The 144179-nt window shown below is 42.2% G+C and overlaps 5 protein-coding genes across 9 annotated transcripts; 4 read left to right on the forward strand and 1 right to left on the reverse strand.

Moving 5' to 3' along the window:
• The first annotated feature begins 3362 nt into the window (after positions 1–3362).
• LOC112248454 (leucine-rich repeat LGI family member 3) lies at positions 3363–17020 on the forward strand. Its single transcript, XM_024417486.2, has 10 exons — positions 3363–3408; positions 5432–5768; positions 7216–7287; positions 9754–9825; positions 13876–13947; positions 14062–14133; positions 14329–14498; positions 14590–14754; positions 14935–15025; positions 15603–17020. Exons 2-10 carry the CDS (start codon positions 5560–5562, stop codon positions 16330–16332), a joined length of 1653 nt encoding a protein of 550 aa, XP_024273254.1. The 5' UTR covers positions 3363–3408; positions 5432–5559; the 3' UTR covers positions 16333–17020.
• A 16023-nt stretch (positions 17021–33043) lies between these two features.
• Positions 33044–41095, forward strand: LOC112248455 (charged multivesicular body protein 7). Its single transcript, XM_024417487.2, has 11 exons — positions 33044–33311; positions 33502–33787; positions 33884–34055; positions 34154–34339; positions 34504–34637; positions 34742–34790; positions 39484–39603; positions 39772–39870; positions 40337–40394; positions 40518–40754; positions 40841–41095. Exons 2-11 carry the CDS (start codon positions 33504–33506, stop codon positions 40894–40896), a joined length of 1395 nt encoding a protein of 464 aa, XP_024273255.1. The 5' UTR covers positions 33044–33311; positions 33502–33503; the 3' UTR covers positions 40897–41095.
• A 5956-nt stretch (positions 41096–47051) lies between these two features.
• On the forward strand, positions 47052–55411 carry entpd4 (ectonucleoside triphosphate diphosphohydrolase 4). Of its 3 annotated transcripts, XM_024417488.2 has the most exons (14): positions 47052–47184; positions 47620–47728; positions 47869–48063; positions 48183–48388; positions 50440–50590; positions 50701–50804; positions 50919–50978; positions 51133–51263; positions 51406–51486; positions 52781–52947; positions 53057–53381; positions 53528–53613; positions 53715–53876; positions 53991–55411. In XM_024417488.2, the coding sequence occupies exons 2-14, from the start codon at positions 47721–47723 to the stop codon at positions 54223–54225; spliced, it is 1911 nt and encodes a 636-aa protein (XP_024273256.1). In that variant the 5' UTR covers positions 47052–47184; positions 47620–47720; the 3' UTR covers positions 54226–55411. The 3 variants fall into 3 exon arrangements, with proteins under 3 accessions (XP_024273256.1, XP_024273257.1, XP_024273258.1); XM_024417489.2 differs by lacking the exon at positions 51406–51486 and having other exon boundaries at positions 51133–51287; XM_024417490.2 differs by lacking the exon at positions 51406–51486.
• Positions 55412–64825: 9414 nt separating this feature from the next.
• On the forward strand, positions 64826–90151 carry LOC112248457 (mitoferrin-1). Of its 3 annotated transcripts, none has more exons than XM_024417492.2 (5): positions 64826–65381; positions 65463–65521; positions 88418–88646; positions 88868–88924; positions 89064–90151. In XM_024417492.2, exons 1-5 carry the CDS (start codon positions 65351–65353, stop codon positions 89594–89596), a joined length of 909 nt encoding a protein of 302 aa, XP_024273260.1. In that variant the 5' UTR covers positions 64826–65350; the 3' UTR covers positions 89597–90151. The 3 variants fall into 3 exon arrangements, with proteins under 3 accessions (XP_024273260.1, XP_024273259.1, XP_024273261.1); XM_024417493.2 differs by lacking the exon at positions 64826–65381 and adding an exon at positions 87765–87836 and having other exon boundaries at positions 65400–65521; XM_024417491.2 differs by having other exon boundaries at positions 64829–65521; positions 89064–90150.
• A 33761-nt stretch (positions 90152–123912) lies between these two features.
• LOC112249684 (homeobox protein Nkx-3.1) lies at positions 123913–125754 on the reverse strand. The gene is made up of 2 exons (XM_024419467.2): positions 125339–125754; positions 123913–125120 (listed from the first exon to the last, which is right to left on the reverse strand). Exons 1-2 carry the CDS (start codon positions 125538–125540, stop codon positions 124714–124716), a joined length of 609 nt encoding a protein of 202 aa, XP_024275235.1. The 5' UTR covers positions 125541–125754; the 3' UTR covers positions 123913–124713.
• Between the last annotated feature and the right edge of the window lie 18425 nt (positions 125755–144179).

Genomic DNA, 144179 nt, shown 5'->3' on the forward strand with positions numbered 1-144179 from the left:
TTCTCACCGGATCAACTTTCTTCTGCGTTGGAATGAGTCAGACACCTCCTCCAGGCTAAGACATATAATCTGGGCTTGTCAGGCCCTTTATCAAATAGGATCAACTGGTGTGCCAAGCCTTTCTCCTCTGTCCCCATGGGCAGGAGGATACCTGCACATGCATTCCTTCAACACATCCAACTCCCAAGAGGCATATCACCTATCTTTTATGACAGCTCAGCTCAAGGAGGGAGATGGTTGCTCTGGATAGTACTGCATGATATCAAGCTATGATGCAAACATGATGTTTGGTTGTTGGAGGATATCTGAGCTCCTCTGGTAATTCAGTTTCAAAATATCAACATCAAAATGCTGCTCAACAGAAATGCCCTAACTCACTATCTTGGAAAGGAGGTGGAAATTGAGATCTGGATGGACACGAGATTGATTAAAGTTGTTTACTTAGAGCTTCAGTGGTATATGACAATAGTAATCTGTTTTCCCAGTAAAAGATGAAGACACCATGTACAAAACCCCTCCCACTCCCCCTACCTACCGGGGGGGGGGTGCCATACCACTCAATCGAAGCTCATTAAGAACGATCATGTCAATCTGAAAAAGCTTAAATGCTTCATCCTTTTTAAACCAATCAGCACGGACCACTAGAGATGAGTTATTGACTCCGTATTGCATGAATGTGGTGTGTGGCGGCAAAGGTATTTACTTTGTATCGTTATGTAGATTTATATTGTTTGATTGTTGTACATAGAAGTGCACCTGTATTTGCTAATTGTGTAACACTGTAGTGTTTGGATTATTTCAGATTGGGTGTTTGCCCTTTATTTACTATGTGCTTCTGTTTTCCATTAATGCCAGGTTTCTGTTCATCCTAGTGTAACCATCTACATCCTCCCCTACATCACCATCTTTTATCATCTGTTACACTGTCTGAATCCTACAAAAACCGAAGATGCAAATCTAGTCAATAAAAGGTCAAAAGGTTGGCAGACATTCCCATTGTGGTACCTCCCATCCATCCTTCCCAGTTTCTTTGAGCTATTTGACACACCAGTTATTGATGGTGTGACAGATTGGTGTGGATAGTGTCACATGTCTCCTGGACGATACTCTAGCCTACCCCAGGGCGCATTTCTCAACTTGGTTCTATTTCCCGGCTGGCTGCAGCGAGTCCTTTGCATGTTCCCTCTGCTAGTCAGAGTGAGTGACGAGATTGGGAAGGGAATGAATCACAGCAGGGTCGTTGTTCTCAGAACTAATCAGATCACTTGGCCTGCCCTGAGCCATATATCTTTGTAAGCTCTTTAATTGAATTGAGTCGGGATGAGAGTGCCTGACTGAAATGCCTTCCTATGTGTAACTGAGCTCCAGCAAGACAACATACAGTATTAGACTTCTGTTTGAAAAAGGGTTTTGTTATGGTTTTTTATTTTATAGGATTTCTGTCACAAAACAAAGGGTCATATCCCCTTTCTGCAGAGCATGAGCATTACAACCTACCTGCTGCACCCCTAAAATGTAATCTGCTCTGCAGCAAGCAGGTTTTATCCTCAGTTTTCACCTGTATTGCCTAATATGAAATCATCTGAAGCTTATTTTTTATTTTATTTTTACATTTGAATTGGCTGATAAAGACAGTCGTCAAAAGTGACAGAATTGTCAGACGCGACCTGTTACACTTACCTTATTGGATTTCTTGGTCACCTGGTTTAGTGGTTGGATGCATTTGCACCCGACTCATTGGGGATGCTGTTGCTCCTTCAGGACTTTCTCTTTCGGCTCTATTAGCATGTTACAATAAGGTAAGGACTCATTTTATTGATGGGAGACGTAAACTCCCTGGCTGTTAGTTTGTGGCTGGCTGGCACCACTGCCTTTTTATATCCACTTTGGGAAACATTTCCAACCAGACTAGTTTCATTTGGGCGTACAGAAGACTTACTGTACTGGAATTACTATGTTGCTGGTATTACTTTGAGAAGTTTCTCCGTTGCATAGCTAGTGACACCTGTGTGCATATGTCTAAGTGGAGTCTGAACATGGCTGAGTGAGACCACCTGTGCAAATGCATTACCTGGGACAGCTGGATTTTCCGAGAGCACAACAGTAACTGAGGTGAAACAGGAAGCATCTTACTTCATATGTAGCCAGAGGGAGGCTGTGAAAGCCAGACACATGGCAGCAAGGACAGAGAGCCTTCTTCAGGCTGCTTGGCCCTGGCTTCGGATGTGGGTTAGAATATGAATTTTAAAAAGTCAATGTTAAACACTGAGTCATGCCAGTGACGCACAGTAGCAGTTATCCAAACACGTCTGATCCCCACAGGTAACAGGCCAGGGCAATGAGGTCACTGAAAAGGCTTCAACAGAGAGTTGAATAGCTTTAATTCAGAATACACGTGCCACACAGGAGGGGGAATGGTGGGGGGAGGAGCACAGTCTGGTAGAGAAGAAAAGAGGGCTCTGTAGCTCTGAACTCTAAACTTGCCAGACTTTACACCGTAAACTGCTTCTATTCCAAGGTCTTTAGATTTCGATCTCAATTGCAGGAAAGCCGAAATGTTGAAGTCCAAAAGCACAACTGTTTATGCTATAACTGTTGGAGACGTGCTGACTGGACAGAGAAAGCTGCTGTGCTTGTAGGAACAAGTCTAATCTCAAAGTTTTCTCCTCATGTCTGCTGCTGTGCTCTACAGCAGGCAGCCTGTTTTGTCTAAAGTATGGCACTCTCCACGCTCAAACGTTGTTAGAATGTTCTCATTGTTATTTATTTTATGCTTCGCTTATACTTGGCGCTAACATGGGTCCTTTGTCCTGATCTTGTTTACATTCTGATTGTGGCCACTTTTTCAGACATGCGTCTACAGATGGTGCTAATGTTTTTTTATCCACCCACTGTCTGCATTGTGACCAGATTTTCCTGTATGCAAATGATTTGTCAGATATTATTTCAAAATGTACATTTTTTAAGACACTGATGCCATACGTCCATGTTGCCACCTGTCAATGATTTTAGAAGGCAGGAAAATTCTGGAAATGGTTTTACTCTCCACATCTGTCTACATATGAGATATCCATACACATCCATACACATTGTGTACCATCACAATGCGTTTTTTATTGTCTACACCTGTCAAAACATGTGGGCACAATCAGAAAGTGAACAAGATCAGGACAAATGATGCATGTTAGCGCCAGGTATAAACAGGGCTTTAGACAGCTTAAACTGTGTTACAGCCCCTCTAGGTGTCGAAAGCGCTCCACAGGGATGCTGGCCCATGTTGACTCTAATGCTTCCCACAGTTGTGTCAAGTTGGCTGGATGTCCTTTGGGTGGTGGACCGTTCTTGATACACACGGGAAGCTGTTGAGCGTGAAAAACCCATCAGTGTTGCAGTTCTTGCTACAAACCGGTGAGCCTGGCACCTACTATCATACCTCGTTCAAAGGCACTTAAATATTTTGTCTTGGCCATTCACCCTCTGAATGGTTCACATACACAATCCATGTCTCAATTGTTTCAAGGCTTAAAAATATTTTTTTAACCTGTCTCCTCTATACTGATTGAAGTGGATTTAACAAGTGACATCAATAAGGGATCATAGCTTTGACCTGGATTCACCTGGTCAGTCTGTCATGGAAAGAGCAGGTGTTAGTAATGTTTTTTTCCCCTCAATGTATGCTAGATGACATGAGATATAGGGCTGGGGCAGGGAGGCAGTAGTGACTGAAAAACCTGACAGGTGTGCCATTTCATCAACTCTAAAGTATATGAATCTTCCAGGTAGACTTTAAAGGGGTAAACAAATATTTTTATGAAGATGTAATTTGTAGTAGGATGTCCCTTTATTTTAGGTCATACTACAAATTAATAACACACATACAAACAATACCATTGCATGCAAAGGTAGTAGATCAGTTGCTGTAAATGTTTGCTGTTTTTGCAACCTGGTCTCAGAGCCAAACGAAACATACTTTACGTATGATACCTACTAATGGTCTAGTTACTTTAGACAGAGATGAAAACAGGGAGGTCTGGGAGGATGAGTGTTAACCCTTCCAATTATTCTAAATGTAACCCAATCACCTTACATGCTACATAAATTCACCTAAACTTTGTCGTTTTGGTTACCCTAACTTTCAATGTAAATTTCCCCCATCATTTTCCTTTGTTGTTGCAGCTCAACAAGCAACCTGGTCTCAGAGACAGATGTATAATATTTTACAACTGCTATTCCATTCATAATGTAAACTAACATAACTCAATATATCATAGTAAATGGGGTGTCAGATTTACGTACACAATAATATGAATTGCCCTGAGACCACGTTGATTTAGCAGCAGTTGTAGTTAGTTGACATGGCAGTGTTTCTCGTCTTTTTCCTACCAATGTAAATGTTTCCTGATATGTACTCTGAATATTGATGCCCTATAGTTAAATTGTCCCTGGAGTGGAAATGGGATAGAATGGAGCACTGTTGAACACCACATAGAATTCCTCTATTATTGCCTGTCTGAAACAGAGCAGCGTGTTGGGACCTAGGCAACATGATAATTGTAGACAGTGCCCAGCAGACTCAAAGGTGGTTGCTATCTGTTCGTGAAAACAGTGTTGATGTGTGGGAAAGCTGGCTGTGCCTGGCACTGCAGCTCTGACTCCTCTCACGGCTGCCACCAAACTACTGGCTGCTGGAGCCACACAGCTCCATTATATGGCCAACAGCTCCACTGTGTGGGTATGCAACTCTGTTTCCCATATTTTCAGATTCTAAAGGATTCAATGGAATTCTATAGGTTCTAATATGGGTTGTTTATGCTCCGGAACATCCTCCAGATCTACACACGTTGGCCTACGTGTAAATAAAAAGTAAGAGGCCAAATGTGTTGTGCCTCCATCTGAAATCTGAACAAACTGTAAATTGCTGATTCATGTAATAGCCAGTACATGTTTTACAATACAAATGAACTTTCATATAAAAATATAACTTGGTAAAGTATTGTTTCAAAAGTCTTATTTCTGATTTTGGTGTCTGTATACTGTCAAGTTGCGAGAGAGAGAGAGCTGTGTGTGTCCGCGGCAGAGTGTGAAGATCCCAGAGCCTCCTCACCCTTCCATTCCCTCCCAGCTACTGCCCTTGTTGCTCCTCTCCTCTCCCCTCCCCCTGTCTGGCTGCCTCTCTGGCCATATCTTTAAGGCTTCTGTGAGATAGTAAATAATTCAGTCAGCGGTGCTGCGTACAGGTCCTAACGCGGGGAATTGCTGCCTCACTCCCGCAGTCTGCGCTCTGACCGCAGCTCTAGGGAGAACACACACACATCCAGGGAAGCTGCAGAGCACACACACACACACACACACAGTGAATATGCCCCCTCTCTGGCTCTGCTCTCTCACTCTCTGCTTCTCTCTCTTTTGAACTGCCTCTCCAAATCTTCAGTCATTTGATATCTCAGCATCAACACTACCACTGCTGCTGCTACAAGGTAACCAGAGAAAACCCAACTTCTTGAGGCTCAGCAGTCTTTGTCACTAGTTCCTGTCCATCTGTCCATCCAAAGAGGAAATATGCTGGATGCCGGATCGAGAAGGGTCCCGGAATGGCTGAGGCTGTTGGCTGGCCTAAGTCTGCTTCTCTGCCTGGTGGGGGAGACAGGGGCCAAGAGGGTCCCCAAAATCCCCCGCTGTCCTGTCACCTGCTCCTGCACCAAAGACAGTGCCTTCTGTGTGGATACCAAGGCTATCCCCAAGAGCTTTCCCCCTGGGATCATCTCTCTGTGAGTACAACATTGATCACTCTGTCTGTTCCTGTATACTCTCTCTGCTTTTTGGTCTATTCCTTACATTTCATTCCAAAATTATAAAACCAGCTGTTGATAATGTACATAAAGACTTACTAGATGGAAGATCTGATGTCATGCATGGTTTTTACAGATTACTTAATAATTCATGGACTAGCCTGTTGACCTTACATTAGGCTACACTTTTACAACAAGGTCATTTGGGCTTTTACAATATATTCTACTGTGTCTGGTTTCCAAAAGCTTATACTGTATAAAATCACTGATCCTTTTTTTGTAACTTCTTAAGTTATACCACTGTTATCTTTTCTAAACAACAGTGAACTGTGTCTCTGAAAATGCCATTATCAAGAGAGCAAGATGGTGTTTGAGCTCCTCAAGAACGTGTGTCTGATTTTAAAGAGACTTAAGAGAAAGAAAGGAGCAGGTTCACCATGGCTTGTGTGTTTTGATGGACAGGGCTAGGTCAGCCACGACATGCTAATGAAATATGACAAATGGGCACTTTGTGTCCCTGTGCCTCAGTCTCTCCTCATCCTTGGACAGAAGTCAGGGAGAGCTAGCAGAAATTAGACTACATTGATTGGAGTAGAGCAATGGGATGTGCCTTAGCCCTCCTGGGACTTACAACAGATTCACAGCAAAAGACATGCATGTCCTACAAGGGAGAGTAACCTTACAAAGGTTAGATAAATAGTGCACAGTAATTGGAATGACAATAATGTAATAGATTCTGTAGCATAGGACTCAGTATGGTTACATTTTAGTTATATGTTTACTTTGATTTTAGTTGATATTGACTCAATGTATTATCTTTCTGTAATTGAACATAATGTTCTTGTATTTAAAGAGCTTGGGGAATTGAAGAGCACAAGCACTACAAGGTGGAGGTAGCCTCAATTTTAAAGTGATGAATACAGGAACCTGTGAATAAAGAAACTGTGTGTCCTAGTTTCAAAAGATTTCGCCCTCCTTGAAATTCAAATGGTAATACAGATTGAGCCGCATGAGCTCCTGGTAAAACATGCCGTTCTGCATGTTTAGTTCTGTCAATAGATTGACTGTGCCTGGGGACTAGGGAGGACATCCCCTTGCAGTCTCTGTCCACTCATATTGATTAGGTGGGATGCAGCACCAACATCCATCAGGCCCTAACAATTCTTATTTCTCCCCTTCAAATGTACAAAAACTAAAAGTCTGTGACCAGAATTTTTTAAACCAAAAGCTATGCTCATAAACATGTTATTCTCATGAATACATCACAAAAACATATGTGGCTGACTGGCAACATATACACATTTAGCGTGGAACAACAAGCCCTTGTGCACAATGGGGGTTGGATTTTATATGATAAGCATGATGACATTGACTTAATGTTAGTTGATAGAGCCTGGATGATAAGTTGATTGTCTGTACTTCTCAGGACAATGGTGAATGCAGCCTTCACTACAATCCCAGAGGGAGCCTTCTCCCACCTGCACCTGCTGCAGTTCCTGTGAGTATTCATGCATGTCCCATCATTCTATCCTCACCCTTACTGTCTGAGGTAGAGGAATTAGAGCAGTCTCAACTTAACTTCTGTGGCTTGGGTCAATGAAAATGCTAAACATGTTCTCTCCAAAACACATCTTCTGTACAACAACAAAAATTCAGCTTGACCAATCTCGTTGGTTGTTTTGGAGGCAAATCAGGATAATAGATGTTGGAGGGCTAAACATATACAGTTCATTCAGAAAGTATTCATACCCCTTGACTTACTCCACTGTTTGTTGTGTTACAGTCTGTATTCAAAATTGAATAAATCAAGAAAAATCTCACCCATCACCACACAATACCACACAATGACAAAGTCAAAACATGCTTGTAGACATTGTAGCATATGTTTTGAAAATTATATAGAAAGATCTAATTTACATAAGTTTTCACACCCCTGAGTCAATATTTTGTAGAAGCACCGTAGGTGGCGATTACAGCTGTGCGTCTTTTTTTGGTAAATCTTAGAGCTTTGCACACTTGGATTGTAAAATATTTAAGTCATTATTCTTTTTAAAATGGTTCAAGATCTGTCAAGTTGCTAGAAAGCCATTTTCAAGTCTTGCCATAGATTTTCAATTAGGCCACTGGAATATTCAATGTCATCTTGGTAAGCAACTCCAGTGTAGATTTGGCCTTGTGCTTTAGGTTATTGTCCTGCTGAAAGGGGAATTCATCTCCCAGTGTCTGTTGGAAAGCAGACTGAAACACGATTTTCTCTAGCATTTTGTCTGTGCTTATAGCTGTTCCATTTATTTTCATCCTATTTCCATTTTATTCAACCTTAATCCTTGGCAATGACAAGCATACCCAAAACATGATGCAGCCACCACCATGCTTGAAAATATGACGAGTGGTTCTTAGTAATGTGTTGTGTTGTGTTGGATTTATCGCAAACATAACACTTTGTATTCAAGGCAAAAAAGTGTATTTCTTTGCAACTTTTTTTGCAGTAATATTTAAGTGCCTTGTTGCAAACAGGATGCATGTTTTAGAATATTTGTATTCTGTACAGGCTTCCTTCTTTCACTCTGTGGAGTAACTACAATGTTGTTGATCTATCCTCAGTTTTCTCATATCACAACCATTAAACTGACAATTGGCCTTATGGTGAAATCCCTGAGCAGTTTCCTTCCTCTCCGGAAACTGAGTTAGGAAGGATGCCTTTATCAGTGGAGGCTGCTGAAGGGAGGATGGCACACTAATGTCTGGAATGGAATGGCATCAAACACATAGAAACCACATGTTTGTTTTTGATACCATTCCACCCATCCTGCTCCAACCATTACCAGGAGCCCGTCCTCCCCAATTAAGGTGCCACCAACCTCCTGTGTCCTGTATCTTTGTAGTGACTGTGTGTCCATCCAAAGCCAAATTAATAACTTTGCCGTGCTCAAATGGATGTTCAGTGTCTGCTTTTTTATTTTTTACACATCTACCAATCGGTACCCTTCTTTGCAAGCCATTGAAAAACCTCCCTGGTCTTTGTGGTTGAATCTGTGCTTGAAATGTACTACTCAATTGAGGGACCTTACAGATAATTGTATGTGTAGGGTGCAGAGATAGGGTAGTCATTAAAAAATAATGTTAACCACTTATTAAACACGGAATGAGTCCATTCAACTTACTATGCGATATGTAAAACACATGTTTACTCCTGAACTTATTTAGGCTTGCCATAATAAAGGAGTTGAATAATTGTCTTGAGTTGATATTTCAGCTTTACATTTTCTATTAATTGTAAAAAAAAATCAACAAAATTCCACTTTGAAATTATGGGTTATTCAGTGACACAAAATATACATTGAATCAATGTTTTATTCAGGATGTAAAACAAAATATGGAAAAAGTTAACTTAAGAGGTGTGAATACTTTCTGAAAGGAACTGAAATTACATAAGATGTACAAGTTGTGAAGTAACATTTGTTCAACAATACAATCACTATAAATCTCTTGAAATATACTGTTATTGAAAACAGTGGTGACATGGCATTAGTGAGTAAAGTGGCTCTGTATCAGTGTCATCACCCATGACTGACTCCCTTCAGTTCTCTTCTATTTAAACAATGGCTTATCTGTCTACGCAGATTCAATGGAGTGTGTGTGTTAAGATTAAGTGGTTTCAGTTCATATTAAGGCCGACCCATACTATGTATATTGAATACTTGATCACTGCCTTTAAATTTAGTAATTCTTCCTATGTCCACTCCACACAAATTCAAGTGATTTATTTTTTACTGGAGGAGATGCTTTGTACACTAATTGTGTCCATTTGCAATCAAGTGTAAATAAATACACATTTACAGTACCAGTATTGAGTAAGATGTCTTCTAACCTCTCCAGCAGTATTTTTCTGGACATTAAATGGAAAGTGAAACATTTAATTCCAGTATTTTGTAAACCTCTCCCTTTCTCTACATTTCTGCAGTCTTCTGAACTCCAATACCTTCACTGTGGTGGCTGATGATGCCTTTGCAGGTCTGGCACACCTGCAGTACCTGTAAGTGTCCCACTTTGTGCCTTCATTCAGTCACACACACACACACACACACAAACACACACAAACACACACACACACACACACACACACACACACACACACACACACACACACACACACACACACACACACACACACACACACACACACACACACACACACACACACACACACACACACACACACACACACACACACACACACACACACACACACACACACACACACACACACACACACACACACACACACACACACACACACACACACACACACACACACACACACACACACACACACACACACACACACACACATACACACATACATTTGAAGTCGGAAGTTTACATACACGTACGATGGAGTCATTCAAATTCATTTTTCAACCACTCCACAAATTTCTTGTTAACAAACTACAGTTTTGGCAATTCGGTTAGGGCATCTACTTTGTGCATGACACAAGTAATTGTTCCAACAATTGTTTACAGACAGAATATTTCACTTATAATTCACTGTATCACAATTCTAGTGGGTCAGAAGTTTACAGACATTAAGTTGACTGTGCCTTTAAATAGCTTGGAAAATTCCAGAAAATTATGTCATGGCTTTAGAAGCTTCTGATCATCATTTGAGTCAATTGGAGGTGTACAGTGGGGCAAAAAAGTATTTAGTCAGCCACCAATTGTGCAAGTTCTCCCACTTAAAAAGATGAGAGAGGCCTGTAATTTTCATCATAGGTACACTTCAACTATGACAGACAAAATTAGGAAAAAAATCCAGAAAATCACATTGTAGGATTTTTAATGAATTTATTTGCAAATGATGGTGGAAAATAAGTATTTGGTCAATAACAAAGTTTCTCTCAATACTTTGTTATATACCCTTTCTTGGCAATGACAGAGGTCAAACGTTTTCTGTAAATCTTCACAAGGTTTTCACACACTGTTGCTGGTATTTTGGCCCATTCCTCCATGCAGATCTCCTCTAGAGCAGTGATGTTTTGGGGCTGTTGCTGGGCAACACGGACTTTCAACTCCCTCCAAAGATTTTCTATGGGGTTGAGATCTGGAGACTGGCTAGGCCACTGCAGGACCTTGAAATGCTTCTTACGAAGCCACTCCTTCGTTGCCCGGGCGGTGTGTTGGGATCATTGTCATGCTGAAAGACCCAGCCACGTTTCATCTTTAATGCCCTTGCTGATGGAAGGAGGTTTTCACTCAAAATCTCACGATACATGGCCCCATTCATTCTTTCCTTTACACGGATCAGTCGTCCTGGTCCCTTTGCAGAAAAACAGCCCCAAAGCATGATGTTTCCACCCCCATGCTTCACAGTAGGTATGGTGTTCTTTGGATGCAACTCAGCATTCTTTGTCCTCCAAACACAACGAGTTGAGTTTTTACCAAAATATGACATATGACATTCTCCCAATCTTCTTCTGGATCATCCAAACTTCAGACGGGCCTGGACATGTACTGGCTTAAGCAGAGGGGCACGTCTGGCACTGCAGGATTTGAGTCCCCGGCGGCGTAGTGTGTTACTGATGGTAGGCTTTGTTACTTTGGTCCCAGCTCTCTGCAGGTCATTCACCAGGTCCCCTGTGTGGTTCTGGGATTTTTGCTCACCGTTCTTGTGATCATTTTGACCCCACGGGGTGAGATCTTGCGTGGAGCCCCAGATCGAGGGAGATTATCAGTGGTCTTGTATGTCTTCCATTTCCTAATAATTGCTCCCACAGTTGATTTCTTCAAACCAAGCTGCTTACCTATTGCAGATTCAGTCTTCCCAGCCTGGTGCAGGTCTACAATTTTGTTTCTGGTGTCCTTTGACAGCCCTTTGGTCTTGGCCATAGTGGAGTTTGGAGTGTGACTGTTTGAGGTTGTGGACAGATGTCTTTTATATTGATAACAAGTTCAAACAGGTGCCAATAATACAGGTAACGAGTGGAGGACAGAGGAGCCGCTTAAAGAAGAAGTTACAGGTCTGTGAGAGCCAGAAATCTTGCTTGTTTGTAGGTGACCAAATACTTATTTTCCACCATAATTTGCAAATAAATTCATTAAAAATCCTACACTGTGATTTTCTGGATTTTTTTTCTCATTTTGTCTGTCATAGTTGAAGTGTACTTATGATGAAAATTACAGGCCTCTCTCATTTTTTAAGTGGGAGAACTTGCACAATTGCTGGCTGACTAAATACTTTTTTGCCTCACTGTACCTGTGGATGTATTTCAAGGCCTACCTTCAGACGCAGTGTCTCTTTGCTTGACATCATGGGAAAATAAAATAAAAATCAGCCAAGAACTCAGAAAAAAAATTGTAGACCTCCACAAGTCTGGTTCATCCTTTTGAGCAATTTCCAAATGCCTGAAGGTACCACGTTCATCTGTACAAACAATAGTACGCAAGTATAAACACCATGGGACCACGCAGCCGTCATACCGCTCAGGAAGGAGCTTGTGTTTTTGGCTAAGGTGTATGTAAACTTCCAACTTCAACTGTATATGCTCAACAAACATATCTGAAAGAATGAGGAAGTGGTGTTACAATGAAAGATTACTATGGTGTCCAGTCCTCAGCCAAACAAGGAAAGCTCAAGTAACATTGAATATTGAACCTCCTCCTACCAGAGACTAGTCTTCCTTCCTTTGTGTGGCCTGATAAAGCTGAGCATGCTGTTTTGTTAATTGACAGGAAGTTGGCCACCAGGAAATATTAAGTTGCTGATGCCATCGCATTTGCTGCTTTCCATGTAAGCAATGCATTAGGCTCCATAAAGTGATTGTGTGGCTCTGGCTGCAGCCCAGCCCCAGGGCTCTGCAGCACCCAGCCAGCTCTACCCGAGGTGGCTCCTCACTGTGAATGCTAATGAACTCATATCTTCATATTCAGTGCTGCTCCAAATGGGAGACTGACTGCAGGCTGGCTGAGCTCACACAGTGTAGCCCTGGGATGCCTCACACATCCAGAATGAAGACAGAGAATGCACCTGTAGCCAATTGTCACTTGTGGTTATCTTTCATCATTCCATTAACTAAAATTATAGATTCATCATCCTAAAATAAGGAGATGTTGGTGATACGATGAGAAATTCTCATGTGTGCATTGTTTTGTAGAGATTAATTGTGGTTGTCATTTGTGTATTACAGGTAGTTCACAGAGCTATGTTTGCATTAGTAACTTAAGCCAAATATTGTCCAATCGACAACTTGTTTGATAGTTGGCAACATTTGCACAGTAACATTCTTTTAGTTTCTAAGTGGCTCAGTTCAATGTCCAAACAGCTGAACTTTGATACAGGGCTCAGACTATATTTATTCCTGAACCCATGTAGAGGCACCCTACTAACTATCTGATGACAGGGCAGTTTTGCCTATAAGTCATTTCTCGATTTTAAGTATACCCAAGAGACGTACACCTGCTACGTTACCTCCATTAGAAAAATGTGAGCGGATGATTAATGGTTGTTTTGGACGCTTTGCACCACAGCCAGTAAAAGATTCCCTCCCCCTCTTTTCCTTACAACTTGGCTTATCCTCAAGGTTAGTCCCGCTCTTACTGCAGACAGTCCAGCCAGCAGACAGGTCCGTTCCCATTATAGCTGCTTAAGATTCAGGAAGCATTCCCTGGAAGCTAAATGAAATCTCTCAAAGTTTGCAGGACATGTTCCCCTTAGGAACAGGCTTTTGAAGTAAATAAATAAGGGAAAGACGGAGACACAGTCAGGTTCAATAAGACAAATATCACACTCTGAATATGGAAAACAAGGCTGTGTACTGTCCATGAGTGACATGGCAATGTATTTAAATGGTCTTGATTGAATTACAGTACCAGTCAAAAGTTTGGACACACAGATTCATTCAAGGGGTTTTCTTTATTTTTTTTTACTGTTTTCTACATTGTAGAATAATAGTGAAGACATCAAAACTATGAAAAAAACACATGGAATTATAAACAGACTGGTACTGTATATTAGCAAATGACCCCCAGTTCTACCACAAAGCATGTTTTCTATTATAAGTATCTTGATTATCATGATTGCTTTCATCAGATTTGTAGAGAACAATGACGTCCAAGCCCTGTCAAAGCATACCTTCAGAGGGCTTAAATCCTTGACTCACCTGTGAGTATATCTTCTGACTTTTTCTCTGTAAATATCAATGGAAGAATACTTGTTACGTATTGCATGGACATGTTATGATTATTATATATTTTATCTTATCTCTGTCCCTTGTAGTTCTCTGTCAAATAATAACCTGCAGTTCCTTCCACGAGAACTCTTCAAATATCTTGATATTTTGACAGACTTGTAAGTACACTACTTTTTGAAAGGGACACGTTAGCCTTATCATAGGTTTCATCTTGTGATATGTTTTTGAAGTAACTAAGTTATCACCATGTTATTACAACTTTATTCAGCGCTGTAATTGAAAATGCGCTACCAAGAATCCTTACGAGACAGTTTTGTAAGAACTGTCATTCTATTGTTCTATGTGTTACCCAGAGACCTGCGGGGTAACTCATTCCGCTGTGACTGTAAAATCAAGTGGCTGGTGGACTGGATGGAGAAGACCAACACCTCTGTCCCTGCCATCTACTGTGCCAGCCCATTTGAGTTCCAAGGTCGCAGAATCCATGATCTCACCCCACGAGACTTCAACTGTATCAGTGCAGGTTTGCCCCAAATCATCTTGAAATTAATTTCACAGTCAGCAAGGCACTTAATTGATAGATTGATAATCCTCATCTCTCTCTTCCCCTGTAGACTTTGCCGTTTATGAGACTTTTCCCTTCCAGTCTGTGTCAGTGGAGTCCTATGAATTCAACAACAATCAGTTTGTGGCCTTCGCCCAGCCTGATACTGGGTTCTGTACACTGTTTGTATGGGATCATGTGGAAATGGTCTTCCGGATGTACCATAATATAACAGGTTAGTTTCTTCTTTGACTTAAGCCTTTTTTAATATAACAAATCATGCCACAAGACAACCAATGCATTCAACTGTTATCACTTAGTTATAGACCAAGGGATTTTACATTGTATCTTTAAGTACACAGAGGAAACTGAATTCAGCTAAACCTGCTGCTTTCTGCTTCTTTGTTTCTCCTAGCTCGCTCCGCTGTCTACTGCAAGCCTGTGGTCATAAACAACACTCTTTACATGGTTGTGGCTCAACTTTTTGGAGGATCCCACATCTACAAGTGAGACTTATTCCAATTCTTTATCAAAGGCTAAATGTAATTGATTTGTTAATTTTCTTAGCCATTGGCGCTTTTCCATTAAGACTTACCCACACACCAGCGGGCCACCAGTGTTTTATGTTAATGTAAGCTCTGGTGTAATTGTGTTTCCATCAGAGTATGACACTTAAGACTTTCCACTGGGCACAGACGTCAATTCAACGTTGGTTCAACGTAATTTCATTGAAATTACGTGAAAACATAGTTGATTCAACCAGTGGCGAGCACAATCAACAACTTATGCATAATTCAAGACTGTTGATTTGTGAGGTGTTAAAGTTCACAGTTATCAAGTGTTATGTAAATGACAGCTGAAAAGTACCAGCCGCCTGGCTTGGCCCCAAGTTAGAACAGGTCTGCCAGAGCCATGGCCCAGTGAGGCACAGGTGCCAGCCTTTGTAGATAGAAGCAGAAAAGTCTGAACCTTTTGGGTAAAAAACTGGGGTAAATCCTTATTGAAAATGTGCCAAAATTGTGTTACGATTAGATGTTTGTGATGATGATTTTGGGATGGCTGACCTGGTTGACACCTTTTCAGGTGGGAAGAGGACCCACAGCGATTTGTGAAGATTCAGGACATTGACACCACACGTGTGAGGAAACCCAACTTTGTTGAGACCTTCCAGCTGGATGATGAGTGGTACTTTGCCGTGGCAGACAGTTCCAAGGCAGGCTCTACGAGCATATACCGCTGGAACAGCAACGGTTTCTACTCCCACCAATCCCTTCATCCCTGGCATCGTGACACCCATGTGGAGTTCCTAGATGTGGAAGGGAAGCAGCGTCTCATTCTCTCCAGTGCCTCTCAGCCCCCAGTGGTTTACCAGTGGAACCGCAGCCTGCGCCAGTTTGCCTTTCATTCCCAAATCACTGAGACTTTCGACGTGCAGATGGTCAAGCATTTCTGGGTGCGCAACGTTCTCTACCTTTGCCTTACACGCTTCATTGGTGACTCCAAGATTCTCCGATGGGAGGGGCAGCGCTATGTTGAGATTCAGACCCTGCCCTCACGTGGCTCCATGGCTGTGTATCCATTCACTGTGGGCCCCCGCCAGTATCTTCTCCTAGGGAGTGATTTCTCCTTCTCTCGAGTTTACCTGTGGGATGACCTCACCCAGCGCTTCCAGCCCTTCCAGGAGCTCAACATGAGAGCACCCCGGGCCTTCAGCTTGGTGTCTGTGGACAACAAAGACATGCTGCTGGCAGCCAGCTTTAAAGGCAACACCCTAGCCTACCAGCACCTAATAGTGGATCTCAGTGCCAAATAGACCAATCCAGCTGAATCTACAGTATGAGACCATTCATTAATCTGTGCTGTTCTTGTGGAGAAGCAATCTAAGCCATGCAACTAAATGCCTGTTAAATTGGCAAAACAAAATGTAATAGTACTAATGAACAGGAAATGCATGATATCTTCTGATATGTCTGAATCAATTAAAACTGGATGTGTAATGACAGAACATATCACCATAACTAGTACATCACTATGCAACATCACTACTTACTTGACCTACCATTAATTTATGCTCTGTGGAAAATATACTTGGAGGTTCCATTGCAGATATAGTACAAATATAAGTAACATCAGATTATGTGAAAAGCATGTGCATCTACTGAACTTTTCTATTGAATGTTTCAAATCCTTTAATTCATGAATATCAATATAGGAAAATAACTGTTCACATCAAATAGTTGGACATTCTATGAAATGATAGGTAAGATATTTTGTTCAAAGCAATACTGTAATCTGCATGCCATAATGTTCTCTTAACAGTAGATAATCTTTTATAAAATTGTTCTGTGTACATTTTATATTGCATCAAGGTAATAATAGCAATACGTGTTAATAAGTTTCGCTCTGTTGATCCTGAATGATACCAATATATTTTTGTTTAATTACAATGCATGTGCACATGTACAGATTTCCCTAATAAATGTTTTGTTAACTGAATAGGACTGGAAGGTTGTCAAGCTCCTGTCATCACTGTGTGTGTGTGTGTGTGTGTGTGTGTGTGTGTATTATATATATGGACACCTACTCATTCCAGGATATTTCTTTATTTTTACTATTTTCTACATTGTAGAATAATAGTGAAGACATCACAACTATGAAATTACACGTATCGAATCATGTAGTAACAAAAAAAGGGTTCAATAAATCAAAATATATTTGAGATTCTTCAAAGTAGCCACCCTTTGTCTTGATGACAGCACACTCTTGGCATTCAAGCTTTGGACTGGTACTGTATATATATTTTTTAAATATCTACAAGCCTGTTTTTGCTTTGTCATTTTGGAGTATTGTGTGTAGATTGATGAGGCGGGAAAAAACAATTCAATCCATTTGAGTAAGGCTGGAACATAACAATGTGGAAAAAGTCAAGGGGTCTGAATACTTTCCGAATGCACTGTACAATACTGTTCATTGCCTTACATTTGTTTTGGACTTAGGGACTGTAAAGAGACCCCTTGTGGCATGTCTAGTGGGGTATGTCTGTCAGAACTGTATGTTATTTTCAACAAAGTCATGTTTCTCATACAAACAAGAAGTGATGCAGTCAATCTTTCCTCTACCTTGAGCCAAGAGAAACAAATGCATCTTGTTGATATGAGTCCTCTGTGTGAATGCTACTCACATTTATATAACCAGGCAATACTCAAGATGTGATAAAACCAGAGCCTGCAGGAATTGTTTGGTTGAATGTGTTGTTGAAAAAGCAGAGCACATCTTTATCATAGTCATAATTGTCCCCATCTTTACAACAACAGAATCAATATGCTTTGACCATAACAGTTTACCTTCTAAGGTAAAAACCAATAAGTTTAGTCTCCTCTACTTGCTCAACAGCTACATTAATCATTATCATACTCAGCTGAGGCCAATACTTATGGAATTATTTGTACCAAATACAATGCTTGTGATTTTGGTGCATGCATCAAGTGCAGCGCCTGGATGCTGCTCATTACAGGTCATTGTAAATAAGAATTTGTTCTTAATTGACTTACCTGTATAAATAAAGGTGAAATAAAAAAATGAAATAAAAAATATCTTCATAAGAATCACTACAGAACATTTTGTATGATCTCTTATTGGCCTACACTATTTTAAGCCCAGCCTTTGGAACCCTGACTTTTCTGGATATAGCTACTATATGGTCACTACATCCAATTGGTGTGGACATCGCTTTAGAACAAAGTTCTCCAGCATTAGTCACATTTATGTCAAAAATAAAATAACTTGTTTCAACATTATTCTTCGAATAGCCTATACCGGTATATACACATTGTTAGTAGGATATTATGAGTGTTGTGATTGTATGGTTCACTACTGTATTTGACACTTACCACCATAGAAGGGGGTATAGTGTGAGCAGAGTCTGAATTACGGGGGGCCCAGGGGCGTCTCAGACCCCCTGAATGAGTCACGAGTCCCCGTAAATGCAACAAAGTTAAAAATAAAAAATTGGGGATGGGTCTCTAAATAAATACTAATTTAACTATTGGGTTGTTTCACCTCAAAAAGCACAAAGAGGATTTTGACACCCATCATCTCAGATCGTTCTGAAATCGCTTCTGTAGTTAGTAACAGATACGATTAGCATTCCTGAATTCACAATTTAAATTTATAGGATTCAGATAATGTTGTGATCTATTTATTAAACACAAGAGACCAGCAAAATGGATAAAAGTGTGGCGGTATTGCAGGAACTGTGGCAGCTAGTGGTCAAAACCTGCTACTTTCACACTACTTTATGGTACGTAAATAATGCAAGCGACTTCCAATTACTAATTTCTCAGAACAGGGGGAAAAAACATAACCAGATTCATAGGGAATACATTACATCGTATGGAGAAGCAATACTCCAAGCCGCAGCTTCTTACTACTTGTCAAACAGAGAACTGAAACTGTATACTGGTTGTTGGAATGGAATGGAATGAGTTGTGCAGGGAGCTTACTGGCATTTGACAAAAAAAAATGTATTCCTCATGTCTTACTCATTGGTAGGAAAAGGTTTGGTCCAAATCGGATATTTGGTACTATATTTATTGAATATGATCTGAATCCTAAAAACAAAATTTAAAAATGGCAAAATTGGGTGTAATCAATCTCTGGAATACATTTTAATTTCAACAAAATTATGTTTCAGGAATGCCAATCTTGTTTGTAACTACAGAAACAATTGCAAAACAATCTGAGATGGTGGGTGTCATGGCTTGCTGAAATTACATGGAACAACTCCATGCTCCTACATGTTTAAAATGCAATTTGTATGGCTACAGTGGTAAATTAGTGCCTGTCATACGTGTTACCCTGAATCAACAACATAAGTGTTCATTAGTATTACAGGGCTCCAGAGTAACATTTTCCCCTGGTGTCACTAACTTTTACAGTTGGTAGCACCAGCCCATAATTTGGTTGGATGGACCAAAGCATGAGTAATGATCTTATAAAGTCATACAGAGTGCTTTATTAAGAAGTATAATAAAAATAACCTACTGAGATATTCAAGTAACAAGTGGTTTCAATTAACACGTCCAAGCAGGAATGCAAGATATGTGCAACATCATCCAGCGATTGTCATTAATTTTTACTATAGTTGCTATATTTCACTATCAAAATAGGACTCCAGAATTTTCTGATTTTTTTATTCAATAGAGATAAATTACATATACTGAACAAAAATATAAATGCAACAATTCCAAGGATTTTACTGAGTTACCGTACATATAACACAACAACATTATCCCGGAAACACTAGACTCACTCCAATTGGCATACTGCCCCAACAGATCCGCAGATGACGCAATCACACTCCACACTGCCCTTTCCCACCTGGACAAAGGGAACATCTATGTGAGAATGCTGTTCATTGACTACAGCTCAGCATTCCACACCATAGTGCCCACAAAGCGCATCACTAAGCTAAGGACTCTAGGACTAAACACAACCCTCTGCAACTGGATCCTGGACTTCCTGAAGTGCCACCCCCAGATGGTAAAGGTAGGCAACAACGCATCTGCCACGTTGATCCTCAACACGGGGGCCCCTCAGGGGTTCGTGCTTAGTTCCCTCCTGTGCTACTTGTTTACCCATGACTGCGTGGCCAAGCATGACTCCAACACCATCATTAAGTTTGCTGACGACACAACAATGAGACAGCCTATAGGGAGGAGATCAGAGACATGGCAGTGTGATGCCAGGACAACAATCTCTCCTTCAACGTCAGCAAGATAAAGGAGCTGATCGTGGACTACAGGAAAAGGAGGGCTGAGCATGCCTCCATTCTCATCGATGGGGCTGTAGTGGAGAGGGTCGAGAGTTTCAAGTTCCTTGGTCTCCACATCACCAACAAAGAGGGCATAACCTGAAAGGCCGCTCAGCAAGGAAGAAGCCACTGCTCCAAAACTGCCATAAAAAAGCCAGACTACAGTTTTCAACTGCACACGGGGACAAAGATCGTACTTTTTAAAGAAATGTCCTCTGGTCTGATGAAACAAAAATAGAACTGTATGGCCATAATGACCATTGTTATGTCTGGAGGAAAAGGGGGAGGCTTGCAAGCCGAAGAACACGATCCCAACTGTGAAGCACGGGGGTGGCAGCATCATGTTGTGGGGGTGCTTTGCTACAAATCAAATCAAATCAATTTATATAGCCCTTCGTACATCAGCTGATATCTCAAAGTGCTGTACAGAAACACAGCCTAAAACCCCAAACAGTAAGCAATGCAGGTGTAGAAGCACGGTGGCTAGGAAAAACTCCCTAGAAAGGCCAAAACCTAGGAAGAAACCTAGAGAGGAACCAGGCTATGTGGGGTGGCCAGTCCTCTTCTGGCTGTGCCGGGTGGAGATCATAACAGAACATGGCCAAGATGTTCAAATGTTCTTAAATGACCAGCATGGTCAAATAATAATAAGGCAGAACAGTTGAAACTGGAGCAGCAGCACGGCCAGGTGGACTGGGGACAGCAAGGAGTCATCATGTCAGGTAGTCCTGAGGCATGGTCCGAGGGCTCAGGTCCTCCGAGAGAGAGAAAGAGAGAAAGAGAAAATTAGAGAGAGCATACTTAAAATTCACACAGGACACCAGATATATCTGGAGTACTTCTCCTGTCCTAACAAACTGACCCTAGCCCCCCGACACATAAACTACTGCAGCATAAATACTGGAGGCTGAGACAGGAGGGGTTAGGAAACACTGTGGCCCCATCCGAGGACACCCCCGGACAGGGCCAAACAGGAAGGATATAACGCCACCCACTTTGCCAAAGCACAGCCCCCACACCACTAGAGGGATATCTTCAACCACCAACTTACCATCCTGAGACAAGGCCGAGTATAGCCCACAAAGATCTCCGCTATGGCACAACCCAAGGGGGGCGCCAACCCAGACAGGAAGATCACATCAGTGACTCAACCCACTCAAGTGACGCACCCCTCCTAGGGACGGTATGAAAGAGCCCCAGTAAGCCAGTGACTCAGGTTGAGACCGAGTTTGCGTCTCTTACATGGGTAGGCAGACCATTCCATAAAAATGGAGCTCTATAGGAGAAAGCCCTGCCTCCAGCTGTTTGCTTAGAAATTCTAGGGACAATTAGGAGGCCTGCTTCTTGTGACCATAGCGTACGTGTAGGTATGTACGGCAGGACCAAATCAGAGAGATCGGTAGGAGCAAGCCCATGTAGTGCTTTGTAGGTTAGCAGTAAAACCTTGAAATCAGCCCTTGCCTTGACAGGAAGCCAGTGTAGGGAGGCTAGCACTGGAGTAATATGATAAAAAATTTTGGTTCTAGTCAGGATTCTAGCCGCCGTATTTAGCACTAACTGAAGTTTATTTAGCGCTTTATCCGGGTAGCCGGAAAGTAGAGCATCATTTTTGGACAGAAAGTTTCTGATTTTTGCAATGTTACGTAGATGGAAAAAAGCTGTCCTTGAAATGGTCTTGATATGTTCTTCAAAAGAGAGATCAGGGTCCAGAGTAATGCTACAGAAGGGACTGGTGCACTTCATAAAATAGATGGCGTCATGAGGGAGGAAATTTATGTGGATATGTTTAAGCAACATCTCAAGACATCAGTCAGGAAGTTAAAGCTTGGTTGCAAATGGATCTTCCAAATGGACAATGACCCCAAGCATTCTTCCAAAGTTGTGGCAAAATGGCTTAAGGACAACAAAGTCAAGGTATTGGAGTGGCCATCACAAAGCCCTGACCTCAATCCTATCGTAAATTTGTGAGCAGAACTGAAAAAGAGTGTACGAGCAAGGAGGCCTACAAACCTGACTCAGATACACCAGCTCTTTCAGGAGGAATGGGCCAAAATTCACCCAACATATTGTGGGAAGATTGTGGAAGGCTACCCAAAACGTTTGACCCAAGTTAAACAATTTAAAAGGCAATGCTACCAAATACTAATTGAGTGTATGTAAACTTCTGACCCACTGGGAATGTGGTGAAAGAAATAAAAGCTGAAATAAATCCTTCTCTCTGCTATTATTCTGACATTTCACATTCTTAAAATAAAGTGGTGATCCTAACTGACCTAAGACATGGCATTTCTACTAGGATTAAATGTCAGGAATCGTGAAAAACTGAGTTTAAATGTATTTGGCAAAGGTGTATGTAAACTTCAGACTTCAACTGTATAATTCTGTAATGGCCTATAGTTACCTGTACTTAATCCTATAATGGCCTGTCGTAACATTATAGCCTGCTAATGGCATGTAGCAATTTTATAATTGCCTATAGTAATCTGTACATATTATTTTCTGGAAATAATGTATAGGCGAGCCACCAATATAATTGATCCAAGAAACAAGAGGGGAGGGGAAACCCTGCCTAGAGGAAAGAAGTTAGATTTGGAAACAATGGTGGAGTAAATCCGAGGGGATATGGTAATTAACATAAAGTGGAGGGACTATGACACTTGTATAAGCATGAAACTGTATAAAAGGAGTGGACTGAGACCAGCAGTTGCTCCATGGACCAACTCGGCTTGTTACTTTGTAATAAAGTCTATTTGAATTCACAGGCTCCGGTATCTGAGGGATATTATTGAACCAATATTTCCACGACACTACTTTCTGTTTATTATGTATGCATAGTCACTTCACCCCTACCTACATGTACAAATGACCTGAGAAGCCCCTGACTGAAGTGTGCAGTTCGGGGCCGGACTGAATGTGGGCGGAGTCAAACGTTGGGGCCAGGCTCAATGTGGGCGGAGTCAAACGCATTTAACCCTTCCTGTCTCCTTAAAGGTCTCCCAAGTTGAGGTAAACGTTGAAGGTATCAACGTCAAAGAAAGCAAATCTTAATCGAACCTGACCTACATGGATAAAAATGTAAACCATGGAAGTAAATGTTTTTATATGACCAACTACCGCACCGATGTTAGCATAGCGTTAATTAGCACCCATTTGCACGTGAGCTGTCCAATTGCTCACAATGAGGGAATCTTATTTGGACAAATTTGCCTACTTGAGCAGTAAGCCTAGGTTTACATGTACAGATATGTTATCGATTTGATGATTGATTTTCTGTGTTTCTTCAATGTATGACTCGTTGTGTTTGGCTGGCTCTAAATGTGTATCATTGATGCCATTCCCTTAGTCACACATTACGAGTCTACACAGTATATACCATAATGAAATCACCTGGTCCCAACATACATGGCAAGTCAAGAAAAGTCATTGTAACTTGTCCACACTGCAAACTGAAGTTAAATAAGAAAAAAATCAAAACACATTTACAAAGAAAGCATACACATTGCTTTGAAACAGTGTCCAAGGAAAACATTTTGGCCATGTGAGTGCATTGGTGAGAAATGGTTCCACTGAACTGTACCATTTGATTGTCATTCTTTTATTAAAAATTGTGCCTTGTTTACACCACAGGGCCTACCAAAGCAAGGTTTCTCAAACAACTTTTGGGTGTTTGTTTTGATGGTAAGATGCTGGCTATTCAGTATAGTGTATTAGTCCTATTTTCTGTTATAACACATGAAAAGTTATTATTATTTCTGTGCTCGCAGCCTGCAAAGCACACTATTGTTATTGTTCATACTTTTTCTTCTTTATTATTCTTGACACTTTTTGGGTCCTATTTCATACAGTTTTTACACTACATACATAATTAATACACGAACCTCCTGCAGAGCTGGATGCTGATGTGACAGAGCTGGATGCTGGATGCTGTGGGGGGGGTGTTGTCTACACCCTGAAATATATTCCTGCGGGGGGGGTATTATTTACTTTTATCATTGTTATCATAACTATCAAACTTAACGACCTACTCTTTCTTAACTTACAGTACGCTCTGTACATTGCAATGGAAGCACAGTGTGATTTCACTGGGGTATGTATAAATTATGAAATTCTCATCACTAGTGGATATGTATTTTGGGATCCCCATCCGATTGTGTGATTTTACTTTTCAAAGGAAAACATGCAGCAAATTAGGCGACGGTGGTGCCTAGTTCTCCTGCAGAACTTTCCAATTCCATAAGTCTTGAACATTCTAAAAACATTTCCTTAAAATCACTTGTTTCACTGTAGCCAGACTGACCTGAATACTACAAAAAGAAAACCAGCCCCGTCGCAGACCATGATGTCTTGCTCCCAGACAAACTAAACAACTTCTTTGCTCGCTTTGAGGACAATACAGTGCCACCGACACGGCCCGCTACCAAAACCTGCGGGCTCTCCTTCACTGCAGCCAACGTGAGTATAACATTTAAAAGTGTTAACCATCGCAAGGCTGCCGGCCCAGACGGCATCCCTAGCCGTGTCCTCAGAGCGTCGGAATCCGTGATTCCAGTTTACATAGAGTCCAATGAAGTTCTTTCAGGGCGTTCGAGGTGTTTGCTTGGGAGGGGGGGATATACACGGCTGTGATTATAATCTAAGAGGTAGATAATGCGATCGGTATTTGATTGTAAGGAATTCTAGGTCAGGTGAACAAAAGGACTTGAGTTCCTGTATGTTGTTATGATCACACCACTACTCGTTAATCATAAGGCATACACCCCTGCCCTTCTTCTTACCAGAGAGATGTTTGTTTCTGTGGGTGCGATGCGTGAACAAACCGGGTGGCTGTACCGACTCTGATAACATATCCGGAGTGAGCCATGTTTCAGTGAAACAGAGAATGTTACATTCTCTGATGTCTCTCTGGAAGGCAACCCTTGCTCGATTTTCATCTACCTTGTTGTCAAGAGACTGGACATTGGTAAGTAGTATACTCGGGAGCGGTGAGCCCGTCTACGGAGCTTAACCAGAAGACCGCTCTGTTTGCCCCTTCTGCGGCGTCGTTGTTTTGGGTCGCCTACTGGGATCCGATCCATTGTCCTTGGTGGTGGTCCAAACAGAGGATCAGCTTTGGGAAAGTCGTATTCCTGGTCGTAATGTTGGTAAGTTGACGTTGCTCTTATATCCAATAGTTCATCCCGGCTGTATGTAATAAGACTGAAGAATTCCTGGGGTAGCAATGTAAGAAATAATGCATAAAAAACTAAATACTGCATAGTTTCCTAAGAATGGGAAGCGAGGAGAACGTCTCTGTTGGAGCCATCTCTGTCGGCGCCATGTCCACTCCGACAATGAGAACAAACAGTAAATGACTGTAATAACAATAATAATAATAGTAATAATATATTGAATGCATTAACAGAAATTACCATAACTAAACAAACATTGCAGATTAGAAATTATGGAAATGAACGGTAAATGTAAGCTATGTAATGGGGAATTGAGACACAGCAAACAATGCACACAATTAAGATATGAAACAATGAATACCCACGAAATGGTGTGAGATTTTTGGAGAGACATGTGCCTTGTGCATCTGAGCCACAATCCCTATATTCTTGGACAGTGGCATCCCTGCGTCCTCCTCAATGGATTAGTCCACTGAGGCAGGCTATCACCCCCTCCAGGTGTCGCTTGTTTCCCTCAAATATGTGCTCCAGGGCATGCTAAACTGTTTTGTGTTCGTTTACCTTGACGACATCCTGTTTTTTCCCAATCTTCCCAAGTACATGTACTTCATGTCAGACAGGTCCATCAGCGCCTCCTGGAGAAGCAATTGTTTGTGAAAGCCGAGAAGTGTGAGTTCCACAGCTCTTCTATCACCTTTCTGGGATATGTCATTGCTGAGGACAATGTTCAGATGGATCCTGGAAAGGTGAAAGCAGTGGTGGATTGGCCTCAACCAACGTCCAACGTCGACAAAGCCTTTGTGGACCTGAAGCATCGGTTAACAGCAGCATCCATCCGGACCCCTCGTATCAATTTGTGGTGGAAGTTGATGCTTCGGATGTTGGAGTGGGGGCCATCCTGTCCCAGCGATCTGTCCAGGACCAAAAGCTTAATTCCTGTGCCTTCCTGTCCCATCGTCTCAATCCTGCAGAGAGGAACTACGATGTAGGCAACCGAGAACTCCTGGCGGTTAAGATGAAGCCTGACGCTCTCTCCCACCTATACAGTTCCTCTGCCACACCCTCGACCTCTGAAACCATTCTCCCTACCTCATGCCTTGCTGCCAATGTGGATTGTGGTATTGAGAACCTGGTTCGCGAGGTGCAACGTTCCCAGCCTGGACCTGAAGGGCCCGGCTAACCGGCTGTTTGTCCCTAACCCAGTCCGGTCACAGGTCCTGGAATGGGCTCATTCCTCCAGGCTGACCGGTCATCCAGGGTCCCGTCGTACACTAGCCTTCCTCCGACATTTTTTTCTGGTGGCCCACAATGGTTCCTGACGTCTCTGCCTTCGTCATGCACAGTGTGTGGCAAGCTCCTTCTGGCCTCCTTCAGCCACTACCGGTCCCTCATCGTCCCTGGTCTCAGATCTCTGGACTTTGTCACTGGGCTCCCGCCGTCTGATGGCAACACTGTCATTCTGACGGTAGTCGATCGGTTCTCCAAGGCCACCCATTTCATCCCTCTCCCCAAACTACCCTCTGCCAAGGAGACAGCCCAGCTTATGGTGCAGTGTGTCTTCCGTCTCCATGGACTCCCAGTAGACATGGTCTCCGATCGGGGTCCTCAGTTCTCGTCTCAGTTCTGGAAGTCATTCTGCGCTCTTATTGGGTCGTCGGCCAGCCTGTCATCCAGATTCCCGCAAGCTGTCTCCCCATTTCATTGGTCCTTTTCCCATCTCTAGAGTCCTTAGTTCCACTGAAGTCTGTCTTGTGTTACCCCGTACCCACCCTACTTTCCATGTGTCCAGAATTAAGCCTGTGTCTCACTGTCCTTTGACTTCTGTTTCCAAGCCCATCCCTGCCCACGGGTAATCGATGGCTATCCAGCGTATACGGTGAAATGCCTCCTGAGGGTTCGACCACGGGGCAGGGGTTTCTAGCACCTGGTTGACTGGGAGGGTTATGGCCCGGAGGAGAGGTGCTGGGTTCCTGCTAAAGACATCTTGGACCAGGCCCTCTTCACCGATTTCCACCGCCGACACCCCGGTCAGCCAGGTATGCACCCAGGTAGGACGCCTGTACACGACCAGTCTCTTGCCTACCCCTTTTGGATTAATAAACATTGCAAGACTCCAGCCATCTGCCTCCTGTGTCTGCATCTGCGTCTCGCCTTGTGACTTGATACAGGCAGAGCCCCACCTGTGCATTCAGAAAGCATTCAGACCCCTTGACTTTTTCAACATTTTCTGACTTTACAGCCCTATACTAAAATGTATACAATTAATTGCTTTCCTCATCAATCTACACACAATACCACATAATGACCAAGTGAATATAGGTTAAGACATTTTCCAAATAAAAAAATAGAAATACCTTATTTACATAAGTATTCAGACCCTTTGCTATGAGACTTGAAATTGAGATGTTTCTACAACTTGATATGAGTCCACCTGTGGTAAATTCAATTGATTGGAAATGACTTGGAAAGGCACACACTTCCTATATAAGGTCCCACAGTTGACAGTCATAACAAAAACCAAGCTATGGGGTCAAAGGAATTGTCTGTAGAGCTCCGAGACAGGATTGTGTCCCCAAGAACACAGTGGCCTCCATCATTCTTAAATGGAAGAAGTTTGGAACCACTAAGACTCTTCCCAGAACTGGCCAAACTGAGCAATTGGGGGAGAAGGGCCTTGGTCAGGGAGGTGACCAAGAACCTGAAGGTCACTCTGATAGAGCTCCAAAGTTCCTCTGTGGAGATGGGAGAACCTTCCAGAAGGACAACCTTCTCTGCAGCACTCCACCAATCAGGCCTTTATGGTAGAGCGACCAGGCGGAAGCCACTTCTCAGTAAAAGGCACATGACAGCCTGCTTCGAGTTTGCCAAAAGGCACCTAAAGGACTCAGACCATGAGAAGCACCATCCCTACGGTGAAGCATGGTGGTGGCAGCATCATGTTGTGGGGATGTTTTTCAGCGGCAGGGACTGGGAGACTAGTCAGGATTAAGGGAAAGATGAGCGGAACAAAGTACAGAGATCCTTGATGAAAACCTGCTCCAGAGCGCTCAGGACCTCAGACTGGGCCGAAGGTTCACCTTCCAACAGGAGAATGGCCCTAAGCAAATAGCCAAGACAACACAGGAGTGGCTTCGGGACAAGTCTCTGAATGTCCTTGAGTGGCCCAGCCAGAGCCTGGACTTGAACCCGATCTAACATCTCTGGAGAGACCTGAAAATAGCTGTGCAGTGACGCTCCCCATGGGTGGATCTACAGAGAAGAATGGGAGAAACTCCCCACATACAGGTGTGCCAAGCTTGTAGTGTCATGCCCAAGAAGACTTGAGGTTGTAATCGCTGTCAAAGGTGCTTCAACAAAGTACTGAGTAAAAGATCGGAATACTTATGTAAATGTGATATTTCATAACATTTGCAAAAATTTCTAAAAATGTGATTTTGCTTTGTCATTATGGGGTTTTGTATGTAGATGGGGGGGGATGATTTAATCCATTTTAGAATATGGCTGTAACGTAACAAAATATGGAAAAAGTGAATGGGTCTGAATACTTTCCGAATGCACTGTGTGTGTGTGTGTGTGTGTGTGTGTGTGTGTGTGTGTGTGTGTGTGTGTGTGTGTGTGTGTGTGTGTGTATGTGTATATATATATATATATATATATATATATATATATATATATATCTATATCGCAGCTCAAAAAAATAAAGGGAACAGTAAAATAACACATCCTAGATCTGAATTAATGAAATATTCTTATTAAATACTTTTTTCTTTACATAGTTGAATGTGCTGACAACAAAATCACACAAAAATTATCAATGGAAATCAAATTTAGCCAGAAATCTTGCTTGTTTGTAGATGACCAAATACTTATTTTCCACCATCATTTGCAAATAAATTCATAAAAAAATCCTACAATGTGATTTTCTGGATTTTTTTTCTCATTTTGTCTGTCATAGTTGAAGTGTACCTATGATGAAAATTACAATTGGTGGCTGACTAAATACTTTTTTGCCCCATTGTATATATATATATATATAACATTTAAAAAAAATTGCATGTCAATTTGGCATTAATACATATCACATTTTAGTTTGAAAACAAATTATCATTGAATTCATAAATCCTCATACAAACATGGTCTCTTTTTTGCTTCTTGAGTAAGGCAGCTCCAAAATGCAGGTGTTTCAGCCTAGCGCAGTGCTTTCTGTGGTGTTGTGGCAGCCTGCAGAAAATACGGAGCGTAGGGGTTGGTAATGTTCTCTAGTTGCACCGTGATTGGCTCAGTGTTCTGTCACTCATGGGGACACTAAGTCACAGCAAAATCTATGGGGAGAGCTAAAACATTCAAGCCCCTTGTGTGATTTACATTAGAAGCTCCCATCCAAGAAGGCTCAAGGTCATTGGCCACAGATAAAATACGTCAAATCCCGTTTATATCTACCGTAGCTTTGATTGGACTGATCATGTCAACATCATACTTTCAAAATCTTAGCTAGCAAGCTAGACAAGCAGTCATCATCATGAATCAAGACAACAAGCAAATCCTTTTCAATCCTTGTCATATGAAGAGAAATTATAGATAAAGTGTATCGGTGTTCATCGGCCATTGAACATAAAACATTACACAACAAGTTGGAAATTGCAAATTCAACAATGTGTGGTTTGTAAGGAATCAGTGGCTAACTGCAAGTGTTGCAAAGCAATCACTAGCCTGCTATTGAGTGGAGTGGGTGTATGGTCCAAATCTGGGTTTAAGGGTCTCTTTTCCAAGATTAAAAGGATAAACATTCACAGACAACACCATGGGCCAGAAAAGGTTAAATATATTGGCTGTGCTGTCAACTGAACTCTGAATTAAAAGAGCTCCGACTGGGAAAACAAGCTTTGAACGGTCATCCAACTTGGAATTCCATGTTGAGGAAGTCTGGCCTCTTTCTAGAGCTTCGTTCTGAAGATCACTAAACCTCATAATTTGACCTTGCTTTTTCCCCAGAGTTCCCAGTTGTCTTGAAAGCACCATAAATACAGAGAATGGCAGACTTTGATGACAAAGTTTGATGACAAAGTTTGCCCACAAAAGGACTGTTGCGCCACTTTTCTGTTCAAGTGAGCACAGCACAACAAGGGGAGTCTAAAAATGTATTGTATGCTACTGCATAATGATGTAAAATGCCAGGGAGATATGTATACTGTGGTTAAGAAAGTAATACGGAGTGTATGTTGTGTAGTAAGCTTTTAGTAGCCCATGTGCATCACCCTAATAATTTGGTCCCTTCCCCCCTCTTAACTTAGCCTACTGTTTTGACTTGGTGGTGCACATGTAGCGTATAGCCTGTTTTAGAGAAATTTCAAAAGTGCTGAACAAATAGTTATTTACTAAGTCTGTCCTGGCTCGCTCATTAATGTCTTAATCGAAATTGTTATTGTCAGTAGAAACCACATTTGTTTAAGCAAGTCATCCATATCAGCTATGTTTTTTTTTAAAGGCAGTAAATTAAGCTGAATTAACTGTTTCGCTACCAGGCAAGGCTCCACAGATAGCCAGGTGTAGCGGTGGTAAGGATTCACTCCATGGTGCTGAAAAAAAAACTCTGCTGTTGGGACAGCTTTATGTAGGCCCTAACAGTTTGTGGGCACCGTTTGTCACCGTTATAGTGCAATATCCCCCTTTCTCTTTCCCTACTAATGTATGGTTTAGTGTTGAGAAGTGGCTTTGCTGACATGCATAACAAAATATGTTTTGGAGTTTGCCCCACCAAGATTTACATGCTAAAATCACCACCACTCGTTTTCCATGAAAAAAAGTAATGTTTTCTATACAGACCCCTTTTGTCATACAGTAGACTATTCCATGAGGCACCCAGACCTTATGAAAGTTGCACAGTATAATCTTGTAATAAATCAAATTTAGTGATACATAACTTGACATTTCCATTAAGACATTGAGGGAGGATAACCAACATTCCAATTAATAGCAATGCATTTCTGCAAATGCTAGGCTACACAGTTTCTTCTGATAACAGTCTCCAGTATCAATGTTTCCAAGCAAACAAAAACAGGGAGAAGGAAGAATCTGTAGACATGCTGAGATAAAAGAACATACTCTTTGCCAGAATTAGGCCAGTCTTCACAAGATCATAACATATGCAAATATGTCCCCTTTTGTGTTTTACACTTCCAGCAGAGGAATTACATTTATCAGCATGATATTCAGTTTCACTGGTATATTGGATGTTCTATGGATGGTCTTAAGTCTTAAACTGCAGTAATTTGTCTGAGATTATATGAACATGACTGGGCATTCTAACATACCTTTGCTCCCGAGTGGCGCATATGTCTAAGGCCCTGCAGCTCAGTGCTAGAGGCTTCACTACAGACCCTGGTTCTATCCCGGGCTGTATCACAACCGGCCGTGATCGGGTGTCCCATAGGGTGGCGCACAATTGGCCCAATATCGTCCCGGGTTAGGGGAGGGTTTGGCCGGGGTTTGGCAGTCATTGTAAAATACAAATTTGTTCTTAACGGACTTGCCTAGTTAAATAAAAGGTTAAATTTAAAAAATCCATTCATCATCATCAATATTGTGTTGTGTACTGACTGTGCACCATGACAGTGTAGTCTGTTGAGCTGTTTATACCGGTGTCAGTGTGAAAAGTTGAGAGTTAGCTAGGGAAACTGACAGATCAATAACGTAACATTGCTATACCTACTGACTATAATAAAAACTCACATTGCGCTGTCAAAAAACGTCACGATATCGGTCTTCAATCGTTTGGCCGCTGGTTTCATCGTTTAATTCAGATCTAGTGTGATTGAGACAAAAATAATACCTAAAGTTAGTGGGCTAGCTAGCTAACGTTGGCCAACTTTTGGCTAGCTCTAATGGTAAATCAACTGGTGAACACTAGCCAATTAATTTACTTCTGTTGAAACAGGACAAAAAGGCTACAAAACATTTCCTAACACACAGCAGCTGTTAGAGACTAGAGCTGAACTGGCTGTGGTAGCTACTAGTTAGCTAGTTAATTCTCTTCAGACATAACTTCAGTGGAGAAGGGATGAAACATTAGCTAACATTACATGTCAGTTACACTAACTCAGCACTAGGACTATTTTTCTCTCCCTTCTTCTGTTAAGTCAAACATGTCAGTTGCACTACCAGCACTGGGGATACATTTGTTTTTCTTCTGTTAAGTCAAAAAGCAGTTACCTTCCCGGCTACATCAGTCAAATAAAGAGCAGCCAGTTTCTGATCTGCTTGCTTTTACAACTCTGAGAAAAAGCACAACATAGAAACAGCAGCTGCTGCACCATGCTGGTCAGAAGCTTTGCCTTCACACATTCCCCCAGACTGGCAAAAACTATTATATATAAAATACATATTTTTGTGTGTGTACATTTCTACCAGCCCCACCCCAAAAAAAAAAAAATGGTCCAGCCATTGCCAGATGGCCAATCCAGTATTCAGAATTTGACCAGCGTCTCCGCTCTGACCCGGTCATGTCTAGATGGGATACCGTTTATGTTAAATTGATGACAAACTTTTTGGGGGATTTTAGCTAACCCTAACACACTTCTCTTAACCTGCTACGTTACTTCAACTAACCTGCTAGTAGCAGGCTGCTACGCAAAGTATATTTTGACATAAACTGTCTAATTTCTAGACAAAACCCTCGCTGCTGACTGTGAACCTTGTTATCCCGACCATCTTGAACATGCGCAGAAAAAGCTCAAATCTGACGTTTGAGGAAGTTAGCTGCTAGCAACAAGCTAACTTCAAAACAACATGTTGTGGAGCACACAGCAGGCATTGGTTAGTTGTTTGCTCATCATGGTGAAAATATATCATAGACTACTCTAGTGTAATTGGACATGTCTGAGATTGAATTTACTACGGAGCTCTGACTCAGCATGATAGCCTTGGTTAGCTGATGACGTTGTTGTTATTCTGCCTGCTAGCTAGCTATGCATTCCATACAATCTCTCTGTCTTTTGTTCTACAGAAATGGTTCCATCAAATCTTGGGGAAGAAATGTCTACTGAAGTAACGTTGCCACCTGAGTGGGAGGACGATGAACGGATGAATTTCCTATTCTCTGACTTCAAAGAAAACCGAGATGTCAACACAAAAGATTGGGACAGTAAAATTGATTTCTGGACATCACTCATTCTTAAAATCTGCCGAAGTCGCGGAACCGTCTGTTTTAATTTGCAAGAGTTGAACAAGATTTTTCAGAGAAAAGGATTTGTACCTTTGGGTTTGGGTACTGTCATTCGGTGCATGGCTAGGTAAAATATCAATGCAATGCCATCTGCTAAAATGTGAGAAAAATATAACCTACCTCGTCTCACTATCCTTACCTTACTTGTCTGTATTCCTGGCAGGTGCGGCAAGATACAAAGAGAGTCAGAGTTTGCAGCAAATGTGGACTGTGGGTGGGTGTCTTGGGGTTTTGGCCTGTTGCTGGTGAAGCCTTTAAAATGGACATTTTCAACTCTTCTGGGTAGCAGTGGGGTTACTTTAGAGGAGTCGTTTGTTGTCATTGAACTGGTAAAGGTGTGTATACTTAATTTAATTAATTCAAAACATGACCATGGGGCTAGCAGGTTTATCCATTTAACACTGACCTTTTATTTTCTGTATGTTTCCTTCAGGAAAAGGCAGCAGAATTGCTTGGTGTCTACTGGAGTTCCCCAGTGGCCAACTGCTCTCTCCTGTCCTTCCAGGAGCTCCAGACACTGTCGTCCCATATCTGTATTGATGAGAGTACCCTGTGTATGGCTCTGCTACAGCTGCAGAGGGAGAAGCAGGTCACAGTATCACTGCATGAAGGCGAGAAGGTGAGGATATGAGAATGCTTAATTGAAGTGAGCATATTATTAGACTACATTGTAGGCTGCAGTAACTCAGACCATTATCCATGAGATTTCACACACATTGTTATGAGGATAATGTCACTGTATCAATGTGTTGCATTGAGCCAATGTTTTGTTTATTTTCACAGATTGTTAAGTTTTCTCAGCCAGGACAGGACCGTGTATCTTCAGTCAGTGATATGGACCTAGGCATCTATCAGCTACAGCGCAGTGAGAGACTGCTTGAAGTGCGGGTGGAGGCATTGGGTCTAGAGGCAGAGAAGTGCGTCCCTGACACATCACTTCGCGTTGTCTTGTGCAGTCTCTAATCTTCAGTCTTACATTTTTTTTTGTGATTTCTGCTTGTGCTGTATTGTCTTTTTGTAGGTGCAAAGAAGAAGCTAGGGTGTTGCTACGCGAAGGGAAGAAATCTCAGGTAGATTTACAATCCTCTGATCCTATGTTGACTTTTTGTCCTGCACCAAACTCAAACGCAAACTCTCTAAAAACAAGCCTCTCACCGTTGCCGCCTGCTATAGACCACCCTCTGCCCCCAGCTGTGCTCTGGACACCATATGTGAACTGATTTCCCCCCATCTATCTTCAGAGCTCGTGCTGCTAGGCGACCTAAACTGGAACATGCTTAATTAACACCCCAGCCATCCTACAATCTAAGCTTGATGCCCTCAATCTCACACAAATTATCAATGAATCTACCAGGTACCACCCCAAAGCCGTAAACACGGGCACCCTCATTGATATCATCCTAACCAACTTGCCCTGTAAATACACCTCTGCTGTTTTCAACCAAGATCTCAGCGATCACTGCATCATTGCCTGCATCCGTAATGGGTCAGCGGTCAAACGACCTCCACTCATCACTGTCAAACGCTCCCTGAAACACTTCAGTGAGTAGGCCTTTCTAATCGACCTGGCCGGGGTATCCTGGAAGGATATTGATCTCATCCCGTCAGTAGAGGATGCCTGGTTATTTTTTTTTAAATGCCTTCCTCACCATCTTAAATAAGCATGCCCCATTCAAGAAATTTAGAACCAGGAACAGATATAGCCCTTGGTTCTCTCCAGACCTGACTGCCCTTAACCAGCACAAAAACATCCTATGGCGTTCTGCACTAGCATCGAACCGCCCCCATGATATGCAACTTTTCAGGGAAGCTAGAAACCAATATACACAGGCAGTTAGAAAAGCCATGGCTATCTTTTTCAAGCAGAAATTTGCTTCCTGCAACACAAACTCAAAACAGTTCTGGGACACTGTAAAGTCCATGGAGAATAAGAACACCTCCTCCCAGCTGCCCACTGCACTGAAGATAGGAAACACTGTCACCACTGATGAATCCACTATAATTGATCATTTCAATAAGCATTTTTCTACGGCTGGCCAGGCTTTCCACCTGGCTACCCCTACCCCGGTCAACAGCACTGCACCCCCCACAGCAACTCGCCCAAGCCTTCCCCATTTCTCCTTCTCCCAAATCCAGTCAGCTGATGTTCTGAAAGAGCTGCAAAATCTGGACCCCTACAAATCAGCCGGGCTAGACAATCTGGACCCTTTCTTTCTAAAAAATTATCTTCCAAAATTGTTGTCACCCCTATTACTAGCCTGTTCAACCTCTCTTTTGTGTCGTCTGAGATTCCCAAAGATTGTAAAGCAGCTGCGGTCATCCCCCTCTTCAAAGGGGGGACACTCTTGACCCAAATTGCTACAGACCTATATCTATCCTACCCTGCCTTTCTAAGGTCTTCGAAAGCCAAGTCAACAAACAGATTACCAACCTTTTCGTATCCCACCATACCTTCTCCGCTATGCAATCTGGTTTCAGAGCTGGTCATGGGTGCACCTCAGCCACGCTCAAGGTCCTAAACGATATCTTAACTGCCATCGATAAGAAACAATACTGTGCAGCCGTATTCAAATCAAATCATCAAATCAAATTTTATTTGTCACATACACATGGTTAGCAGATGTTAATGCGAGTGTAGCGAAATGCTTGTGCTTCTAGTTCCGACAGTGCAGTAATAACCAACAAGTAATCTAACTAACAATTCCAAAACTACTGCCGAATTTCTTCAGCCTCCTGAGGTTGAAGAGGCGCTGCTGCGCCTTCTTCACGATGCTGTCTGTGTGAGTGGACCAATTCAGTTTGTCTGTGATGTGTATGCTGAGGAACTTAAAACTTGCTACCCTCTCCACTACTGTTCCATCGATGTGGATAGGGGGGTGTTCCCTCTGCTGTTTCCTGAAGTCCACAATCATCTCCTTAGTTTTGTTGACGTTGAGTGTGAGGTTATTTTCCTGACACCACACTCCGAGGGCCCTCACCTCCTCCCTGTAGGCCGTCTCGTCGTTGTTGGTAATCAAGCCTACCACTGTTGTCGTCCGCAAACTTGATGATTGAGTTGGAGGCGTGCGTGGCCACGCAGTCGTGGGTGAACAGGGAGTACAGGAGAGGGCTCAGAACGCACCCTTGTGGGGCCCCAGTGTTGAGGATCAGCGGGGAGGAGATGTTGTTGCCTACCCTCACCACCTGGGGGCGGCCCGTCAGGAAGTCCAGTACCTAGTTGCACAGGGCGGGGTCGAGACCCAGGGTCTCGAGCTTGATGATGAGCTTGGAGGGTACTATGGTGTTGAATGCCGAGCTGTAGTCGATGAACAGCATTCTCACATAGGTATTCCTCTTGTCCAGATGGGTTAGGGCAGTGTGCAGTGTGGTTGAGATTGCATCGTCTGTGGACCTATTTGGGCGGTAAGCAAATTGGAGTGGGTCTAGGGTGTAAGGTAGGGTGGAGGTGATATGGTCCTTGACTAGTCTCTCAAAGCACTTCATGATGGCGGAAGTGAATGCTACGGGGCGGTAGTCGTTTAGCTCAGTTACCTTAGCTTTCTTGGGAACAGGAACAATGGTGGCCCTCTTGAAGCATGTGGGAAGAGCAGACTGGTATAGGGATTGATTGAATATGTCCGTAAACACACCGGCCAGCTGGTCTGCGCATGCTCTGAGGGCGCGGCTGGGGATGCCGTCTGGGCCTGCAGCCTTGCGAGGGTTAACACGTTTAAATGTCTTACTCACCTCGGCTGCAGTGAAGGAGAGACCGCATGTTTTCGTTGCAGGCCGTGTCAGTGGCACTGTATTGTCCTCAAAGCGGGCAAAAAAGTTATTTAGTCTGCCTGGGAGCAAGACATCTTGGTCCGTGACTGGGCTGGATTTCTTCCTGTAGTCCGTGATTGACTGTAGACCCTGCCACATGCCTCTTGTGTCTGAGCCGTTGAATTGAGATTCTACTTTGTCTCTGTACTGACGCTTAGCTTGTTTGATAGCCTTGCGGAGGGAATAGCTGCACTGTTTGTATTCGGTCATATTACCAGACACCTTGCCCTGATTAAAAGCAGTGGTTCGCGCTTTCAGTTTCACGCGAATGCTGCCATCAATCCACGGTTTCTGGTTAGGGAATGTTTTAATCGTTGCTATGGGAACGACATCTTCAACGCACGTTCTAATGAACTCGCACACCGAATCAGCGTATTCGTCAATATTGTTATCTGATGCAATACGAAACATCTCCCAGTCCACGTCATTGACCTGGCCAAGGCTTTCGACTGTCAATCACCACATCCTCATTGGCAGATTCGACAGACTTGGTTTCTCAAATGATTGCCTCGCCTGGTTCACCAACTACTTCTCTGATAAAGTTCAGTGTGCCAAATTGGAGGGTCTGTTGTCCGGGCCTCTGGCAGTCTCTATGGGGGTGCTACAAGGTTCAATTCTTGGACAGACTCTCTTCTCTGTATACATCAATGATGTCGCTCTTGCAGCTGGTGAGTCTCTGATCCACCTCTACGCAGACGACACCATTCTGTATATTTCTGGCCCTTCTTTGGACACTGTTAACAACCCTCCAGGCGAGCTTCAATGCCATACAACTCTCCTTCCGTGGCCTCCAATTGCTCTTAAATACAAGTAAAACTAAATGCATGCTCTTCAACCGATCGCTGCCTGCACCTTGCCCGCCTGTCCAACATCACTACTCTGGATGTCTCTGACTTAGAATTTGTGGACAACTACAAATACCTAGGTGTCTGGTTAGACTTCCAGACTCACATCAAACATTTCTAATCCAAGGTTAAATCTAGAATCAGCTTCCTATTTCGCAGCAAAGCCTCCTTCACTCATGCTGTCAAACATACCCTTGTAAAACTGACCATCCTACCTATCCTCAACTTCGGCGATGTCATTTACAAAATAGCCTCCAATACCCTACTCAATAAATTGGATGCAGTCTATCACAGTGCCATCCGTTTTGTCACCAAAGCCCCATATACTACCCACCACTGCGACCTGTACGCTCTCGTTGGCTGGCCCTCGCTTCATACTCGTCGCCAAACCCACTGGCTCCAGGTCATCTACAAGACCCTGCTAGGTAAAGTCCCCCCTTATCTCAGCTCACTGGTCACCATAGCAGCACCCACCTGTAGCACGCGCTCCAGCAGGTATATCTCTCTGGTCACCCCCAAAACCAATTCTTCCTTTGGCTGCCTCTCCTTCCAGTTCTCTGCTGCCAATGACTGAAACAAACTACAAAAATCTCTGAAACTGGAAACACTTATCTCCCTCACTATCTTTAAGCACCAGCTATCAGAGCAGCTCACAGATTACTGCACCTGTACATAGCCCATCTATAATTTAGGCCAAACAACTACCTCTTTCCCTACTGTATTAATTTATTTATTTTGCTCCTTTGCACCCCATTATTTCTCTCTACTTTGCACATTCTTCCACTGCAAATCAACCATTCCAGTATTTTACTTGCTATATTGTATTTACTTCGCCACCATGGCCTTTTTTTGCCTTTACCTCCCTTATCTCACCTCATTTGCTCACATTGTATATAGACTTATTTTTCTACTGTATTATTGACTGTATGTTTGTTTTACTCCATGTGTAACTCTGTGTTGTTGTATGTGTCAAACTGCTTTGCTTTATCTTGGCCAGGTCGCAATTGTAAATGAGAACTTGTTCTCAACTTGCCTACCTGGTTAATTAAAGGTGAAATAAAATGTTACATTTTTTTAAATGCAGTCTGGGAAACCTCAAATTTTTCTCCCCAAGGCCCTGAGGTATTTGAGAAGCCGAAAGAGAGTTGAGAGGAAAGCAGACGGCTTAAATGCCCAGCTGGAGAATGTGAAGGGAATCTTGGACAGGATAGCAAACTCAGAGACAGACAAACTGGTGAGTATGCAACAACAACGAAAATCTAGCCAAAACAGGGCAAGCACTAAAGTTAACCTAAAATTTGCAATGTGAGTAATTTGTGGCTGTTGTCATCACTCTTCTTAGTTCTACATGCAGTAACTAAGGTATTCTGTTCTCTATGCCTCTTTCTGCTTGCCTCTATAGGTGATACAGGCATATCAGGCTGGAGTGTCAGCCCTGCGACTCTCTCTGAAGGATGGGACTGTAGAAGGAGCTGAGAGCCTTGTGGATCAAATCCAAGAGGTCAGATTCTTCTTCACTGGGACTGCATTTAGTTGCTGTTATTGACAGTGGTGTAAAAATGCTTTAAAGTACTACTTAGGTAGTTTTGGGGTATCTGTACTTCACTATTTAACTTACTTCTCTACTCCATACATTTCCCCTGGTCATGCCTACTGCCTCAAATCTGGCTGACTCACTAAACACATGCTTCATTGGTAAATTATGTCTGAGTGTTGGAGCGTGCCCCTGGCTATCCATAAAAACAAGAATGGTGCCGTCTGGTTTGCTTAATAAAAATGTTTTGAAATTATTTTTTACTTTTGATACTTAAGTATTTTTAAAACCAAATACATTTAGTAGTATTTGTATTTTATTGGGTGACTGAGTCATTTTCTTTTAAGGTATCTTTTACTTGCACTCAAGTATGACAATTTGGTACTTTCTCCACATCAATCTAAATGTATTTTCTTGCCATTTGGTATTACAGTTGTGTGACACTCAGGATGAAATGAACCAAACTCTGGCTGGTGGAGCGCTCAACTCAAGTATGTCCTATCACATATTATATCTACTTGGTTGTAGTGCCTAACTTAGACAATTTCATAATTACATTTCCAATATCCAGAGGGTCTGAGAAATGATCAATTATCCTATTGATATTTGTTTAGCGGATGCCGACACAGACGAGCTGGAGGATGAGCTGAGATCTTTATTGGAGAACTCTACTCTGGATAGGCCTTCCACACTTCCTGAAGTACCGTCACACCCTCTTTCACCTGTCAGGGAATCTGGTTCCCTTTGTGATGATCTGCTGTGTGCTTTGCCCTTAGTCCCTCAAAGCCTCTTCAATATCACAGATGAGGAACTGGACAAAGAGCTGAGCCGTCTAACACTTGCAGATACATGTATGCCACTCTTGTTCCTTTATCTTTAAAATACTACCTCAAAAGAGGCTACTGAAGTAACCTTTGTTTACGCATCACTCCCTTAGGTCTTCAACAAAAAGATTGTACTGCGCCAGTGAAGAGGGCTGAGTCTGCACAGTGACAACACTAATAAAAGAACTGCAATATTACCCGGACCCTCAGTGTTTGGGCACAGTGATAAAAAAATAGTGTGATCTGTCTTTTGTAACATGCTTATTGATGTCTCTGATCACTGTCATACACTTTTAAAATGTATTTATAATTGGCATTTTTGAGGTTAATTTCTCATTTACTCTAATAAAGATATCAGTAACAATCTTGATGCCAAATTATAAAGCCACTATTTCAGATTGACTGTAATGAGGTTGGGTTGTATGATAATAACTATGCCAAATACAGTGCATTCGGTTTAGTATTCAGACCCCTTGATGTTTTCCACATTTTGTTACATCACAGCCTTATTCTAAAATGTATTAAATGATTTTCCCCCCTCATCAATCTACACACAATATGCCATAAGGACAAAGTGAAAATATGTTTGCAAATGTACACTGCTCAAAAAAATAAAGGAAACACTAAAAGAACACATCCTAGATCTGAATGAATGAAATATTCTTATTAAATACTTTTTTCTTTACATAGTTGAATGTGCTGACAACAAAATCACACAACTGATCAATGGAAATCAAATTGATCAACCCATGGTTTGGATTTGGAGTCACTCAAAATTAAAGTGGAAAACCACACTACAGGCTAATCCAACTTTGATGTAATGTCCAAATGAGGCTCAGTAGTGTGTGTGGCCTCCATGTGCCTGTATGACCTCCCTACAACGCCTGGGCATGCTCCTGATGAGGTGGCGGATGGTCTCCTGAGGGATCTCCTTCCAGACCTGGACTAAAGCATCTGCCAACTCCTGGACAGTCTGTTGGTGGATGGAGCGAGACATGATGTCCCAGATGTGCTCCATTGGATTCAGGTCTGGGGAACGGGTGGGCCAGTCCATAGCATCAATGCCTTCCTCTTGCAGGAACTGCTGACACACTCCAGCCACATGAGGTCTAGCATTGTCTTGCATTAGGAGGAACCCAGGACCAACCGCACCAGCATATGGTCTCACAAGGGGTCTGAGGATCTCATCTCGGTACCTAATGGCAGTCAGGCTACCTCTGGCGAGCACATGGAGGGCTGTGTGGCCCCCCCCAAAGAAATGCCCCCACACCATGACTGACCCACCGCCAAACCGATCATGCTGGAGGATGTTGCAGGCAGCAGAACGTTCTCCACAGCAGACTCTGTCACGTGCTAAGTGTGAACCTGCTTTCATCTGTGAATAGCACAGGGCGCCAGTGGCGAATTTGCCAATCTTGGTGTTCTCTGGCAACTGTCAAACGTCCTGCACGGTGTTGGGCTGTAAGCCCAACCCCCACCTGTGGACGTCGGGCCCTCATACCACCCTCATGGAGTCTGTTTCTGACCATTTGAGCAGACACATGCACATGTGTGGCCTGCTGGAGGTCATTTTGCAGGGCTCTGGCAGTGCTCCTCCTTGCACAAAGGCGGAGGTAGCGGTCCTGCTGCTGGGTTGTTGCCCTCCTACGGCCTCCTCCACGTCTCTTGATGTACTGGCCTGTCTCCTGGTAGCGCCTCCATGCTCTGGACGCTACGCTGACAGACACAGCAAACCTTCTTGCCACAGCTCACATTGATGTGCCATCCTGGATGAGCTGCACTACCTGAGCCACTTGTGTGGGTTGTAGACTCCGTCTCATGCTACCACTAGAGTGAAAGCACCGCCAGCATTCAAAAGTGACCAAAACATCAGCCAGGAAGCATAGGAACTGAGAAGTGGTCTGTGGTCACCACCTGCAGAACCACTCCTTTATTGGGGGTGTCTTAATTATTGCCTATAATTTCCACCTGTTGTCTATTCCATTTGCACAACAGCATGTGAAATTTATTGTCAATCAGTGTTGCTTCCTAAGTGGACAGTTTGATTTCACAGAAGTGTGATTGACTTGGAGTTACATTGTGTTGTTTAAGTGTTCCCTTTATTTTTTTGAGCAGTGTATTAAAAACAAATACCTTATTTACATAAGTATTCAGAACCTTTGCTTTGAGACTTGAAATTGAGCTCAGGTGTGTCCTGTTTCCATTGACCATCCTTAATGTTTCTACAACTTGAACGGAGTCCACCTGTGGTAAATTCAATTGACTGGACCTGATTTGGAAAGGCACACACCTGTCTATATAAGGTCCCACAGTTGACAGTGCATGTCAGGATTTTGTCAGGAGAAAGAGAGCGTGGTTCCAGCTAAAGGTGGATTACGGACAGAGCTGGTGGAAGTCATGGACCCTGAGAGCACACTTGTTTGAAATTGAAAAGTGTCGCGGTAGCGTTTGAAAAAGAATAACATCAAGCTGAAGCAGCTGCATTATTAGTGGGATGCACTGTTGAGCTTTACATCCTGAAGGGTTTGTGCTGCTTGTATAGATTATGACAGCCAGTTAAATGGTGTCCTTTTGAGAAAGCAAGAACAAGATGTATGTTAGATGTTCAGTATTATAAGGAGATGTATAAGGAGTAATGGAGGGGAAAAAGAGAGACAGAGGGAGGAAGATGGCGAGCTTCAGTCGGTTAAAAATGGCAGGAAAAGGGGAGATGGCTTGTAGATGGTAGAAAATGAGTGAGCTGAAGACAGGAGGAGAAATGGAAGTGAATGAGGGTGAAGTATCAGAGGTGGTTGGTGTAGTGAAGTTCTCGGAGCTCGAGACATGCACTGAGGTTCAGGATAAAGCTGAGTCTGACAGGAGTGACAGTTTTTGGAAGAAGTGGACCCTTGTCTTTTGGCTGATAAATTTGTGGTTTCAGGGTAGGTGAAAACAGAGTTGGGTGCTGTGGAATTGGTGAGGGTAACCAGAAGTGGTGTTGTGATAATTGTTTGTGTTTCTGCTGGTCAGAGGGAGAAGGCACTCGAGTTAAATGAATGGGGGCAAGAAATGTGGTTTTGTTCCGCTTTCAAGAAAAGGGTGCCATTGAATGGAATGATTACAAGGGCAGCAGTACATTTAAACATTGACCAACTGAAGGGGAAGATTCCCAGTGTTTGTGATGCTTGTCGTTTGGTGCGACTCAGACGGGGTGGTGAAACGGAAGTCAGTGTCTGTTCTTTTGAGTTTTGATGAGTCTTTGCCCGACAAAGTGATGTTAGGATATAAGTTATCCTATACAAGCTTTTGTACCGACTACATTACGTTGTTACTGTTGTCAAGCTTATGGGCATGTGGCAGCAGTCTGTAGGAGGGAGGTTCCTAGGTGTGAGAAGTGTGCAGAAGGGCATGAGACAAAGTAATGTGTAGCATTGGGGAAAGTAGTGGTATGTGTTAATTGTAGGGGTGCCCATGGGGCTGGGGATCAGAAATGTCCCGTGTGAGAGAGGCATGTTGAGGTTTCCAGGGTTAGAGTAGTGCAGAAGTTGTCATATGTGAAGAAAGTAGGGGGGAAAATGAATCAAGGGGGAGGGATCCTGAGAGGAGTGGTGTGAGTAGTAGATCTGTACCAGTACAGAGGGATAGGCCAAAAAGTGATATCTATTTCAGTAAGATTGGATTTTTAGCATTTATAGCAATGGTTATCAACTACTGCAGGGATGGAACATAAGTCACAGAATATTGAGGTTGTGGTGGCAGCTGCAGAGAAGTATTTGGGTGTTTGTGACTTGACTTCAGAAGAGTTGCAGGGTGTGTTAAGTGGTGATGTCCCATCATTTCAGGTTGTTGGCATGAGGTCAGACTAAATAGATTTAAATAGTGGAGTAGGGTGGTTTTATTTATTTTTTGTGAGTAGTTAGATGGTAGTTAGATTTTAGTTTAAAAAAATATATTAAGCAAAGTACAAGGGAGGTGTACTCCATTCTAGTAGGTGGCAGTAATGCAACATATTGGATGCCAAGCGCCATTAAACCTCATCGAAGAAGTGCATGTCAGAGCAAAAACCAAGCCATGAGGTAGAAGGAATTGTCCCTAGAGCTCTGAGACAGGATTGTGTCGAGGCACCGACATGGGGAAGGGTACCAAATATTTCTGCAGCATTGAAAGTCCCAAGAACACAGTGGCCTCCATCTTTCTTAAATGGAAGAAGTTTGGAACCACCAAGACTCTTCCTCGAGCTGGCTACCAAGCTGAGCAATCCGGGGAGAAGGGCATTAGTCTGCGCTTTTAACGGACCTCTGAGACTATCACAGTGCAGGTGCATTTATATGGAGACTTGATTACACACAGGTGGATTGTATTTATCATCATTAGTCATTTAGGTCAACATTGGATCATTCAGAGATCCTCACTGAACTTCTGGAGAGAGTTTGCTGCACTGAAAGTAAAGGGGCTGAATAATTTTGCACGTCCAATTTTTCAGTTTTTGATTTGTTAAAAAAGTTTGAAATATCCAATAAATGTCATTCCACTTCATGATTGTGTCCCACTTGTTGTTGATTCTTCACAAAAAAATACAGTTTTATATCTTTATGTTTGAAGCCTGAAATGTGGCAAAAGGTCGCAAAGTTCAAGGGGGCCGAATACTTTCGCAAGGCACTGTATATACTGCACTCAATACCATCTACTGTATCTTGCCTATGCCGCTCTGTACCATCACTCATTCATATATCTTTATGTACATATTCTTTATCCCCTTACACTTGTGTCTATAAGGTAGTAGTTTTGGAATTGTTAGCTAGATTACTTGTTGGTTATTACTGCATTGTCGGAACTAGAAGCACAAGCATTTCGCTACACTCGCATTAACATCTGCTAACCATGTGTATGTGACAAATAAAATTTGATTTGATTTGATTTAGACCATGAGTAACAAGATCCTCTGGTCTGATGTAACCAAGATTGAACTCTTTGACCTGAATGCCAAACGTTATGTCTGGAAGAAACCTGGCACCATCCATACGATGAATCATGGTGGTGGCAGCTTCATGCTGTGGGGATGTTTTTCAGTGGTAGGGACTGGGAGACTAGACGGGATTGAGGGAAGGATGAGCGGAGCAAAGTACAGAGATCTTTGATGAAAACATGCTTCAGAGTGCTCAGGAATTCCGACTGGGGAGACGGGACAACGACCCTAAGCACACAGCCAAGACCATGCAAGAGTGACTTCGGGACAAGTCTCTGAATGTCCTTGAGTGGGCCAGCCAGAGCCTGGACTTGAACGCAATTGAACATCTCTGGAGAGACCTGACAATAGCTGTGCAGCGACACTCTCCATCCAACCTGACGGCACTTGAGAGGATTTGCAGAGAAGAATGGGAGAAACTCCCCAAATGCAGGTGTGCCAAGCTTGTAGCGTCATACCCGAGAAGACTAGAGGCTGTAATCCCTGCAAAAGGTGCTTTAACAAAGTCCAGAGTAAAGAGCTTGAATTTATGTAAATTTGATATTTCATTTTTTTAAATATAAATTTGCAAAAAAATCTAAACCTGTATTTCCTTTGTCATTATGTCAAGAAAGTACACTTTATGACACTGTCAATAAGCATTATGAACATCATAATCACATAGGCTAGATTGGCCTATCACGTACATTCCCTTATGTCAGTCATTAGTCAAAAAGAGGGTGTCTTGTCCTGCTCCTCCTTTATCCACCCCAATCATCAGCAACAGCATTGGGGTAGGTGCATGTATGTCATTGTTGTGTTCAATTACAATGATAATTTAATATGGTCAATTTCAGAATTTTATAACATAAACATACTGTTGACAAGTAGGCTATACTGTAATTGAATGTTTTGCCTTCTGTGGTAGGTATTAGGGTTTTGACTATGTAGGTGTCATTACCAGCCATAAAATAATGCAATTTGTCACAACAGGTCTAAATAGATGCGCCATGACAGTATTAAGACCATGTTATGTCAGCTGTTATAACACTGGGTGTCAAGTGTTACCCAGTTTTCTTTGTTTCCTTGTTTCCAGTGTAGTTGCACATTTTTCTTAATTTGTGGCAACTTTGAGCTGTTGAGGGTGGGGGCCACCAATCTAAACTCATGAGGGGCAGCAAGAATACAACTGATACACAACTAAATTACGAAATTGCACCTTGTGTGTTCTACCTCGCAATAGTAAGCAAAGACACCGCCTGAGTCCCCCTCCAAAAAGGATCAGAGGATGCTGCCAGTTTCCCAACCCTGAGCAAGCAGGCTGTACCAGTGAAAGCCGCCAGGGAGTGCCAATGATTTAAAAACATTCGTACCGCACCTTTTACTAGCTACGTCACATCTGCCTGACCTGCGCACTGAATACTAGCTAGTTAGGGTGCTGTTAGCGCATCCTCCCAATAGTATTAGTAACAATATTCAGCAGCAAACGAGCTAATGTAAATGTTATGCAACGAAGTTGTTCGAAACGCAACAGTAAGTACATTTTAAGTTTGGTTTTAGATGGACCGTGGGCACAGCATACTCCTAGTACAAGGCAGGGGCTAACGGAAGCCTAGCAAAATACCCCGGCTATCGTCGTTGGTTAACCAGTGATCTGTTTGTTTCGCTAGCCAGAATCCAAACATTCCCCCGCTTAATAAGCTTGCTAGCTAACTAACAGGTATATTGTTTACCAAATAGCTGGCTATGTAGCGTTTCCTAGCCTAACGTATTGTCTTAGCTAATTAAACCAGCTAACAAGTTGAAATCGGACCAGTATCATTACATTATTATGCAATGCAGTACGTGGCAGTTGTGCCGGTGGATGCGCTAGTGGCCAAATGTCACCATTGGTATTGACACGCGTTGGTATCGATGTCATCATTACTGCTTAGCTTGTAGCTAACGTGTTTATTTTATTTTATCAAGACAATGAGCAGATGGAGAAATGGTGAGGCTCTGAAGCCAACATCCCAGACTCGTGTCCCCTTTGAATGATTTTCATCCAGTGAACTAGGACAGTCCACGTCATGGGAAGGTAGGCTCGACCGACTGAGTAGAGGACTAGGAATTGTTACCCTTTAATTATTATTCCATGGACGGCATGCATGCCGCTATTGCATAGACTAGTCAAAGTGTATTTTACCATACATACCAAGGTCTCACTTGTCCTTACAGGATCAGCTTCTCGTGCCTCCCAGCCTCCTGGCACTTCAGCCTGTCACCCCTGGTTCTTCCTCGTCTACTGCTACCTTCATTCAGGCAGCTACTCTTATTTGGTCTGCTGATGGGATTGCTAGGACTGCTTTACCTGTTGTTGGTAACAGGAAAGGGCCAGGACATCTGGATCAGAAAGGACAACTACTTCCATAGGTGAGTCACTAGTAGCAGCCACATTAGAAGATATCATTACATATTCCTGTAAAGACAAGAAAATGTTTGGCTGAATTTGGCATACAATTGTCAACTTTTCATTCACCTCTGATCACCAGACACTTGGCGAGAGTCACAGATGTGGAGGCCACCGACACCAGCAATCCCAACCTGAACTACGGTCTGGTGGTAGACTGCGGTAGCAGTGGCTCCAGGGTGTTTGTGTATTGTTGGCCCCAGCACAATGGTAATCCCCATGATCTGCTTGACATACGACAGATGAGAGACCAGCACAGGAAACCAGTGGTCATGAAGATCAAGCCAGGTGAGACATACCTGGTTGCTGATGACTGGTGTGCTGCTGGGAAGAGCCACATGTATACATTTCCACTCTGGTTTCATAATGTAAACTCAGCAAAAAAAGAAATATCCTCTCACTGTCAACTGCGTTTATTTTCAGAAAACTTATGTGTAAATATTTGTATGAACATAACAAGATTCATCAACTGAGACACAAACTGAACAAGTTCCACAGACCTGTGACTAACAGAAATTGAATGTGTCCCTGAACAAAGGTGGGGTTAAAATCAAAAGTAAGTCAGTATCTGGTGTGGCCACCAGCTGCATTAAGCACTAGTGCATCTCCTCATGGACTGCACCAGATTTGCCCGTTCTTGCTGTGAGATGTTACCGCACTCTTCAAACAAGGCATCTGCAAGTTCTCTGACATTTATGGGGGGAATGGCCCTAGCCCTCACCCTCCGATCCAACAGGTCCTAGATGTGCTCAATGGGATTGAGATCCGGGCTCTTCGCTGGCAATGGCAGAACACTGACATTCCTGTCTTGCAGGAAATCACACACAGAACAAGCAGTATGGCTGGTGGAATTGTCATGCTGGGGGGGTCATGTCAGGATGATCCTGCAGGAAGGGTACCACATGAGGGAGGATGATGTCTTCCCTGTAACGCACAGCGTTGAGATTGCCTGCAATGACAACAAGCTCCGTCCAATGATGCTGTGACACACCGCCCCAGACCATGACGGATCCTCCACCTCCAAATCGATCCCGCTCCAGAGTACAGGCCTTGGTGTAACGCTCATTCCTTTGACGATAAACGTGAATCTAATCATCAACCCTGGTGAGACAAAACCGCGACTCGTCAGTGAAGAGCACTTTTTGCCAGTCCTGTCTGGTCCAGCGACGGTGGGTTTGTGCCCATAGGTGACGTTGTTGCCGGTGATGTCTGGTGAGGACCTGCCTTACAACAGGCCCACAAGCCCTCAGTCCAGCCTCTCTCAGCCTATTGCGGACAGTCTGAGCACTGATGGAGGGATTGTGCCTACCTGGTGTAACTCGTGCAGTTGTTGTTGCTATCCTGTACCTGTCCAACAGGTGTGATGTTCGGATGTACTGGCAATAAATCACTTACCTTTGAAGATCTTCCTCTGTTTGCAATCCCAAGGGGCCCAGCTACACATCAAATGGTCGTTTTGTTGTTTGAAGTCCTTTGTATCCCAAAAAGGTCAGTTTAGTTGGCGCGCTTGAATCAGGAATCCACCTGTTTCCCTCGTTCAAAATGCATACAAATTAATCCCAAAAGTTACTGATAAACTTCATCCAAACAAGTCAAACAACATTTCTAATCAATCCTCGGGTACCCTAATATGTAAATAAACGGTACAATTTAAGATGGAGAATAGTATGATCATTACCGGAGATGAATAACGAAGTGCGCACCCTCATCCACACACGCCACAATACTACAGTCAAAATGGGAGCCACCTAGAAAAACAAAAAATTCTAGCTTATTTAAAAAAAAATAAAAGCCTAAAACTCTTTATAAAGACTTGGCATCTAGTGGAAGCCCTAGGAACTGCAATCTGGGAGGTATTCCTTTTATTTTCCCATAAACAAGGATTTGGATGGGCAGATTCCTGCCATAACAGTTCTGTTATACTCAGACATTATTTGAACAGTTTTAGAAACTTCAGAGTTTTCTGTCCAATACTACCAATTATATGCATATCCTAGCTTCTGGGCCTGAGTTACAGGCAGTTTACTTTTGGCACGTCAGTCATCCGAATTACCGAATACTGCCACCGGCCCTCAAGAAGTTAACCGTTCCACAGGTGCATGTTTCTTAATTGTTTATGGTTCATTGAACAAGCATGGGAAACAGTGTTTAAACCCTATACAATGATGATCTGTGAAGTTATTTGGATTTTTACAAATTATCTTTGAAAGACAGGGTCCTGAAAAAGGACGTTTCTTTTTTTTTGCTGAGTTTAGAAGACATTGGCTTAGTTTAAAACACTTATCCATTCCAACCAATAAAGACGGAGCCATGGTCTTAATACTTAGATTTTTTTGTAGGCATCTCAGAGCTTGCAAAAACACCAGAGAAGGCCAGTGATTACATCCACCCCCTGCTGAGCTTTGCTGCCCAGCACATCCCCAAACACAAGCACCAGGAGACCCCTCTGTACATCCTGTGCACGGCTGGAATGAGGGTGCTGTCTGACAGGTACACCCCAACTGAGTATTTCTCATCTTGAGATGGAAACTTGCAAGTGTTTATTTTTTATTACCGCTGTGACCTCCCATGTGAACATTGGCTTATTTCCTCTTTTTCAGTCAACAGGAAGCACTTCTGGAGGATCTACGGACCGATATCCCTGTACATTTCAACTTCCTCTTTTCTGATTCCCATGTGGAGGTCATTTCTGGCAAGCAGGAAGGTGAGCTAACCTGTTTAGAGTAGCAGGCAAGCTAAACACTGGCCATTCAACATTGAGATGTCACCATCTGTGTGGAAATGCTGGAATATATAAATTATCCTTGTTTTTGGACAGGTGTGTATGCATGGATTGGAATCAACTTTGTCCTTGGAAGGTTTAATCATGTGGCTAGTGGTAAGTATCTAAATACATTTCCTTAAGAGATCTGCATATCGTCACACTGAATACTTTAATTCCCTTATTTTACTTACCTCTGACACCACTTTATTTGTCTTTCATTATTTTTCTTCAATGGGACCTGTGACTCCTTCCCCTATCCTTCCTATAGAGAGGGATGCAGTTGTAGAGGTGCAGGTACCTGGAGGTGACCAGCAGGAGGCGCTGGTGAGGAAAAGGACAGCTGGTGTTCTGGACATGGGGGGTGTCTCCACTCAGATAGCATATGAAGTGCCCAAAACTGTAAGCTTTGCTTCTCCACAACAGGTTATTATCAACAACAATTTCCCTTTTTTGTGCTGTTTTAATTTGTCACTCACTCATTTTCTCTTCCCACCACTCATTCCCTGGTTAAACCTGTAAACATCATGTTTGTCCTCTGGAGATGAAGTCCTCTCCATTCAGAGTGGACTATTGGAGGTCTGCTCTAAAGATAAGCCTGCTGCATTGCTTCATAGTAGAATGTGTTAGTTCAAACTCTAAAGACTCCGCAATTTGATATAGAGGCATACAATAAACCGCATAGTGGGGTAATTTCTGCAACAGCTAAGAGCGTTAAAGTGCAAGAATCAACTTCTTTGCTGTTTTTGGTCCTCTGGCTACCATGCTGTAACAGCATGAAGCGAACCCATGCACACACGCGTAGATATTGTGTCTGTAGCTAGCTTTCCATCCAACTGGCAATAGATTTTCATGCAAATATTTTAAAATTGCATTTTCCCACCAGATTCCATCAAATTGACTTGTGGATAAATGGCTGTGTGATGACGTAGTGCACATAAAACAAAAAAAATAATACTTTTGCGGTTAAATAAATACTAGTTAAATGGTTGCATGATATAGCAAGTTTGCCCACAACAGCTCACAGTTACAGTGTGGGTAGGGCCTACATTAGATCTATTATTATTATGGACAAAATAGATCATATCACCTGAATAAGATCCTCAATATTTATTGGAATTGTTAGCATCAAGCTCATCGCCTTGCACTTTCACCACCCTGTGAAGTTTCATCTGTAGCCTAACAAACTGCATAGTTTCCCGACGAGTCGTAGGAGGACCACAAATGTTATTGGGTGACTTTACTTCAATATGATGGTTATAATATCAATATTTGTGTGTAAGTGTTAACGTCGACATTTCTTGCATAATTTTTCCGACACAAAGATCCCACCTTGTCTAGCTTATTTTATCTTGTCGACATTTGGAAAGTTTACCGACAAATCTTCTGTTTCCATCAGGCCTGTTATGACTTTTTAACATTTTTATCCAACATGTACTGTACTTGCATAAAAAGGTTGAATGGAAACCTGGTTACTGTGTGAGAGCAAAGTTTTGCATCTCGCTCATCTCAATATCTACGGTGCTGCTCGTGGCAACGTCATTTCACTGAGTCTACTTTTAAGATCACAGATAATGCTTAAGAGACATCGTGCAAAACATCCATGACCAGATAATAATAATACATTCATTTAAAACAGTCCAAGTCCATCAGCTTTTCAGTCCTGCGCAATTATTTTTGCCAGTTCACAAAAATGTTTGGTTTTAAATTTACTATGACAATTTGCATGCGCTCTTACTCTTGTAGTTTTTGCTCTCCACTGAATGTAATTCACCTGCAGTTTTTTTTAAATGCGGAACTTTCTAGAACTGTCATCTTGATCAAAGTTTCTTTAAGTAAATGGTTGTTATACATATATAGACAGTCCTAGATAAAATAATGTAATTTCCTGGATGATATTGAATGTTTGATTTTTATAGGAGGAAGTGGCCAAGAACTTACTTGCGGAGTTCAACCTGGGTTGCGATGCCCACCGGACAGAGCATGTCTACCGGGTGTATGTGTCCACCTTCCTGGGCTTTGGAGGCAATGCTGCTCGACAAAGATATGAGGAGAGCATTGTCAGGAACACTCTCACTAAAAACAAGTAAGAACCTTTAACACATGCTATGATAGCTAATGATACTGATAGTTTACTAGTTTGACATTGCTCTCTGCTGTCATTATGGAGAGCTCATTTTAGTTGGTTTGTCCAGGCTCCTGGGTCTGCATGTAGGTGAAACGGCAGAGTCCCCCCTGCTCGACCCGTGTCTACCCACAGACCTGCAGGACGAGGTGGGGCCAGCGACACAGAAACTCCACCTGCGTGGCACAGGGGATTTTGATCACTGCAGACAGCTGCTTCAGCCCTTCCTTAACCGCACCAACGAGACTCACTCCTCCCTCAATGGCATCTACCAGCCTCCCATCGACTACCCCAACAGCCAGTTCTATGGGTTCTCTGAGTTCTACTACTGCACAGAGGATGTGTTGCGCATGGGTGGTGATTTTAACTCCTCAAAGTATTCCGTTGCTGCCAAGGTGAGGCCTTACCACAGCAAAGCAGCACTTCTTCAATGTAGTTGGCACTCCTAACTGCATGGAAATGCATGTATTTCACCATAGCTTAGGCTACTTGCAGTAAGATGGTGGCTGTGTTTACAATCAACATTGTGCTTAATCTCCAGGGTTACTGCGCCACCCAGTGGAGATCTCTGAAAGAGCGATTTGACTCAGGCTTATATGCATCTCACGCTGATGTTCACAGACTCAAGTAAGTCCCACCACCAGCTCTGGCTCTTTAGTAAGACTTGAGTCCAGTAATAGTAAAGAGTTGTCGGGGAGAATTCATGTAAATATTTGTCTTGTGTGCAGGTACCAGTGTTTTAAATCAGCCTGGATGTATGAGGTATTCCACTCAGGCTTCTCCTTCCCTATAGACTACAAAAACCTGAGGACTGCCCTCTTAGTTTATGATAAAGAGGTGCAATGGACTCTTGGAGCCATCCTTTACAGAACCCGCTTTCTACCTTTAAGGTAAGAGAACACTTGCTGTCACACTTCATCATGCTTTAACACTGTGATACTCCAATATATTTTTGCTGATTAGGATATGGAGAAAACTTGCACTATTTTACATTCCTTTCCAAGGGATATTCAGCAGGAGACCCTCAAAGGAGTCCACGCCCACTGGCGTCACAGCTTCTCCTTTGTCAACAACCACTACTTGTTTCTGGCCTGCTTCCTGGTTGTCTTCCTCTCCATCTTGCTCTACTTGCTGCGACTCCGACGTATCCACAGCTGTACCACGCAGCGCTGCACCCCCTCTACTGTTGAGTGGTTAGAGGATGGTCTGGGATCCCCCTCACTCCCTATCACCCTCTAGACTTCAGCTTTCACGCCAAAACCAGCTCCTTTCCCTAGCTGGAGTCCCTATGCCTGCACTTTTATGTTCAGGCCTTCATTTGTTAGCTGGTAATGACAAAAAACTCTAAAACTGAGTTGGATTTTGAATTAATCCAATGAACAGAGAAACCGCACTGGGAGGGACTCTGGTATGGGAGATCTTGCATGTTGAGTTTGCATACTTGAGTTAACCATGAGATTGTCTTATTTATTTTTAATGATGTCAAAATCTGCCTTTTTTTTAATGTTGCTGGAAATATGAACTAGGTACTTGGTGTGTAACTCCTTGCCTGAGGTTTGAGAGCTCCCCATGCATACTTTATCCAGTCACGCAGGTTTCGTTAAAGCTTCCTGTAAGGTTCGAATGGCAGCTGCCTCATAACTTCCCCTAATTAGTCAATCAAAAAACAACACATTTTTAAAGAAAGTCCTTAAATTACTGTCTTTTCCAATTAGTGCACAGAATTGAATCAATGTGAATAGATGAGCAGGTTCGAGGATGATAGTGAAACTGTTACTGTTTAGAGTACATACTGTATTAGCTCATATGTATAGATTCTCTGTACTTGAGTGGAGTTTCACTTCCTTTCCTGTCACATTATCCTGATGCAATTTTATGTTTGTGTACTAGCGGCTCTGTTTGTCGTTTGGGTGCATGATTAGTGAATGCTTATTTGTTGTGTGGAGGACTGGTGTATGCCTCTGCTTACCCTCTGTACTCCTGTGTAGACAGACACCTGTCATACTTTGTCACCGCTTCTTTTTTTAACTTTAGTTTCTTTTGTATCCTTTGTTCTGCCTTCTATTGCAGAAGAGGCAGCATCTATCAAAGCTGCAATGGTGCAATATTTATTGTCTTATCACTGGAGAGACACTCCAGCTGAATCCACACAGGGCTCAGAGCTACAGTAGGGTAAAGAATGTCTGCTGTCTTTTCAGCTCAATGGTGTCACGTGATGGGGTGCCGATCATTTAATTTGAAATCTCGACAAACACACTGGGCTTCGTTTTCAGAAGCTGTGATATCACTGCTGTAAAGGGGTTAGTTTATGAAAGCATATAGGCCATATATTGAAGGGTGTACTTAAATCAATTCACAGTTTGCACAGGATTTTTGTTTTGTTTTACAATACCATTGGTGTTGAATAATAAAGATTGTTTTGAGACTTATGGTTCAAAATATCAACGAAAGCTACAAAAATCATCAAACGCAATCTGTTGATTTTCACTTGTGTTCACGTGGAATATATTGGGTGCCCTTGTTGTCTTGAGGAGAGTTGGAAGGAAATTGCTGATGAGTTTGAGTCCCTGTTGGTTATGTAAGTATTGAGTAAATAAACACTTGCATATTTACAGCAGCCATGGTCAGGGTTTACACGTCCCCAGTAGCACGGGAAGAAAAGGAGTGTACCACAAGGATATCAATCAAGACAACTAGGCTGCAGTCAGCCACTAATGACCAGGTCACCCAACCTATTAGAGGCCATGTTGTTGTAGCCGGCCTGTCAGAGTCTGGGTGACCAGGTTGGAAACACTGCACTATGGGGGTTTGTTTTCACTCCTCTCCCTGTCTGTCCTGTGTTACATTTCAGGTCTGCCAGATGGTGATGGATGAGTCTGACGAGGACGTTAGTTTAATACAGGTTGACCATTAAGATGGGAAGTGTAAATACTGCATTGAACAGATTACATGCAATGCATTTTACAGATTCATCTATTTTCACTATGAAATTGTCATTGTCCTGTAATTGTGAGAAATGCTTAGAGCTGAAACAACAGTATTTAACTGGTCAAATTGTTTAGCTTAGGTAGTGGTCATTAATTCAAAGTGCCAGAGACTAGAGACAGTAGCTGTCTGAGATATCTGCATTTCGCATTTGTAAATTCAGTAAAGGTCTAACCTCACAAACTTCCTGCTGGCCTATACTATTCCTGTCACAGATAACCTTATCGCAATGTCCATATGGAATTATAGAAAGTACATACTACATGCATAATTGCACATCACAGATGCTTTTTGATGCTCTGTCTGCACCCTATAGCATTTTAAACCCCAGGAAACTGAGGTCTCAGCAGACAATGTTTTTAATTCCAATAGGGGGCATTGTTATCCATGGTAGCATTTTACAGTTACCCTGTAAGTACAGTCGTATATAATTACATGTATCAAACCAAGCAGAATGTTACAAATCAGAAATAGTCATGTAATAGCCACAGCATATGTGAAAGAGGGAATATAGTCCAATATTTGCTGTAATTTGTAAATTCCCTCAGATCATTGTTGAAAGTGTATACCAGCTGTAGTTGTCACCAGCAGCATTTGTGTACAAGTGGTGTAGGTGCTTCAAGAGGCTGCTCTCCATGTGCTGAGTCATCCTGTCTACACATGGGTCATACCATTTCAGCTTCCTCCCTCCCCACTGAGTTGCACTGACGTTGGTTACGTGATGAAGTTTGAAGGCGGGATGTTTGAGGAGTTTACGCTACAACTTGTGAGGTGGTGGCGGTGATGGTAGTGCTGTAGGAGGGATCCCATCTGATCCTGCCTCTGCTGCACCTCATTCATGTCTTAAACAGAGTAGGCCTTATAAACAAACGAACAATTTATTTCCACAGCTTTACCACTTGAATTAGATTGGGCTAAATTTGTTGTGGCAGAATATTACATTTTAATTTATATATGAGATTTAGGCATTCAGTTTAAAGTACACTACTTTACCAAAAGTATGTGGACACCTGCTCGTTGAACATATAATTTCAAAACCATGGGCATTAAAATGGAGTTGGGCCCCCATTTGCTGCAATAGCAGCCTCCACTCTTCTGGGGAGGCTTTGCACTAGATGTTGAAATATTGCTGGAGGGACTTGCTTCCATTCAGCCACGAGCATTAGTGAGGTCGGGCAATGATGTTGGGCAGTTAGACCTGGCCCACAGTCAGCGTTCCAATTCATCCCAAAGGTGTTTGATGGGGTTGAGGTCAGGGCTTTGTGCAGGCCAGTCAAGTTCTTCCAAACCGATCTCTACAAACCTTTTCTGTATGGGCCTTGCACGAGGGAATTGTCATGCTGAAACAGGAAAGGGCCTTCGCTAACTGTTGCCACAAAGTTGGAAGCACAGAATCGTCTAGAATGCCATTGTTTGCTGTATCGTTATAATTTCCCTTCACTGGAACTAAGAAGCCTAGGCTGAACCATAAAAAACAGCCCAAGACCATTATTCCTCCTCCACCAGTTTCCACTACTCCAGAGTCCAACGGCAGCAAACTTTATACCACTCCAGCCGACGCTTGGCATTGCACATGGTGATCTTAGGCTTATGTGCAGCTGAACGGCCATGGAAGCCCATTTTATGAAGCTCCCTTGTGCTGACGTTGCTTCCAGAGGTAGTTTGGAACTCGATAGTGAGTGTTGCAACCAAGGACATACAATTATTATGCTCTACGCGCCTCGGCGATCCTGTTCTGTGAGCTTGTGTGGCCTACCACTTCGCAATGAGCCGTTGTTGCTCCTGGATGTTTCCAATTCAGAATAAAAGCAGTTACAGTTGACTGGGGCAGTTTTAGCAGGGCAGAAATTTGACAAACTGGCTTGTTAGAAAAGTGGTATCCTATGACGGTTCCACGTTGAAAGTCACTGAGCACTTCAGTAAGGCCATTATACTGCCAATGTTTGTCTATGGAGATTGCATGGTGGTGTGCTTGATTTTATACACATCAGCAATGGGTGTGGATGAAATAGCCAAATCCATTCATTTGAAGGGGTGACTGCATGCCTTTGGTGATGTTGTGTATACTGCATCTGGACAGGTGTCTAGACAAGGGAGAACAATGTTGATAATTTAAATAGCCTAATCTTAAATATTTTATGATTGATAATGAGTAGATGATCCTTCTGTTTTTGCGACATTAGGCAGGTTTCCATCCAACCTTTTTATGCAGTAAAGTAGGCTAAATGTTGGACAAAACATTTCAAGACAGTCGAAATGTCGACAAAACAAAATATGCTAGACAAGTTGGTGTCATTTGTGTTGGTAATATTAATAATGTGGGAAATGGCGGTGGAAACGCCTTTATGTGAAAATATTGACATAATAACCATCATATCAAAGTCAATTTGGAGTCCGCGATTATGTGTTGTGTGGTCCTCCCACTTTGATTTGGGAAAGCATGCAGTTTATTATGCTACAGATTAAATAAATTATGATGAACTTCACAGGGTGGCGAAAGTGCACCGTGATGAGCTTGACGATCCTTTCCAATAAATACCGAGGATCTTATTCTGGTGACATGATGATAGATGCTTGGCTGCCGTTTGACAAATAAAAAGTCTTGCTCTTTTGTCCATAATAATCTCATCATGCAGTAGGCTATACCCGCACTGAGTGGTCGGTCACATTCACTCTATAACCCCCACAAAAATGTAGATAAAACGATCAGGAGAGTTGAAAAAGCGATGGAAACCCATTTAAATTGTATTTTGTATTCGGTACATGGGAATTTAACCGCAAAAGCTAGTTTTATGTGCACTACTCAACACGCACAGCCTTTTATAAAGTACATTTGATGGAACCATCTCTGGTGGGAAAATGCTTTTAGAATATTCACGTGAAAATCTGTCGGCAATTGGGTGGAAGCCTATTTTATGTGGCGTTCTTTTAAACTACTTATGTAGATCAACATTTGGTCCTGTTCAGTGGCAGAACTAAAGTTTTATACATGGGGTGGCCAGGGGGAGGCCAAGGCTACTTCAGGGGGTCCATAGACCATGACCGAAAATTAGTGTGTAACCCTAACTTGGCATCTAAGGAGCATCAATGTATCCTATAATTGCTGATTAGAGGTAGAAGTGATAATTCACTTAACCCGGAGTTCTTCAATATGGCAGATGGTGTGGTCCAAAAGGGTTACTTCTCTAGAATTCTTTAACATACTATGAATTGTTAGTCTCTACCTGCAGCTAAATTTCTCACTCACTCACACACACACACACACACACACTTGGGTCACTTTTCATGAATATATAATCTGGGTCTATAAGTGTTGAACATCCAAAATATTTTCAGAAAATAAAGCTCAAGCACCAAGGAGATAAGATAGCATTTGTGTGTTACATAAATGGCATAGTTTATTTACAAAAAGGTAAACTTACTGCAATTTGACATACCGGGTATAAAGCAGAAATGGACTTTAAAAATAATTTTGGTGCCCAGTAATATTACAAATGTACAGTATCATATTTTGCTCATATATATATTAGGTTAACTAGTAGCAAAGAATAGTTTTGGAATTGGCCTAATCAAGACCAAATTAAATCTGTGTAACATGATACCCTTTTTGGATTTGTTATTTTAGGATGTCAGTGTACTAGCTAGTACACAGTGCAGGTTTTAATCATGACCAGAGGGACCAAATTATCCTAGGTAGATTTAAAACAGCATAATTCTGCGGTTCTGGTGAGAGCTGGCAAAATGTTTCACAAACACATCCATGTTGAGGGAGCGTGCCCTCCTTGACTCAACACTGAGTCAAGGAGGACACTGAGTTGAGGTCCTCTAAATCTGGCTCAAAGGTCTGAGCAAAGGCAAACAGAGGCTCCTCAATCAAGAACATATTCTTTGGGTTGAGAGACTGGACCCCTTGCATTATCTTGCAATTCTTCTTCGAAAAACCCCTCTGCAGCTCAGCTGTGAGACTGTCAAGCACCTGATAAAAGATAGCTCTTTGGAAGCTCTCACCATTACTATGGTCACTATTTTTCTGTACTACAGTGCTCATCATCAATGAGTCGTGAAATCTTAAGCTTGTTTTACACACTGTTTGCAGAGCACTGCAAAATAAGTGTACAATCTCTTCAACCTCTTTCCATAGTTCTCCAAAGTAACCCTCACTTCTGTAGTCCTGTAATGTGTCTAAGGGCACCTATTAGATTCACAGCCCTTGCTAGGTCAAGAGAGCTTGATAGGAGCAAGTCAGAAAGACATTTGGCATCACCAAGCACTTTACAAAAGGTAACCAAAAGCCCTATGAAATGTAAATCTATCTGAGAAAGAAGGCCGCTTGCCTCCACCGATCTATCACCACTATTTTCAAGTGTGATACCCTGTAGCACTCTCAGAACTGCTGGAAGACTGTCCCTCAGATTACAGCATGCCATGTAGTCCAGACCATGTTTTTCAAGGCAATCAATTATACATTTTGTGAGACCTGCTGCATCTAAGCTTCAGCTGACAAAGTGTCCCGTTATAATAGTACCTCACAACTAAAGCCATTTGTTATTTTTTCTACACTAAAAACTTCACTTTCTTTTACTTCTCTTATTATTTTACTTTGTACCATCTCAGCTAAGCCCTCAAGAACTTTGTTCTGGATTTGGTGGCTTGTGTACTTAGCAATGCCACATGCATTCATCCTTTTCTCTATGAGAGGGTCATACATTGCTATTTCTTCTAAGATTGTCAAAAAATGACCCTTGTTGTGAGAGTCATCAGACTCTCTGACCCCTCTGTGCTATATTTTGAGTGGCAGTTAGTAGGAGCACATCTGCAATTGTTTTAATGTAAGTACAGTTTTCCTTCACTTTCTTTTCCCGGTCCTTATTTATGACATCTAACATTGATGAGTTGCTGTCAATAGCCCTTTTATGCTGATCCCAAGCATACATAGCATTGATATGATGCTCTGCCTTCGAATGGAGCTTAAACCCAGAATCTTTAAACTGATGTGAAGGCAGATTCAGGTTTATTGGGCAGAGAAAAATGAATCTTGACTTACAGAATATTCAAGTCATGAATTGTCCTTATACCAGGAGCTGTTGAAAGCTCCTGAAAGAGTTCTAGGAAATGTTTGCAAACATGTCTGAAATACACGTTAAATAATGTGTCATACTAATATGGAAATGTATAATTAAGGGATCCACAAGATTAGATACTAACAGCTGCTAACTAAAATGTGTAGTTTAAAGCAGGCCTGGCTTACCATTGGGTCCTTTTAGAACAGAAGTCTGATATCTCTGCCTTTCTTTTCCTGTTTAATTGACTCTATGCAAAAATAAGACAGTCTATGGTTACATCTAAACATCCAATTACCCACATTTTAGTCCAATCTCAATCTCAATCTCAATTATAAATCCCCTTTATCATAACTGTACGTTAAAATCAACTACCGGCCTAAGTTACTAGTTAGATCATGGCTGGCCCTACTCTGCAGTAAGTCATTTAGCTAGCTAAACTTTCTTACAACTTTACGATAGCAAACAGGCTATCTGCAAACTGTGGTAATCTTTTGAGTAATGTTAACATATTGATAATAACAATTGTTCCTTTTGAGTTCAAGTATGAAAATCTAACTGAGATAATGGATTTCAAATGTTAACTTGCTGAACACTGACAGCTGTAGCCTACTAGTTATTTACGTAATCGGGTGGAAGACGGCTAGTGATGGCTATTTAACAGTCTGATGGCCTTGAGATTGAAGCTGTTTTTCAGTCCGTTGCACCTATACTGACCTAGCCTTCTGGATGATTGTGGGGTGAACAGGCCGTAGCTTGGAAGGTTGATGTCCTTGATTAACTTTTTGGCCTTCCTGTGACATCGGGTGCTGTAGGTGTCCTGAAGAGCAGGTAGTTTTCCCCTAGTGATGTGTTGGGCAGACTGCACCACCCTCTGGAGAGCCCTGCGGTTGCGGGCGGTGCAGTTGCCGTATCAGGCAGTGATACAGTCAGACAGGATGATCTGAATTGTGAGGGTGTTAGGGACCAAGACAAATTTCTTCAGCTTCCTGAGGTTGAAGAGGCACTGTTGCTCCTTCTTCACTCAGCACCCTGTCTGTGTGGGTGGACCATTTCAGATCATCAGTGATGTGTACGCCGAGGAACTTTAAGTGTTTCACCATCTCCACTGTGGTCCTGTTGATGTGGATAGGGGCGTGCTCCCTTTGCCATTTCTTGAAGTCCACGATCAGCTCCTTTGTTTTGTTGATGTTGAGTGAGAGGTTATTTTCCTGGTACCACTCTCCCAGGGCCCTCACCTCCTCCTTGTAGGCTGTCTCGTCAATGTTGGTAATCAGGCCTACTACTGTTGTGTAGTCTGCAAACTTGATGATTGAGTTGGAGGCGTGCGTGGCCACGCAGTCATGAGTTAACAGGGAGTACAGGAGGGGGCTGAGCATGCACCCTTGTGGGGCCCCAGTGTTGAGAATCAGCAAAGTGGAGGTATTGTTTCCTACCTTCACCAGCTGGGGTGTGGCCAGTCAGGAAGTCCAGGACCCAGCTGCACAGGGCGAGGTTCAGACCCAGGGCCCCAAGCTTAATGATGAGCTTGGAAGGTACTATGGTGTTAAATGATGAGCTGTAGTTGATGAACAGCATTCTCACATAGGTATCCCTCTTGTCCAGATGAGTTAGGGCAGTGTGCAGTGTGGTTGCGATTGCGTCGTCTGTGGACCTATTGGGGCGGTAAGCAAATTGGAGTGGGTTCTGGGTGTCAGGTAGGGTGGAGGTGATATGGTCCTTGACTAGTCTCTCAAAGCACTTCATGATGACGGAAGTGAGTGGTCAGTCGTTTTGCTCAGTTACCTTAGCTTTCTTGGGAACAGGAACAATGGTGGCCCTCTTGAAGCTTGTGGGAACAGCAGACTGGGATAAGGATTGATTGAATATGTCCTTAAACACACCAGCCAGCTGGTCTGCGCATGCTCTGAGGACGCGGCCGGGATGCCGTCTGGGCCTGCAGCCTTGCGAGGGTTTTACTCACGTCGGCTGCAGTGAAGGAGAGTCCGCAGGTTTTGGTAGCGGGCCGTGTCAGTGGCACTATATTGTCCTCAAAGCGAGCAAAGAAGTTGTTTACCCTGTCTGGGAGCAAGACATCCTGGTCCGCGAAGGGGCTGGTTTTCTTTTTGTAATCTGTGATTGACTGTAGATACTGCCACATACCTCTCATGTCTGAGTCTTTGAATTGCGAGGTGGGCAAAACAGAGGATCCGCTTCGGGAAAGTCGTATTCCTGGTCGTAATGTTGGTGAGCTGACTTAGCTCTTATATCCAATAGTTCCTCCCGACTGTATGTGATAAAACCTAAGATTACCTGCGGTAACAATGTAAGAAATAACATGTAAAAAAACAAAATACTGCATTGTTTCCTGGGAATGCGAAGCGACGTGGCCATCTCTGTCGGTGCCGGAAGTCTCAATCAGTACGTACACATGGTACAATTTAAGAATTATGAAAATTGTATTTAATGAAATAAACAATAACATTTAAAAAAAAAAAAAAAAAAATTCAACAGTCTGATAGAGCCCCACAGTGGAGGTGTCATTATACACATAAATCTTAGTGGTCAAACAGGGAAATGTTCCAGTCATTTTAAAATAAGGGCTATGTTTCATGTAGGTTTACCCTGGCATGACATTTTGTTAACCATGTAAATCTCTCTTGGACAAGGTCAAAACTACAAATCCCTGCAAGCTCCTATACGTCATCTCTAGCTGACACCTTTGCTAACAGGTATTATGTCAATTTAAAACTTGCACAAGAAAGTTCACAGAATTGTCCGTTTAAAGTAATGTAGTGTACAGGCCAATATATTGATAAAAGTAACCTTGTCCTAGAGAGATTTACACGATTATCAAAATGTCACGCCAGGGTAAGCCTACACAAAACACAGCACTTATTTTACCTGTTTCTAAAATCCCCTATGGGAAAAATGAATGGTGGAAAAATGATTGGAACTGTTTCCCTGTTTGACCGCCAGATTATATGGTAATTATGGCTCATACTGTGGTACCCTATTGACCTCCATACAAAAACTCCATGCTTGGACGGAGACAACTAGATTTTCTGCCGAGTTGGGCCTCTGTCTTCCTCTTTGGTTTAGCTAATGTTCCACTCCTTGTACTCCATGCTAGCATCAGCCCTCAGCTAATTTTGAGGGGATTTTAAATGCTTCCTCATGCGGTATTCTAGTGGCATTGTCGGTTATTATTTAGTAAGGGTAAAAATGACAAAAATCATAGAAAAATGTATTACTTTTGAAATAGACAAGGGATCAATGACCTTTGTGACCTTTTTGTGCTCACATTGGTGACTGAGCAGCTAACCGATCACTGCAGCTGTACATAGTCCAGCGGTATATAGCCCACCCAATTTACCTACCTCATCCCCATACTGTTTTTATTTGATTTACTTTTCTGCTCTTTTGCACACCAGTGTCTCTACCTGCACATGTTCATCTGATCATTTATCACTCCAGTGTTAATCTGCTAAATTGTAATTATTCACTCCTATGGCCTATTTATTGCCTACCTCCTCATGCCTTTTGCACACAATGTATATAGATATTTTTTTTCTACTATCGTATTGGCTTGTTTATTGTTTACTCCATGTGTAACTCTGTGTTGTTGTCTGTTCACACTGCTATGCTTTATCTTGGCCAGGTCGCAGTTGCAAATGAGAACTTGTTCTCAACTAGCCTACCTGGTTAAATAAAGAAAAAAGAAAAAAAGAAAAAAAAATTGAAAAGAACGGTCAGTGCGCGGATTCGATTATGCTGAGCCGCGGGGTGGGAGGAGCGCCATCTCAAATCGAGCAGTAATCTGTGCTGCTCGGTCATTTTGTCAAGAAGGCAGCATGGTGCATAGTCCAAAACATACATCTCTTTTCCATAAAGTAAAAGTTTTAATTTTCTAACAAATTTTCATTGGAAATTGTAGATAAAGCGTTTTTATTTAAAGCAAACACTTTTGCATGAGAAACCCAGAATCCTACTAATTGCTACACGTACTTAATTACATCACTTCTGTTTTGAGCCGACATCGCCGAATGCAATTAACTTTCAGTTGATGAAAAACATGCCTACACGGGCCCCCGGGTGAGTTCAATCGAACACCCTCATTTTGGTGCCTAGCTGGGCTACTTTCATTGGCTGTTGGTCCCGCCTCATTTTCGGTTTTCTGGATGTTCATTGCTCAAACTAGACAGCCATCGTGTTTACTGCCGACGTCATTTAGGCGCTCGAACTCGGTAATGATGTTGTGGTTATCCATGCCTCTTATTCGGTGCTTGTGTCTGAAGATATCCTTTTGACCAGTCTGCCTCGCATGGAGTTGCGCGCTGATGGCAACCGTGGAGATGTCGGAGATTAAAGGTAAAGATGAGGAGCCTTTGGAAGGCGACGGCGATTACGAAAGTTTACCACCTCATGCCTCATTGACAATCCACATGACAGCAGGAGCAGTGGCTGGAATCCTGGAGCACACGGTGATGTACCCCGTGGACTCTGTCAAGGTAGGCGAGCTAGCTACCCCATGAATCAAGTGATGGCTCAATGACCCATTTCATTCGCATCATTATGCATTTCTGTTTTTTGCTCACCAACAAGCAGAGGAGGAAATAACCTTACCAGATTTGCTTGTGTGAAAACGAGCTATTGGGCTAGCTAGCTGCTAACTAGCCAACTAACTAACTTTATGAGACATGCAAGACACTGTTGCTAGCATATGTTTCCCTGAAAATATTCACCCTGTTAACGAAACATGCTATTGAACGTTTCCAGTAAGTTATTCAGCCGCACACTTAGCTACAGTTGCTAGTTAGGTAACGTATAACAGTTAGCTTGTTGCTAAAACTTTCAAATCCAACAACCATCAAGTTCTGGTTAACGCCTGCACATGTTGAGATAGCTCTCTGACATAAACCACACAGTGCCCATTTGTTCTATATTCTATATTCTTAATCGTACCCACAACCGACCTTCCTATTAAACTAGTTGTCAGGCAATTGAGGCAAACAGGTGAAGGTCAAAAGCTGTCAAACGGGCTCAAATTTAGGTGGCCTTGGGGGAAAGGTGTTCCTAAAGGAACTGGACAACTAGTTAGTGGTCAATATTATTTTTCATATTAAATATACAAAACCAAGTGGTTTAGTCCTGGTCTGGACTAGTCAAAGCTGAAGGGCATGTAGGTAGCCTATAGTAAGACATAAGTAATGAGTAAGTGGTTGTGAACTTTGTTCCCTGCTATGCCCCCTCTCATTGCATACCGGTAGTTATTGTTTTCCAGTTCATTCATACACGTTTATCTAACTCGTTCAGTGAAGTTCATTCATACATGTTTATCTAAGTACATTGCTGGATATCCCTGTGTACATAAACACTTGACTTAACACATCAACAGAATAAAGTTTGTGGCAAAAAGGCATACAACTTTATCTTAATCAAACCATTAGAATGAGACAATCTGACTTGGAGCCAAACTAGGTTGCGTCTATTCAACAGGGTTACACAAGCCATTGTCGCCACTTCCTCAGTAACTGCCAGGATCTGGTGTTGGACCTTTCACGCTGTCCATCTTACAGCTCAAGGTTTAAGAGCCAGACTTGACATGTTTAATCAACACATAGCCACAGTGTTTCATTAACTCAGCTGCTATGAACTTTATTTTAATATAGGAATAGATTAAAGTTCAGTAGATATTCTGTACCCCTTACTTTAAATTGTCCACTGAAAGATTGCTTCTTCATCACTAAGTCTGTGTTTAGATTAGGGACACCAAAACCGTCATGTTTCGGCATAGCGGGATAAGAAAGCAATAAAGAGGGTGACGGCAAAAGCAAGCCAGCATGAGGGTATGCTCTGCTATGGTGATTTCAGTAAACAATGAGTGCAAATCAACATCTGTTAGAAAACAATGCTTTGGCAAAATATGATGTATTCAAACTTTGGCGGCAATGTCTGTCTACTGTGGCGGCTGACAGCATTCACCGCCAGTCTCAATGGCATTTACCGTCATGCTCCCATTGAAAACAATGACATCAGGTTTGCCGTCTACCGTGAAGAGTTAGGCCTAAACGTTTTTAGTGACTACTGACAAGGAAAATAACCCTGACAACTAAGAAGCAGCTCATCACTTCAATTGTTTGTCATTGGGCTAGGCCAATTCAGTGGCTGCATAAGACATTACTCATACTCTATAAAAACATTATGAGAAGAAAGATGGTACCAGGGTGATTTCCCCGCTTAGGAGACCCTAGACAGAGAAGAGAACTATTTACTGAATCTCTGTAAAATTAAGAAACAATAACTTAGTTGTTAATGTCCCCGTGATAAAGATTGCCAGTACAGGATAAACACAGGCTACATTAATTCATAAAACAATTGTGCTTTACATGAGCCTACATTACTGATCTAACCTTTTATATATGAGAGAGTTGCAGGGAGTTATCTATACGGCCCTCTGTACTACTTCTAGAAGTGTCGGGTGTTCTCTTCATGTCCCAGCGTGGAAGTGTTTCGAATGATTCACTTGCAGAAAAATGTTGTGCGCACTATCCCCCTCTTATACAAGTTGATTAGCAAACAGTTTGTGTCAGCCATGGGATGCACTCATGAAATGCATTTACACACATGCTATGAGCACATAGTTAGTCATGATTCTCCCCAATTTCGTGGTATCCAATTGTTAGTTAGTCTTGTCCCATCGCTGCAACTCCCGTATGGACTCAGTAGAGGCGACGGTCGAGAGCACTGCATCCTTCAAAACACGACCCGCCAAGCTGCACTGCTTCTTGACACAATGCCTGCTTAACGCGGAAGCCAGCCGCACCAATGTGTCGGGGGAAACACCGTGCACCTGGCGACCGTGTCAGTGTGCATGCGCCCGGTCCGTCACAGGAGTCGCTTGAACGCAATGGGACAAGGACATCCCGGCCGGCCTAACCCTCTCCTATCCCGGATGATGCTGGGCCAACTGTGCGCTGCCTCATGGATCTCCTGGTCGTGGCAGGCTGTGACACAGCCTGGATTCGAACCAGGATCTGTAGTGACACAACTAGCACTGCATTGCAGTGCCTTAGACCGCTGCACCACTCGGTAGGCATTAGTCATGACTTTTAATGTAATAGAAACAAAACACTGATATCCCCAGCAATCTGAAGACTATGTTCTGGTCTCCCAGTTTTATCATGGTAGGGTGACCTTTTAACTCCTACAGTGTGTGAGGTTTCTCAGGCTTCTAAAGTTGGCTTGCTACTGATGAAGTCACTCCCTTCTGAACAACTAAAGCAGCTGTGTCACACAGAAACAGGGATTCCCTGCCCCATGTCTAAACTACAACCTCCATACAGTGTAAAAGAACAGAATGTCTTATGCTTCCCATAGAGCCCAGATAAATTTAGCTCCTTCCAGACCTGCTTTCCTCTCCTGCCCAAAACAAGCAGGATGAGCTGGTGTGATTTTTCTTCTCTAGTGCCAAATGGGTCCTTTTTCCCCCCCTTGCCAGTAGGAAGGTTGAACGTTATTTTATTTTTTTACAAAAATATTGTGTAATAAAGAGTTAATTGAGAAAATGTGAGTTTCAGGTGGATGTATTGGAGATTACTTTACAGTTAGCCTAACCCTAGATCCTGGTAGCATATATTTACTAATAGTTTTATTACTCTGTGTCATCTCCAAAGGGTGTGTTTTTAAAAAAAAATTTAAATATTTTTTTAAATATATGTTTTATCTACTTCTTGTTATGAAGTATGTCTTAAGCCAATCAGGAATGCATTTCCTGTTGGTAAACTAAGATCGATGGCAGTAGAACAATGCAAACAAATTACTCATTGTGTGTTATGCAGCAGATTTATTTTATTCATGTTATACGGTTGGCCTAAATGAGTTATTACATTGTTGGAGATTTTACATTAGTTGCTTGTTGGACAAGGTGAGAAAATAAACCAAATGAAGTAAGGTCACCAAGTTTGTCTAATATTCAATCAATAGGATAGTTTCCTGGTTCTTTGGCACTGCACAACCAGAAAGAGTAGCCATTTTAATAGCCTGAGGCATTGTACCGTCACTGTGAGACCTGCCAATCAGGATAAAGCTAGCTCTGTTTTGTCAAGTGGACTGAGTGACTGCAGACGGAGGCAGGCAAAGTCTCTCTGCAAGGCTGAGCCCAGAAGTACAGAATGAGCCTAGAGTATCAAAAAGTAAGATGTTTGACAGCACAGTCTCATTCTGTACACTTCCTTCGCCACTTTGTGATTGCTCAATTTTGTATGTCTCACTTCATTAGTGCTTAAGAGGGAAGAGGACACTTTACTAATAACTTAAAGTAGGCTCTGAAAGAGGATGTCCAGCACTCGGGCAGAGGTCCAACATGTATCAGTATTACAGATCTGAGATCACACTAATCACTGATCTGGCTTTCAAGTCTCTTTAAAAATATCCTTTTGGTTATATTTTTTTCCCCATAACCATGCATAATGCACATTCACTAATAATGACTAATGCCTTGATCACACCGATAGCGTCATTGCGCAAGATGGTACACAGCATCATCTGGATATGTGTGCAGCAAAAGTTCAACATTCACCTTCCACCATTTCTGTCAAGCCGTCTAAGCATACAGTTTGACACATATGTTCGATAAATCCAACGTATGCACCACACAGGACGCACTGCAACTGCCTCTGCAACGCAATGCTGCAAGGCAAACGCAGTGTTCCATTGGAAATGAATGTACTTCGGGTGTACCAAAATGCAATTATGCTGTCGGTGTGATTGAAGCGTAATTTTCTATAATGCCTGCTACAAGAAGTTAACACGTCTCATAAACAATCTCTCAAGCACAAGCCTATGTGCTAGTGAGTAGCAACATAGGCCCAATCTTTATATTTAAAATTTAGCCAACTTGTATCTATTTGCTAGTTAACAGGGTAGAACAGTTGAATTGTTATGCACACACCCTTCTGTCCATCTCCGACTGTTTAAACAGCATGTTAGCCTGTCCACTTTGTTCAGATGAAAAAATCAAGGAGCCTACCCCTTTTCTCAAAATGAGAACAAGTTGCCAATTCCTTATAACTTTGTTTTATGCTTATTGCATTAAAAAACACACTTGACAGTCTTTGGCAAATAAATGCTGCTGGCTGTACATGGTACAACAAACTGAATTCATTTTCCAGAATCAATGTTCATTGATACCTCCCCTCTTTTACTAGTGTCTGGACGCAATTTGAGTTGAGACATAAAAAGTGTAACTTCTACTACAGTTAAATGTGTTTCTGTGTCCATATGACTGATTCTGTTGGACCAAACCTCAAATGCGAATAGCAAGTTGTCAGAGAGGAGGAAGTGATCTTTGTTGTTGTGACTGCCATGGCGAGGGGCTTGATGTATGTAATTGGACGGTGCTCCCAGCCTACAGTGATTGCACGCAGCACAGAAGGAGCGAAAGAGATGAGACCAGAAAGACATGAGAACAAGTGGACCTAAATGCTCATAAAACTGAAAATAAAAAAGACATTGATTCTTGCGATACAGGCATTTGAAATATTGCGCAAAAACATTTAAATTCAAAACATCGTCCAGCCTTACATCAGAATAATTTTTATTCGCCAAGTCCATTTATACACCGTGGTGGAAAAAGTACCCAATTGTCATACTTGAGTTAAAGTAAAGATGCCTTCATAGAAATTGACTCAAATAAAAGGGAGTCACCCAGTAAAATACTACTTGAGTAAAAGTCTAAAAGTATTTGGTTTTAAATATACTTATGTATCAAAAGTAAACGGCATTGCTAAAATGTACTTAAGTATAAAAAGCAGCACCATTTTTCTTTTATTTACAGATAGCCAGGGGCACACTCCAATACTCAAACATAATTTACAAACTAAGCATGTGTGTTTGAGTCCTTCAGATCAGAGGCCGTACGAGGTGTTCTCTTGGTAAGTGCATGAATTGGACCAATTTCCTGTACTGCTAAGCTTTCAAAATGTAACGAGTACTTTTGGGTGTCAGGTAAAATGTGAGTAAAAAGTACAATGTATCAATGTAGTAAAGTAAAAGTTGCCAAAAATATAAATAGTAAAGTACATAAACATCTACTTAAGTAAAAAATACTTTAAAGTAATACTTAAGTACTTTACACCACGGCATAAACACACACAGAATTTGCCTTAGTGAGAAGATACTGCCTAGTGTTTTGACTTCGATACCAGGTTTAGTATCACAATACCGTCACAATACTCAATACCAAAACGATACAAAAACAATACCACAAAAAAAGACGTATTTAGCAAAAGTCACAGAATGGCACTTGATCCAGACAGATATAAACTCAGCTACTGCGCTGTAAAATCATTGGGCATCTGAGTTCAATATCATTACATTTGAACATAATTTACATCATCTTAAAACAGCCATGTAGGCATTGAGTCAATTGAACAATGGTATACAAAAAAAAAATAATCTAAATACAAAACAGCAATGGTAATAATTTATTTGAATGGTAAATCTCTTGATAAACTGGGTAAATCAAAATGTAGTCTAAGTCTATTCACAATACAGGTCAATGCATATTATTCAATAGGAATGTGTGTGAATGAGTTATTGAGCTTGTTTTGGCTGAGTTCATGGGGATACCGATGAGAAACAATGCCTTCCATTTAGGATTTATGTTCTCATAGCAGCTGCTAACATTTTATTTGTACTGATTTTAAAAACATTTGCATAGAAGAAGCAATCTCTTTTCTAAAAGAGTGCACAGTGTCTTTAAGAAATGAATGACTTCATTGCCAGTTGGGTCACATGCATTGGCGTACTGTTATGTTCAGCTGGTAACTGTTTTCATTCATTCGTCTGGTGGTCAAACCAAGAGTGTTAAAACAGTCTGGACAAACTCTCCTCTCTTTGTCTTTGTTGAAATTGTTAACAATAGATTTGTATGGATTGTTAAACTTTGAAATCAATGGTTTTTGTTTGGCATACATTTTTATTTTTAAAGTAAAAAAAAAAAGAAAAGAAAAAAAGAGTCAAAGTATAATTTTGGTACCGTGGAATTTCCCTCAGGGTCTCCACTGGCAGATGGAGTCTGATACTTTCAGTTTGGGTAAATTTGTGCTCTAGCTGGTCCGGAAGGATTGTGTTGAAGGCTGAGCTAAAGTCCACAAATTACATATGTCCTTGGGTTGTCGAGGTAGTGAAGGCCCATGTTGTCGGCGGTGTCCGTAACAATGTTTTATATAGACTCCCCCCCCAACCTAAATATGATGGACTTGCCGTGAATTCTGAAACATTTTAGGGCAGGCTACTCTCCCAAAAAATATTACAGTACTTACAGTAGTTAGTTTTATTCCTCGTGTGCTTTTGTTCTACTTGACTTTTTTTGTTGATAGCACTACTGATATTCATTACTGCATTATTGGGAACGAGCAAGCAAAGGCATTCCACTGTACTTGTGCATGTGACAAAAACTTGATACAAAGGCCTACTTCAATGTAAAAGATCAGCTGTTTAATTTTGACTGTATACCAGTATTATAAACCGCCCTGCCTATGATATTGCAAAACCTAAAATACATACAGCCTGAAATACATACAGACTGAAATACATACAGCCTATCTATTTACTAGGCTAAAAGGGTCCAATTTAAATGAGAGATGCCCATGGTAATTTGTTGTATGGCTCCTACAGGAATATGAACCCATCACGGCCAGAAAAGGTGAGGAATATATTCTGCAGTGGTTATGAATCAAAAATAGATAGGCAAAAGATTCCTAGGTCTAATTATACGATTGTTATGAGTATTTTAGATTCTAAAAATAATAATTAAAAGGCATGAGCTGGCGCACAACTATAGAAACTTATTTAGTGTAGAGTTGCTGACTAATGGTGAATAAACTGTAAGCTATAAAAACAGTCATAAACTCCCAGTGATTTATTGGGTAAAACACCAACGTTTCGGCATCACTGTGCCTTCAGTGTAATGTCATGAATGCTTAAAACGGGTTATGTGGACAAAACAGTGCAATTGGTGAAACCAATGACAATTGTGAGGGTTGTCTTGTCATAATTATTAGGTTGATTAGAATTAATTGTGAAACTGTTAAAAGACAATAGTTTAAAGGATATTGAATATATTAGGCCATTGTTAGCATTAGCATAAGATTAGCATCAACTTTTTTCAAAAATTTCACTGATATTTAATTGTTTCCAATTTCATTACCAAATATCAAATCATATAGTTAATTATAATAAACACACAGAAATATGAGCCTTTGGTCATTAATATGGTCAAATTCGTAAAACTAATTTAGAAAACAAAACGTTTATTCTTTCAGTGAAATATGGAACCGTTCTGTATTTTATCGAACTGGTGGCAACCCTAAGTCTAAATATCGATGTTACATTGCATAACCTTCAATGTTATGTCATAATTATGTACAATTCTGGCAAATTACAGTCTTTGTTAGGAAGAAACACAGTTCGCAACGAGTCAAGCGGCCCAAACTGTTGCATATACCCCCCCATATACTGTTCCATATACCCTCTGCTTGCACTGAACCCAAGAGAAGTGAGACAATTTCCCTACTTAATATTGCCTGCTAACATGCATTTATTTGAACTAGATATGCAGGTTTAAAAATATATACTTCTTCTGTGTATTGATTTTAATAAAGGCATTGATGTTTATGGTTAGGTACATTTGTGCAACGAATGTGCTTTTTTCGCAAATGCGCTTTTGTTAAATCATCACCGTTTGGCGAAGTTGAATTAGGCTGTGATTTGATGATAAATTAACAGGCACCGCATTGATTATATGCAATGCAGGACAAGCTAGTTAACTACACATGGTTAATGATATTACTAGGTTAACTAGAGATTATCTGAAGATTGATTGTTTTTTATAAGATAAGTTTAAAGATAGCTAGCAACTTACCTTGGCTCATTGCAGCCACAAGGTCCTTTTGATGTTGCACTTGTGTAACAGGTGGTCAGCCTGCCGCGCAGTTTCCTCGTGGATTGCAATGTAATCGGAGTCCAAAAGGGCTGATTATCGATTGTTATGAAAACTTGAAATCGGGCCTAATTAATCGGCCTTGCCGGTCGACCTCTAGTTGAGATGAGAGGTCAACTGATTATGATTTTTCAACGCCGATACCGATTAATCGGCCAATATTGAGTCTTCAATATTCCCAGGTAAGAAATTTTAGGTTGTAGTTATTATAGGACTATTTCTCTCTATACCATTTATATTTAATTAACCTTTGACTATTGGATGTTCTTATAGGCACTTTAGTATTGCCAGTGTAACAGTATCATGGGCTTGAACCAGGAACACAACGACAACAGCCACCCTCGAAGCAGCGTTATCCATGCAGAGCAAGGGGAACAACCACTCCAAGTCTCAGAGCGAGTGACGTTTGAAATGCTATTAGCGCGCATCCTGCTAACTAGCTAGCCATTTCACATCGGTTACACGAGCCTAATCTCGGGAGTTCATAGGCTTGAAGTCATTAACAGCACAATACTTGACGCCCAACGAAGAGCTGCTGGCAAAACGCACGAAATTGCTGTTTGAATGAATGCTTACGAGCCTGCTGCTGCCTACCACTGCTCAGTCAGACTTCTCTATCAAATCATAGACTTAATTATAACATAATAACACAGAAAAATAGCCTTTGGTCATTAATATGGTCTGATCCGGAAACTATCATCTCGAAAACAAGACGTTTATTCCTTCAGTGAAATACGGAACCTTTCTGTATTTTATCTAAGGGGTGGCATCCATTAGTGTAAATATTCCTGTTACATTGCACAACCTTCAATGTTATGTCATAATTATGTAAAATTCTGGCAAATTAGGCAGCCCAAACTGTTGCAAATACACTGTCTCTGCGTGCAATGAACGCAAGTATAGTGACAATTTCACCTGGTTAATATTGCCTGCTAACCTGGATTTCTTTTAGCAAGATGTGCAGGTTTAAAATATATACTTCTGTGTATTGATTTTAAGAAAGGCATTGATGTTCATGGTTAGGTACACATTGGAGCAACGATACGCATCACATCGATTATATGCAATGCAGGACACGCTAGATAATATCTAGTAATATCATCAACCATGTGTAGTTAACTAGTGATTGATTGTTTTTTATAAGCTAAGTTTAATGCTAGATAGCAACTTACCTTGGCTTACTGCATTCGCGTTACAGGCAGTCTCCTCGTGGAGTGCAATGAGAGGTAGGTGGTTAGAGCGTTGGACTAGTTAACTGTAAGGTTGCAAGATTGAATCCCCCGAGCTGACAAGGTGAAAATCTGTCGTTCTGCCTCTGAACGAGGCAGTTAACCCAACGTTCATATGCCATTATTGAAAATAAGAATGTGTTCTTAACTGACTTGCCTAGTTAAATAAAGGTGTAAAAAAAAAAAAAAAAAATCTGCATTTGTCTCATGAGACAGTTTCATCATAGCTCTTGATGGTTTTTGCCACTGTACAAGGAAAAGCTTTCAAAGTTCTTGAAGTTTTCCGGATTGACGGATCTTCATGTTTTAAAGTAATGATGGCCCGTCGTTTCTCTTTGCTTATTTGAGCTGTTTAGCCCTATTTGGTATAAGACCATCTTCTGTGAACCACCTGTCACCACAACTGTTAATTGAAATGCATTTTTAAATGTAACCTTTATTTAACTAGGCAAGTCGGTTAAGAACAAATTCTTATTTACAATGACGTCATCTTGGGGATTCGATCCAGCAACCTTTTGGTTACTTGCCCAACGCGCTAACCACTAGGCTACCTGCAGCATTTCAGATGACTACCTCATGAAGCTGGTTGAGAGAATGCCAAGAGTGTGCAAAGCTGTCATCAAAGCAAGGGGTAGCTACTTTGAAGTATCTCAAATCTCAAAAGTGTATTTTGATTTGTTTACCACTTCTTTTTTTTTTTTTTTTTTTTTTTTTTTGGTTACTACATAATTCCATATTATTTCATAGTTGTGATGTCTTCACTATTCTACAATGTAGAAAATATTACATAAAGAAAAACCCTTGAATGAATAGGTGTCAACTTTTGAATGGTACTGTACATAAACGCATATCTTTTTAAAATGTATTCTTCATTTTTCCACTAACCCTACCAACCCCTTAATTGGAGTAAACTAATGAACAACAACATTTAGGCTTCTACCTCCAGCTTGTACATACTATATACACATTACGGACATAATCTATTTTATAGTTTGTTTGTTTTTAGTCCGGTCCTTCCTCTCCCATCTATTTCTGATGTCCATCCAGTTTGATTTCTATTTGCCATATATTTTTAACTGTGCTGATTCACAAAAGTTCTGAACCTATAAACATTTTACAGACACAGAATATTTAACATTTGTTATGTTGTAATTAGTCCCACCCTTCAGCTCCTCTAGTAGTAGGATCTCGATGTTCGATGTCCTTGGTAGAGCAACATGCTCAATGCCTGTGTATTTGAGGGAGGAGATGGGATGGTTAGCTTCAACAAAGTGAGCTGCTACTGGTCAGCAGGAACTAAATTAATTGCAAACTCTGCTAAAAAAAAGCTCTATCAAATTCACCATGCAGACTGATGATAGGAAAAAGTTTGCGGGAGGATGAGCACATTTTCTGGTGTACGCACATTTTGGAGTATATTATGTAAGTACGCACAGTTTATCAATGAGGTCCCAAGTGCTCAAATGATTTCATGATGACCGAGGTGAGCGCTACAGGTCTGTAGTCGTTCATGCTGGTCACCTTTTGTTTCTTCGGGACGGGGATGATGGTGGAGGATTTGAATAAGTCCGGTACAGTGCATAGTTCCAGAGACTGATTATGTCAGTGAAAACGGGGGAAAGCTGGTCAGCGCAGTGCTTTAGTGTAGCTGAAGAGATATGGTCTGAGCCTACAGCCTTGCTGTTTTTGCTCTTTTTTTGAGCTTGTTCACCTCCTGTTCTGTGGTGACGAAGGGGGAGGGTAGCCTGGGGTGGGAGGGAGGGGGTGTAGGATGGCAGGGGGTTTTCAGGGAAGTTAGTCCTGAAGGTGTTGTCAGTTGAGGGTCAAGATGGCTGAAAATACCATTGATTAAAAACAACCTGTAGTGCTCATTCAGATTGTTTGGTAGTAGTGGGTCGTAGAGGAGTAGGTCAGATTTATCGATATCATGAGATAATCCCATGAAGCTGTCCTGTGTGTAGGTTTATCTCTAGAGCAAAACTGCTAAATAGATGGAATTACTTGAATTAGGAGGCTGAGATAATAGCATAATAAGGAGGGAGGTAAACTATAGACATGCAGTTGGCCTATTGCTGGTAAATAAGGGACGAATCTTAACTCGCTCAAGGATTAGGTTTACTTTATTAAATAGTGAGCCACTTAAGAAAGAACAAGTAGGGTTGCACATTTTGGGGAGTATTCAGTGGTGGAAACGTCATGTGGGAATATATGGGTAATTAACTGAAATATATGCAAATTAATATTAATACCATTTTTTAAATGTAATGTTTTTTTGCATTGGATATATTTACTATATCATATGGAGACAGAAACATAAACCTGTAAATCATAAGTTGACATAATTGCAAATTATTAAATTCTTCTAATAGAAATAAAGAACTATTTAGTTACGAATTGAACTTAATGAGTTGACCCTAAACATGAGATGATTTCGCTGAACAGCAAAAGAAAGGGAATATTGAATTATCCCCAATGATCCATTGCATCTCCCAAAAACGTTTTCAACATCCAGGGAAAAGACAATTTTACAGATGTAACTCCTCAATGTCCAGCTCTTGAACATCAGTCTCTGAGGCCTCATCTTCACTGTCAGTTTCCAACCTGGTTGAGGATGGCTTGTTGTCAGGCTCAAAACCCCTAAAATTTGTCCGGTTGGCCACCGATTTTTCAATCCTTGTATTGGTCAGCCTGGTGTGTGTTCCCAAACAAGGACCAGTTGCGCTCTGAGGTGGCTGATGTTGGTGGGATTTGGAGGATGATGGAGGCAACAGGGGAAAGAGCCTCAGATCCACAAAGTCCCTTCCACCAGGTGGCTGTTGAGGTATGTTGGCACGACTGCCATATTGCATCTCCATCCCAAAACCCTTGCTTAGAAGTGTACTTCGCCAGACTGCCAAGAACCTTGCCCTCATCCAGGCCAAGGAGGCGAGACACGGTAGTGATGACACCATAGGCCATGTTGATCTCTGCACCAGACAGGATGCTCTTGCCAGCATACTTGGGGTCCAACATGTACACTGCAGCATTTATGGGCTTCAGGCAGAAGTCTTCACGCTTTTTTATGTATTTCAGAACTGCCGTTTCCTCCGCTTGGAGCAAAAGTGAAGTGGGCAGGGCAGTACGGATTTCTTCTCTTACATCAGTCAGGATGGCATTGTCTTTCTCAATCTGTGTATTGGCTGCTGCTATAGGTTTCAGGCTGCTTACCACTCTCTCTCTCAAAATACATCATCCAGGACGATCCTCTTGATGGGGCTGTCCATATTGGCAGACTGTGATATGGCCATTTCTTGGAGACTCCCCTTTCCCTCCACGAGACTGTCAAATATGATGACAACACCACCCCAACGGGTGTTGCTGGGAAGCTTCAATGTGGTATTCTTATTCTTCTCACTTTGCTTGGTGAGGTAGATTGCTGCTGACCCTTCACATACCTAACCATTTCCTTGGCTCTCTTGTAGAGTGTATCCATTGTTTTCAGTGCCATGATGTAACTGAGGAGCAGATTCAATACATGAGCAGCACATCCAATGGGTGTGATGTGAGGGTAGGACTCCTCCACTTTAGACCAAGCAGCCTTCATGTTCGCAGCTCCTCTGCAATGTAGAGACTGGTGTGTCTGTTGTCCTTTGTGTCTGTGCTCTTGTTGGAATACTGGTTGAGTGATGGAGATTATGTGGTTAATTATTCCTTGCCGGCGAACATTCGACCACCCATCGGAGATGATTGCAATACAGTCTGCTTTCTCTATGATTTCCGTGACCTTCACTTGAACCCTGTTGAACTCTGCATCCAGAAAATGAGTAGATAAAGCATGTCTGGTTGGAAGGGTGTATGCTGGGTGAAGAACATTTAGAAATCTCTTCCAATACACATAGCCTGTGAGCATCAGAGGTAAACCAGTTGCATACACAGCTCAAGCAAGACATTATCAGCATTTCTCTGACTACGTTCTGCCATTGAGTCAAACTCTTCTGATTCCAGGAGGACCATGAGCTGTTGCTATCGATAAGGTGTCTGATTTATCCTTTTCACATTGACAAAAGTCCTCCACTTCTATTCGATGGTTGCTTGTGAGCGCTGAGGGAACTTTATGCACTTGGCTAGATGATTCTGCATCTTTGTTGCATTCACATTTGATTTGGCACAGTATTTGCAAATATACACTGTTTTTCCTTCTACATTAGCTACAGTGAAATGTCTCCACTCACCTGTGGCATTTTCCTGTAAAGATTAGAAAAACATTTGTAAAAATAACAACAAATACAATTCCATGTACAGATACAGTTAAAGTAGGACGTTTACGTACACCTTAGCCAAATACATTTGAACTCAGTTTTTCACAATTCCTGACATTTCGTTCTAGTAAACATTCCCTGTCTTAGGTCAGTTAGGATCACCACTTTATTTTAAGAATGTTAAATGTCAGAATAATAGTAGAGTGATTTATTTCAGCTTTTATTTCTTTCGTCACATTCCCAGTGGGTCAGAAGTTTACATACACTCAATTACTATTTGGTAGCATTGCCTTTGAATTGTTTAACCTGTTTAGGACTTGGGTTCCGCTCGCAACATCCAGTGAAAGTGCAGCGAGCCAAATTCAAAACAACAAAAGTCTCAATTAAAATTCCTCAAGCATATAAGTATTTTACACCATTTTAAAGATACAATTATTGTTAATCCAGCCACAGTCTCTGATTTCAAAAAGGATTTACAGCAAAAGCACCACAAACGATTATGTTAGGTCACCACCAAGCCACAGAAAAACACAGCTATTTTTCCAGCCAAAGAGAGGAGTCACAAAAAGCACAAATAGAGAATTAATCACTAACCTTTTTTTATTTTTGAATTTTTTTACCCCTTTTTCTCCCCAATTTCATGGTATCCAATTGTTTTTAGTAGCTACTATCTTGTCTCATCGCTACAACTCCTGTATGGGCTCGGGAGAGATGAAGGTTGAAAGTCATGCGTCCTCCGATACACAAACCAACCAAGCCGCACTGCTTCTTAACACAGCGCGCATCCAACCCGGAAGCCAGCCGCACCAATGTGTCAGAGGAAACACCGTGCACCTGGTAGCCTTGGTTAGCGCGCACTGCGCCTGGCCCGCCACAGGAGTCGCTGGTGCGCGATGAGACAAGGATATCCCTACCGGCCAAGCCCTCCCGGACGACGCTAGGCCAATTGTGCGTCGCCCCACGGACCTCCCGGTTACGACAGAGCCTGGGCGCAAACCCAGAGTCTCTGATGGCACAGCTGGCGCCACCCGGGAGGCATGAATCACTAACCTTTGATCTTTATCAGATGACACTCATAGGACTTCATGTTACACAATACATGCATGTTTTGTTTGATAAAGTTCATATTTATATAAAAAAATCAGAATTTACATTGGCGCATTTACATTGGGGCGGCAGGGTAGCCTAGTGGTTAGAGAGTTGGACTAGCAACCGGAAGGTTGCAAGTTCAAATCCCGAGCTGACAAGGTATGAATCTGTCGTTCTGCCCCTGAACAGGCAGTTAACCCACTGTTCCTAGGCCGTCATTGAAAATAGGAATTTGTTCTTAACTGACTTGCTTAGTAAAATAAAGGTTTAAAAAAAAAAAATTGGCACTCAGAAATAGCATTTTAAATATTCACTTGCCTTTGATGACCTTCATCAGAATGTTCTCCCAGGAATCCCAGTTCCACCATAAACGTTTGATAATGTTCATCAGTTATGTCCAAATATCTTCTTTTGTTAGGGTGTTTGGTAAACAAATCCAAAAGCGCATTCAGGTCGCGTCGGACGAAAAGTTCAAAAAGTTCCGTTACAGCCCGTAGAAACATGCCAACCTAAGTATGGAATCAATCTTTAGGATGTTTTTAACATATAACTTAATTAATGTTCCAACCAGACAATTCCTTTGTCTGTACAAATGAAGTGTAATGTAGCTACCTTTCACGTGAGCGCACCATACCACCGAGGCTGTGGCACTCTGCCAGACCACTCACTCAAAGAGCTCTTCTGAGCCCCTCCTTTAGAGTAGAATCCTCAAAACAGGTTCTAAATACTGTTGACATCTAGTGGAAGCCTTGAAGTGAAACATAACTAATATCCCACTGTATCTTCAATGGGGGCTGAGTTGAAAAACTACAAACCTCAATGTCCCACTTCCTGGTTGGATCTTTTCTCAGGTTTTTGCCTGCCATATGAGTTCTGTTCTACTCAGACATCATTCAAACAGTTTTAGAAAACACGCGGAAGTTTCTATCTATATGCATATAAAAGTATTCTAGCTTTTACGGCTGAGTAGCAGGCAGCTTAATTTGGGCACTTTTTTCAACCAAGCTACCCAATACTGCCCCCTACCCCAAAGAAGTTAACTTGGGTCAAATGTTTCGGGTAGCCTTCCACAAGCTTCCCACAATAAGTTGGGTGAATTTTGGCCCATTCCTGATGACAGAGCTGGTGTAACAGAGTCAGGTTTGTAGGCCTCCTTGCTCACACACGCTTTTTCAGTTCTGCCCACAAGTGTTCTTTTGGATTGAGGTCGGGGCTTTGTGATGGCCACTCCAATACCTTGACTTTGTTGTCATTAAGCCATTTTGCCACAACTTTGGAAGTATGCTTGGGGGTCATTGTCGATTTGGGAGACCCATTTGCAACCAAGCTTTACTTCCTGACTGATGTCTTGATGTTGCTTCAATATATCCACATAATTTTCCTGCCTTGTGATGCCATCTATTTTGTGAAGTGCACCCGTCCCTCTTGCAGCAAAACACCCCCACAACATGTTGCCACCACCGGGCTTCACGGTTGGGATGGTGTTATTCGGCTTGCAAGCCTCCCCCTTTTTCCTCCAAACATAACGATGCTCATTATGGCCAAACAGTTCTATTTTTGTTTCATCAGACCAGAGACCATTTCTCCAAAAAGTACGATCTTTGTCCTCATGTGCAGTTGCACACCGTAGTCGTTTTTTTAATGGCGGTTTTGGAGCAGTGGCTTCTTCCTTGCTGAGCGGCCTTTCAGGTATATTGGCATAATCTGAAAAGCCGCCAATATAGGACTTGTTTTACTGTAGATATAGATACTTTTCTACATGCATCTTCACAAGGTCCTTTTGCTGCTGTTCTGGGATTGATTTGCACTTTTCGCACCAAAGTACGTTCATCTCTAGGGGACAGAACGCGTCTCCATCCTGAGCGGTATGACGGCTGCGTGGTCCCATGGTGTTTATGCTTGTGTACTATTGTTAGTACAGATGAATGTGTTACCGTCAGGTGTTTGGAAATTGCTCCCAAGAATGAGCTAGACTTGTGGAGGTCTACAATTTTTTTTTTCTGAGGTCTTGGCTGATTTTCTTTTGATTTTCCCATGATGTCAAGCAAAGAGGCACTGAGTTTGAAGGTAGGCCTTGAAATACATCCACAGGTACACCTCCAATTGACATCAGTTCAATCAGAAGCTTCTAAAGCCATGACATCATTTTCTGGAATTTTCCAAGCTGTTTAAAGGCATAGTCAACTTAACATATGTAAACAGTTTATAATAAGTGAAATAATCTCTGTCTAAACAATTTTTGGAAAATTGCTTGTGTCATGCACAAAGTACATGTCCTAACCGACTTGCCAAAGTTATAGTTTAACAAAAAATGTATGGAGTGGTTGAGAAATGTGTTTTTAATAACTCCAACCTAAGTGTCTGTAAACTTCTGACTTCAACTGTAAATAGTTAAGCAGTTAGATTAAACATCTCTTTTGTTAGATAAATGTTTTAAAATGAAACATGTATGGAAACAGGTGAATTAACACTTCTCAGTTATCCCACTCAAGTAAGCTAAACCCCACATGGTAGCAAAAACTAACTAGCAGAAATGGTTAACAATTTAGAAATGAATGAAACACACTTTGCTGTAGGCTACTTTTTACCAGTTAACAAAAATCATGTATGTCATAAAAATATATTCACCCCACCCAGTGTTGTAATCAAAACTTACCAGAAAGCATGTAGTCCTTGGCCCAGACAATGTACAGTAGTAGTCTGGGCTCAATAGTATCTCATTTGTGTGCAAGAGGGTTGCAATTCCATTGAATTCGGGATAATTCAAACGAAATATGCCACAAGACCTAGAATTGCCTTGTGTATCCCACAAAAAAAATGTTTTACTGTTATAAGTTAACTTTTTTTGATGAATTTAAACAAAATTCCCCAAATTCCCAGGCTTAACTTCCCATGGAAAATATCTGGAAATTTACCGTAAAGTTTCTGACCCTTTGCAACCCTAGCTGACAGACATGGTTTCCCTGTTTCTATCTCCTAGCCAACTTTTGCATTATTTTTGTGTTTTTTGCTCAGAACGTTTCTTGTATTATTACCTCCAGCCAACAATAACTTTTGGATATTAGATCGGCGGGCACTCACCAGAAATTCGAGCTGAAATTTGACCTGGATCCTTTATTTGAAATTCCTGAGGCAGCTCTATTCATCCTGGGGTCTGCACCAAGACGCTGGAGTAGAGGAAGAAGTAGGACTCAAGTCTCAGGCGGCATGCATACCATCCACTGCTTCCGAGTATATTACTTGCTTACTTTCAGTCCCTGGATGATAAAGTAGACGAGCTCAGGGTGAGGATCTCCTTCTAGGGAGACATCAGGAACTGTAACATACTCTGTTTTACTGAATCATGGATCATTGCTAATCTCCACTCCGGGATGGCTACAAGAGTCTCCCCCACCCTCCCTTAGGCACATCAGATCATGCCTCCAATCTGCTCCTCACCAGAGGAGAAACTTAAGAAGGAAGCTCCCCTGGTAAGGATGTTTCCACTGTGACGATTACAACTAATCCAAACCAAAAACCGTGGTAGATGGCAGCTTTCGCTCAAAAATGAAAGCACGAACCACCATATTTAACTATGGCAAGGTGACTGTGAACATCGGTGTGTAGAAACAGACCAGCTGACATCAGTAAGGCAATCTGAGGCAAAGGGACAGTACAGGGACAAAGTAGAGTTGCAATTCAACATCTCAAACAAGAGACGTATGTGGCAGGGACTCCAGACAATCACAGATTATAAAGGGAAAGCCAGCTACGTCGTGAAAACCGACAGCTCGCTCCCGGGAGCGCTAAATGCCTTCGCCCGCTTTGAGAGAAACATCATTGAGCCGCTGACGCAGGCCCTCAACGCTCACAAGGATTGTGTTCTCTCGTTCTCTGTGTCCGACGTGACTAAATAATTATAAGCATGTTAACCCCTGCAAGGCTGCCGGTCCAGACCAGCTCTCTGGAGTTTTTACGGACATATTACATTTCTTCATATCCCAGTCTGTTGTCCCACTTGCTTCAATATCTCAAACATTGTTCCTGTACCCAAGAAAGTGAAGGTAACAGTAATTTAGTTCAATCGCCCCGTAGCAGTCACTTCTTTCATCATGAAGTGCCTTGAAAGGCAAGTTGGGGACCATATCACCACCACCTTACCTGACACCCTAGACCCACTATAATTCACATATAACCCCAACAGATCCACTGACAATGCAGTCGCCATTTCACTGCACACTCTCTTATCCCAACTGGGCAAGATAAATACCTACTGTATGTAAGAATGCTGTTTATTGACTACAGCTCAGCCTTCAACAGCATAGTGCCCCCCAAGCTCATCACTAAGCTCAGGGCCCTGGATCTGAACACCTCCCTGTGCAACTGGGTCCAGGACTTCCTGACGGGCCGACCCCAAGTGGTGAAGGTAGGCAAAAACACCTCCGCCATGCTGATCCTCAACACTGCATGGCCACGCACATCTCCAACTCAATCATCAAGTTTGCTGACGACAACAGTGTTGGGCCTGATTACCAACAATGACTAGACGGCCTACAGGGAGGAGGTGATAACCCTGGCAGAGTGGTGCCAGGAAAATAAACTCTCCCTCAACGTCAACAAAATGAAGGAGCTGATCGTGGACTACAGGCGACAGTAGAGAGAGCACGCACCCCTCATCGACAGGGCCTCAGTGGAGAGGGTCAAAAGCTTCAAGTTCCATCACTGATGGCCCCTTCACATAGACAGTGCATGAAGAAGGTGCAACAGCGCCTCTTCAACAGGAGGCTGAAGAAATCCGTCTAACAGTGCATTCGGAAAGTATGCAGACCCCTTGACTTGTTCCACATTTTGTTACATTTTAGAGTAAGGCTGTAATGTATTACATTGTTTTTTTTCTCATCAATCTACACAATTCCCCATAATGACAATGAAAACAGGTTTTTAGAAATGATGTACATAAGTATTCAGATCATTTGCTATGAGACTCCAAATTGAGCTTCCGATGCATCCCGTTTCCATTGATCATCCTTGATGTTTTTACAACCTGTGGTAAATATAATTGATTGGACATGATTTTGAAAGGCACACACCTGTCTATATAAGGTCCCACAGTTGACAGTGCATGTCAGAGCAACAACCAAGCCATGAGGTCGAAGGAATTAGACAGTATTGTGTCAAGGCACTGAGCTGGGGAAGGGTACTAAAACATTTCTGCATCATTGAGGTCCCCAAGAGAGCAGTAACCTCCCATCATTCTTAAATGAAAGAAGTTTGGAAGCGCCAATACTCTTCCTAGAGCAATCTGGGGAGAAGGGCCTTGGTCAGGGAGGTGACCAAGAACCCAATGGTCACTCTGACAGAGCTTCAGAGTGCCTCTGTGGAGATGGGAGAACCTTCCAGAAGGACAACCATCTCTGCAGCGCTCCACCAATCAGGCCTTTTATGGTGGTCAGACAGAATCAGCCCTCCAGTAAAATGCACACTACCGCCCGCATGGCGTTTGCCAAAAGGCACCTAAAGACTCTGACCATGAGAAACAAGAATCTCTGGTCTGATGAAACTCTTTTGGCTTGAATACCAAGCGTCATGTCTGGAGGAAACCTGGTTAATGTTGCATAGGCTTATGTTTTTTAAGTCATGTGGTAGATCTCTGCTTGTGTTTTGACTCAAAGTGATCTTGACTCAAAAGGTTGGTGACTACTGGTCTAGGGTGTCTGAGGTGGAGTTAATGTGCCATACCATCCTCTCAAAGCACTTCATAATTACAGAAGTGAGTGCTACAGGGTCATTGTGCCTTTTTAGAATTATTGGGGACAGGAATTTTGGTGGTCACAGGTTGAAAGTCACCGCATGCTCTGAGAACGCACCCTGGAATACTATCGGGGCTTGCCGGTGTTGACCTGATTCAAGATGTTTCTCACGTCGACCTTGGAGAGCACATTCCCCCAACCCTCTGGGTTGTTGACAGGTCTCACACCCGGCACGATGTTGTCAAAGCGTGCATAAAATGCATTGAGTTTGTCTGGTAGAGAGGTATCGTTGGTCAGATCACTCTTGGGTTTTCCTTTGTAATCCGTAATGGACTGTAGCCCCTGCCACATGCGGCAGGCGTTGGAGCCTGTGCAATATGATTCCACCCTTTTCCTATATATGGCCTATATTTATTGGGGGATTACTTGTTTTGCATGTTATTTTAATACGTGTCACACATCAATTTGGTACCTTTGGTCGAGTGTTAGCACCAACTCATGTAACCCCTGTTTCTCAACTGTCTCCTTCCATCTTCATGATTCTTTGCCATATGGTGTGCCGCGGGCAAAAGCCTCTTGCAACGTCTGAGTCGGATTTGTTTGGAGCACTCAACGGTACTTTTTCGTTTCTCATCCGTAGACTCTCCGTACTGTTTCACATGATTCTTGCATAGGTGGTAAGAGGTTAGTGGTGTTTGAGCCTGTTATCGGGACCGGCCTGCGGCATATTTAGCAGAGGACGGTTTTCTGGTCCGTGTCAGACTTTTCATACCCAAATCACGTCCATGCGACCGAAGTAGCCCCTCTTTTAGGTACGAGCTCTGTGTGTCCGTGCTCTGTGTCACGTTCACGCTCCAACAATATGAAGCGTGACAATTCTAATATAGCTACGATTGACTTGCATTGGATTTGTCCCACAAATACTAAATGAACAAAAAGAATGCCCGGAACAGCACTATCTAGTTTTCAGAACCTGGTAATATCAGGAAGTAGGATAGGACATTAACCTAACAACTTCATTGACACATTTCTCTGGACAGGGGGAGAAACCTCACCAAATTCAGTGGGAATAGATTACATAGGATGAAGAAACAATACTTAGAGCCGCAGCACCATACTACTTGTGAGACATAGAGAACTGATACTATATATTCATTGTTGGGTGGCTTTTCACCATTTCTTTGGATTCCTCATGTCTAACTCATTGTTAGAAAAAGGTTTAGTCCAAATCGGATGATTTGTGTAATTTTTATTAAATATATGAATCCTATAAATTAAAATGGACAATTTGGGTGCAATCAATTAGCTGATTTTTAAATTTTTTTTAGATCAAATCCATATTTCAACAAAATATTAGATATTAGATAATAATATTAGCAGGAATGCTAATCTTATCTTTTCCTAACACAGTTCTGAAATTGTTTATCTGAGATGTCTCAATTCTCTTTCTTGTGCTCTTTGAGACGGAATGACCCATTGGAATCCCCCTTTCAAAGACTTGTTGAGAGATTGATGGAAGATGAGTAATATCACATGTAAGTAAAAGACAACTACAGAAGCTAGTCTTGAGGGTACATGCAGAATTCATTGTTGAACTCTGCCTCAAGGAGACAGTGTGTGATTTGTGTAGAGTTTTAGTTCAATTTGACAAAAACTTAAACTAAGTTGTAGGAGTCCCTCAAGCCTCCAGATGTATCTGAGGACATGTAATTGATATTGTATTGTTTGGGGAAAGGACGGAAACACAAGGCAATGTGCTGAGGAAGATAAATGGCCTGTCTTTTGGGCTGTCCTACATTTTAGGCCAAATAAAAACATTCTTTGTGCTGTCCAAATAACTTGGCATGGCAGGGTATAACAAAGAACTGCCACAGCCCCCCACCCTAGGCCTGGGACAGAAATGCACCAGGACATGAGTTCTGCCAAGAACAGACATTAACAGAAACATGGCAGGACATCAGATCACTAGAAAAACAATAACCTCAGAAACAGACAGCCCAGGTGAGTGTGTGTGGTGGTTTGACTACGGTCTTCAGTTTAGCTTTACCGGGTTGTATGAACCACATCCATGAGAAGCTAGGGTCTCTCACTTCAAATGACCCTCTTCTTTCTCCAGACCAGGATGCAGAGTTTGCAGCCAGACCCGAAGGCTCAGTACAGCAGCGTATACGAGGCCCTGAGAAGGATCATCCAAACGGAGGGCCTCCTCAGACCCTTGAGGGGCCTCAACATCACCATGCTGGGGGCTGGCCCTGCCCACGCCCTCTACTTTGCCTGCTACGAACGGGTCAAGTGCACACTCAGCGAAGTAATTCAGAATGGAGGCAACAGCCACATAGCAAATGGTACAGTTCTGTTTCCCTTGGAACTCTCATGTTTCACACTGACCACTGGAACATGGCACAGAAAGAAGTTAATTGTTTTGGTAGTTGTGATAAACGTACAGTATAAATAATTGGCTTGAGACAGTTGAGGTGAGAATTGATGTAGTATCACATGAAGTATTGTATGTTGATGGGTGTGAACATGTGCAGGCATGACTGACTGATGACTCTGTCCCAACTAGGACTGGCAGGCTGTGTGGCCACTGTGCTGCATGACGCAGTCATGAACCCAGCTGAAGGTAAGGCTTTGAAAGGGGGCATTGGGGTGTTAGATTTAGATTTCTGTGACATTCTCAATTAGAAATGAATACAGAATATGAACCCCCTTTTCTTTGTTCCCCTGTCTGTGTGACGATGCTGTCCTGCATGGTGTCTTAGTGGTGAAACAGCGGATGCAGATGTACAACTCTCCCTACCGGAACCTGTTGGACTGTGTTCGGACTATACAAAATACTGAGGGGCTCGCAGCCTTCTACCGCAGCTACAGCACACAGCTGGCCATGAACATTCCCTTCCAGTCTGTCCACTTTATGACCTATGAACTGATGCAGGAGCGGCTCAACCCCCACAGACAGTACCACCCCGGCAGCCACATACTGTCTGGGGCTGCAGCGGGAGCTGTGTCGGCAGCGATAACCACCCCGCTGGATGTGTGTAAGACCCTGCTCAACACACAGGAGAACGTAGCGCTCAGCTCCATGCACATCAGTGGTCATCTCACAGGCATGGCCAATGCCTTCAGGACAGTGTATCGCTTTGGCGGCATGGCTGCCTTTTTCAAAGGGATCCAGGCCCGGGTCATATACCAGATGCCCTCCACTGCAATTGCCTGGTCAGTCTATGAGTTCTTTAAGTACTTCCTGACCAAGCAGCAGATGGAGGGAGAGGCTGGGACAGCAGGCCCAGTCTGAGGAAGGGCTGTGGACGGGTTCGACCATCCACCACACGTATTCTGGAAGCTCCTGGCTCTCCAATGGAATCCATGCCAAACGTCTCATCGTGTACGCAATGTCGTGTTCATAATTTATATATGTTTGCTGTTGTGTAATAATCTGTGTTTTCTCAAAGGGAAGTCACTGCAATGGAGGAAGTTTGAAAGACTTGCTGCGGGAGTGGTACACTGTGGCACTCCTTACCCTTCTTACGTACTCAGCAAGCCCTTCCATTATACAGTGTCATTCATTAGAGGAGTGGAGGCTGTTACATGAACAGGAAATGCACAGAGATGGCTTGTACTTTCCATTAATGCAGAGAAAAGGGCATCTTCATATGGCAACAGGCCCTTTTCACAAATCACCTGTTCACTACGCGCACAACACTCCCAACTTTGTCTATCTCTATCTAGTGATTGTGTTTGGCTGCATTCATACAGTATGTATACTGAACAAAGATATAAATGCAATTTCAACGATTTTACTGAGTTAGTTCATATAAGGAAATCAATCAATTGAAAGAAATTCATTAGGCCCAAATCTATGGATTTCACATGACTGGGCAGGGGTGCAGCCATTGGTGGGCCTGGGAGGGCATAGGCCCCTCATTGGGGAGCCAGGCCCATCCAATCAGTATGAGTATTTCCCAACAAAAGGGCTTTATTACAGTCAGAAATACCACTTACATCAGCTGTCCGGGTGGCTGGTCTCAGACAATGCTGCAGGTGAAGAAGCCAGATGTGGAGGTCCTGGGCTGGCATGGTCACACGTGGTCTGCGTTTGTGAGGCCCGGTTGCGTACTGCCAAATTCTCTAAAACGTCGTTGGAGGCAGCTTATGTTAGAGACATTAACATGCAAATCTCTGGCAACAGCCCTGGTGCACATTTCTTCAGTCAGCATGCCAATTGCATGCTCCCTCAACTTTAGACATCTGTGGCATTGTGTTGTATGACCCTTTATTGTCCCCAGCACAATGTGCACCTGTTTTAATGATCATGCCGATTAATCAGCTTCTTGATATGCCACACCTGTCAGGTGGATGGATTATTTTAGCAAAGGAGAAATGTTCACTAACAGGGATGGAAAGAGATTTGTGCACATTTGTGTTTTTTCGTGCATATGGGGGAAAAAATGGGATGTTTTATTTCAGCTCATATAACAGAGGACCAGCACTTTACATGTTGCGTTTATATTTTTGTTCAGTATAGATCTGATATGGGAACACATTTTTTAAATGTACTTTTCAGTGCTTGTATTTTATGGATTCAGAAGAGACGTGGCTTTTTGCTTGATTTTCTTTTCTTGTGTATTTATAAAGGACTGTTTGAACACATTCCTGAGTCTCGCTGCACAGTAAACAACAGAACAATTGCGCTTTCAAAGTGCCTCTTTAGTAATGAAGTCCCCGCTACAAGCTAAGCTTTTTGTGTTGTTCAGGTCCTAAATGGAAATAGATTGGACTGATCATTATTTCCATGATCATAATCATTGTTTGCCATTAAAAGGGCTTATCATTCTGTGGTTTGAATCTCAAATGGTCATTTAAATGTTAACTCTGGAAGCCAGATTTGATCAATCATAGCAAGAAACCACCTGTGTCAAAACCAGATGTACTGAAATGGTACCATATTGTTATTTTTCCTTGGTCAGAAGGTTGTCATCATGCAATGTGGCTGTAGTCTGAGCTGAACCTTTCAAGACTAGGGATATTTTCTATTCTGTGTTAGAAATTGGCTCAACCCCCAAATGTTGGATATTTTCACTTTAGATTGGTCTTCATTCAAGCCTCCGTACTAGAGGTCGACCGATTGTGATTTTTCAACGCTGATGCCGATTATTGGAGGACCATAAAAGCCGATACTGATTAATCGGACGATTTTATTTATTTATTTGTAATAATGACAATTACAACAATACTGAATGAACACTTATTTTAACTTAATATAATACATCAATAAAATCAATTTAGCCTCAAGTAAATAATGAAACATGTTCAATTTGGTTTAAAAAATGCAAAAACAGTGTTGGAGAAGAAAGTAAAAGTGCAATATGTTCCATGTAAAATATGTGCCATGTAAGAAAGCTAACGTTTCAGTTCCTTGCTCAGAAAATGAGAACATATGAAAGCTGGTGGTTCCTTTTAACATGAGTCTTCAATATTCCCAGGTAAGAACTTTTAGGTTATAGGACTATTTCCCTCTACCATTTGTATTTCATTAACCTTTGACTATTGGATGTTCTTATAGGCACTTTAGTATTGCCAGTGTAACAGTACAGCTTTCGTCCCTCTCCTCGCTCGAACCAGCAACACAACGACAATTAGCGCGCGCTAACTAGCTAGCCATTTCACTTCGGTTACAGGAGCCTCATCTCGGGAGTTGATAGGCTTGAAGTCATAAACAGTGCAATGCTTGACGCACAACGAAGAGCTGCTGGCAAAACGCACAAAAGTGCTGTTTGAATTCATGTTTTACGTGCCTGCTTCTGCCTACCACCGCTCAGTCAGATAATTAGATACTTGTATGCTCAGTCAGATTATATGCAACACAGGACACGCTAGATAATATCTAGTAATATCATCAACCATGTGTAGTTAACTAGTGATTGTTTATTATATGATAAGTTTAATGCTAACTAGCAACTTACCTTGGCTTACTGCATTCGCGTAACTCCTTGTGGAGTGTAACATCGTTATTGCGTTGGAGTAGTTAAGGTTGCAAGATTGAATCCCCCGAGCTGACAAGGTGAAAATCTGTCGTTCTGCCCCTGAACAAGGCAGTTAACCCACTGTTCCTAGGCCGTCATTGAAAATAAGAATGTGTTCTAAACTGAATTGCCTAGTTAAATAAAGGTGTAAAAAATAAATAATAATAATCAGCAAATCGGCGGCCAAAAATACCGATTTCCGATTGTTATGAAAACTTGAAATCGTCCCTAATTAATCGGCCATTCCGATTAATCGGTCGACCTCTACTCCGTACCTACCATACTCAAGACTGCAAATCAAATCAAATCAAATCAAATCAAATTTTATTTGTCACATACACATGGTTAGCAGATGTTAATGCGAGTGTAGCGAAATGCTTGTGCTTCTAGTTCCGACAATGCAGTAATAACGAACAAGTAATCTAACTAACAATTCCAAAAAAAAAAACTACTGTCTTATACACAGTGTAAGGGGATAAAGAATATGTACATAAGGATATATGAATGAGTGATGGTACAGAGCAGCATAGGCAAGATACAGTAGATGATATCGAGTACAGTATATACATATGAGATGAGTATGTAAACCAAGTGGCATAGTTAAAGTGGCTAGTGATACATGTATTACATAAGGATGCAGTCGATGATATAGAGTACAGTATCTACGTATGCATATGAGATGAATAATGTAGGGTAAGTAACATTATATAAGGTAGCATTGTTTAAAGTGGCTAGTGATATATTTACATAATTTCCCATCAATTCCCATGATTAAAGTGGCTGGAGTAGAGTCAGTGTCATTGACAGTGTGTTGGCAGTAGCCACTCAATGTTAGTGGTGGCTGTTTAACAGTCTGATGGCCTTGAGATAGAAGCTGTTTTTCAGTCTCTCGGTCCCAGCTTTGATGCACCTGTACTGCAGTAGTTTAGTTTCAGTAATATATTTTAACCACACAGTGAAGTGAGTCGGCCTCCTTTTCCTGAGGGTACTGGAATCCCTCAACGTAACGGCCCAAATATTCATCTTGTTTGAGCACGGTAGTAGGCCTATGCACTGGAATCACGCACAATGATCAAGAGTGTTAGTGTAAATTGTATAACAATCTTCTATGTTTAAGAGAATAAGCTTTTAAAAAATATTTTTAGGCAAGCCCTTTAAGCATTGGATTCTGTCTGTGACAGTGAGACTAGTACTAATGGTTGACCAGATGAGCTGTTTGTTCTCTGGCATATTTTAGCGCTCCGGCACAGCCAGAAGAGGACTGGCCACCCCACATAGCCTGGTTCCTCTCTAGGTTTCTTCCTAGGTTTTGGCCTTTCTAGGGAGTTTTTCCTAGCCACCGTGCTTCTACACCTGCATTGCTTGCTGTTTGGGGTTTTAGGCTGGGTTTCTGTACAGCACTTTGAGATATCAGCTGATGTACGAAGGGCTATATAAATAAATTTGATTTGATTTGATTTAGCCACGAACTGTGCTCTCTCTTCCCAGCATCTTGGCTCAGTGTTTTTCTGCTCCAAGACGAGACATTTCTCCACACATTGCTGTAACCAAAAAGCTGCGAGATTTGTTTGTTTTTAAATAAATGCTTGTTTTATTTTCATTCACCAGTGAAGTATAAAGTTCTATGAGATCTCCAAAGATCACAGTCCCTCAAATGTAGGCTAATTAATTCCTTGTTAAAAAATCCTAAAGATAATGCATTGTTTGCTTCCACTCGCAAACCTGTATTTTTGAAGTTAGCGGTGAACCTACCTGTGAAATAATAATAAATTAAAGGACTGCTTATTGGCAGTCCTTTAATTCCAAGCATAATCTCTAGCCAAAATATCTTTAGCATCTTTTTCTTTGGATTTCTTCATTAAAGCTTGTAATTTAGCCGTCTTGAGGCTTATTGCCTTATGTTTGAAAAGTATCTGTGGGTGCCTCAGCATTTTTATGAAGGGTAGCGATATGATAATTTCTTCTCCAAATGTACTGTATCTGTGGAGGCTGAAGTGTTTGGTGGTATGGGATATTTTAGTTTAAACTGGGACGACCAGGTAAACAGTGGTAGAGAGAAGTTGGCACAGTACATTACCATTTTTTAAATGTAAATTGTCACTCTTAATTTGAGCCTTTTCTGTGTGTTTTATAGAATTACACTTATGTTTTTGCTAACTATCACAGCTATTGTTTATGTAAATGTAAACACATATGCAACACATTTAGGTTGATTTAAATTCAAGCTTTTTTACAACTATTGGACAGCTGAAGGTTCATTCATTTGATGTTAGTTTATGGCATATTGTTGGTTCATATTTTTGAAAAGTGAATTCAAGACTCATGTATGATTCTGTACAAATCAAATGTTATTTGTGACATGCACCAAATACAACAGGTGTAGATCTTACTGTGAAATTCTTACTTACAAGCGCTTACCAACAATGCAGTTCAAGAAATTGAGTAAACTTTAGTTTATTTAGTAAACATTTTCTTATTATTATTTTTAAGTAACAAGAATATACCGGGATTTCTTATAAGCGTCCAGATTAGTGTCCTGCTCCTTGGAAGCGGCAGCTCTAGCCTTTTTAGCTTGGTGTGGATCTTGCCTGTTATCCAAATGCAGAACATGCAATTTCTGTTCTGACTTTTATATTCAATTTGTATGAATCTTATGCTTAAATGCTTGTCATTAGGTTGATGGAATTCATTGCATTAAAAAGCACTCACCAGGTCTTTTAACCCCTCTTCAATAACACTGCTCTCATACATTGTTAAATGTTTAGCAGGACTGATATTCTTTTTAAGAAATAGATGGGTTGGTTGATAATTCAAGATTGGAAACATTTGATTAACTAATATTGTTCACAGATTCAGTCTGAAGTACTTTTTTTTTTTTTAGCTTCTGATAAAATATCCACAGAATATTACATTGCATTACAGCTCTGGAAATGTAAGGAAAAATACTTAAAAGAAAAAAACCTTGCTTAATTATCTAGCTTGTCTACCTTGACCGTAAGATCATTTCAACAATGTACGTTGTAAGTATTACTATGTATGCCACATTAAGTGATTTATATATTTCAATGGCGATTGGGAAATTAAAATCTTATCCAGGTATGTTCATGTAACATTGTTGCTGCTTTTTTTTGCACACAACAAAACAAGGGGGGAAACTGGGATAATATGACTAGAGTGCCATCTACAGTACAATTTTAGATTTGGGGGAAAAAACACCATGCAAATGTTAAAATGGAGGTGGTTATGCTGCTACAGTATGTAACACTGGAGCTCAAATAAAATGCAAGTGGTCAATGCTGTGTTTATTGGATAAACCTATTTTTGTTGACAATGATGTAAAGGAGTATCACTGAGGGCTCAATCTTAAGTGAACTGATCAGTCTACCTTAAACTTTGTTCCATTACAACCAATAGAGGGCACTATAGTTGTAAATTCATCTCATGGATAGCCTCCTTAATCCAGCCTGCACTCATGAGGGCACTGCTAGAGTTGTTGGCCTATATCCAAGATAGACCAGAGCTGGTCCTTTCCAAATTGAGTACCACTGTATGTGTCCTATCTTTATAACCTAGCGGTAAAACCCAGTAATGGTTACAATTGTTATTTCACCATTCATTTTTCTGTTTGGGATTTTACTACTACTTCATAAATAAAATGTCATTTGTCACATGCGCTGAATACAACAGGTGTAGACCTTACTGTGAAATGCTTACTTACCAGCCCTTATTAACCAACAATGCAGATTTAAGAAAAATAAAGGTAAGAGATAATAACATAATTAAAGAGCAGCAGTAAATAACAATAGCAGGGCATACTGGCACCAGTATTGAGGTCAAATGTACCTGTAGGTAGAGTTAATATTAAGTGACTATGTATAGATAACAGAGTAGCAGCAGCAGTGTAAAATATGGGGGCGGGGATGAGAATAGTCTGGGTAGCCATTTGATTAGCTGTTCAGGAGTCTTATGGCTTGGAGTAGAAGCTGTTTAGAAGCCTCTTGGACCTAGACTTGGCGCTCCGGTACCGCTTGCCGTGTGGTAGCAGAGAGAACAGTCAATGACTAGGGTGGCTGGAATCTTTGACAATTTTTAGGGCCTTCCTCTGACACCACCTGGTATAGAAGCTTGGCAGGCAGGAAGCTTGGCCCCGGTGATGTACTGGGCCATACACACTACCCTCTGTAGTGCCTTGCGGTCGGAGGCCGAGCAGTTGCCATACCAGGCAGTGATGCAACCATCAGGATGCTTTTCCTGTAGTCCACAATCATGTCCTTTGTCTTGATCACGTTGAGGTTGTTGTCCTTGCACCACACGTGCAGTCATGAGTGAACAGGGAGTACAGGAGGGAACTGAGCATGCACCCCTGATCGGCCCCCATGTTGAGGATCAACGTGGCAGATGTGTTGTTACCTACCCTTCACCTGGGGGCGGCCCGTGGGGAAGTCCAGGATCCAGTTGCAGAGGGAGGGATTTAGTCCCAGGGTCCTTAGCTTCGTGATGAGCTTTGAGGGCACTATGGTGTTGAACGTTGAGCTGTAGTCAATGAATAGCATTCTCACACAGGTGTTCCATTTGTCCAGGTGGGAAAGGGCAGTGTGGAGTGCAATAGAGATTGCATCATCTGTGGATCAGATGGTGCGTTATGAAAATTGGAGTTGCCTGTTTGATCATTTGTTGGAGGGCATAGCGGGATTTCTTGTAAGAGTCCCGCTCCTTGAAAGTGTCAGCTCTACCCTTTAGCTCAGTGGGAATGTTGCCTGTAATCCATGGCTTCTGGTTGGGGTATGTACGTACAGTCACTGTGGGGATGACGGCTTTGACGTACTTATTGATGTGGTGTACTCCTCAATGCCATCGGAAGAATCCCAGAACATATTCCAGTCTGTGCTAGCAAAACAAGCCTGTAGTTTAGCATCTGCTTCATCTGACCACTTTTTTATAGACCGAGTCACTGGTGCTTCCTGCTTTAATTTTTGCTTGTAAGCAGGAATCAGGAGGATATTCTTATGGTCAGATTTGTCAAATGGAGGGCAAGGGAGAGCTTTATACATGTACCTGTGTGTGGAGTAAAGGTGGTCTTGATTTTCTTTTCTCTCTGGTTGCGCATTTAATATGCTGATAGAAATTAGGTAAAACTGATTTAAGTTTCCCTGTACTGAAGTCCCCAGCCACTAGGAGCACCGCCTCTGGATGAGCGTTTTCCTGTTTGCTTATGGCAGTATACAGCTCATTGAGTGCGGTTTTAGTGCCAGCCTCAGCCTGTGGTGGTATGTAGATAAAGATATACTGGCAAACTCTCTAGGTAGATAGTGTGGTCTACAGCTAGATAGTGTGGTCTAGAGATACTCAAAACCTTGAGACTTCCTCAGATATCGTGCACCAGTTGTTGTTTACATATATGCATAGCCCCCACCTCGTGTCTTACCAGAGGCTGCTGTTCTATCCTGCCGATAGTGTATAACCACCAGCTGTATTTTGTCGTTCAACCACGACTCGGTGAAACATAAGATATTACAGTTTTTAATATCCTGTTGGTAGGATATACGTGCTTTCAGTTCGCCCCATTTATTTTCCAGCGATTGAACGGTAGCTAGCAGGACGGAAGGCAAAGGCAGTTTAGCCACTCGTCGCCTGATCCTCACAAGGCACCTTGATCTTTTTCCGTGAAATCTCAGTTTCTTTCTCCAGCGAATGATCTGGGCCTGGTCAGGTGTCTGTAGTATATCCCTCCCATCCAACGCCTTGTAGAAATACGCTTTGTCTAATCTGAGGTGAATAATCGCAGTTCTGAGTAATCACATTTTCAACATGTCCCTGATTTAAGTCTGTAATACCAACATGTTTCAAGCAGACCACCATAGTCCCTGTGCCCAAGAACACAAAGGCAACCTGCCTAAATGACTACAGACCCGTAGCACTCACGTCTGGAGCCATGAAGTGCTTTGAAAGGTTGGTAATGGCTCACATCAACACCATTTTCTCAGAAACCCTAGACCCACTCCAATTTGCATACTGCCCAAACAGATCCACAGATGATGCAATCTCTATTGCACTCCACATTGCCCTTTCCCACCTGGACAAAAGGAACACTTATGTGAGAATGCTATTCATTGACTACAGCTCAGCGTTCAACACCATAGTACCCTCAAAGCTCATCACTAAGCTAAGGATCCTGGGACTAAACACCTTCCTCTGCAACTGGATCCTGGACTTCTTGACGGGCCGCCCCCAGGTGGTGAGGGTAGGTAGCAACACATCTGCCATGCTGATCCTCAACACTGGAGCTCCCCAGGGGTGTGTGCTCAGTCCCCTCCTGTACTCCCTGTTCACCCACGACTGCATGGCCAGGCACGACTCCAACACCATCATTAAGTTTGCAGACGACACAACAGTGATAGGCCTGATCACCGACAATGACGAGACAGCCTATAGGAAGGAATTCAGAGACCTGGCCAGGTGGTGCCAGAATAACAATCTATCCCTCAACGTAACCAAGACTAAGGAGATTATTGTGGACTACAGGAAAGGGAGGACCGAGCACGCCCCCATTCTCATCGACGGGGCTGTAGTGGAGCAGGTTGAGAGCTTCAAGTTCCTTGGTGTCCACATCAACAACAAACTAGAATGGTCCAAACACACCAAGACAGTCGTGAAGAGGGCACGACAAAGCCTATTCCCCCTCAGGAAATTAAAACGATTTGGCATGGGTCCTGAGATCCCCAAAAGGTTCTACAGCTGCAACATCGAGAGCATCCTGACTGGTTGCATTACTGCCTGGTAATGCGGCCTCTGACACTACAGGCACTACAGAGGGTAGTGCGTACGGTCCAGTACATCACTGGGGCTAAGCTGCCTGCCTTCCAGGACCTCTACACCAGGCGGTGTCAGAGGAAGGCCCTAAAAATTGTCAAAGACCCCAGTCATAGACTGTTCTCTCTACTACCGCATGGCAAGCGGTACCGGAGTGCCAAGTCTAGGACAAAAAGGCTTCTCAACAGTTTTTACCCCCAAGCCATAAGACTCCTGAATAAATCAAATCAAATCAAATCAAATTTTATTTGTCACATACACATGGTTAGCAGATGTTAATGCGAGTGTAGCGAAATGCTTGTGCTTCTAGTTCCGACAATGCAGTAATAACGAGCAAGTAATCTAACTAACAATTCCCAAAAAAAACTACTGTCTTATACACAGTGTAAGGGGATAAAGAATATGTACATAAGGATATATGAATGAGTGATGGTACAGAGCAGCATAGGCAAGATACAGTAGATGATATCGAGTACAGTATATACATATGAGATAAGTATGTAAACCAAGTGGCATAGTTAAAGTGGCTAGTGATACATGTATTACATAAGGATGCAGTCGATGATATAGAGTACAGTATCAACGTATGCATATGAGATGAACAATGTAGGGTAAGTAACATTATATAAGGTAGCATTGTTTAAAGTGGCTAGTGATATATTTACATAATTTCCCATCAATTCCCATGATTAAAGTGGCTGGAGTAGAGTCAGTGTCATTGACAGTGTGTTGGCAGTAGCCACTCAATGTTAGTGGTGGCTGTTTAACAGTCTGATGGCCTTGAGATAGAAGCTGTTTTTCAGTCTCTCGGTCCCAGCTTTGATGCACCTGTACTGACCTCGCCTTCTGGATGACAGCGGGGTGAACAGGCAGTGGCTCGGGTGGTTGATGTCCTTGATGATCTTTATGGCCTTCCTGTAGCATCGGGTGGTGTAGGTGTCCTGGAGGGCAGGTAGTTTGCCCCCGGTGATGCGTTGTGCAGACCTCACTACCCTCTGGAGAGCCTTACGGTTGAGGGCGGTGCAGTTGCCATACCAGGCGGTGATACAGCCCGCCAGGATGCTCTCGATTGTGCATCTGTAGAAGTTTGTGAGTGCTTTTGGTGACAAGCCGAATTTCTTCAGCCTCCTGAGGTTGAAGAGGCGCTGCTGCGCCTTCCTCACGATGCTGTCTGTGTGAGTGGACCAATTCAGTTTGTCTGTGATGTGTATGCCGAGGAACTTAAAACTTGCTACCCTCTCCACTACTGTTCCATCGATGTGGATGGGGGTGTTCCCTCTGCTGTTTCCTGAAGTCCACAATCATCTCCTTAGTTTTGTTGACGTTGAGTGTGAGGTTATTTTCCTGACACCACACTCCGAGGGCCCTCACCTCCTCCCTGTAGGCCGTCTCGTCGTTGTTGGTAATCAAGCCTACCACTGTTGTGTCGTCCGCAAACTTGATGATTGAGTTGGAGGCGTGCATGGCCACGCAGTCGTGGGTGAACAGGGAGTACAGGAGGGGGCTCAGAACGCACCCTTGTGGGGCCCCAGTGTTGAGGATCAGCGGGGAGGAGATGTTGTTGCCTACCCTCACCACCTGGGGGCGGCCCGTCAGGAAGTCCAGTACCCAGTTGCACAGGGCGGGGTCGAGACCCAGGGTCTCGAGCTTGATGACGAGCTTGGAGGGTACTATGGTGTTGAATGCCGAGCTGTAGTCGATGAACAGCATTCTCACATAGGTATTCCTCTTGTCCAGATGGGTTAGGGCAGTGTGCAGTGTGGTTGAGATTGCATCGTCTGTGGACCTATTTGGGCGGTAAGCAAATTGGAGTGGGTCAAGGGTGTCAGGTAGGGTGGAGGTGATATGGTCCTTGACTAGTCTCTCAAAGCACTTCATGATGACGGATGTGAGTGCTACGGGCGGTAGTCGTTTAGCTCAGTTACCTTAGCTTTCTTGGGAACAGGAACAATGGTGGCCCTCTTGAAGCATGTGGGAACAGCAGACTGGTATAGGGATTGGTTGAATATGTCCGTAAACACACCGGCCAGCTGGTCTGCGCATGCTCTGAGGGCGCGGCTGGGGATGCCGTCTGGGCCTGCAGCCTTGCGAGGGTTAACACGTTTAAATGTCTTACTCACTTCGGCTGCAGTGAAGGAGAGACCGCATGATTCCGTTGCAGGCCGTGTCAGTGGCACTGTATTGTCCTCAAAGCGGGCAAAAAAGTTATTTAGTCTGCCTGGGAGCAAGACATCCTGGTCCGTGACTGGGCTGGGTTTCTTCCTGTAGTCCGTGATTGATTGTAGACCCTGCCACATACCTCTTGTGTCTGAGCCGTTGAATTGAGATTCTACTTTGTCTCTGTACTGGCGCTTAGCTTGTTTGATAGCCTTGCGGAGGGAATAGCTGCACTGTTTGTATTCAGTCATGTTACCAGACACCTTGCCCTGATTAAAAGCAGTGGTTCGTGCCTTCAGTTTCACACGAATGCTGCCATCAATCCACGGTTTCTGGTTAGGGAATGTTTTAATCGTTGCTATGGGAACGACATCTTCAACGCACGTTCTAATGAACTCGCACACCGTATCAGCGTATTCGTCAATGTTGTTGTCTGACGCAATACGAAACATCTCCCAGTCCACGTGATGGAAGCAGTCTTGGAGTGTGGAGTCAGCTTGGTCGGACCAGCGTTGGACAGACCTCAGCGTGGGAGCTTCTTGTTTTAGTTTCTGTCTGTAGGCAGGGATCAACAAAATGGAGTCGTGGTCAGCTTTTCCGAAAGGGGGCGGGGCAGGGCCTTATATGCGTCGCGGAAGTTAGAGTAACAATGATCCAGGGTCTTTCCACCCCTGGTTGCGCAATCAATATGCTGATAAAATTTAGGGAGTCTTGTTTTCAGATTAGCCTTGTTAAAATCCCCAGCTACAATGAATGCAGCCTCCGGATAAATCGTTTCCAGTTTGCAGAGAGTTAAATAAAGTTCGTTCAGAGCCATCGATGTGTCTGCTTGGGGGGGATATATACGGCTGTGATTATAATCGAAGAGAATTCTCTTGGTAGATAATGCGGTCTACATTTGATTGTGAGGAATTCTAAATCAGGTGAACAGAAGGATTTGAGTTCCTGTATGTTTCCTTCATCACACCATGTCACGTTGGCCATAAGGCATACGCCCCCGCCCGTCTTCTTACCAGAGAGATGTTTGTTTCTGTCGGCGCGATGCGTGGAGAAACCCGCTGGCTGCACCGCTTCGGATTGCGTCTCTCCAGTGAGCCATGTTTCCGTGAAGCAGAGAACGTTACAGTCTCTGATGTCCCTCTGGAATGCTACCCTTGCTCGGATTTCATCAACCTTGTTGTCAAGAGACTGGACATTGGCAAGAAGAATGCTGGGGAGTGGTGCACGATGTGCCCGTCTCCGGAGTCTGACCAGAAGACCGCTTCGTTTCCCTCTTTTTCTGAGTCGTTTTTTTTTTTGGTCGCTGCATGTGATCCACTCGGTTACACTGGTTGTAAGGCAGAACTCAGGATCCGCATCGCGAAAAACATATTCTTGGTCGTACTGATGGTGAGTTGACGCTGATCTTATATTCAGTAGTTCTTGTCGGCTGTATGTAATGAAACCTAAGATGACCTGGGGTACTAGTGTAAGAAATAACACGTAAAAAAACAAAAAACTGCATAGTTTCCTAGGAACGCGAAGCGAGGCGGCCATCTCTGTCGGCGCCGGAAGCTCATAGGTAACCAAATGGCTACCCGGACTATTTGCCTCCCCCAACCTCTCTTTTTACGCAGCTGCTACTCTCTATTTTATCATATATGCATAGTTACTTTAACTATACATTCATGTACTTACTACCTCAATTGGGCCGACCAACCAGTGCTCCCGCACAGTGGTTATCCGGGCTATCTGCATTGTGTCCCACCCACCACCCGCCAACCCCTCTTTTACGCTACTGCTCCTCTGTTTATCATATATGCATAGTCACTTTAACCATATCTACATGTACATACTTTCTCAATCAGCCTGACTAACCGGCGTCTGTATGTAGCCTCGAAGTAAAATGAGGCATGAGGATTGGGTGTTGAGACCAAAACGGACTTTCCTCCGTCGAGACCTCCCTCTAAGGCCCTTCTGCTAGCTTGCTAGCCCCGGCCTGCCAGCTGTCTGAATCGCCGTGTCTCCAGCCAGCCCAACCATGCACTGGACCCCTATTGATCACCCAGCTACGCATGCCTCTCCCTAATATCAATATGCCTTGTCCATTACTGTCCTGGTTAGTGATTGTCTTATTTCACTGTAGAGCCTCTAGCCCTGCTCAATATGCCTTAACCTGCCATTTAGTTCCACCTCCCACATATGCGGTGACATCACCTGGTTTAATCGTCTCTAGAGACAATATCTCTCACATCATTACTCAATGCCTAGGTTTACCTACAATGTACTCACATCCTACCATACCTCTGTTTGTACACTATGCCTTGAATCTATTCTATCACGCCCAGAAACCTGCTCCTTTTACTCTCTGCTCTGAACACACTAGACGACCAGTCCTGATAGCCTTTAGCCTTACCCTTATCCTCCTCCTCCTCTGTTCCTCTGGTGATGTAGAGGTTAATCCAGGCCCTGCAGTGCCTAGCTCCACTCCTACTCCCCAGGTGCTATCATTTGTTGACTTCTGTAACCGTAAAAGCCTTGGTTTCATGCATGTTAATATTAGAAGCCTACTCCCTAAGTTTGTTTTATTGACTGCTTTAGCACACTCTGCCAACCCGAATGTCCTAGCCGTGTCTGAATCCTGGCTTTGGAAGACCACCAAAAACCCTGAAATTTCCATCCCTAACTATAACATTTTCCGAAAAGATGGAACTACAAAAGGGGGCGGAGTTGTGATCTACTGCAGAGTTCTGTTTTACTATCCAGGTCTGTACCCAAACAATTCGAGCTTCTACTTTTAAAAATACACCTTTCCAGAAAGTCTCTCACCGTTGCCTCTTGCTATAGACCACCCTCTGCCCTGGACACTATATGTGAATTGATTGCCCCCCATCTATCTTCAGAGCTCGTGCTGCTAGGTGACCTAAACTGTGACATGCTTAACACCCCAGCCATCCTACAATCTAAGCTTGATGCCCTCAATCTCACACAAATGATCAATGAACCCACCACGTCCAACCCCAAATCTGTAGAAACGGGCACCCTCATCCTAACCAACTTTCTCTCCAAATACACTTCTGCTGTTTTCAACCAAGATCTCAGCAACCTATTCCCCCTCAGGAGACTGAAAAGATTTGGCATGCGTCCTCAGATCCTCAAAAGGTTTTACAGCTGCACCATCAAAAGCATCCTGATGGGTTGCATCACTGCCTGGTATGGCAACTGCTCGGCCTCCGTCTGCAAGGCACTACAGAGAGTTGTGCGTACGGTCCAGTAAATCACCGGGGCCAAGCTTCCTGCCATCCAGGACCTCTATACCAGGCGGTGTCTGAGGAATGCCCTAGAAATTAGACTGTTTTCTCTGTTACCGCACGGCAAGCGGTACCGGAGTGCCAAGTCTAGATCCAAGAGGTTCCTTACAGGTGAAGGGGTTCCTTACAGGTGAAGCCTGTAAAATGCCAAGAATGCAAAGCTGTCAAGGCAAAGGGGGGGGGGGCTATTTTGAAGAATCTCAAATATAAAATCTAATTTAATTTAACACTTTTTTGGTTACTACATGATTCCATATGTGTTATTTCATAGTGTTGATGTCTTCACTGTTATTCTATAGTGTAGAAAATAGTAAAAATAAAGAAACTCTTGAATGGGTAGGTGTTCTAAAACTTTTGACCGGAAGTGTAAATTCATACTGTGCACATGATGAAATGCTATGTTAATTGTGTTGTACTACTGAATGAAACTGTGAGAGATGCACTCAGACCAGCCTTTGTGATTGAACTTACATTAACTACAGTACTTTAGTTGGCTGCTTTGAGCAAACTTGTATGTAATATAACATTCTGGGAGCCTAGTGTATGAATAATGTGGAACCTTTTGGCTTCCCTGAAAACAGGTACTGACAGGAGGTGCGACTCGAATGCTGATCCAGGATGTGGTCCTTGAAAAGCTCCTCTAGTCCAGCAATATGAGTCTCCCCAAGGTCGTCATGCTGGATGGTGATGGAGGGTTTGGTGGTCCACACAACGAAGGATAAAGTGTCCCTTCCAGTGATGTGGAGCTGCCCTTGAACCTGGTGCCAGGAAGGATGGTCTTCACGAAGACTGTAAGACACCCCCTCTGGATATAGAAATCCTTTGACTTCACTGCCTCTTCAATGGTAAGGTCCCTTGCACCATACGGTCGCTTGACCTCCACCACTGTTGTGGTGCCTGTCTTGTTTTGCACACTTTGTACAAAATAATAAAATGCAGTACTACAGGATATTTCTTAACGTAGCTCTTTGTTAGCTAGCTATAACTTGCATGTTCACTTATCTCCAACCAGGATCAACTGACCATGACCTAACCATCTGGGTGGTCTTAACCAGTATGATACGGCATTAAAATGCATCCAATTATCATTCAGTACACATGAATATTACAGTGCCCACCAGACCATCTGGTGATTCCAGGATCCCAGACCATGTGACCCAAAGTCCTGACTCCTGCACATCCATCCCTGTAACCATTTTGAATGCCTTGATGTTCTCCTCTTTATCTATCTGTGCCTCACTTTACAGACAACACCACATCCAATGACAACACCTTGAAATGTATTTGTTGTAAGAAATGTGCTATAGAAATAGTTTTATTTTATTGATGACATTACAGGTGTAGAATATTTCATAAACTGTAATTTTCACATGAGGACAAGTACAGTTTTTCCATAAACTGTTTTTTGTTAACTTGGGATTTTATCACTTGACATATCAATCATATAGTGGGAAGGATCCTATAAATCAAAACGGAATGCATGTAGCACTCTGAATAAATAAAGACTTTGCCTTTTTGAAGATTTGTCTCTGGTCATGAAACTACAATACAGGCTGAATGTCTAAACAAAGTCCATTTTGAATGTCAATAGATTGAATAAAACATTCTCAATGACAACATTCTAGGATTACCACTCATCGAGTTACCACTTATCCAAGTCTGGTATCAGGGGTAATCTGGTTAATAATTATGTCATTGAATAAGTGGTTCTTTGTATAGAAAACATTGTATTGCTAAAATGCTCAGACTTAATAGCTACGCTCACAGACACCGGATAAATTGCGTCATGCTGGCCCTGACCAAACCGGTAAATTGCCTCTCACTATAGTGGTCTTCTTCCCTTTTAATGTTGTTATTCTCATCCTTGAAACATGACATAAGGTATGAAATGGACACCAAGTTGACATACTGTGCAAACAATTATCAAAATTATTTTTTGATCTACTACTCTGATAACTAGCTAATGTGTTGTCTGTGGCCTAGCTTGGACAGAGGAAAGGGGATGCAAATTAATCGATTGGGCACGCTGGTTAACGTAGCTGACAGCTTTAAGTGCAGGAATTTCCTGCAGGAATTTGTAGTCTTGCTGTGGTCTTCTCTGTTGCTAATTAGTATTTCGAATTTGAGATTAAATTGAGGTGAATATATTGACAAAAAAAACACCTTGTCCGAGAGAGAATTACATGGCTATCAAAATGTCACACAAAACACAGACCTTATGTGAAGTAGATTTAAAATTCCAGATGCAAAAATGGAGGAAAAACGATTGGAACCATTACCGGGTATTATGATGTGTCCAATGTGCCGTTCTATGGGAGCAAATGAATTACGGTGGGCAGAGCTAGTGAGATCCTATTGGCGCGTTCTAGCATTTATTTGCATATTTCCGTTAGAGAGCGCCTACTTTGAAGTGTGCGTGTGCAATAGCTCAATTCGCCCTTGCACTCCTAAACAACGCAATTTAAAAAAAACTTTGGCAAAGGGTAAAGTCTACAAAACGCAGTCCACTCTCTTTGTACATATTCTAGTTTGGGAAACAGAAAACTGTATGGAGATCAAATGTTTAATCGATGAGATAATTAGCAGGAATTCGGACAAAATCCATCTCGCTCTATCTTCTCCCACTTGCCTGCCATAGGGCTTCCTCTCATCACCATATTTGTTATTATGTGGAAACGCCAACCGGATGCTTCATAAGTTATACATCCGGTGAAAAATCTGGCTCATCTGGCCTGTATGCATTCAGTATTTTCAGTATTTTCTGAAATAATTTCGAAATAACTTAATTTAGTCTCTTAGCTAATCACCTATGCTTTGACCTTTTTATAGCTGTAATAACTGAAAAACATCTGAAATAACTTTTTCCTTAGTATTGTATCTACAATGCTATGAATGTATTCACCAATCACATACATAATATGAGTTATACATGTCCCAAGACACGTACACTCCTAGAGGGACTGCTGTCCCCTTTGTGTTTTGTTTTTTCCTTGCTGGCTGTTTATCTGTATGAATGGCCCATGTCGCTGTCCTTGTCATTCTGCTCTGCTCTCTAATCACTTTATCTGCAGTAAACCGTCCCACCACTTTGTGTCTCTGTCTTTGAGATAAGGTCGTTGGAAATTTCAACAGACTGGATCCACACACACTCACATTCTCTTAACCATGCTGCTAAAACACACACACACTGCTCACACACACTTTGCTCAAGACAGTACGTACAATCAATGACAACCATCTGACGAGTCGGATGCAAGGGTATATCTGCAGATGGGAGAAGAAAGGAGCTGTGCTGGTACCATGTTACATCAGGGATCCAGTTTCACTGCTGTCCTGGGAAGTTTATGAATCTTCCCTTGTGCAACGATCTGGGCTGATTTTAAACCACCTTATCAGCTCCAGCAAATTTGTTAGCCAGTCACGGCATATTGGAGCACTGACAATGCCTGTCTTTGTGGTGGAGTTCGGTTTTCCCCTGTCTTTAAAGGAAGAAATCTGTTAGTTTTCCAAAGTATGAGTGGGTACCATGAAGAGCCGTATGATGGCTTCATGACCACTCTGTGTGGGCCAATCAGATTCACGAGGAGATGGGACAGACAAGCACAGGACCAAACAGAGGCAAAATGCAGGTATTTAAAAATAAAAACTTGAAAAATATTGATTTAATTCTGTTCAGACATTACAGGCACATTTCCTTGAAACCTTACTTCACTTTAGTCATTACAGATATACCACTGTCAAAAAATAACTCATAAGGAATAATATTAGATTATTTGGTTATTTATTTTTAACCTCCACAATTTTGTGATATCCAATTTGATAGTTACAGTTTTGTCCCATCGCTGCAACTCCCGTACGGACTCGGGAGAGGCAAAGGTCGAGAGCCATGCGTCCTCCAAAACACGACCCCGCCAAGCCGCACTGCTTCTTGACACACTGCCCGCTTAACCCGGAAGCTAGCCACACCAATGTGTCGGAGGAAACACTGTACAGCTGGCGACCGAAGTCAGCCTGCATGCACCTGCCAGTGTCTGTCCTATATCTAGGAGATATAAAAAAAAAGCTTAGGAAATATGGTTTTTTGGACACATCATTAACCCTTTATTTTTGTTGGCACAAAACTACCTCCATACTTCCATTTGTTTGTATGGGTTACCTTCAGATGAGTCCCGTGACACGTGTGAACATTGTGTTCTTGAGAGTCCCCTTTTCATAGTGGTCATGATAGTTTGTAATGGGGATTTTTGTATTATGTCACTTAGATTGATGCACAGTTGCGTCAATAGACTTGAATATTTTAAAGAAAACAATGTGGTGTCCCTCTGTTCCCATGCAGTTTCTCTTTCTATAGTATGGCAACTATGGACTCATGGCACTCACTTTTTCTTGCCACTGTAAACATTGCAGTATGTGAACCCTTTGGAAATGCCTGGATTTCTGCATAAATTTTTATCTGAGCCTCATCTAGGTCACAACAACAGACAAACACAATCTGCTTAAACTAATAACACACAAACAATTATATGTTTGTCTTTATTGAACACATTGTGTAAACATTCCCAGTGCAGGGTGGGAAAAGTATGTGAACCTTTGGATTTAATAACTGGTTGACCCTCCTTTTGCAGCAATAAGCTCAACCAAACGTTTTCTGTAGTTGCGGATCAGACCTGCACAACGGTCAAGAGAAATTTTGGACCATTACTTTTACATAACTGTTTCAGTTCAACAATATTCTTGGGGTGTCTGATGTGAACTGCTCTCTTGAGGACATGCCACAGCATATGTCGGGTTGAGGTCAGGACTCTGACTGGGCCACTCCAGATGGCTTATTTTCTTCTGATGAAGCCATTCTGCTGTTGATTTTCTTCTGTGTTTTGAGTCGTTGTCCTGTTGCATCACCCAACTTCTGTTGTGCTTCAATTGGTGGACAGATAGCCTGACATTATCCTGCAAAATGTCTTGATAAACTTGGGAATTCATTTTTCTGTTGATGATAGCAAGCTGTCCAGGCCCTGAGGCAACAAAGCAGCCCCAAACCATGATACCCCCCCACCATACTTTACAGTTGGGATGAGGTTTTGATGTTGGTGTGCTGTGCCTTTTTTTTCTCCACGCATAGTGTTGTGTGTTCCTTCCGAACAACTCAACTGTAGTTTCATCTATTCACAGAATATTTTTCCAGTAGCGCTGTGGAACATCTAGGTGCACTTCTGCAAACTTCAGACGTGCAGCAATGTTTTTTTTGGACAGCAGTGGCTTCTTCCGTAGTGTCCCCCCATGAACACCATTCTTGTTTAGTGTTTTATGTATCATAGACTCGTCAACAGAGATGTTAGCATGTTCCAGAGATTTCTGTAAATATTAATCTGACAATCTTGGATTCTTCTTAACCTCATTGAACATTCTGCGTTGTGCTCTTGCAGTCATCTTTGCAGGACGGCCACTCCTAGGGAGAGTAGCAACAGTGTTGAACTTTCTCCATTTACAGACAATTTGTCTTGCCGTGGACTGATGAACATCAAGGCTTTTAGAGATACTTTTGTAACCCTTTCCAGCTTCATGCAAGTCAACAATTCTTAAACTTAAGTCTTCTGAGATCTCTTTTGTTCGAGGCATGGTTCACAAAAGGCAATGCCTCTTGTAAATAGCAAACTCAAATTTTGTGAGTGTTTTTCGTGCAAGTCAGCTCTAACCTCCTAAATCTCCAATCTCCTCTCATTGATTGGACTCCAGGTCAGATGACTCCTGACTCCAATTAGCTTTTGGAGAAGTCATTAGCCCAGGGGATCACATACTTTTTCCAACCTACACTGTGAATGTTTAAATTATGTATTCAATATAGACAAGAAAAATACAATAATTTGTGTGTTATCAGTTTAAGCAAACTATGTTTGTCTGTTGTTGTGACTTAGATGAAGATCAGATCAAATTTAATGACCAATTTATGCAGATATCCAGGTAATTCCAAAGGGTTCACATACTTTTTCTTGCCACTGTACATGTTTTGATGGGTCCATGAGTGTGTTCATATGTTACAGTGGGGGCTTATGATCCTCTGTGTGGGAAGGTGCATTGGGACCTTCCAATCCCTCATCTTTGACTTTGGAAAAGTCAGTTTGTCCAGGTGACAGAGACACTCCCTCTGTTTGAGCCTAAAGAAAGATGTGAAGGAAGAGAGACACGGAGGATGATGTTTTACTCTACTGCATTTGTAAATCAATGTACCGTGTCCCTCTCAGCTCTTGGAAGTGCAGGCTTCACAAGGGCAAGTGGGGTAATAATAGTTGTAACCTTCAGCTATGCCTGTCACCAAGCTCCTTTATCTTGATGGGCATGTTCTTTTACACCATGTTGCCAGAGACACACTGATATACTGATCTCCTCTCTTCACATCTAATTACCTGTGTGCTCCAAGGGCCTTGTTCACAAAATATAGCTTGCTAGAGATGAAGGGAGACCACTTCTGTTATTTGAGCACTTGAATGGGGATTTAGTCATCTTTTTTAAAGTTATTCTTTCATTCAGACATCTGTTTAAATTAACCTGTCCAGTGTTTCTAGATTTCTATGAAATTTTACCTATAATTAATTACAATATGAGTGAAATAGTTTTAAATTAAGTATGTTAAAAGCAGCTTTTAAGTGTTTGGAATGGTGTGGGCGTACCCCAACAGCAGAATGGTGTGGGCGTACCCCAACAGCAAAATGGTGTGGGCGTACCCCAACAGCAGAATGGTGTGGGCGTACCCCAACAGCAGAATGGTGTGGGCGTACCCCAACAGCAGAATGGTGTGGGCGTAACCCAACAGCAGAATGGTGTGGGCGTAACCCAACAGCAGAATGGTGTGGGCGTACCCCAACAGCAGAATGGTGTGGGCGTACCCCAACAGCAGAATGGTGTGGGCGTACCCCAACAGCAGAATGGTGTGGGCGTACCCCAACAGCAGAATGGTGTGGGCGTATACCGGTCATGAACAATATTCATACAAATAGCTGACATCATTCTCTGTGAGGAAATAGCAAGCATTTTTTAAACGGTCGGTTTGAGATACAAGTATGATGTGGGTTTTGTAGTGATTTTTTTCAGTTTATGCCTTTGTCACAAATACTAGTATTGGATGAGTCAACAACATTTATTTGGGTATTAGTAAACAGAATATGAACTTTTAAAAGTTATATTTTCACTGGACAGTTACTTTAAATTTCACTTCACATTAGCATAATAATGAGAAGCCATAAGCATCATTCCACCTTAGTTTCTTTGACTCCGTATACCATAGTATCCTTTAGAGTGGATAATCTTGCATCAGTCCCCTGCTGCGAGTGTCTCCAAAACATAAGTCATGCTCTTTATGACAATCTCCAGCAAGTAATGCTTGGTTGAATCAACTCTTTTGAGTGCATCCAAGCAGTGCCGAGCAAGTTAACTTCACAAAGATGCAGAACCCAGACCTGCCCAAACGTGTGCAATGTTGACAGACAGATGAGCACTGCAAGAAGGAAACATTAACAAAAACCTCACTTGAATGAATAGCAACCAACTCTAGGGTGAGAAAGGGGATGAAAAACAAGCAGCGAAGTGAAGCTTTTGACATTTTATTGTTAGACTATGAACACATGTATAGCGAAATGTAATCCTGACCATGTAAGTACTACCCTTTTTATAACCCTACATTTACACAGTATCTGTAAACAGGTTACTGTTTGTTATTTATTTTAGTAGCAGTACATACATTGAAAATATAATCCATTGGTTTAATTATTCCTATATTATCCCTATTGTTGATATGAGAGTTACCAGTTGAATACCACTGTATGTAACATGTTAGTTGGGTTGCCTGAGGAGGATCCACAAGGTCAGTGAGTTATCAGTCTCAGACAGGTTATTGGCGTGGGCGCTTCAAACTTCCAGATAAAGGCTATGGTTATCTGAACTGGATCAGATTTCTGTTCACACTAGCTTTGTGCTACTGTAAACATGTCCTCCCTCATAGTACAGCCCCAGACCATGTCATCTTATCAGCACTTTTCGGAGGATTGTGTCCTGTTTGTCTGGCTACTGTTATAGTTGAAACTTCACTTTGTTGCAATGTTCGATTTTGGTCCTTACTCATTCTTTGGTGAGCGATTTATTTTTCTGACACAGTAAAAAAATATTGCTTAAATCTACAGTACAAAATATTATTTAAAATCTATTTGATAAATGACGTAGATGTCCATTTTCTTTGTGCAATCTACTATCTCCAAATGGAAACGACTTACTTCCCTCTTAAATGATAAAGAGGAGGGGTGCTTCCTCAAATGGGGCGGCAATGTTGCCTAGTGGTAGCCTAGAGTGTTGGACTAGTGATCAAAAGGTTGCAAGGTCGAATCCCTGAGCTGACAAGGTACAAATCTGTTGTTCTTCTCCTGAACAAGGCAGTTAACCCACTGTTTCTAGCCCGTCATTGAAAATAAGAATATGTTCTTAACTGACCTGCCTAGTTAAATAAAGGTAAAATGCATGTCATTGTCAATAGCTCTATCAAAAACCTAATGAAAGTCGAGTTTGGAGACTCATTCTTAAACACTCCCTGACCTGTAGAAACAATGTGAAATAAGTAAAACCCTTCATTAGGATTTAAGTTAATCCTGTTTATTCATAAACTATTTCACTTCAGTCTGGTTGAGTGTTTCAATAGTTATAACTATTGTGAACAACAACTACCTGGTATTGTTCTTGAAAATGCTCTCTGATTCTAATGTTGAATTTAATTCGATTTTTTTTACATAAAATTGATAGCACCCTCTTGTATCTGAGATATCAAATCAAAACATGCTCTGCTAGAGGGAGGGGAATGTGATTATCAGTGGATGGATCATCAGCGTGGGTCTCTGCTGCTTGGTCTGACTCAGCTTCATGGCCCATTGTTCCTGCCCTCATTTTGAGTGACATGGATGAGAACTCATCTGTCTAGGAGAGCACCAAGAGAGGGGCTTCTGGAAGAGAAAACCACCAACTCAAAACACATCTGACTCATTGGTACATCAAGGTACATTGAGCTAAAATGAGGTGAAGTAGGAGACAACTCTTCCAGACACTGAGGACTCAGGCTTTGGAAAGCAGTGCCTCCTCAGCTGATAAGATCGAGGCCCTTTCACTTCGACTATGTGATTGAGTGGGGATAGGAGGCACCAAATACAAGCCATGGATAATATCAAAATGCTTCCAGAGTTTCCTGAAAACAGACAACTGGACCGAGTGCATTCCATGGCTGCCAAAGAGGTCAGCGGGTTGCATTCCATTTTTCTCATTCATGGTACCATCATATCTTACTCTTGCCTACCCTTATGCTACCCTGCCTATCTCAATGAAAACCATGTCAATAAAGAGATTGCTGTTATTAGGTGGCATAACATTGCTGAGAAAATATGGGCCACAATGCAGCTTCCCTGACTGCCATGCAAGTGTCACATGCTTAACTCAACGACCCTTTAATTGTGGGCATTCTACCAACAGTTATACCCCTCATTTGATCCTGAAGGCTAAACACTAACTTTGGTTTCCCCCATAGCTCTGTCATGACGTTGGCCTGGGGGTAGGTTTATGACAGTCATAAATACCTCTTCCCCCCTTTTTCCTCTCTCTACCCTACTGATGTGACATTTGAAAAAACCCTCGGTTAACATAGAGATTCTGGGAACATCAGAAGGTGGGGGAAAATGAACTATATTCTGGTAATCCGAGCAATTGAACATATGCGGTGGTACTTAATGAATATGATGTCAGTTCGGTTGTCATCTGAGACATTCTCATCAATGATAGGATGACAAACTCTACAGTGGAAAGTCTGCACATTGTAGTTATCGGATTCACATGGAATTGTTGTGAAATTTAAATGTTTGAATATAAAATTATTGGTGAAGAGATGAAACGTAATTTTAGCTTCCAAATGAGAGATTTGTTTTTTTATAAGGTTAGGGCTCTGCTCAATCAGTGTCCCACCCCTGTGAAGAGACATGGGTTATATAACTTTTCAAACACACCCTTCTCGCTCCACTATATAAAGCCTTGACGAAAATGTAACCTCCTGTTCCAAGTATGTGAGGTCTGCAGCCTCTGCGTTAAAAGGACTAACATGTCAACTACAGAACTAAGCCAACTTCAGCGTGAGCTTTGGTTGCGAATGGTATGAACTTTGAACTCTTATTCACCGCAGAAGTGATACCTCCTAGCCATTGAGTTAGCAACAGCAGATTCAAACATGGGCAAGGGAAGAACAGACAGTATCCCGTCTACCAGGCAACAACGTTACTACAACGTATCCAATTTACCACCAGAGACATTCTTCAAAGGACTCATTTGGGCAACACGGCCTTCCATCTACCACCAACCTACCAAAGCGCAGCTCAGAGGAAATATTGATTGCATTTTCCTTTTCCAAATGGGCGGTAATTTAGAATGCATAAGATACTGTATTTATGATAGCACAGCTTCTCCCTTTGTTCCTCAGTCTTCCCACTCTTTCACTCAAACCCAGCCCCTTTTCTTTTGTGTAACCAGCTGTCATATCTGTTCCGCCCGCTAGGGACATTTTCCTTTATGACGTAATTTGTAATCAAGGTATGATTCATTTTTGTATATGTAATTCTGTGTGATTAGTTAGGTATTTAGTAAATAAATAATTCAACCCAACCCAATTTTGTATTGCTGATTCAACTTGATAGCCAGGGTTTGTGAAGATAACCAAGAATTTATAACTTTCAGATGAGACTGAATTAAGGTGACGATTAATATTGACTGCTATTGATGTAAAATATTACTAGGTCTTTAAAAGTTTATTCGGAAGATAACAGCTTTATAAATATTATTTCATGGTGCCACGACTCTCTAGTTAGTTAATTACATTAATCAGGAAATATTAATTATGGAGAAATGATTTTATAGAAATGCATGTCATATCGCTTATTCCGGCAAAGCCAAAGACACAACATATTGGTGCTCCCGTGCGAGGAATCTAAAATAGAATGACTCTTTCATTTTGATTCAGCCTGTATAAAATTGAAAAGCAGATTACATAATATACCAAGTTTATTATACACATTATGGGTGTTAAAGACAAGCATTATTAGGTGTGTGTGTGCTGAAGATTCCCCGCCTCCGTGTTGTTCTTTGATCTAGTCAGTGGATAACGTAAGCGAATACATTTCTGTATGAGGGCTGATAAAGCTAATTATAGAAATCGGAGAAATAGAGCGTTTGGCCAAACGCAGGACTACTTCTGCCTCGCGCGTTTCAGACGCGGGTAGGCTCGGTCATTATTAATTTCTCAAGCGAGGACAAAGAGCCAGACGATTGAAATTCAGGAGATATAAGCTTGACCAGCGATAATTATCTCTGTTTCTCTCGTGTTTCCATGCGAGTAGACCATGGTGTATTTCATTGCTTGCCGCGTGTTCCGGTTAAAACATCGTCAAATTACCCCGAAAAGGGTTTGAACATAATACGTTATAAGTAAAACCTTTCCCTTGCTAAGGGAGTCTTATGTGCTGCATTTTTCAGGTACAAAGTAGGTTTAGCTTGCACGAGATGCTAAAGCTAACAAGGGAAAATAGCCATTTTGTTTTCTTGTGCCACGTTGAAATTCCTCCGCCTTGCCCGGGTACTTCCATTTGATTTCAGCGTGTGCAATCATCTGACCGCTGAAGTGTGCCCTAGTATATTCTTTCATGAAGAATTATTCAGGTCACACTCAAGTCATTACTAATGATATCCAGATGGATATCAATGTCTTATTCAAATTGAACTATTAAGTGAAATTGCCAGACTTACATTCAAATAGATCTTTTAAATAATATCCAAATTGAGGAGTTTTCTAAATAAGACATTGTAAACTTTTTCCAAACTAACCTAGATGAATCAACTTCAGGTTAATTCAAGTTTAATTCCCAAATAGCCTATACAGGACTGATTTATCATTAAATTGATCAATCAGTAAAATGTGATTTTTGCAAAAACCATTCAGTAATCCAGTACTGACTGAAGTCCCGCCCCAGCGGGAATCCCATGTGGCTTCGGCCTTAGGGAGAAGTGTACCAGTGTTGAATGTTCCCAACATTTGATCTAATGTTTACACTTATGATATCCAATCAATGGAGAATGTATGGATTATCGTCTCATTCAATTTAATAAGTTAAATTGTTGAACATACCTTCTTAATATTCTTCCAATCAAATGAGACACTTTTAAACTTCTCATATTAACCTGGGTGAAACAACACCTCAGGTTAATTAAAGTTTAATACCCAGATAGCCTACCCAGTTAGGATTAATCATTGGCATTGATTAATTAATTCAATTTGCTTTTGCAAATTCATTCACGTCCAACTTCCACATTACTGGTACGGTACTGATGGTTCATCAACATCTATAAATAGATTAAACTTGTCTTTGCAGCTTCCAATGAATTCCAAACCCAAACTTTGAAGAAAAAAAATGGAAACATGTTCCTCTAAATTTTTTCTAATAATGTGCAAGCTATCAAGCTACCTCAGCAGCGATACCAACCCTAATTATGCCATTAGCGGAAAAAAACCAGCCGAAATTGCGAACGCTTTCCAAAATCAACCATCAAACACAGGCTTTGTGACGGTTTTCCCCACTTTTGCACTGATGTGTCGCCATAAAAATGTGGCATCGGTCCAATACCACAGTGCACAGCTGAAGCACGTGCCAGACATGGCTAACATGAGGGGACAGGTGGAGAGAACTGAGCAACTATTGACAAAAGCAGGAAATGAAAACATTCTGCTAGTCGAGGAACTGCTTTTGAAATCGGAACAATTAAAAGTAATTGCAAATACTTATGACGATGAATGAGCACAAACTCTCCAACAAAATCGTTGTCTCCAGGGACAACTCGATTTAGCCAAAACTAAATACGATGTAGTCTAGTCCAAACTAGATATATCTGTCGAGTTATCTTCAAACAGGAGCGTGCAATTTGATAACATGCAGACAGTTTTGTCGAACATTACACAAGGTAACAATGTTCTACTCCAAATTCTGCAGACCAAAGACGATCAGTTGATGAACACAATGACTAAGTTGGATGACAAATCAGCAGAACTCATTGAAGTCGCTGACCAAATGAATGATGAGAGAACTCGGGTGATGAAGATGGAAATCTTGATTTCTAAGCAAGCGGAAGAAATCTCATCACTGAATCTCTCGCTCCGTACTCAAGACCTCTATCTGCAAACCATGACAGATAAGTTTGAGACCGAAAGGAGCAAGTGCGACACTCATGTGTCCAAAATCAGTACTCTAAGCGCTCGAGTGGACTCTGCAATGCAGCAGAATATCACCCTTAGGTACCATCTGGAGGAAGTCCAGAATGGTCACGCTCTACATTTGATTTGATTTTGATTTGACTATCCATCCAAGCAACCGGAGCCCGGTACTCAAAGGAGTGAAGACGATAGGTTTCAGACATTGCCTCCATCATGTGTCCCTCAGTCTTTTCCTCTTGGCCATTTGGCACTGAGTAATATGGCGCCTCTTGGCCAACAAAGCCAAAGCTTGGCTTCTCCTCTTGGCCTTTCGGCCCCACTTTCCCCACAGGAGGAAGCCAACCCTTTCCGCTCGCTTGACGTGGAATACCTTGACAAACTCGTCAAGAATTTCCCCACCTTTGACCCCGTTACAGGTCAGCCAAACGATATTGAGATGTTCCTAGCTGACATAGAGGATGCGTTGGATGGCTACCCGAATGCTACACGTTCTGACTGGGTTTACCTGTTGAAGCGAATGTCGAATAGACATGTGACAAGGTTCATTCGCCTACAACAGTAACACGTGCTAAATGACTATGCTATACTTGGCACAGCTTTGAAATTAGAATTCAGTGGTTCTGCAACTCACAAACACGATAGCTCACTGGCTAACACGGTCAAACAAGCTCGGAATGAACACCCACAAGATTACTATCATAAGCTTCGTTCAGCTTACTTTGGCCTACTCACTGAAACAGGCATGGAAGACCTGTTACCATTTAAACAAATGTTCCTGTCGAACATGTATCCTACCTTCATTACCTACTTGGGCCCTGCCGCCCACGTTGGCTTGCCTATCTTACAACTCAGAGAGCTTGCAAGCACAGCTTTTGAGGCATCAAAAGCTCGCAACGCTAAGAGCCCTGACCACTCGGTTTTGAAGTTTGACCAGGAGCATTCACTCCAGTTAGAGGGTGCATTATCAGGTATTGGAACGTTAAGAGATGACACACAACAACAGTTTCTACCACGAAACCATGTTTCCAATAACCTCTGCGGTCAAAATAACTGTAAAGTACGTCGCCATCAAAACGACTACCGCTACAATCGACCTGTTCACTACGTTCCTGCACCCAACCCACACAAAGTGTCAGAGCACAGGGTAAGAAAGGGTTGAAGGATGATCAAAACGTAGTCCAATGTTCTCCAGAAGTTCCACTACGTGAAGAACTAAAGCGAGAAACATTTGAGAAAAGGGTAAAAGATAAGTCACAAGGACTAGACGAGGAATTACCAGACACAAGGTCCGCAGGAATTAACACCCATAGCGAGGATGTTAAAATTAAAATTTCTCCCGCTCTCATTCGAGACCCTATCCAGGGCCCGCTTAATCAAGAAACAAGCCCACGGGCTTTGTCTATAGACTCTGATACAAAGGTTGCAAAGAAAAAGGTAAAACGCTTCGTTACCGCCAAGCCCACTCAAAATCTGAAAAGTCGATCTGCTTCCACCTTGAACAGAATTGACACATCCCGTCGTTGCGAACGACCACTCCACTTTGTGGGGAATATGTCCACTAAACACGAATCGAAACGCCCATACCTGGAAACAGTCCTGGAGGACTGCTTAACTTGTCATGCGCTAATTGATTCGGGTGCGACAATATCACTCATCTCTCAAACATTGTATGATGATCTAAAAAGGGCTTTGAGGCCAACTAAATGTTGGTTAAAAGTGGAACGATGCGACACTACACTTCGAGGGGTCACTCAGACTACCTCGCCTCTCACATTGAGAGTCATGCTGAAACTACTCTTCAAGGACGTATCGCTCGTCCACCCTGTGTATTGTGTATTCTCGAAACTGTACCCCTGCTACTTGGAGCAGACTTGATGGATTGGTTACTCCCATTGATGGATTGGAAAACCAACCAGGTATGGTCACAGGCTACAGTGCCTTCTCCACCGACCACACTGTCTTCCCCTAACGCTAGCTGCAACGCAGTCTTTCACGAGGTGTATCTGTCGAAAGCACCCCTTGGGAAAAAGACGTTTAGAAAACACTTGGTGCAGAATCCAATCCAAGGAGATATCTCGACACATTCCATCAGCTAATCTGATTGACAATTATTTTCATGATTTCTAGCCATTTGTCTCTGTGAATGAGCAACTTCCCTCCTCCTTGCAATCATGCAATATGGTAGTTGAAATGAACTTCTCTTGCCCTTCGGACACTTCCGCAAGCACTGCTTCTCAGCAATGACCCGCAGAGAACACTCTGCTTCCGATGACACACCTTCCGCTTTGTTGGGGACTGTCACCTCTTACAATGACACTAATGGCGTCAGTCCAGCAACTGACCCGATGACTCCCACTGGTGAAACACTTTGCGATATCACAGACCGATATCCTCGTCTCAGTTTGCAGGTACTGAAGAGGTTGCCACACACAGACGCGGTGGGGACTGACAGACCAGATATCGGTAGGACAACTGGTCCCCTTGAGTACCAGTACCAAAACCACAGTCAGTCCAGCAACACTCAGGAAGAGAATTAGTAATCTCACAAGTTAAATTGCTATTGATAATAGCGACATAGCAGTCACTCAGAGTGCAACACAGGGAAGGGAATCTCCGTTGCACTCTTCCAATGGTTACACACGCCACTAATAAATAGAACCCCCCACCGTTCAGGAGAAAAGTTATTAGAAGTCATGAACCACGATCACACCACGTACGACTGGTCTAATACTTAAAGAGTACTTCTGTCGTGAGGTTAGCTCCTCCGTGGATAACATAGCTAGAAGTATAATTCTTCATACCTACCGCCACTACAATAGTGGAAGACAGTGACTGGTAGTAAAACCACTACAGACTCCCTCGACACCAATTCTGACAGACCTCCAGGCATTGACCTGAAAATTACCTGACTACGTCAGACTCATTCTGTACCAATTGTAATCTGCCAGGATACTTGGTTCCCTTCCCTTGACATGTGCGCTTGCGTAAGCATAAACGCACATGCACAACGGGACATCCAATTAGGATTTATGCTAGGATCACTTAAGGGTCCTAGCAGAATACCAGCCTTGGTAAAGTTTAACATTTATTTTGAGGCCTTTAACTCTACAGCACTCACCAGTTTTTTCAGAAGTCCATAGGTCATCCCTGTAGACTGCCCAAAACTAGTGCCTTACAGCTATATACTTATCATATAGTTATCAACTTAGAATAGTACCCTAAGCAACACCCCGCAAATTAGGAAAGCCCTAGATATGACATGAGACAATGCCATGATAGGGTTATTTTGCCATGACCATGGACGTAGATAGAATACAGTCCAATTAGATGATTAAGGGGGCATAACTATATTTTGTTATGTTTATGCTTTCATTCATTTTGTTTAATTTTCTTCGGCACGTAGAAAGTGATAGAGCCATAAACAACTTCCCCATACAACCATCAGTTAGTGCCACAACGCCACTAATTTGGGAGGAAATGTAATGACATATTTCATGAGTGTGTGTGCGTTGTTAACATCTGCCTAAGTTACTGCCCAGATCTTCCAGTCTGGACGACCAGACGACGGGTCCGGAACGGCGATCCCAATCCGGACATCTGCTGCCCAGCCATGAGGCGGACTTCTTCATTTGCAGACACCCTACCCGGGACGACCACCAAAGGGAGGACTGCAACAGCGCTCCCAATCTGGACATCCGTTGCTGAGCCATGGAGCGGACTTCTTCATTAGCAGACACCCTACCCAGGTCGACCACCAAAGGGATGATTGCAATGGCGCTCCCAATCTGGACATTCGTTGCTGAGCCATGGAGCGGACTTCTCCATTTGCAGACACCCTACCCGGGTCGACCACACCAGAAGGGGGACTGCAACAGCGATCACCAACTGGACATCTGCTGTCCAGCCATGGAGCAGACTTCATTCGCAGAAACCCTACCTGGGTCGACCACCAGATGGGGACCACAACAATGGTCCACAACCAGGACAACCCACGGTCATTTTTATGTTGATTTGCAACATGCAGGTTAAGCGCAAGATTGAACCCAACATGGGGGACTGTCATGACGTTGGCCTGGGGTAGGTTTATGACAGTCATAAATACTTCTTCCCCCCTTTTTCCTCTCTCTACCCTACTGACGTGACATTTGAAAAGCCCTTGGTTAACATAGAGATTCTGGGAACATCAGAAGGTGGTGGGAAATGAACTATATTCTGGTAATCCGACCAATTGAACATATGCAGTGGTACTTAATGAATATGATGTTAGTTCGGTTGTCATCTGAGACATTCTCATCAATGATAGGATGACATAAACTCTACAGTGGAAAGTCTCCACATTGTATTTATCGGATTCACATGGAATTGTTGTTATATTTAAATGTTTGAATATAAAATGATTGGTGAAGAGATGAAATGTAATTTTAGCTTCCAAATGAGAGATTTGGGTTTTCATAAGGTTAGGGCTCTGCTCAATCAGTGGCCCGCCCCAGTGAAGAGACATGGATTATAAAACTTTTCAAACACACCCTTCTCGCTCCACTATATAAAGCCTTGACGAAAATGTATCCTCCTGTTCCAAGTACGTGAGGTCTGCAGCCTCTGCGTTAAAAGGACTAACATGTCAACTACAGAATTAAGCCAACTTCAGAGTGAGCTTTGGTTGCGAATGGTATGAACTTTGAACTTTTATTCACTGCAGAAGTGATACCTCCTAGTTAGCAACAGCAGCTGCAAACGTGGGCTAGGAAAGAACAGACAGAGTATCCCGTCTAACACACAACGACATTACTACAACGTATTCAAACCACGAGACATTCTTCAAAGGACTCGGTTGGGCAACACGACCTTCCATCTACCACCAACCTACTCAGCTCAGAGTAAATATTTATTGCATTTTCCTTTTCCAAATGGGTGGTAATTTAGAATGCATAAGATACTGCATTTACGATAGCACAGCTTCTCCATTTGTTCCTCAGTCTTACCGCGCTTTCACTCAAACCCAGCCCCTTTTCTTTTGTGGAACCAGCTGTCATATCTGTTCCGCCCGCTAGGGACGTTTTCCTTTATGATGTAATTTGTAATCAAGGTATGATTCATTCTTTGTATATGTAATTCTGTGTGATTAGTTGGGTTGAATTATTTATTTACTAAATACCTAATTTTGTATTGCTGATTCAACTTGTTAGCCAGGGTTCATAACGATAACCAAGAATTTACAACTTTCAGATGAGACTGAATTAATGTGACGATTAATATTGACTGCTATTGATGTAAAATATTACTAGGTCTTTAAGAGTTTATTCGGAAGATAACAGCTCTATAAATATTATTTTGTGGTGCCCCGACTCTTTAGTTAATTACATTTACATGATTAGCTCAATCAGAAAATATTAATTACGGAGAAAGGATTTTATAGAATAGCATGTCATATCACTTAATCCGGCATAGCCAAAGACACGACAGCTCCATATAATAATACGAATTTTAGGTGGGTACTTATATTCATCCTAATTCACACAAGTACAATTGTGTATTATATGCATGTGTGAATTGAAAATGTTTGCATATCCCAGGCCCCCCTGAGACACCCTCAGAGAGTAGGATCATGGTTAGGGTCTGCCATTATCAAAGGTGACCCTGGAGCAATTAGGGTTAAGTGCCTTGCTCAAGGGAACATCAGCAGATTGCTCACATTGTCGGCACGGGGATTCAAACTAGCAATTTTTCTGTTAGTGGCCCAGCTCTCTAACCACTCTAACCGATGGCTATCTGCTACCTTAATGTGTCCCTTGCCTGTCTCACAGTTCTCACAAGCATCCTTGTGGGGGAAACCACTTATAATGTCATGTAGTCACCACAATGAGGAACTGCCTTCAGTAGGGTCAATTAAAAACACCTTGATGTTGAATCAAGCCTCAGTTTAAATGGATGGATAGGGGCTCTTTATCTGTTAAAGAAACCAAGCATCGTTGTTTAGAGAGGGCCCTTATGTTTTCTGAAGATCCCAGGCAAACCCTTATCTGCTCATGCAATTTTCTAGTATTATCAAATTTTAACTACAGGTACAACCATTGTTAGCCTCTGGAAACAGTTACTGTAGACCATATTTCAAGCATTCATTCCTGAATGTAAAAATATACATTTCAGTTTAAAGCAACATTCATGGCTGCTCCAGGGAGGAGTTTGTCAAGATATTGCCAAGTAAAATCACATCTTTTGTCTCCAACCAGCCATGGCCCTTTGCATACATAGTGTTTTAGTGTGTATCTTCAGCATCTCAGAGCACAGAATTATGACATGTATGCTTAAACAGAGGGATAAAGTGTTAGTTGTAACTCTGTAAAATGGAAAGAGTAAACTGTCATTTTCAATAACCATCACTACTCTCAATAGTAAGGAGCATATTTGCACTGTCTAAATAAAAAGTGAGCTGCACGGGTACTGAAACATTTAGCAAGATTTGTATTACTACGGCTGGCAAAACTTTTCATAGACCTTGACACTACAATAGCCTTTGAATTACTTAGTCTCAATTTCAAATCAGTTACCCTTTATTTTCTTGCAATTTTGGGAAAAAAAATAATATACATAAAAAAAGGAAATGCAAGCAACAAAGTGATTGTGTCATTTTTCCTGTGATAACATACTCATACATATAGGCTATGAATGGAAAATGACAGCTTGACGGTTTGACATTGGTAGGCTACATTTTAGCCATATAAAAGTAAATTGTGAAAAAAATGACAAGTTACTGTGCTGAATAGATCAAATAACTAGGTAACATAATTAGTTGTTTAACATACTCTCCTCATAAGGCATTGTGTCCATATTGACCTGAATATTGTCCAGTATTATGTAATGTTCACCACAGTATTGGTCTCCATGTGCTATTGAAGTCATACACATATGGTTGGTATTTATATGTTTTGTAGAACGTGGAGAGAAGCGACGATCTGACTAAATTGTCCTCTGTACTTAGTTCTTCTGACTTTTGAAAGATGTCCTTACAGTACTCCGTAGCTTGCTGCTTCCGTTTGGTTTTGTATCTTCTGTTCTGAAACCAGATTTTAACTTGGGTCTCGGTCAGTCCCAACGTGTTGGCAAGATTGGCTCTTTCGGGAGCGGACAGGTACTTCTGGTGGTTAAATTTCTTCTCCAGTTCTAACACTTGCAGATGCGTAAAGGCAGCGCGCGAGCGCTTCTGTTTGCCGACTGATGTAAAGCTTATCATGGCATCTGGGGTGCTAGAACAAGAGCTGTCAAATAAATCTGTAAAAGAGAGACATGATTAGCCCATTTGTGGTGTGGTGACTTTGCGTCAAAAGCTGGCAATTGACAGGTAAACTGCCTACTCCACAGGTTCATATGGAATAGGTTTATTTCCTGTTGTTATTAGTATGAGTCCAGGAAATCTGGCACAACACCGTCAATCCATACCTTAGCCTAAACTATTTTTAAGTAGCCTACATACAATCCCATGTGCTCACCTTTCCGCCCTTCAAATGCTGTATCCTGTGCGCAAAGTTCCTCTGACTGTGATACATGCTCGCACTGTTGGTTATTCCATTGCGCGCATCCCTCCTTGGCCTTGTGTGAGGAAGAGCACCTGAAGTTTAGCCGTGTATTCTCTTTAATGGAGAGGATGTCCTTGATGAAAAACGAAGTTGGTGGCTTGACTGGCTCCGACATTCTGCAGTTAGGAATCCACCGTATGGGCCAACGAATGAATGCTAGGCTTGACTGAATCGCACAAGCCAAGTAGGGAATGATGCCCGGGACACAGGGCTAGCTCGTAGCAAAGCTTATACCTTGTGAAAGACTTACTGGCGCGTCAATTTATAGTAGTGCTGTTGTGGTCATGACAGCACAAGCGACTGGCGAGACGCGTCATCTCGGCGACGTCACTGGTGTAGGCTACCTGGATGACACTGATGATAGGAACAGAACTGCTGTGCTCACCTTACATTGATTTATTCTTGATTTTAAGATATATTTGTCATGCACCTCATGTGTGACTTCACCATATAGTCAAATTAAACATTATATATAAATAATATTGCATGGACAATAAATAAAATGAACATATTTGTTTATCCGGGTCTCCCTGATATTTAAATATATGTATATTTATAAAACATTATGTCAACTGTTCAAAAGTGGAAATACTATTGTGATGTGATTAAATAGGACTTGGAAGATCTGGGGATGTGGCCCTTTGTCTTGTGCCCGTTATTAGAGCTGTGAGATGTATTTCTAAATGTGTGCAACAGGATAGCTATTATCATTACAGCCATGCCTGGGTTTCAGCCATGCCTAGGGAGTAAGTGACCCTTGTGTCTGCTCTGCGGGGGCTGCCAGTGCCAGGTAGGGGTCAGCATGGGTGGCCAGCCGTCTTGGAGAGGCTAATGTGTTCAGCAGATTTAGACTGGCTCCTTAACCAACACATACATTGTTCAACGGCTGTTTGTTTGTTGTGCTCTACCATGCTTCTGCCTGTTTTGTTTTCAGTGGCACAAACCCTTGGAGAATTGAGACTCTGTTTGTAATAACACGAATCTAGGGACGACAAACAGATCAGTTTACCCCCACATGCCCCCTGCCCTCGCCTATTACCTCATCAGTTTTCCTTGACATCTCCTTTACCTACCACACCATGAAAGCTAATAATTCTAACTTTAATTTTACATTCCCTTTTCTATTGTTACACTACAGGTTATGTGCAAATAACAAGTTTGCTTAAAATATATAATTTTATTTATTGTATTAATTCCCCAGTTTTCTTTATTCCCATTATTTTATGACTGATTGGATCTCAACAGAGGTCAGGTTGAGTTACCTTTCCAAGTAGATCATGTAGCCTGGTATTTTAAGTAGAAAACTAGAGCATGGATATTTTAGGGTCCATCTTAATTTCAAACATTAGCTGTTTTCATGTAAACATTGTATTAAGATGTTTTGTTTGATAAGGTTCATCTTGAATTCTTTGTCTGCCTCTCCCCCAGCTCCCTCTGTGAGTATGTTGTATTGTGGGATAGATCTTCTCGCAGTGCCTTTATTCCTTATGTACGTCTTTGATGAAGTATTTTTCCGGTTTAATGTTTTCCCTCGATGCCTATCTTAATTGAAAATGCATAAACCCTGTTTATCCTGTATACTGGCTATGTCATCTCCTACCCTGACTGTTAAACAAGCTGTGTAATTAAGATAGCATTACTCATATCATGTGGACACTGGTCTCTGTCTCTTCTGTAGACCACAATCGTGTCCTAAAGCTCATAGGATGGTGCAGATATGTAGTAGAAGCTTTCTCGTGGCTGGCCCAGCATGACCACACCAGATGTTGGCTTGTTAGAATATGACCCTATAGCCTAGGAAGGCATTAGTCTTCCACCAAACATAATAACATGTTACTGTCTGTTGTTTTGTTTCCACCCAGTCAAGATGTCTTGGTTTGGACTATCAATCTTCTGTAGTTTTTATTCAGTACAATTATTTGTGTCCAATTCATGCTACTTGTAACGAATATAATAATGCATGATACATTTAATTTATATATAACTTTTCTCCACGTTCTTCCTCTATACAACACAGTAAAAAAAAAGTTGGATATGCAAAGCTGGTGGAGATGCCCTCTACTGGTGCAAATGCAGCAGAGCACAGGATCAAATACTCATCTCTCACTTTGCACAAAGGGGTGTGTATTTACAGGTGATAATCGTGATCCAGAAGTTCAATTTACAAAAAAATCAAGATTGTAAATGTCAAACTTTTCAATATAACTTTAATGAAAAGAAAATATGAGCAGGCAAACTGTTATTCCATAAGACCAAGGTTGGGGTAGGCTATACCAGGCTCACATCAGCCTACCCTCACAATTAGGCCTACCAAGACAAATCTCTCAGAAAAGCCCCAAAACAGTCGCTTAAATTCACTTAGCCCCTCCTTCCTAGTACATACTCAGCCTGGCCTCAGAGCACCATGAAATACAGTTGAATTCGGAAACATACACTTAGGTTGGAGTCATTAAAACTAATTTTTCAACCACTCCACACATTTCTTGTAAACAAACTATAGTTTTGGCAAGTCAGTTAGGACATCTACTTTGTTCACGACTCAAATAATTTTTCAAACAATTGTTTACAGACAGGTTATTTCACTTATAATTCACTGTATCACAATTCCAGTGGGTGAGAAGTTTACATACACTAAGTTGACTGTGCCTTTAAACAGCTTGGGAAATTCCAGAAATTATGTAATGTCTTTAGAAGCTTCTGATAGGCTAATTGACATAATTTGAGTCAATTGGAGGTGGACCTGTGGATGTTTTTCAAGGCCTACCTTCAAACTCAGTGCCTCTTTGCTTGACATCATGGGATAATCAAAAGAAATCAGCCAAGATCTCAGAAAAATAATTGTAGACCTCCACAAGTCTGGTCCATCCTTGGGAGCAATTTCCAATCGCCTGAAGGTACCATGTTCATCTGTACAAAAAATAGTACCCAAGTATAAACACCATGGGAGCACGCAGCCTTCATACAGCACAGGAAAGAGATACGTTCTGTCTCCTAGAGATGAATGTACTTTGGTGTGAAAAGTGCAAATCAATCCCAGGACAACAGCAAAGGACCTTGTGAAGATTCTGGAGGAAACAGGTATAAAAGTATCTATATCTACAGTAAACAAGTCCTATACTGACATAACCTGAAAGGCCGCTCAGCAAGGAAGAAGCCACTGCTCCAAAACCGCCAAAAAAAAAAAAAATCAGACTACGGTTTCCAACTGCACATGGGGACAAAGATCGTACTTTTTGGAGAAATGTCTTCTGGTCTGATGAAGCAAAAAAAAAGACTGTTTCGCCATAATGACCATCGTTATGTTTGGAGGAAAAAGAGGGAGTCTTGCAAGCCGAAGAACACCATCCCAACCATGAAGCATGGGGGGTGGCAGCATCATGTTGTGGGGGTGCTTTGCTGCAGGAGGGACTGGTGCACTTCACAAAATAGATGGCATCATGAGGGTGGAAAATTATGTGGATATATTGAAGCAACATCTCAGGACATCAGTCAGGAAGTTAAAGCTTGGTCGCAAATGGGTTTTCCAAATGGACAATGACCCCAAGCAGACTTCCAAAGTTGTGGCAAAATGGCTTAAGGACAACAAAGTCAAGGTAATGGAGTGGCCATCACAAAGCCCTGACCTCAATCCTATAGAACACTTGTGGGCAGAACTGAAAAAGCGTGTGCGAGCAAGGAGGCCTACAAACCTGACTCAGTTATACCAGCTTATTGTGGGAAGCTTGTGGAAGGTTTTCCGAAACGTTTGACCGAAGTTAAACAATTAAAAGGCAATGCTACCAAATACCAATTGAGTGTATGTAAACTTCTGACCCACTGGGAATGTGATGAAAGAAATTAAACTGAAGTAAATCCTTCTCTACTATTTTTCTAACATTTCACATTCTTAAAATAAAGTGGTGATCCTAACTGACCTAAGACCGGAGATTTTTAATAGGATTAAATGTCAGGAATTGTGAAAAACTGAGTTTAAATGTATTTGGCTAAGGTGCATGTAAACTTCTGACTTCAACTGTATCTCTCCAGCTTCAGTGATTTTTGCAATTTGTTCCAGTCATTGGCAGCAGAGAACTGGAAGGAAAGGCGGCCAAAGGAGGAGTTGGCTTTGAGGGGTGACCAGTGAAATATATCTGCAGGAGCGCGTGCTACGGGTGGGTGCTGCTATGGTGACCAGTGAGCTGAGATAAGGCGAGGCTTTACCTAGCAAAGACTTTTACCAATCCTGGTCCTGGGACATCAATGGTTACACATTTTAACTCTGCAATAGACTAACACATGATTTAGCTATTTAAAGGCTGATTTGTAATTCATATATACAGAACCAGAATAAAGAAATATAGTACACTACACTTCATATGCATTGTTATCCACGTCGGCACCAACAATGTTATGATGAAACAGTCAGAGGTCACAAAGCGCAACATAGCTTCAGCGTGTAAATCAGCTAGAAAGATGTGTTGGCATCGAGTAATTGTCTCTGGCCCCCTCCCAGTTATGGGGAGTGACGAGCTCTACAGCAGTCTCACAACTCAATCGCTGTTTGAAAACTGTTTTCTGCCCCTCCCAAAATATATAATTTGTAGATAATTGGCCTTCTCTCTGGGATTCACCCACAAACAAGACCAAGCTTGGCCTGCTGAGGAGTGATGGACTCCATCCTAGCTGGAGGGGTGCTCTCATCTTATCTATGAACATAGACAGGGCTCTACCTCCTCTAGCTCCACAATGAGATAGGGTGCAGGCCAGGCATCAGGCTGATAGCCACCCTGCCAGCTTAGTGGAGTCTGCCACTAGCATAGTCAGTGTAGTCAGCTCAGCTATCCCCGTGCCTGTGCCTCGGTCTAGGTTGGACAAAACTAAACATGGCAGTGTTTGCCTTAGCAATCTCACTGGAATAAAGACCTCCTCCATTCCTGTAATTATTGAAAGAGATTGTGATATCTCATATCTAAAAATAGGGCTAATTAATGTTGGATCCCTCACTTCCAAGTTCCTCTCCTCCTGGTTACACTAGTGACCATATCCCCCGCACATCCCGCAAAGCGGAGGTGTTGCTAACATTTACGATAGCAAATTTCAATCACTTTTTATAGCTACTGTTTTACAGGCCTCCTGTGCCGTATACAGCGTTCCTCACTGAGTTCCCTGAATTCCTATTGGACCTTGTAGTCATGGCAGATAATATTCAAATGTTTGGTGACTTTTATATTCACATGGAAAAGTCCACAGACCCACTCCAAAAGGCTTTCGGAGGCATCATCAACTCAGTGGGTTTTGTCCAACATGTCGCCGGACCTACTCACCGCCACAGTCATACTCTGGACCTAGTTTTTTCCCGTGGAATAAACATTGTGGATCTTAATGTTTTTCCTCATAATCCTGGACTATCGGACCACCATTTTATTATGTTTGCAATCGCAACAAATAATCTGCTCAGACCACAACCAAGGATCATCAAAAGCCGGGCTAGAAATTCTCGGACAACCAAATGATTCCTAGATGCCCTTCCAGACTCTCTCCACCTACCCAAGGACGTCAGAGTACAAAAAAAACCCACCTGAGAAACTAAATTTAACCTTGCGTAATACCCTAGATGCAGTCACACCCCTAAAATTTGTCATAAGAAACTAGCTCCCTGGTATACAGAAAATACCAGAGCCCTGAAGCAAGCTTCCAGAAAATTGTAACGGAAATGGCGCCCCACCAACCTGGAAGTCTTCCGACTAGCTTGGAAGACAGTACCGTGCAATATTGAAGAGCCCTCACTGCTGCCCGATCATCCTATTTGTCCAACTTAATTGAGGAGAATAAGAACAATCTAACATTTAGTTTTGATACTGTCGCAAAGCTAACTAAAAAGCAGCATTCCCCAAGAGAGGATGGCTTTCACTTCAGCAGTGATAAATTCATGATCTTCTTTGACGAAAATATCATGATTATTAGGAAGCAAATTATGGACTCCTCTTTAAATCTGTGTATTTCTCAAAAGCTCCGTTGTCCTGAGTCTGCACAACACTGCCAGGACCTAGGATCAAAGGAGACACTCAAGTTTTTTAATACATACATCTCTTGACACGTAGATGAAAATAGTCTTGGTCTCTAAACGTTCAAGCTGCTGAAAGAGCTGCTTCCTGTGCTTAGCCCTCCTATGTTGAAAATAATAAACGGCTCCCTATCCACCAAATGTGTACCAAACTCACTTAAAGTGGCAGTAATAAAGCCTCTCTTGAAAAGCCAAACCTTGACCCAGAAAATATAAACAACTATTTGCTTATATCGAATCTTCCATTCCTCTCAACATTTTTGAAAAAGCTGTTGCACAGCAACTCGCTGCCTTCTTGAAGACAAACAATGTATACAAAACGCTCCAGTCTGGTTTTAGACCCCATCATAGCACTGAGACTGCACTCATGAAGGTGGTAAATGACCTTTTAATGGCATCAGACCAAGGCTCTGCATCTGTCCTCGTGTCCCTAGACCTTAGTGCTGCTTTTGATACCATCGATCACCACATTCTTTTGGAGAGATTGGAAACTTGTCTACACGGACAAGTTCTGGCCTGGTTTAGATCTTATCTGTCGGAAAGATATCAGTTTGTCTCTGTGGATGGTTTGTCTTCTGATAATTCAACTGTACATTTCGGTGTTCCTCAAGGTTTTGTTTTAGGACTACTATTGTTTTCCCAATATATTTTACCTCTCGGTGATGTCATTCGGAAACATAATGTTAACTTTCACTGCTATGCGGATGATACACAGCTGTATATTTCGATGAAACATGGTGAAACCCCAAAATTGCCCTCCCTGGAAGCCTGTGTTTCAGACATAAGGAAGTGGATGTCTGCAAATGTTTTACTTTTAAACTCGGACAAAACAGAGATGCTAGTTCTAGGTCCCAAGAAACAAAAAGATCTTCTGTTGGATCTGACAATTAATCTTGATGATTGTACAATCATCTCAAATTAAACTGTGAAGGACCTCAGCGTTACTCTGGACACTGATCTCTCTTTTAAAGAACATATCAAGAATATTTCAAAAACAGCTTTTTTCCATCTTCGTAACATTGCAAAAGTCGGAAACTTTCTGTCCTAAAAGGATGCAGAAAAATGAATCCATGCTTTTGTCACTTCTAGATTAGACTACTGCAATGCTCTACTTTCCGGCTACCCGGATAAAGCACTAAATCAACTTCAGTTAGTGCTAAACAGGGCTGCTATAATCTTGAATAGGACCAAAAAATGTGATCATATTTCTCCAGTGCTAGCCTCTCTACACTGGCTTCCTGTTAAGGCTAGGGCTGATTTCAAGGTTTTACTGCTAACCTACAAAGCATTACATGGGCTTGCTCTTTCCGATTTGGTCCTCCCGTACATACCTACACGTACACTATGGTCACAAGACGCAGACCTCCTTACTGTCCCTAGAATTTCTAAGCAAACAGCTGGAGGCACGGCTTTCTCCTATAGAGCTCAATTTTTCTAGAATGGTCTGCCTATCCATTTGAGAGACTCAGACTCAGTCTCGACCTTTAAGTCTTCACTGAAGACTCATCTCTTCAGTAGGCCCTATGATTGAGTGTAGTCTGGTCCTGGGGTGTGAAGGTGAACGGAAAGGCACTGGAGCGACAAACCACCCTTGCTGTCTCTGCCTGGCCGGTTCCCCTCTCTCCACTGGGATTCTCTGCCTCTAATGCTATTATGGGTGCTGAGTCACTGGCTTACTGGTGCTCTTCCATACCGTCCCTTGGAGGGGTGCGTCACTTGAGTGGGTTGAGTCACTGACGTGATCTTCCTGTCCGGGTGGCACCCCCCTCGGGTTTGTGCCGTGGGGGAGATCTTTGTGGGCTATACTCGGCCTTGTCTCAGGGTAGTAGGTTGGTGGTTGAAGATATCCCTCTAGTGGTGTGGGGGCTGTGCTTTGGCAAAGTGGGTGGGGTTATATCCTGCCTGGTTGGCCCTGTCCGGGGGTATCATTGGACAGGGCCACAGTGTCTCCCGACCCCTCCTGTCTCAGCTTCCAGTATTTATGCTACAAAGGTTTATGTGTCGGGGGTCTAGGGGCAGTCTGTTATGTCTGGAGCATTTCTCTTGTCTTATCCAGGTTTCCTGTGTGAATTTAAGTATGTTCCCTCTAATTCTCTCTTCTTCTCTCTTTCTCTCTCTCTTCTCTCAGAGGACCTGAGCCCTAGGACCATGCCACAGGACTACCTGGCCTGATGACACCTTGCTGTCCCCAGTCCACCTGGTCGTGCTGCTGCTCCAGTTTCAACTGTTCTGCCTGCGGCTATGGAACCCTGACCTGTTCACTGGACATGCTACCTTGTCCCGGACCTGCTGTTTTGGACTCTCTCTCTACCGCACCTGCTGTCTCTAACACTGAATGATTGGCTATGAAAGCCAACTGACATTTACTCTTGAGGTGCTGACCTGTTGCACCCTCTGCAATCACTGTGCTTATTATTATTATCTGGTGGTTATCTATGAATGTTTAAACATCTTGGCCGTGTTTTGTTATAATCTCCACCCGGCGCAGCCAGAAGAGGACTGGCCACCCCTCAGAGCCTGGTTCCTCTCTAGGTTTCTTCCTAGTTTCAGGCCTTTCTAGGGAGTTTTTCCTAGCCACCTTGCTTCTACATCTGCATTTCTTGCTGTTTGGGGTTTTAGGCTGGGTTTCTGTACAGCACTTTGTGACATCGGCTGATGTAAAAAGGGCTTTATAAATACATTTGACTGATTGATTGATCATGTAAATACTCTAAAACAGGTTAATCTCAATATCTAATTTTCTTCATCTGCACTTATCTGGGGACACAGGATAGGTGTAGTATTTCCAAAGATGATACTTAATTTCAACCAGTAGAGAATTTGAAAAGCATTATTGAAAGAAGTTAATTATCCAAGTTTTATAAATACATAATACGTGTTATAAATATTATAATTGTAATATATTATAAATACAATGTCCATCTGTATTTCAATGCACATCTGGTGTGCATTATAAAACAGAGGAAGAAAGAGGTGGGGAGAGAGGTGAGTGTGTAAAAGACAGAAAGGGAAAGAGATAAGAACAGAGGAGCAGGGAACACAGCATATGATTAATGAATTACAGCGCAACTAAACTTCATATTCTCTCAGGTCATCTTCCTAATAGTGTCTCTAGCGGTGTCTCCTAACCAGCCTTGGACCCCCAGTTGGCCCAAGGGTTATCTTAGAGCGGGTGAGGTGGTGATAACGGGACTAGGGCTGGGCATTCTCTCTCAAATCAAAACATACCTGCAGACGAGAGACAGATGAAGCGAGAGGGCATGATTAAGCCTTGTGTTTTTGTTTACTCTAACACTGTCAGTCATCAGGAGGTGAAATTCAAAACTGACCTTGATCATTAACTCTGGGACTAATACATCTCTATCTGTATTTCAATGTCAAGCATCTATTTAATAATACTTCCTGTTGACCCGACCAAGTGACCTCTCACCTCTGATCATGCTGTGCCCTCTGTTTATTTTTTAAAATATATTTCACCTTTATTTAACCAAGTAGGCCAGTTGAGGACAAGTTCTCATTTACAACTGCGACCTGGCCAAGATAAAGCAAAGCAGTGCGACAAAAACAACACAGAGTTACACAAACAAACGTACAGTCAATAATACAATAGAAAAATCTATGTACAGTGTGTACAAATGTAGAAGATTAGGGAGGTAAGGCAACAAATAGGCCATGGAGGCGAAATAATTACAATTTAGCATTAACACTGGAGTGATGTGCAGATGATGATGTGCACGTAGAGATACTGGGGTGCAAAAGAGCAAGAGGATAAGTACAAATATGGGAATGAGGTAGTTGGGTGTGCTATTTACAGATTGGCTGTGTACAGTGTGCCAGACCAGGGGGTTTGGTCAAGACATTTACACAGATCAGACATGGACAGAGTAGGATTAGCTCAGTTTCAAGGGTGTTTATTTAAATAATAAATCAAAAGAAAAGGTCTCCCCCATGAGACCCTCTCTGGGATACTGTCTTCTGGGCTTTGGGTCTTGCTGTATCCTGTCAGGCACAAAAACTGAACTCACTCCTTTTAGCTCAGGCTCCCCCCCCCCCTCCTTGTGATCTGCACTTCTGGCAGCTTTATGGGACTCGTACAGCTGGTGAGCAATCAGCCCTTGATTACTCACCACAATCAAAGCCAATTAGTCCTGGCCGGAGAGCCCGTAGAGACCTGGCACGTCCAGCAGAGGGAGCCATCGCCTCATGATGTCGACTCCGTTTGCCACCAGGCTTCGACGAGTCTCCCCCTGGTAGCTGACCTGTTGTACGCTACAACAGGTACAGTGATCGGTAAGCTGCTCTGACAGTTGATGCTTAAAGTTAGAGAGGGAGATGTACGACTCCAGCTTCAGTGATTTGTTCAATTCGTTCTAGTCATTGACATCAGAGAACTGAAAGGAAAGGTGGCCAAAGTAAGTGTTGGCTTTGGAGGTGACCAGTGAAATATACCTGCTGGAGCGCGTGCTACAGGTGGGTGTTGCTATGGTGACCAGTGAGCTGAGATAAGGTGGGGCTTTACCTAGCATAGATTTACAGATGACCTGGAGCCAGTGGGTTTGGCGACGAATATGTAGTGAGGGCCAGCCAACGAGAGCATAGATGTCGCAGTGGTGGGTAGTATATGGGGCTTTGGTGACAAAACGGATGGCACTGTGATGGACTACATCCAGTTTGCTGAGTAGAGTGTTGGAGGCTATTTTGTAAATGACATCGCCGAAGTCATGGATCGGTAGGATAGTCAGTTTTACGAGGGTATGTTAGGCAGCATGAGTGAAGGAGGCTTTGTTGCGAAATAGGGAACCGATTCTAGATTTAATTTTGGATTGGAGATGCTTAATGTGAGTCTGGAAGGACAGGTTACAGTCTAACCAGACACCTAGGTATTTGTAGTTGTCCACATATTCTAAGTCAGAACCGTCCAGAGTAGTGATGCTAGTCGTGCGTGAGGGTGCAGGCAGCATGCTTGCATGTTTCAGGTAGTTCAGAAGCGGGAGGGCTTCACCGACACAGCTGATATAACCTAGAAGATTTAGGGAGAAGGGGGAGAGGGATAAAGTGAAGGAGAGAGACTGTTATTGAGAAAACCAGGTAGTTAAAGCGACAGTGTTCCATTAGAATCAGTGAGTGTGGCCTTACCTGGTTTCCACAGTAAGTGGCTGCAGAGTACTTTATACTGAAAAACATGCACAGACACAAGTATGGCTGTTGCGGTGACCGTATTAGCCCCACACTGGTAGTCACGAGTCCTGAAGTCAGGCAAATTCCACGTGACTGTTTAGTCACAGTAATTACAGTAGGCTTATCCAAGCTGCTGATGGTCATTAGTAGCCTACCAAACTTGCTAACTGCCTGGTACTCAGCACTATTGTCCCTCTAATCACTCTGACATCAATGCAAATGTAATCTAAAATCTAATCAAACACTTCATGAGAGCCAAAGAGCTCATGTTGCACAATATTTCTATAGGCTATGCAATTGCATGAGAAAACAGAGTGATGGTCTCTTAAAAAGAGGAGGATCCCATCAGCTTTCTATAGGCTAGGCCTACTATATTTATTTCTCAATTTTCCTAATATTAAGCACATTGCTCATCTTTACAACAAGAGTATAGCCTAACTGGCTGGCATGAAAATGAACCAAGGGAAAAGCATCCTCCATTCGCTATTTAAGTGCATAGATGACATGTTTTTTCCCCCGCTGCCCCTGTTTCCAGAAAGGTGCATGATAATGGTGCATTCTAAATCGAAACAAATTTCACACATATTGTAACAGCTGTTGGAAGGAGAGGACCAAGGTGCAGCGTGGTATATGTCCATATTTATTAAATGAACACGGAAAAACTAAAATAACAAAGAGAACGACCGAAACAGTTCTGGCTGGTGCAGACACACACAACAGAAAACAATCACCCACAACTCAAAATGGGAAAAACAGGCTATCCAAGTATGGTTCTCAATCAGAGACAATGATCGACAGCTGCCTCTGATTGGGAACCATACCAGGCCAAACACAGAAATACAAACATAGAAATCAAAACATAGAATGCCCACCCCAACTCATGCCCTGACCAAACTAAAACAGAGACATAAAAAAGGAACTAAGGTCAGGACGTGACTCATATATTTTTTTGTAAATGTAAAGACAAGATTAAATCGAGAATACTCTGATGGGTGACAATATTAGCCTATCACTAAATGTTTTCAATATGGGTGACTCTTAAAATATCCTGTTTAGGTATATGCATCACCCTTACCTGAACAGCACCCTCACCTGAGAAGTAGAGATCAAAGGGAGAAAACTGTGAGTTGAATAACTGCAGTTGACGTAATGTAGCTAAGTAAATAGAAGAATACTCTTATTGTAATGTGGGTGGCTCTCAAAAGAGCCTTTGGTTGTGCATAGCGTAGTCTATCGTGTTGCCAGGGAACAGCACCCTCTTCGAAGAAGTAGGAGGTTTATTTATTTATTAGTCTGGTTATAGTTCTCGCAGTTGAGAGTTGAATTTCAAATCAAAATCAAATCAAATGTTATTTGTCACATACCAAATGCTTACTTACGAGCCCTTAACCAACAATGCAGTTCATGAAATAGAGCTAAGAAAATATTTACTAAATATATACTAAAGTAAAAAATACAATTTTTATTGCTGATGCTGCTAGTAGTACCATATCTGATTCAAATCATAACCCCCCCCCCCCAAAAAACAATCAACCTATATAAACTATTCTGCAATGATCCCAGTTGCAGTGGTGTAAAAATACTTGAAAGTACTACTTAAGTTGTTTTTTTTGGGTATCTGTACTTTACTTTACTATTCATATTTTCGACTACTTTTACTTTTACTTCTCTACATTTCTGAAGAAAATTATGTACTTTTTACTCCATACATTTTCCCTGACACCCAAAAGTACTTGTTACATTCTGAATGTTTAGCAGGACAGGAAAATGGTCTAATTCACACACTTATCAAGAGAATATCCCTGGTAATCCCACTGCCTCTGATTTCACTAAACACATGCTTCATTTGTGAATGATGCTTGAGTGTTGGAGCGTGCCAGTGGCTATCCGTAAATAATATAAAACAAGGAAATAATGCCATCTGGTTTGCTTAATATAAGGAATTTGAAATTATTCATACTTTTACTTTTGATACTTAAGTATATTTTAGCAATAACGTTTACTTTTGATACTTAAATGTTTTTAAAAGCAAATACTTTTAGACTTTTACTCAAGTAGGATTTTACTGGGTGACTTTCACTTTTACTTGAGTCATTTTCTATTAAGGTATTGTTACTTTTACTCAAGTATGACAATTTGGGTACTTTTTCCACCACTGCTCAGTTATAATGTACATATCAGAACAGCCAAACCTTCTTCACCATCATCATCATCCTCAATACCAACAAAAAAGTATAGGCCTAATAACTCCTCATACTGGCACCCCACCCCCATTCTGTCACTCTTTACCCAGATGAAGTGAGATGTCTCGTGTCATTGTGTATGATAAAAATTAGTGGTTAAAACGCATGAGAAAGGTGCTGAAAGGTAGGCTGTGAGACCAGGTTGACTTTCACTATGACTCAGACAGTGCTTCTCAACTCACCTAGATCTAAGGAATTATTACATTCCTATTGAAGAACATTTGGACAACATTGATCATATCTGTTGTATGATTGATTTGACCACTTTGAATCAATGCCATTAGCCTATACTTTAACCTGTTTTACAAATACTACCTCTGTATAAACTAGTGATGCTTCCCAGTCCAGTGACTTTAACACCATTCTCGGTGAAGGATATTCTATAGCTGGAGAAACTACAACAACACCACCATGACACGCAGGTGTCTCTGCAGCGCATATTGTGCTTCGGAGCCTCAATTTACTTGACAGCCAGGATAAATCGTGCTTCTCGGGCGATCACAGATGAAATGCAGCTAGAGTTTGGACATTGACATCCTGAGGGGCAGTTGTATTTCAGCGGCTGAGAAGGAGACAAATGAGCACCCAAGTAAGTTAAAACCATAGCTAAAACGGTAATCCGATTGGACTATGACGCTAAATCAATTCGAGAACTGTATTGAAATGCAAATGTATTTTAAATAATTAAAACCAATCATTTTGAAACAACCCCGAATTAGGCTATTGATGTTATTGGCCCTAACCCTGCCTCCTGTTGCTAAATTATAGCCAAACCTAATTCCATTTGTACATTATTATCCAAACATAAGTTCATGGCAATGACGAGCCCGAGGCTATACCTTTAGGAGAAAATAAAGCCTAGTAAAGGGAAATTCATTTACCTTCTATAGAAAACTGTGTGGTTGTATGTACATCCTGAAAAAACATAGGTGCTGGGCTAATAAAGTAGACTTGAAAAATAACAAATCGAGACCCTCACACTGAATATGCTCCCATTTAGCATCTTTATTGACAGCATTTCAGTCCACAAGGATCTTCGTCAGTTCAAAATAATTTACCTTCTGACCACATTTAAATTAATCTCTGTTTGAGCTTCATACTGTATATGGTGACATTGATGAGAACTGTAGGCCTATGCGTCATCTGTTTTTGTATAGCCTAATAGAGTGCATGAAGCAATTTCAATTGAAGTATGTTTTTGACTTGGAAGTTTTCCAATGAAGGTATGGGTGTAACAGTGCTATTTCTTATTATTGCTTGTTGACGTTTCGTTGAGTTGTGATGGGAAAAAGGACAATACCTTTTCAGACGAAGATTGCGGAGAATGCCACGGGTGCTGTTTCTCAAACACAGGTTTTTGAGCTGGAACAACATTTCGAACAGCGGAGGTACATTTCTGCACCAGAGCGGGACCACCTCGCCAATGAGCAGAGGGTTCAAGGAAAAATGGCAATTTATTCCGGCACAAAATGTTCATGCTCAAACACCGGGCGGAAAACACTGACCAACCCAAAACACAGGGTAACACGGTCCGGAGCACAGCAACACCTCCAACTCAAACCGTGAACACAAAATAATCCCGCACAAACAAGAGCGGGCTTCACAAGCTTAAATAGGCGAGCAAATTAAAAAAAGACTAATAGGAACAGGTGCAACTAATAAGACTAAACTAACAGAAAAGGAAAAGGGATCGGTGGCGGCTAGTAGGCCGGTGACGATGACCGCCGAGCACCGCCCGAACAGGCAGGGGAGCCAACTTCGTGACATTGGAACATTACAAACAATACAAGAATTACAAACAAGATTATAAACAATACAATAATATATATATCATTGAGATAATAAAGCCGCTTACAAACATGGTCTCTTTTTTGTTTTCTTGAGTAAGGCAGCTCCAAAATGCAGGTGTTTTCAGCCCAGCTCAGTGCTTTCTGTGGTAGTGGGGCAAGCCAGCAGAAAATACGGAGCGTTGCAACATGATTGGCTCAGTGTTCTGTTGCTCATTGGGAAAGTACGTCACCGCGAAGTCTAAGGGGAGACCTCGAAAATTCTAGACCTTCGGGTGCTGACACAGAGATACATTAGAAGTGTCCATCCATGAAGGCTCAAGGTCATTGGCCACAGATAAAATGATGTCAAATCATGTTATATGTACAGTAGCTTTGATTGGACTGATCAGGTCAACCTCATACTTTCAAAATCATAACTAACAGTCATCATCATGAATCAAGTCGACAATCTACTGATAGCGGAGCCTTGTCTGGCAGCGAAACCGTTCATTCAGCCTCATTTACTGCCTTTAAAAAAACATAGCTGATATGGCTGACTTGCCATAGGTTAAACAATGTGGTTTCTACTGACAATTGAGATGTACAAACTGTGGCATAAAGGGACGACAAGTGGATAAGAGGCAATCCGTAATTCCAAAAAGTTTTGCGACACTGTAAAGTCCATGGAGAATAAGAGCACCTCCTCCCAGCTGCCCACTGCACTGAGGATAGAAAACACTGTCACCACCGATAAATATACGATAATCGATCATTTCAATAATCATTTTCCACGGCTGGCCATGTTTTCCACCTGGCTACCCCTACCCCAGCCAACACCTCAGCACCCCCTGCAGCAACTTACCCAAACCCCCCCACTTCTCCTTCACCCAAATTCAAATAGCTGATGTTCTGAAAGGGATACAAAATCTGGATCCCTACAAATCAGCTGGGCTAGACAATCTGGACCCTCTTTCTAAAATTATCTACCGAAATTGTAGCAACCCCTATTACTAGCATATTCAACCTCTCTTTCGTATGGTCTGAGATCCCCAAAGATTGTAAAGCTGCCGCGATCATCCCCCTCTTCAAAGGGGGAGACACCCTAGTCCCAAACTGTTATAGACCTATATCTATCCTGCCCTGCCTTTCTAAAATCTTCAAAAGCCAATGTAATAAACAGATCACCGACCATTTCGAATCCCACCGTACCTTCTCCACTATGAAATCCGGTTTCCGAGCTGGTCATGCGTGCACCTCAGCCACGCTCAAGGTCCTAAACGATATCATAACCGCCATCGATAAAAGACAGTACTGTGTAGCTGTCTTCATCGACCTGGCCAAGGCTTTCGACTCTGTTAATCACCGCATTTTTATCCGCAGACTCAATATCATAGGCTTCTCAAATGACTGCCTCGCCTGATTCACCAACTACTTCTCAGATAGAGTTCATTGTGTCAAATTGGAGGGCCTGTTGTCCGGACCTCTGGCAGTCTCTATTGGGGTGCCACAGAGCTCAATTCTCGGGCCGACTGTTTTCTCTGTATATGTCAATGATGTCGCTCTTGCTGCTGGTGATTCTCTGATCCACCTCTATGCAGACGACACCATTCTGTATATATCTGGCCCTTCTTTGGACACTATGCTAACAAACCTTCAAACGAGCTTCAACGCCATACAAGACTCCTTCCGTGGCCTCCAACTGCCTTTAAATGCCAGTAAAACTAAGTGCATGCTCCTCAACCGATTGCTGCCTGCACCCTCCCGTCCAACTAGCATCACTACTCTGGACGGTTCTGAACTTGAATATGTGGACAACTACAAATACCTAGGTGTCTGGTTAGACTGTAAACTATCTTTCCAAACTCACATTAAGCATCTCCAATCCAAAATTAAATCTAGAATCAGCTTCCTATTTCGCAGCAAAGCCTCCTTCACTCATGCTGCCAAACATACCCTTGTAAAACTGACTATCCTACCGATCCTTGACTTCGGTGATGTCATTTACAAAATAGCCTCCAACACTCTACTCAGCAAACTGGGTGTAGTCTATCACAGTGCCATCCGTTTTGTCACCAAAGCCCCATATACTACCCACCACTGCGATCTGTATGCTCTCGTTGGCTGGCCCTCACTACATATCCGTCGCCAGACCCACTGGCTCCAGGTAATCTATAAGTCTTTGCTAGGTAAAGCCCCGCCTTATCTCAGCTCACTGGTCACCATAGCAACACCCACCCGTAGCACGCACTCCAGCAGGTATATTGCACTGGTCATCCCCAAAGCCAACTCTTCCTTTCCTTCCAGTTCTCTCCTGCCAATGATTGGAACGAATTGCAAAAATCTCTGAAGCCGGAGTCTTTTATCTCCCTCTCTAACTTTAAGCATCAGCTGTCAGAGCAGCTTACCGATCACTGTACCTGTACACAGCCAATCTGTAAATAGCACACCCGACTACCTCATCCCCATATTATTACTTACCCTTTTGCTCTTTTGCACAACAGTATCTCTGCTAGCACATCATCATCTGCACATCTATCACTTAATGCTAAGTTGTAATTATTTTCGCCTCTATGGCCTATTTATTGCCTACATCCCTACTTTTCTACATTTGCACACACTGTACATAGATTCTATTTTTATTTTATTTTGTATTATTGACTGTACTTTTGTTTATGTGTAACTCTGTGTTGTTGTTTTTGTCGCACTGCTATGCTTTATCTTGGCCAGGTTGCAGTTGTAAATGAGAACTTGTTCTCAACTGGCCTACCTGGCTAAATAAAAGTGAAATAAAATGTAACATTTTTTATTTGAAGATAAATAATGAAGAGAAATTATAGATGAAACGTATCGGTGCTCGTCGGCCATTGAACAACATTCATCGGCCATTGGACAACATTATACAACAAGTTGGAAAAAGCTAATTCAACAATGAGTGGTTTGGAAGGAAGTGAGCACAGCACAAGGTGAGTCCAAAAATGTCTTGTATGCTGCTGCATAAATGATAGCATATGCCAGGGAGATATATATACTGTAGCTAAGAAAGTAATTCTAAGTGTATGTTGTGAGGTAAGCTGTTAGTAGCCCATGTGCCTCAAGCTAATAATTTAGTTCCTTTTCCCCTCTTTTGCCTACTGTTCTGACTTTGAGGTGTACGTGCACATGTAGCCTATAGCCTGTTTTAGAGAAATGTAATCATTGAATATTGTAAGAGCTTTAGTTGTCTGCTTATATGGCCCCGTTATTTATCCTACGGTCCTGACTTGGTGTACAATGAGAATAATGTAAGAACAACCCATGTTCTGAATTCTGCTGCTGTACATTTTAAAAGTGCTGAACAAATAGTTACGTTGACAACGTCCATCCAGGCTCGCTCATTAATGTCTCGAAATTATGGATTGCCTCTTATCCACTCATCTTTCCCTTATGCCATAATTTGTACATCTCAATTGTCAGTAGACACCACATTTTTTTTAAAACAAGTCAGCCATATCACTATGTTTTAAAAAAAGGCAGTAAATGAG

This window comes from Oncorhynchus tshawytscha, linkage group LG04 (assembly GCF_018296145.1).
Source record: "Oncorhynchus tshawytscha isolate Ot180627B linkage group LG04, Otsh_v2.0, whole genome shotgun sequence".
Lineage (NCBI taxonomy): Eukaryota > Metazoa > Chordata > Actinopteri > Salmoniformes > Salmonidae > Oncorhynchus > Oncorhynchus tshawytscha.

Bases quoted from the DNA above. Each gene is read 5' to 3' on its own strand.
- LOC112248454 (XM_024417486.2), top strand. From the start codon at position 5,560: ATGCTGGATGCCGGATCGAGAAGGGTCCCGGAATGGCTGAGGCTGTTG. The intron at 7,288-9,753 runs GTGAGTATTCAT...ACATTTCTGCAG, and splicing joins CTGCACCTGCTGCAGTTCCT to TCTTCTGAACTCCAATACCT. The intron at 14,755-14,934 runs GTTAGTTTCTTC...TGTTTCTCCTAG, and splicing joins GATGTACCATAATATAACAG to CTCGCTCCGCTGTCTACTGC.
- LOC112248455 (XM_024417487.2), top strand. From the start codon at position 33,504: ATGGTTCCATCAAATCTTGGGGAAGAAATGTCTACTGAAGTAACGTTG. The intron at 34,638-34,741 runs GTGCGTCCCTGA...GTCTTTTTGTAG, and splicing joins TTGGGTCTAGAGGCAGAGAA to GTGCAAAGAAGAAGCTAGGG. The intron at 39,604-39,771 runs GTGAGTATGCAA...TTGCCTCTATAG, and splicing joins ACTCAGAGACAGACAAACTG to GTGATACAGGCATATCAGGC.
- entpd4 (XM_024417488.2), top strand. The intron at 50,979-51,132 runs GTAAGTATCTAA...TCCTTCCTATAG, and splicing joins GTTTAATCATGTGGCTAGTG to AGAGGGATGCAGTTGTAGAG. The intron at 53,614-53,714 runs GTAAGTCCCACC...TCTTGTGTGCAG, and splicing joins GCTGATGTTCACAGACTCAA to GTACCAGTGTTTTAAATCAG.
- LOC112248457 (XM_024417491.2), top strand. From the start codon at position 65,351: ATGGCAACCGTGGAGATGTCGGAGATTAAAGGTAAAGATGAGGAGCCT. The intron at 65,522-88,417 runs GTAGGCGAGCTA...TTCTTTCTCCAG, and splicing joins ACCCCGTGGACTCTGTCAAG to ACCAGGATGCAGAGTTTGCA. The intron at 88,925-89,063 runs GTAAGGCTTTGA...ATGGTGTCTTAG, and splicing joins AGTCATGAACCCAGCTGAAG to TGGTGAAACAGCGGATGCAG.
- LOC112249684 (XM_024419467.2), bottom strand. From the start codon at position 125,540: ATGTCGGAGCCAGTCAAGCCACCAACTTCGTTTTTCATCAAGGACATC. The intron at 125,121-125,338 runs GTGAGCACATGG...TCTCTTTTACAG, and splicing joins AGCATTTGAAGGGCGGAAAG to ATTTATTTGACAGCTCTTGT.